Genomic DNA, 143,589 nt, shown 5'->3' on the forward strand with positions numbered 1-143,589 from the left:
GACTGGTGTGTAACTTGATGCTGATAGCTTACATTCTCAGCCTATTTATGCGTTGGTTTGTAGATTATTACAATTGTTGTGCATCTTTCCAATTATTACTTTCTTTTCTAGTAAACCCAACGTCCAATGGTATTTGTGGTCAGTGCGCCAAAACTGTTTGGCTAGGGTAGACGCAGACAGTTGATACCTCCTGCGGAATCGGCGCGGAAGCAAGGGATATCAACTCTCTTCCAGCCCGCCCCAAACTCATCTCATGTTTTTTTTAGAAGCGATGACGATGTCCCACGGTGTCAGGATGGCCGAGCGGTCCAAGGCGCTGCGTTCAGGTCGCAGTCCGGTTCTCCGGGCGTGGGTTCGAATCCCACTTCTGACAAGTTTTTGATATGGAGTACCCTCATCTCCATTTCTTTCACCTGGCACCGCATATCGCTTACTTCTTGTTGTTGTTTATTGGGGCTTTCAGGTGTGCGGATTGCAGTGGTCATTTGGTGCCTATAACAAGTTTTGTTTTATCTAACTCATGAACCGCGCATATGGTTCAAAAGCTGATGTGTTTGGGGAACAAAAAGACTTGTTGAGATTCCAGAAATCGCGAATCGTCACTTAGAATGTCACAGATTTTACTCATCAGGGGTGAGTCATACCGTCCAAAGTAACGATCGCGTTCTTATTCGGGCACAGTAAAGCACATGGCAAGCGGTGAGGACAGCACCACATCGATAAAAGATAGGTCCATCAGCTCTCTCCAACATACATCCATGGGTTGCGTACGTATGCCCGATGCGTAGTCTGCAGAGGATCACCTCTTCTCGCCTCACTTTGCGGGAACAAGATAACCATTAACCCAGCTTGGGTTTTATTGTTCTAAGTTTGCTACCATCCATTCCATCCCAACAACGCTGCCACTTGTGTAGCAAAATTTTAGCAAGCGTCAGCCAACTCGTTACCCGCAATTTTAACGTGACTGGGGATTCAACACAACATGACTTTCTTCCGGCCTGACCCAGTTGAGGCAGACGTACTAAAATTCCCTGTACAAGGGGACGTGATGAATAAAAAGCCTCAGACTAAGACCGCTGCCCACAGAGCCAGTCAAAATGTAGAGGTTCAAAATGTAAATGTAAAACGATATGTAAAGGCTCGTCAACGACTTCAATGAAGCATAGCGCCTTCGTGATTGCTATCTGCCCCGGTGTGAACACCGGCGCGTGTGGAGGCAATGAAAACCACCGGGTGACGACACCGCTCACAAACGCACAGCCCACATCACCAGAAATTTTAGAACGGCCTGTGTGAGTAGGTGTGTTATCCTCATATAACGTCATACGCTCAAGTGCACTGGATCTCATTATACCTGGCAAAATGACATTCTTTTAAAATTCAGTCAGATATGTTTTTGTTGAGGGCGGGATCAAATTCCAGGGAAGAGTGGGCAGATTACATGCTTGCTTCACCCTTCGAAAGGGAATTTCGTTTTCCCGTAGTTATGTTTGTATCCGGAGGCTAAAGGTCACAGCACGCTCCCGCGGTGCACTGCGAACAAAACGCACAGCAGGCGGCAAAAAACTGCGTTATATGTGGGATGCGACGGAAACTGTCGCAGCTAAGTGCATAACGCGTACCGAGCATTTTCCTCCTCCCTGACAAGGGCGGCTCGTGCGATTCCACCATGAGGCTTACGATAGGTGATGTGTAGAACGCCCTTGTGATGACACGTAGAGCAGTGTGATGGACAGTGTCAAGGATGGGTTTAGTAGATTCACACACGCTGTCAGATATAAGACATGCGAAGTCCAGCTTAGAGCTTACGATTGCGCGACGCAATAGCAGAGGCGTGCTCCGATCTCCTCTATACGATGTGTGCGAAACACGTTTAAGTATATTCGGAAACTTAAAACAGCGTTTACGTAGCGTCTTAAGATGTACCTTAAGATGTACCTTATATGTTAGTCGGTGGTCGAGGTATATCCCAAGGTATTAAGCCACAGGTTCAGGCACAGGTGCTTGTACAGATGGATGGACAGGTCACCGCATTTCCGACTACGACAAAAATGTGTTACATACCAGCTTTTTTCTCTTACGGATATCAAATGGAGGCAAAAAGGATATGAATGAACCGCGCCACTAATGTCTACCACAGCTTCATACAAACTATTCTGACAGACAGCAACGAGTTCAGGGCACAGGGTGGAACCAGATCACACTGCTCCGCAGATCCTTGTATTTCGAAGTGATGAAAAAAGTTCGTCACTTCTTTCGCCGTTCCAGCGCCGAAACGGATGCGACAGGTTCGGTGAAGTGATCCGCGGAACAAGCTGAGTTCTCCATCAGTGCTGACGCGACACGGCTATGAGAGCCACTCAGTTCGTATATACCATCGCGACCAAAGTTCAAAATCGAGACGCGAGCGCGCCAATGGCACACACACACCACACCAAAGCAAAAACTTCTCTCCAGGCATCATAAACTGCTATGATCTCCGTGATGTCAGTGAAGGAGAGATGACCCAGGAGCTGAGAGTGATTGGAGTTACCGCATCGCGCCGGTTTACGGTAAGGAGAGAAAGCGACCAGATGCCCATCAACAGCATCATTCTGACGTTCGACCGGCCAGACCTACCTTCAGACATCCGTGTCGGCTATGCTGTGGTCAAGGTTCGAGTGAATGTTCCCAGCCCTATGCGCTGCTTTCTTTGTCAGCGTTTCGGCCACACGAAGCCGCGCTTCCGAAACAGACCAGCCTGTCACAAGTGCGCGTGGTTTGAGCATGACGTGACCAGTGTGACGTTGTGTGACCATGGTGTGTGAACTGTGGCGTTGGTCAGGTACCTCACACGACCGGAGCTGTCCGAAATTCATGAAAGAGAAGAAAATCATCTCGCTGAAAACCGCTGAAAGCATCCCATTTCGCCAAGCACGATGTCTGTATGAGGCTAGTCACCCCAGGTGATCATATGTAGATAAAGCCAAAGGCTCAGCACAACGGCCCACTACCATCACCAGACGTCAGGTCTTCAGCTCATCTCGATGCTGAGGTCTCCCGGACTCTCAGTGGTGCCAGGAGAGCTGGCGGCTGGCGCCGAGTCGAGGCCCTTGGCTCCTTCCCTGATACGGAGCTGCTCGGCAGCGTCCATGCCGCTGTTCACGACACCTGCGCCGCTGTCGCCTTCTGGAGAGGAGGCATGGAGGGTGGTCCGACGCGGCCGTGATCCGCGGCCTCCCCGTCACCCGCGCCGGACAATCCGCTGCACTCGTCGGCTTCCGTTCCGGGGACAGCGCTGCTTTCGTCGCCTCGGACGCCAGTGCAAAGTGCGTGTGGACGAGTGTTAGAGACGATGGGGCTCCACGAGTCGGACAGCCGCGCCCGCGACACCAAGCATGCACGCTTGGCCGAGCTGGAGCGTGCTAAGGCCGTAAGCCGTCTGTCCGGGGCAGACAAAGAGCCCGTCCCCCGAAACAACACTCCATGGCTAACAAGACAGGTGGAATCCCCCACTGGTCCCGCGAACCCCTCGTCCGGTAGTCCGGTCCGGTAGAAGCCCACCGATGGGCCTTTTCCCTCCTCCATCCCGGACTGGGTACGCTGGCGTGAAGCGTGCCCCAGCTGGTCTCCCTTCTCCATCTGACGGAACGAGTCTGAGGACTCGTCCTAGGATGGGGCACCGCACTCCGGAGTTGAACTGTAGCTCTCGGTCTGAGGTGTCTAGTCTTACAACTAGCGCAGACGAATTCTCTTATGCCGGGACTGCCTTTAGCTTTTCATGTCTCACCACCTTCTTAATGCGTCCTTTTGCGGCATTCTTTTACAGTAGAATTACAGAGTGATGAAGACAAATGCCCTAGATCTCCAGGCTATGTTCAGCAAGGTCTCTCTTGCAGCCGTATCCCTGCAAGAGGTAAAGTTAGCGTCCAGGCATTGCTGCTTTTTGCAGGATACGCGGTGTTTCGCAACGACGCGTTGACGCGGAACATTGCTCATGGTGGCGTACTCCTTGCAGCTCACCATAGCGTACCAGCGAGGAGGTTAAGCTTGCGATCCACGCTTCAGGCTATGGTCGTTCGACCACATCGCAATCACCGTCACATCACTGTCTGCTCGCTTTACCTTCCATCAGGTATGGTTTTTCCGTTGGTACACATGAAATATTTGCTACATGAATTCCCTCCACCAGTCCCTCGTCTAGGTGACTTTAATGCACACCACACTGCAGCGTTGGCCCGCCGCAGCGCAGGCGGCAACACAAACCCGCAATTTTTACGGCATCGAATGCGATGTGAACAATCCGCAGCGAACTTTTCGAGGAATGAATTACACTCATACGATGGCCCATCCACTCTGGTCGAGTTGGCATCAGCGATCGCTAAGCTCCGCGTCAGAAGGTCCGGATTCTGTGCAGCCTTTCAAAACCCAGTAAAAGGGGGTTAGATCCTATACATTACAGACCCATTTCTCTCACGTCATCACTTTCTAAGCTGAATTTATTAATTCTTGACACTGCAATTCATATGGTATTTACGGCAAATCGACAGATAACTGCAGTTTTCTTTGACATAGAGGACGCCGTTGACACCACATTGCGTCAGGACATCTTGTCAAGCAATATAGGCATGACATACGTGGTAAAATGAGCGCATTTTCCCTAAAACGTGTTAGTTGATCTTTATCATATATGAAAAAAGTGTGCGAATTCAAGCTATTAACACCAGTTTGCATACCAGGTTTTTCTCCCCAGGAAAACAAATGGAACCAAAAAGTATATGAATTAACGACGCCACTAATGTCTACCTCAGCCCGATGAAAACTGCTCCGAAAAAGCACCCTTCATTTTGGATGATGCTGGAGAAAGTTCGGGTAGCGCTTTGAATAGCTTGGAGGAGGTTGAAGGAGCTACGGGTACGATCAGATCAGTTTGGAGGACATTTAAGGAGTTGATGCGAGGTTAGAGTAACAACGGACCTCGTGGCGTCACTGCCATGCATTCATGGCCATGATAACATGGGCTCTACCTTCATCCGTTTGTTGATAAAGAAAAGCTTGAACATAAGTATCGCTGCAGCTTGCTCTCACTTAGTATGTAACTCATGATTTGGCGAGATAATTTCACATGTAAAAGGAAATTTGGATTCTTTTATACGAGGAGACTGATGAAGGCCATACACGTAGCCGCTTTTTACTGCATACGTTGTCTGGGAGAAATACGGTGAGCTCAAAAACCAGCGGCATTTAAGTGGGCGCGCAGTTACATAAATTTCGCACAAGTGCGCATATCCCGCAATCTGTGGCCCGTAAGAACTTCGCACTGACTTTTGCACTATCTGCCTTAGCCCAAGCGTATTCCTCCACATAACGCGCCACAGATGCCAGTGCCTCTTTCGGTAGTCTTGGGCTAATCAGCAGGGTTAAATACACAAAATCACATCCGAGGCAGGTCCCGCCGAGATTTGAACTCGGATCGCAGGATTCAGAGTCCTGAGTGCTAACCGTTACACCACGAGGCCGGTGTATACCTGTCTGATTGCATGCAGCGAATCGTCCCATTATTCACCATGCTGATAATCCAGCATGCAACGTCCTTTGGCCGCCAGTACGCATTATCCTGTCGATTGCGTTAGATATATTATAATTAGTCGGCTTGGTCACGTCATGTGCGTGCGACATCACCAGACAAGTGGCTGGATGTACATAGATCATACAGCCCAGATCCAGATTGTTTGTACCTGGTAAGCTGTACCGCAATGCAAGATAATGCATTGCAAGAGAGGATGGGCAGAGGCGGCCTCTCTTCCAATTTCCAACTTAAATAACAGCGCATCTGCTACGCTGCATAGCAAGATCTGTGTTCACTAATCTAAAACAGCATGCTCGTCCACTTTCCACTTCTCGCGGGTTCTCGCGCTCTTCTGGTTGTCATCTTCGTTACGGAATATGAACCTATTCACGGCGACATTAAAAGGAGAGAGCTGAGTTCTCACTCAATCGGAGCAGCATGGGAAAATTCTAAACAAGGAGGGAACGCATCCTTTGTTTTTAAATTTATAAATGTACCCCTTGCACCACTGGCACTGGGCCCGGGGTAATGCATGCCTAGGTCATGTGAAATATACGTACATGATTGCATGATCACTCGCACTTATTTTGTGGAATAATTCCAAAAGCATAGATAGCAAGACTAAAACTTGTCAACTAATGCGTATTTGTCTGGTGGATGCTTGACAACGATGCTGACATCTGCGGCCACATTCGTACTGCCTTATCATCATCATCACGTAGGCCATGACGTAAGCCAGAGAAAGAATTAACCAATATCTACCCGAATTTTAAATTGAAGGATGTCACGTCTATATCTAGCACCGAACCTTGGTAGCAGCTGGAGGCAGATTTTTAGGCGACTTTGCACCGTCATGGGAGGATATTTGTCATTTGCTGTCTCGCTAGAAGCGTCTTGAAATGAAATCACTAATGTTGACCATTCTAACTGACTTGTAACACATCATGCGAGGTAGCCACCACCGATGGCCAGGCCAATTTTTCAACCGCGTCATCATCGCGTGCCGGAATGGCAGAGGGGTCCAAAGAGCCGTATTCAGGTCGCAGTGCGGTTGTCCGTGCGTGGGTTCGAATCCCACTTTTGACAGAGCTTTTCGATATCAGGTGCTCTCGTCGTTTCTTCTCCCAAAGGACATCGATTGCCACTGACTCCAGCATGTTGACAATTCTGAACGACTTGTAACAAATCATGCGAGCAAATCGCAATGCCCTCAGGCGCCTACGCATCATAGCTATGCGTTAATAGCCATGATATGATGACGTGAGCTCCACCCTCATTTGTTTATTGAGGAACCAAGGGCATGGCCACGACCATCGCTACAGCTAACTCCCACTCAGCATATGACTCAGTTATATATTAATCTCATGACTCAACGGCTCAGTTATAATCGTATTTCCGTCTTGGGCTCATGGACGTGGTTGAATGCACAAAACCACATCCGAGACAGGTCCCGCCGAGATTTGAACTCGGATCGCAGGATTCAGAGTCCTGAGTGCTAACCGTTACACCACGGGGCCGGCAGATCGCGTCGAGACAGCATTCAGTGAGTTATCCCATCATCTACGTCGCTGATAATCCAGCGCACAACGCCATTCGACCGAAAAGGCATATTCTCACAACGAAGGAATTTATATCTAACACGCATAGTCGGCTTCAACATGTTGTATCTGTGCGACATCAGCACACAAGTCACTGACAAGTCGCGGGATACAAACAGATCCTTTAACCCGGATCCAGATTGATACTACCTGAGAATCTGTACCGCAACGCAATTGCACGAGATGGAGAATGGGCAGAGGCGGCCACTCCTCTGAGTTGACAACACAAATGACAGTACACGTGTTACGTTGCATGACAAAAAAATATGTCTACCAATCTGAACAATTGTGCATGTTCACTCCCCACTGATGGGAGATTACTGCACTCATTTAGGTGTTATATTGGTTACGGTATATAAAATCTCCTCACGTTAGTATCAATAGGATAAAATTAGTTCAGTACAAGAACGTACCTATTGTTGGTAGAGTTGTCAGTGGCAACCATTACGCCACAAGGCCGGGGATGATGGCGTGCCAACCGGCAGCGAATTATCCGACAAGTCCACCGTGCTGATAATCAAGCATGCCACGCCCTTCAGCTGCCAAGACCTATTCATTGGCATGCAGTTAGGCATGATGTGAATGGTTGGCTGGATCATGTCATGTCACAGGATAAGTATCTCGAGGCAAACGGGTCCTATAATCGGGATCCAGAGTCATAGTGCATACCACCTGGACACCTGCTCGGTGTCCAAATATACGGAAACGGGGGGGGGGGGGGGGGGGAGGTAAGGTCTGTGGCCCTAAACTCCAAAGTTCCAACACAATTAACGTGGCGAAAAATGTTTCGTAACTTGTTTAGTGCATTTGCAGGGAACATTATGGCTATAGATACGACAGCAGTAATAGCCTTATTTCTCGTAGAAAAGTCAGGAGGATGGAGGGAAAGTTCCATTGATAATTCGTCAACATGCCTGTATCGAAGCGAATGTCAGTGAATATTGGCATGATGTATAGACATGGTACAAATATGTTCAAAGCGTTGAAAGATGTATATTTCCCGTTCCTACTGCTCGCCAATTTCCACGGATGCCGTATCATTGGAGAAATGGACACCTAGGTCATGTGGAATATACGTACATTATTGCAGGATCACTTGACATGTTTCGTGGAATGGCTCCAAAAGCATAGCTAGCACGACTGGAACATGCAGATTAATGCTTCTTTATCCGGTGGATATTTAACAACGATGCTCAGATCTGAGGCCACATTCGTACAATTTTTTCGTCGTCATCACGCAGAGCATCACGTAAAGCCAGAGCAAGGGCCAACCAATGCCCGTGCGCATTTCAAATAAGTGGATGTCATGGCTATATCTAGCACCAGATCTTGGCGACAGCCGGGTCCTGTTGTGGGGACAAGCTTCGAATTTGGGACCGTTTGCACACAAACACACCGGGCACAAATTGTGCTATTAGCCGCATTCCACCGCCTTGAGAGGCCGTTTGTCATTTGTGTCCTCGCTATAAACGTTGTTAAATGATATCACAACTATTGTCGATTGTAAACGAATTGGAACAAGTCACTGAAAGAAGCCAACACCGACGCCCAGTCCAATTTTTCGCCTGACGTGCTTACATGTGTCAGGATGGCCGAGCGGTCCAAGGCGCTGCGTTCAGGTCGCAGTCCGGTTCTCCGGGCGTGGGTTCGAATCCCACTTCTGACAGCGGTTTTCGATGTCGGCCGTTTCACTTCTCATATTCTCTTTATGGTACCGCTCGTCACTTGTTTCAGTATACGCAGCCAAACACACATGTTTACGTGCCGTTTCACTGGGTTGCTCTGGACATGCTAGCAGCTCGTGACTGACCGGAGACTTGCGTGCAATAGAAGATCGGTTGTTATGAACCTACCGACAGACGGAGAGGGGGGGAGGGGGGGGGGGGGGTGCTCGCAACATGTTGATTACAAGTCACAAGGGTTCTATGGGCTCCCACTTCCCACAATTTACAGAGTTGCAGGACTCGAGGCTTTAGCGACCTTCTAACTTCACCAGTGCAAGACGTGTAGTAGGCAAGCGCGCAGCTCTTGTAATCTCAGAAACGCACATGACCCACGCACTGACATCAGCACTTGGCACCTCCCCGCGATCGCATCCCTTCAGGTCACGTGTCACGGAACTGTTTATTCCTATAGTCTTTCTCATCTCATCGATACCGTTGAATGTACGGAAGCATGGATATGACGGGTCCCGCCGAGATTTGAACTCGGCTCGTAGAATTCGAAGTTCTGAGTATTAACCTTTTCCACTAGGGGGATCTGATGTGTATGTGTGACAGAAGGTAGCGAAGTATACTTTTATATACTTTTGTTCCTTTTTCGTCAAATAATGCTTTAAGAGTAAGAACGTCCTTCCCAGCGCCCTTCAATCCAAAGCCAGTGACTAAGTGCGAATGAACTTTTCCATGTAGTAATGTGCGGAGCAGGGGGGTGGGGATCGAGCAGGCCCCACTGACCCATTTCTCACCAAAATTGGAAAATTTTGGGCAAAAATGGCGCGTTCAGTAAGACTATAGCAAATCTAGGCATTTTTTGTCGGGAAAATTGGTTATTGGAGCATTTCATTAGGCGAACCCTACTTGTGATCGTACGCTAAGTCAGTAAACGCATCGCTATAAATGTCATCATTACATACCTATAATATCAATACCGCTTCAATTTCAGATAGGAAACCGTTTCAAAGTATTGAATCTATTTTAAAACCTACATGAACAGGATTTCTATTTTAACTTTGATTTCATGATTTCCGCTAACATGGTCGAAGCTTTTAGCTCAGCCCCCCCCCCCCCCCCGTTCCCTCCAGTCAAGAAGGCGACACCCATGGCCAAGGCACAGTTGTCCCCTGGGTCTATCCCTGCATGAGTGATACAAAGGTGACCGCTTGGCTGGAGAACCCTTCTAAAAAAAACACACACACACACACAAAGTAGGCACTGACTTTAACACTGTCCGCATTAGCCCAATAGTATTCCCATCACATAACGTACTACAGATGGCAGTGCTGCTTCCGCTTGTCGCGGGCTCATCGACAAGGTTCAGTGCACAAAATCACGCACGAGACAGGTCCCGCCGAGGTTTGAACTCAGATCTCAGGATTCAGAGTCCTGAGTGCTAACGGTTACACCGCGGGGCCGCCTTGTTTTGGTGTGATAACATGCCGCGAATAAGCCCATCATCTACCGTGCCGATGATCAAGTATGCAACGTTCCTCAGCTGTGGAGATCTGTTCAGCCGCAAGCAATTCGGCATAATATGGATTGTCGGCTGGGTCATGTCATATTACCAGGCATGTGACAGGAAAGACAGGGAACCTATAATCATGATCTCTGCTCATAGTTTATACAACTTGGTAACAATCTCAGTGTTCGAACACACGGAAATGGGGGAGGGTGTCGGGGAATCGGTGGCCCTCGCCTCCAACTTCTCATCACAATTGACGTTAGACCGGAGGGATTTGCATGGCAAGAAATGTTCTCGAAGCGTTGGAAGATGTGGTTATCCCGTACCTACCGCTCCTGAATCCTCACGGATGTGATATCACTGGACAAATGAATACCTGGGCCGTGAGAAATATGCACCTGAATGCATGATTATTTGCGCTCTTTTCGTGGACTCGTTTCAAAAGCATAGATAGCACGACTGAAATATGTGAAGCATCAAGTATGCTTGGCCGGCGATGCTTGACAATCATGCTGAGATCTGCGGTCATATTTGTCCTGCATTATCACCATTATGGCGTAGAACAGCATGCAAAGGCAGGACAGGAACCTACCAATGCCCAGCCAAATTTGAATGCTTGAATGATGTCAACGCTTTATGGCATGGATGGCACTGGATCTTGGCAGAGCGGGGACCTGTTTGTGGGTCAGTTTGCAAACTTGGACCACTTGCACAAAGACCAAGCACAAATTGTGTCATTAGTCTGTTTTACCATCTTGGAAGGATGTTTGTCACTTGCTGTCCGCGCTATAAGCGTCCTTGAATGATATCACATATATTGTCGATTTTGCAATCCGCACTCATCCGCGTGAGAGTCATAGCCATAGAATTGCAACAAATCATGGGAAGAAGCCACCACCGACGACCCGTCCAATTTTTCGCCCGAGTATGACTACGCGTGTCAGGATGGCCGAGCGGTCCAAGGCGCTGCGTTTAGGTCGCAGTCCGGTTCTCCGGGCGTGGGTTCGAATCCTACTTCTGACAGGGCTTTTTCGACATCGAGTGCCCTATTTTCACGTCTCTCACATAGTGCCGCACATCACACACTTCAGCCTATCTAGCAAAACATCTAGATGTTTGTGCACCATCCATCAGTTTTCCCCGGGCGTGACTACAGTAGCTGAGCCTGGCAGGCTAAGATCCGGTGCGTCTCCAGTTCTCCTGGCGCCATTGCCATGCATATGATGATATGATGATGACGATGAAAATGACGATGATAACCTCCGTCAGCATATGACTCCATGTGGCTATGACTCTCACGCGGATGAGTGCTGATCAGGCACAATTTGAGGGGCACGCAAGACTTACGCCCTAGCTTGAATCACTTCCCGCCTTAGCGCAATTACATCCCGCACATTACGTGCCACGGAAATGTCGATTCCGGTAATTTCCGGTAATTTAATCGATCCGGTTGAATGTACAAAACTGAGCGTGATAGGTCCCGCCGAGATTTGAACTCGGATCGCAGGATTCAGAGTCCTGAGTGCTAACCGTTACACCACGGGGCCGAGGTGTAATGGTGTGACAGCATGCAGTGAATTATCCATCATCCACCATAACGTTAATCGAAAGGCTTTGTATGCCTGAAAAATCAGCAGGGGAGATTTGTGATCTAATTGTCTACCTGCCATCCGCTGCTAACCGTCGGCCCCGTGGTGTAACGGTTGGCACTCAGGACTCTGAATCCTGCGATCCGAGTTCAAATCTCGGCAGGACCTGTCACATGTGCGGTTTCATATCCATGTTCATAGCATGTAATACTTGGTAACCTGCTCGGTGTTTAAATATACGGAAACGGGGGCGTGGGCTTGGTGAATCGGTGACCCTCGCCCTCAACTTCTCATCACAATTAACATTAGACCGGAGGAATTTGCACGGTAAAAATGCTTTCGAAGTGTCGAAAAATGTGCTTATCCCGTGCCTACTGCTCCTGTGGTTATGACTGTCATGCGGATGAGTGTGAATCATCCGCAATTTGAGAACCACACCAGATTTACGCCCTAGCTTGAATCACTTCCCGTCTTAGCGCAATTATGTCCCGCACATTACGTGCCACGGAAATGTCGATTCCGGTAGTTTAGGGTTAATCGATCCGGTTTAATGTAAAAACTGGGCGTGACAGGTCCCGCCGAGCTTGCAGCTCATCAGGGGACGTCCAGCATCGGGACTGTCTCGTTGACGACAGTGTACTTACAAAGAGCAACAACTTTGGCTGGTCGTATGAGCATCGCCACGTTATACGCGAACACTGATACTTCTTTAGCCATGCTGTCTTCAATCATCTGACAGATACTGACGCGGGCAGGGAGGTGGAACACACACCGCCCATATGAAGCTTAGCAGCAGCAGGAACTTGTTCGGCGCCGCTCGGCCGGAACACGTGCCCTTTGCCTAGAGTTGTGAAACAACGCCAGATGATCCTGAATAGCAGTCAAATCAAGAGGACGCTCTTGAAATCGAAAAGCAGCAACGCAGACCAAAAACTTTCTCGCACTTCTCACGCTTTTACGTTTCGCAGAATGCGCCCCTCGCGAGCCTCCAACCACGCCAGTGCCCGGCAAGATGTTCAGCACAATTGCGCATCTCTCGCAATCTGAGGACCGCACACGCCTTGCGCGACGACGGCAACACCACCCTAGTTGCGCACTTGCGTCCATCTAAGTTTCGTACCACGGAAATGCCGATTCCTGTAGTTTTGATCTTGATCTTAATCTCGTCGCCACGGCTGAGTGTATAAAGATGCGGATCCGACAGGTCCCGCCGAGATTTGAACTCGGATCGCAGGATTCAGAGTCCTGAGTGCTAACCGTTACACCACGGGGCCAGCGTGAGGCCGTGTGGTAGCACGCAGTGAATTATCCACCATCCACCGTATTGTTGATCGAAAGGCCTTGCATGCCTGGAAAATCGGCGGGAGGAGATTTGTGGTCTAATTGTCTTCCTGCCATCCGTTGCCAGCCGTCGGCCCCGTGGTGTAACGGTTAGCACTCAGGACTCTGAATCCTGCGATCCGAGTTCAAATCTCGGCGGGACCTGACATATGCGCGGTTTTGTGCATTTAACAGCGTCGATTAACCCTAGAGTACCGTAATAATCCTTTCCGTGACACATATTGTAAGGGATACAATTGCACGGACCTCAAATCCACTACACGGTACAATTACACGGTGCTCAAATCAGCGTGGTGGTCCTCTGGTTTTCATATTGCGAGAGATGATTGTTTTAATTTATTTGACCCTATATATTTATTTGCGCTTGCCTTACTGTACGTCTTACCAGGCACTGGTGATGCTAGAGGGCCGCGTTCTCTACGTTGTTGAAGATGTATTTCGAGAAATAGCATCTTTCGCTAAAAGAAAATCAATTTACGTCTTGACGCTCGGCTTAGTGCCTTCGAAAAAAGGAAGCAGGTAATATTATCAGCCCCACAACAAAAAATTGAGCTTCGCCCATGTTTTGCCTAAAATTACAGTTATCCTTTCCACTGTTTCTTATTATGAAACCAGCAGTTGTGCCCTTAAGATCGGCGCCGACTCCCGAGTTGCAAATCGTTTGACATGCTCGTCCTATTCTCCCTGCCTCGCTCGAAAATAGAAAGCTACATGGTTACCACATTCTTTTGTGGCTACTTGCAACAAATCAATGTTAGACTCTTCCAAAAGTTTATTTGGAACTGCTTGCATGGAGGTTGTTAGGCTCAAGGCACGTACTGAGCATTGCTTGTTGGGCATACCTCGAACCCAACGAACAAGTTATGCCGTTAAGTTCAACGAATAATTTTGCCTCCGCCTTTTCGCCAGATAGGAGTGCAGAGAGGTTTATGTGTCGCACAATGCTGTGACACAGTTGGCCTGGGTTGACCCTTGTTAGCTATCTGCCAGCTAAGCTTTTCACGTCAGTCGAATAACTATGCGTATGCTACGGAATTCGCATTCGGTGCTGTTGGATTATGAGTGCAGCGATTTTCTTCCAAACCACGCATGCGCGAAAAGGGTGGCAACTCGGCTAGCCCAAAGCCTTGCTCGTATGTAGAATAGATATCTTCTTGTGCATGCCAAAGTATCTTTCCAAATCATGAGCCGTTTGTTAGTGAAAGCAGACTATAGCAGTTATCTTAGTGTAGCTTTGCAGTTCATAAACAAACAAGTAAAGCTGAAGCTCGTATTATCACCATCTTCAACATACTGCAATGGCGCTCACAGGCCTGGAGACATGTTAGGCCTCACCCTTCTCGGCCAACGAATGCAGGCATATCCGGAGAAACCCACTGAACGGCGTGTTACCATCTGTGTGTCTGGCTACGTATGCTGAAATCAATGACAAGCGGTGAGGAGTGACCGCCTCTGCCCATCTTCCTTCTCATGCATTTGGACGCGGTACAGATTACCAGCTAATATTAATCTGAATCCAGTTTGTAGCATCCGTTTGTATTCAGTCACTTCTTTGGTGATGTCGCACAGATACAACATGACGAAGCCGACTTTTTGTGTTAAATATAAATCCCTTCGGCGTGAAAATATGTTACTTCGGTCGAATGGTGTTGTGTGCTGGATTATTAGTACGGCAGATGATGGGATAACTCGCGGCATGCTGCCACATTTCCAAACACTGGCCCCGTGGTGTAATGGTTAGCACTCAGGACTCTGAATCCTGCGATCCGAGTTCAAATCTCGGCGGGACCTGTCTCGGACGTGGTTTTGTGCGTTCAAGAACGTCGATGACCCCAAGGCGGGAACACAGTTCCACAAATGTGACATTTGCTGATTGAGAACGAGCTGTAGCGATGGTCATGATCACGCATTTGGTTTATCAGTAAACAAGTGAAGGTGGAGCTCACGTTATCATATTATGGCCATTAAGGCATAGCGATGACGCGAAGAAGCCTGAGGGCATGTTGGGGGGTAAAACCGCTCGGGCCAACCATTGAAGTCACACGCGCGGAAACCCAAGGAGTGGCACGTTATCATCTGGAATAGATATAATTATAATATATCATCAGGTATCACCGTCAATGCACAGCAATGACGCCAGGGGCCTTGCAAACATGTTGGGGGCTGGCCCACCCAAACCGACCACTGTAGTCACGGCCGGGGAAATCTGAGGAACGGCACGCAATCATCTGTATGTCGCATATGTGGTAGAAGAGATACCATCTGTCCCATCTGTACGTGGGAGAAGAGGTAACAAGACCAACCGATATCGAAAAGCCGTGTCAGAAGTGGGATTCGAACCCACGCCCGGAGAACCGGACTGCGACCTGAACGCAGCGCCTTGGACCGCTCGGCCATCCTGACGCGTGGGGCTTCCGCGGGCGAAAAATTGGACCGAGCATGGCTGCTGACTCCTTTGGATGATTTGCTACAATTCAGCTTCAATCGACAACGTTAGTGATATCATAAATGTACGTTTCTGGCGAGGATAGCAAATGACAAACAGCCTTCCATGATGGTGAAAAAAGATGGTGGCATTCTGCTGGGTACCAAGCCACGTTGGCATATCGGGTAATGAGGTAGGTGATACCGCAGCAAGGCGTGCCACACACGCATCTGGCATCTTTACGATGACAGTCCCCGCTAACGACCTATATGCAGTGGTATCTGGCTTTATGTCGAAGCAGTGGCAAGCGAATTGGGATGTGCATGCTGCCAATAAACTGAGGGAGATAAAGCCCCGGCTGGGACCATGGGCGTCCAGCTGTCGTAGGGTGAGGCGGGAGGAAGTGACGCTATTTCGCCTGAGAAAAGGCCACACATATGCAACTCACCGATACCTCGTATCCAGGGAAGACCAACCGCGGTGTCCTCGCTGCGGGGATCCTTACACCATACGACATGTCTTGGTAGATTGTGCCCACCTCGCCTTGGAACGTATGCGCCATTTTGGATCTGGGTCCTTGCGTCCATCGCTCTGTGGTATGTAGGGAGACGATTCCAGCTCAGTGCATGACGGTCACATTTTTATTTATCTTGAAGACGTACAATTTCATGCCATATATCGAACGAAACCTTATCTCTCCGCTTTTCAGGCAACTGTTAGATAACAAGTAGGTTATGGGTGCCATATGACCAACGTAGTCGGTGCGCACCAAAGCCCAAATCATCATCATCATGATGGTGAAAAAACGATTAATAGCATGATTTTTGCCCCTCACATGTGCAATAGCTTCTAAATTTGAACCTCACCCACAATCGGACCCTAGCTGATGCCGAGATCCGCTGCTAGATATAGCCGTGCCATCCTTCGGTTTCATATTTAGTTGGGCATTGATTGGTTTTGTTCCGGTTTTACGTGATGTTCTATGTGATGATGATAACACACTACGAATGTGACCGTACATCTCAGCATCGTCATCAAGCATCCACCGGCCACATATTTATGTGATAGCTATGCTTTTGTAATCATTCCACGAAACGGATGCAAGTAATCATCCATTCATGTACGAAAATTTCACAAGGCCCAGGTATTCATTTGTCCAGTGATATGCCGTTAGTGGGAATTTACGAGCGGATATGCACATCTTTCATCATTTTGAAAAGAACCCTTATTATGCGAGCGTTCGCCTTATTACTCGTCGAAAAACCAGGGGAAAGCACAGCAACATGGCAAAGATACAACGACAAATTATAATGTTGGAAGAAAATCTAACCAGCGCAACCTATAGGAAAAAGTATTAAAGAATTTCGTGATGTAAAAAAGGAAAATTACCATTCGCTGTCTGCTGTCACGCCACTAAGCGACGGTCCCGTGGTGTAACGGTTAGCACTCAGGACTTTGAATCCTGCAATCCGAGTTCAAATCTCGGCGGGACCTGTCATATCCGTGCTTTTGCGCATTCGGCCGCAGCGATGACCGCAGCACTGTGGGAATCAACACTTTAGTGGCACGCCACCTGAAGGCATTTGTTAAGTTGTAGGAGCCTTATAGTTCTTAAACTGCCAAAATTGCTGTGGCCTTTGGTCCCAGGGACCCCGCCTCCCTCAGTGGGAGTAACTTTGGAGCGCATGACCCAAAGACCACTTCATCCTTCAAATAATGGATTTTGCCCTTGTTTTTCTTATTTTCCACACATTTTAGATTGTGCACGAAATGGGATCCTTTTCTAATAGCACTAGCGTGGGAAAGTTTTATGCGTCCTAAATAGCACGACACACGGAGGAGAACGGGAACATGCCAGAACTGCGTACGGGACATGCGCACTTTTCATATCCCTTAATACTTTTGTCTGATATTCTTGCCATGAAACGCAGCAGGCATGCCGTCATTTGACTTGTCAGTTAGGCGGAGAGGCCGCCTCCACCTGTCGCACTTCTCTTGCATTTGGACACGGTGTAGATTACCAGATAGTATCAATCTTGATCCAGGTTGTGGGATCCAGTTATATGCAAACATTTTCCTGATGATGCCGGCCGCACAGTCACAATGTGATCAAGACATCTATTCGAGTTATGCCTAACAGCCTGTGACAGAGCAGGCATTGGCGACCAAAAGGCGCTGCATGCCTCCATAATCGCAATGAAAGCTTTATGGTCTACGTTGCTTCCTAATTTGCAGAAGCCATTTTGTGCATTTAATCTCGTCGATGAGCCAAAGGGTACCGGAGACAACACTCCCGGGGTGCGTGATGTGCACGTGGCACGCCATGTGCCGAATACAACTGCGCTAAGGCAGGCACTGCTGAATTCAGCGCGCGAGCTTTGTATGGTTCTCGGATTGCGAGAGATGCGCGTTTATCTGCAGGGGAGTCATAACCACCGGATAATCACATCCGCATAGGAGTCATATGCTGAGCGATGGAACATTTTAGAGATTGCCACGCTCAAGATTTTGCTTCGCAAAGAAACAAGTGAAGGTGGAGCTTATGTTATCATCGTCACCCATGCATAGCGATAACGCCAAGAGGCCCAGGGACGCGCTGGGGGCTAGCCCACACGGGCCAACCATTGTAGCCACGCCCGCAAACCCCGAGGAATGGCGCACAATCATCTGTATGCCATACTAGACACGCTTAAGGATGTGATATGCGGTACCGTGTAGGAGTACAAATGGAGCATTTAACATAAAAAACCTGTCAAAAGTGTGACTTGAGCCCACTTCCGGAGTGCCGTGCTCCGACCTGAACGCGCCGCGGACCGCTCGGCCACCTTGACACCTCACCAATATTTCTTCTTCGACTCTAGCTTTGGATTAAAGAACGGTTTAAGAACGTCTTTCCCGATCACACGGTTGGCAGATAGGCTCCGGTTCCAACAAGGACGAAATGCATCCTTTGCCGTCAGATTCCTAAATGCTAACCGTTACACCACGTGGTCAGTGGTATGGATACCTGGGTCATGTGAAATATACGGGATGAGTTGAGAACTACTCTCAAGCGCTTCGTACAGTGGTTCTAAAAGCATAGCCAGCACTATCAAAACCTGCCACATAGCAGTGTTTGGCCGGTGTATGCTTGACAACGATGTTAAGATATGCCGTCACATTCGTACTGTCTTATCATCATCATCACGTAGAACGTCACGTAAAACCAGGGCAAACACCAACCAATTCCCACCCAAACTTGAAATTGAATGATGTCCGAGGTTTGAATTTATGACCGGCTGCACACGTAGTGCTCAAAAATCATGCTCTCAGTCGTTTTTTCAACGTAATGAAAAACTGTTTGTCATTTGCCGTCCTCGCCAGAAATGTCCGTTAATGATATCACTACCATTGTCGATTGGAACTGAATTGTAGCAAATCATCCAACGAAACCACCACCAATGCGCGGTTCAATTTTCCAGCCGCGTTGGCGGAGTGTATCAGGATGGCCGAGCGGTCCAAGCCGCTGCGTTCAGGTCGCGGTCCGGTTCTCCGGGTGTGAGTTCGAATCCCACTTCTGACAGGAGTTTTTGATGTCGAGTGGATGCGTTTTCTTTGCTACCACACAACACCACATGTCCCTAACTTCAAGATCTCTAATAAGGCGAACAGATGATTGCGCGCTATTTCTCTTGCTTCCCAGGGCGTGACTACAATGGTTGGCCCGGGCGGGATGACCTCCAACATGTCCCCAGGCGTCTTAGCGTCACTGCTAAGCATTGATGACAATGATAACATGGGCTTCACTTGTCTATTGATTAAGAAAAAGCTAAATTATGATACTCGCTACAGCCCGCTCTCGCTCAGCATTTGACTCATTAGTGCAAGTGCATTCCAGTTTAGGGCTCATCAACATGGTTGTATGCCCAAAACCGACCGCGAGACAGGTCCCGCCGAGATTTGAACTCGGATCGCAGGATTCAGAGTCCTGAGTGCTAACCGTTACACCACGGGGCCAACGTGTAGCGGTATGATAGCATGCAGCGAATTATCCCATCATACACCGCGTTGATAATCCAACGTACAACATCTTTCGGCCGTAAAGACACATTTTCCCGCCGAAGGCATTTAGGTATGACATGAATAATTGTCTTGATCATGCGGTGTTTGTGCGACATCATCAGACAAGTGACTGGATACAAATGTATCCTTCAACCTGGATCCAGATTGATGCTACCTGGTAATCTGTGCCACATCCAAATGCATCAGAAGGGCGGAGACGGATACTTCTCCAATTTGAGACCTCCAGTGACATGATAACTGCTACGCTGCATGCCAGGAAATGTGGTAGCCAATCTGAAAAAGTGTGTGAGTCCACTTCCCACTTCTCGCAGGTTTCGCGCTCTTGTGGGTGTCATATTAGTTAGAGAATATAAAACCTTCATGGAAGCACTAGTATAAAAGTAGCTGATTTCGTTCCCAAACTGAACTGCATAGAACATAGGGTAAACAAGGACGAAAGCACCCTTTATAGTCAAGACTCCTCGGTGCTACTGGGCTAGTGAGTGCTGATGTATTAACACACATTGGATCATCCCACAAGATTACCGTACTGATAATCCAGGCATGTAACGCCCTTCAGCCGCCAATGCTTGTTCAGTCTCAGGCTGTCGGGCATAATGTGAAAAGTCGGCTGGATCATGCCATGCCAGCGGATAATTAACTGGAAAGAAAGGGATCCTATGATCAGGATCCAGATTCAAAGTTCAAACTACCTGGCAACCTGCTTGGTTTTCAAATACACGGAAACGGGGATGCGGGGCGTGGGAGAGGATGTAGATCTGTGACCCTTTCCTCCAGCCTCTTAATGCAATTAACATGGGACCGGGGTTATGAATGGCATAGTAAGAAGTGTTTTCCAAACGCTGAAGGATGAACATATCCCGTTTCTACTGCTTGCAAATTCCCACGGGTGTGTATCACTAGACAGATCGATGCTTAGGTCATGTGAAATATGCACACATGAATAGATGATTATTCGCAACCGTTTTGTGAAATGAGTACACAACACTAGATAGCACGATAAAAACCTGCCAATTAAAACTATTGGCCGGTGCAATGGCTGTCGGTACAATTATCGGTCGGTGATTGACGATGATGCTGAGACTTGCGGCCACATTCGTACTGTCTTATCATCAGCATCACGTAGACCATCACATAAAGCAGGGCAAGAATCAGCCAGAGCCCAACCGAATTTGAAGTAGAAAGATGCTACGACTGCACCTAGCACCGGAACTTGGCAGCAGCTAGGGTCCGGTTGTGGGGTGGGGTTCAAATTTAGGAGCTATTGCACATATAAGGAGCAAAAATTGTGCTATTAGTCGTTTTCTACCGCCATGGAAGGTTGTTTGTCACTCACTGTCCTCGTCAGAAACGTTCATTAATGACATCACTAACGTTGTCGATTGGAACCGAATAGTAGGAAATCATTTAAAGGAGCCACCACCGACGCGCATGCCAATTTTTGGGCCTCGTTATTCTTATGCGTCAGGATGGCCGAGCGGTCCAAGGCGCTGCGTTCAGGTCGCAGTCCGGTTCTCCGGGCGTGGGTTCGAATCCCACTTCTGACATAGCTTTTCGATGTTGCCTACTCTCACGATCTCCCCCACATGGCATAGAATATCAGCGGCTTCAACATGTCTAGTGCGACACACAGGTGACTGCGTGCTATTCCACTGGTCTACCGGGCGTGACTACAATTATTGTGCCGGGTGGGCTGCCCCCAAACCTGGGTCCAAAACTCTTGGGGTCGTCTTGCGTTGATGGCCGTGACAAAATGGATTCCACCCTCAGCTATTCATTGATGATCTAAAAGCTCGACCATGACTATTACTACAGTTTACTGTCAATCAACAAATGACTCACCAGCGCATTTGTATTCCTGTTTTGGGGTCGCCGACGTTGTTGAAGGCACAAAACCACGTCCTAGACAGGTCCACCGAGATTTGAACTCGGACCGCGGGATTCAGAGTTCTGAGTGCTAACCATTACACCACGGGGCCAGCGTCGAAGAGTGACAGCATGCAACTAATTACCCCATCATCCACGGTGCTTATAAGCCGGCGTACTTTTTTCGGCTGCCAAGACCCTTTTCTCTGCTGACATCCTTTAGGTATACCACGAATAAGCGGTTTGATTAAGTTGTGTCAGTGCGACATCACTTAACAAGTAACTGGATAGAAATGGATTTTGCAACCTGAATCCCGATTGAGCTTGCCTCGTTATTTATACCGTATTCAAATGCATAAGAAGGGGATGGACAGATGCAGTCACTTCTCCAGTTTCACAACTCAAACAACATACACAACTCAAATAACACTCAAATAACAAAGTGACCGCCTCTGAACATCCCCCTTTCTCGTGTATTTCGACGCGGTACAGATAACCAGGTAGCATCAATCTGGAACTAGGTTGTAGGATCCAGTTGTGTCCAGTCGGTTGTCTGGTGATGCCGCACAGACACAACATGGTGAAGTCAATTATTCGTGTTATACTTAAAGAATCTCGGCGAAAGAATGAGTCTTGGTGGCCGAAATATGCTGCATATTGGATTATCAGCACGGCATATGATGAGATATTTCGCTGCATGCTACCACACCACCATATGTCGGCCCCGTGGTGTAACGGTTAGCACTCAGGACTCTGAATCCTGCGATCCGAGTTCAAATCTCGGCGGGACCTGTCTCGGGTGTGGTTTTGTGCATTCAACAACGTCGATGAGCCCAAGACGGGAATACAAACGCACTGATGAGTCATATGCTGATTGAGACCAAAATGTAGCAATGGTCATGGTCAAGCTTTTGGTTCATCAATAAATAATTGAGGGTGGTGTCCATGTTATCATGCCCAAGACTGGCAGGTAATTGCACCAGTGAGTCATATGCTGAGTAAGAGCGAGCTGTAGCGATGGTCATGGTTAAGCTCTTGGTTCATCAGTAAGCAGGTGAGGACGGAGTCCATGTTATGACTATTAATGAAGAGCAATGACGCCAAGAGGCCTGCAGGCATGCTGGGAGTCAGCCCGCCCGGTACGACCATTGTGTCTACATGCTACTACTTCGGTTTCCGAAGGGGTGGCGCGTTATCATATTTATTAAATATCACCGTGAGATATTATTAGATATCACCAACAGTGGATGGCGATGGCACCAAGAGCCCTGGAGACATGTTGGGGAGCACCCCGCCCAAACCAACCATTGTAGTCACGCCCGGGGATCCTTGTTTGACCTCATTTAACCCGAAGGTCATCACCTATGAACCTCAAGCTTTGACCAAACTGTGTTCACAAAGAGACCAACACGCCCTGAAAATTTAGTGTCTCTATCTCTCTTAGTTTCTGAGATTTCAAGAGGGGGGTCAAAGTGACCCCCAACCGAGCAAAGGGTATCCAACCGGCCACCCGAACGCGTGTCAACACAAAACACTGTTAGAAACTGTAGACCCGATAAAAGAATCCCGCGTTGTTGCAGGGCCCCAACCAATGCAAACTGCACGCCCGGCTTCAGAAATGGGCCTCCAGAGATCAGACCGACGCGTAGGCGACAGTTTGGCGTTGGTGATGTTTAACCGGAATAGGGGAACACATCGTCTCAGGGGTACTCAACCGATGCAGCAGGCCCTCTAACGGATATTTGAGATTACAGCCCCAGGGGCGGGGTCTGTAATATGATCTTAAGGTAGCCGTTTGGGCCTTTGAGTATTCCAATCGGGCGCTTGATCTTTGGTCCCGACGGGCTTTTCGGGCCCTGCTCAGTGTCCCTCAAAAACGGCCCCTGGTGTCTCGGGCCACTTGCTGACACAGAACCCTCTGTTAGGCAATGCGGGTCCCTGACCGACATCCTCATTGTTTCAGGGACCCCAACCAAAGAAAATCGCGGGCCAGGTCTTGCTCGTGCTTGGAAAGGGAGGCCGTAGGGCTCAGACCGACACGAAGATGACTGTTCAGTGTTGGTGATCTTGACCGAGATGGAGGCCCTCATTGTCTCAGGGGTCCTCAATTGTCTCCATGCAAGAGGCTCTTCGACATTTGAAGTCACAGCCCTGTGGGCAGGGCTGTCCTTATTGTGGCCTACGCCCAGTCCTTCGGGGCCTTCGGTCCCTTCAGTCCACCAATCGAGACCTTGATCTTCGGTCTCGAAGGGCCCTTCGGCCACTCTACGGGTCGCCTCAAACGAAGCCCGTGACGGACCCGGGGCCACTTACCAATACCTTACCCTGTTGGGACAGCGGAAAAAATGTGTTCAACAATGTCAAATGGGAGTGCATGCTCACTTCCTACTTCTTGCAGGTTCCGTGCTCCTGTTTGTCATCTTCTTTAGGGTGTACAAATCTTCTTCACACTAGCGTTATTGCGGGAGGACGTAATTTGGTACCCAATCTGAAGTGCAGTGAGGTTATTTCATCATATTTGATACTTGTTTCAATGCCTTCAAATGCTAAACATTGCAGTCAATGAAAGAGTCACTCTTGCCCCACTGTTGCTATCTTGGCAAGCCATCGTTCGGTTGATCCCCTGGATCTGCCCCTGCATCAGCGATGAAAGGGCCTCTTGAACTGGAAGGACTCCACTATGGCGCAATTTCGTTCCTTTTGGACGAAATTCTGCCATCCCACTGTTTGTCGTGTTGTTTTCCCTTGTGTACACGTCCTGGAACGGTATCCCTTATACGGAAGGTTGGAACCCAATGGTGGCAGATTACTCTAAAGCTCCATCGGAAGCAAGAATGATTTTTCACCCACGTGATGTGTCAGGATGGCCGAGCGGTCCAAGGCGCAGTTCAGGTCGCAGTCCGACTCTCCGGGTCTGGGTTCGGATCCCACTTCTGGCAGTGTTTTCAAGATATAATGTCCCCTTCATGTCTCCAACATTGTACCGCATATCACGTGCTTCTGCCTACCTAGCAAAACATTTAGGTGATTGCGCGCCATTCACGGGGTTTTCCGGGGCGTGACTACAATAGTGGGACACGGTAGACCGATCCCCAACATGTCTCCAGGCCTCTTGGCGTCATCGCCGTGCATTGATTGTCATGATAACATGGGCCCCAATTTCACCCTCACTATTGATGAAAGGGATATGTGACCATCGCTGCAGTTTCCTTTCACTCAACATATGGCTGATGATTTGGCAAGATAATTTCGCACGAAGAGGTTGTTTACATACGAGAAAGCTGTTTCAGGCCAAATGGGATGCCGGTTTTTGCCGAAGCGTGGTGTGAGAAAGAGATGGTGAACTGATAACAGAAGCACTCCTGCAACAGGTCCCGCCGAGATTTGAACTCGGATCGCAGGATTCAGAGTCCTGAGTGCTAACCGTTACACCACGGGGCCGGCATACATGTGCGTGACACCATGCGGCGAATTATCCCATCATCTTCCGTGCTGATAATACAGATAATCCGGGGAGGGTGTAGCTAGCTGTATCGCGTCCAAGCAGCATCAGGACGATTTACTCCAAATCTGTGCAGCGGATGACAGTCTCAAGTCAGTCACATTTCGCACAACGGCGGCCCCGGTATTCCTAAAGTTTTACCTATCCGGTGAAACTTTTGGCGTCTACTTGTCAAGAATTTCGGGGTGGCGTGATCTTTCTTCCAATGTGTCGAGCGGTATGTGTTGAATCAGCTATGCATCGGGCATGTTATATTAGTAATACAACGTACCCTCAGTAACGCCATTGGTGGATTTACTTGTATTGGTATCATGAACTGATTTACTCTTATTTTACGCTTCAATCGACAGCATTACTGATATAATTTAAATGCGTCATTAGCGTTGTACACATAATGACAAACAGCCTTCCGATACTGTGTTTAACCACTAATGACGCAGTTGATGCTCAGTGCTAGTATAATCATCCCAAAAATTGGGACTTGGCCCTAAAACAGACCTTATTTCCTTCCAGAATTTATTGCTAGATCTGGTCGCGACGTCATTCAATGGAAAATTCGGGTCAACTGGCTTTACGGGATGTGGTAAGTGATGATCATAACAGTCATAAAGAATGTGGCCGCATACTTTGACATCATCTTCGGCCGCCGACGGCCAAATGAAACCATGTGCACGTGTTAGACGTGCTCGCTACCTCTTATAAACGATGCTGTGGTGGCAATGCAAGTAATTATTCATGCATGTATCCATATTTCGCCTTGCCTAAAAACCAATTTGTCGTAACTTTGAGCCGCTTTGACTTGCCAGCCTCGCGAGCATGGAGCTTGCAAGGAGTGGGAGACGGGTAAATACAGTTCTTAAGCTTTTTGGATGTGGTTAATTTTTAAATGATTGCCAAAGTCCCTTTTTTAATATTTTCCAAAAGCAATTCTTATCATGCAACATCAGCAACTACCTTATCACAACATCTCCTATCCATATATCAGCAAATATCACGTTGAATTACATGACAACCTACCCTGCAAAAAAACCTACCCCAATCTTCTACACAACGGCAACAGATGGTCAAGCGGTTAGTTTAAAGGGAGTGTTCTACTTTCACACCGCCGCCCATGACGGTGGTATAAACGAGCACAATATAAACGTGCCATGCATGATGGCTGGTATAACGCGCGGGGCCCCGTGGTGTAACGGTTAGCACTCAGGGCTTTGAATCCTGCGATGCGAATTCAAATCTCGGCGGGGCCTGTCGGATCTATGTCTTTATGCCCTGAGCCGTGGCGACAAGATCGAGATCAAGATTAAGATAAGACTACCGAAATAGACCTTTCCGTGGCTCGAAACTTGGATGGACACGTGTGCGCAACCTGAGTAGTGTTCAATGCAGTGCGCCAATCATGCGCGGCCCTCAAATTGCGAGCGACTGGCGCCTGTCGTGCTGCACATCTTGCCAGTCACTGACGTAGTTGAAGGGCCGCGAGGGGCGCGCTCTGCGACAACATAAAATTGTGAGAAGCGCGAGAAACTTTTTGGTCTGCGTTGCTGCTTTTTGATTCTAACATTGTCCTCTTCTTGGATTTGAGCTATTATTCAGGATCATATTGTTTCAGAATTCTGGACGAAGGACCCATTTTCGGCCCAGCGGCACCGAACCAGTTCCCGCCGCTGCTGAGCGTGATATCGGCGGTGTATGTTCCACCTACCTGCCCGTGTCAGTATGTCAGATCATTGAATACAGCATGGATAAAGAAGTGTCAGTGTTCGCGTATAACGTGGTGATAATCATACGACCAGCCAAAGTTGTTGCTCCGCTCTATGGAAGTACACCGTCGTCAACGAAACAGTTCCGATGCTGGGCGTCCCCTGACGAGTTGCAAGCTAAAATAGGAAGTGGGAAGTTCTACAAATCGTGCAAAGTGAGATGACCATCAACTCTCCATTAGCCAATGGGGTTGCAAAGGATCCCGAGGCCAGCGAACAGGTCTCTATCCGTATCAAATACAGTGGGGCCAACACGGAGCCGCGCGACGCCCGCCCTGGAGGGTGCCAAAGGAGGCGGAACTTAATCGCAGCCACGTGAACGCAGCGATGAGCTGTAGCTATGCCACGATATAGGTCTGGTTCTGCCAACGGATGAACGATGGGACCCCAGGGAACGACGAAGATTGCCATGACATCCAACCATATCTTTGTTTTTAAGACGAAGCATGCGACATTTTTAACAGCATCTCAGGACTGAGCTAGAGGTACGTTGACGCCAGAAACCGAGCTTAAATTGGATTAAAGGAAATCGCAGTTGGACCAGCCTCGAAAATCCGTTTATTTGAACCGCAGAAACGCAGGAATTACACACCCCGCTTCTTGAATTTTAGGCGTACACAATCGTGCAAGAATGAATGTTTGTACGCAGATGAAACGAGATCTACCACCAACACAATTTATTTTAGGGTTTTAACAAAGAATTTTAACTTGCAATTACCAGAACGCAATCGCTGATGAATTACGGCTATGTTCCTGGAAGGTGTCTTTCGCTGCCATAAGAACTCAAAGAGATCTTAAAAGTATTTCTAGCGCTTTTCAGCATGCTACAAAATCGGAAACACGTTGGTCGAGGTTACCAGATAATCAGTGTTTGGAAAGAGTGCTAACTTTGTCTTGGGATCCATCTTCTCAGCGATGGTGAAATATTACAAAACAAAGACAAACCAAGGATTATGAACGTGCCTGACAGCATACGATGCACGGCATACTATAAGCATCAGTGCAACATCAGTGCGAAGTAGCATAATAAAGGACAGAGGGGAAAATATAGCTTGATATTGAAAACGTCTGTCAGAAGTGAGGTTCGAACCCACGCCCGGAAAACCGGACCAAACCCAAAGCAGCGCAGAGAACCTAAACGCAGCGCCTTGGACCGCTCGGCCATCCCGACACTTGCAATCACTCCGGGTGAAAAATTGGCTTTGGCGTCGGCTATAGCTTTGGCTTGATTTTTCGCCAAATTTCATAAGCCGGGGTCACCATCGCAGGTAATAAACCAGTTTCCTTCTGAATGTCGAACTTGTCGATCCCTGAGTCTGATTCATAGGACATTAGTGGAATGTGCCACTTCGGGGAATATAATAAAACCCTTTTAAAACCTAAGCACCATTTACGTGTACGGATTGTGCTGGGTGGTGCCAGTGCAGCACCACTGATGCATAACGAGGAGCTTATTTCACTATTGCCTTTTTACTAGAACCTAAGATTATCGACATCAGCTAAGGAATCGTATTTCGTTCGATATGTCGTGTCTCCTCTTGGTCTGAGTTGTGTCCCTCACTCAGATGAGTCATTATTAAAGATTTGCTTGACTTCCGCGCCCGTTCGTACAGGCAAGCAGCCTCTTTTTTGCATGTAAGGACTCTTGTCAATTCATAAGCCTGCATTGTAAGTCACGCTAAGCGTTAGCACTGTTTCACCCGCGATCCTTGTTGGATCTTGCTCACTTGTAATCATAAGCACAGCTTGAGATCGCGTTGTTAGTCATACCGTTGTCCCAGTTGGAGTCGTCCAGTGGTGTCACCAATATGGACGTTTATTACCCAATCGCAACAAATCAATCCAAAGCCATAGCTGACACCCAGGCCAATTTTTCAGCCGCGACGGTCAGTGGTGTCAGGATGGCCGAGCGGTCCAAGGCGCTGCGTTCAGGTCGCAGTCCGGTTCTCCGGGCGTGGGTTCGAATCCCACTTCTGACAGGGTTTTCGTAACCTAAGTTCTGTCCTTTCAACGCCCTTTCCAACACCGCTTACTGCTTATCCACCACATCGAACGAGACACATCGATGTTTATGTAATGTTCATCGGGCCTCTCCGGGTATGGTAACAATCCTCGTGGAGGGCAGACAGAGACCCTTTATGACAGAAGATCTACTGGCACGACTGCTATGCATCGGTGGTGGTGGCTATCCGGATTTCATATTCCCTTCTTTGTTGATAAACGAAAACGTGGACTATGATCACCGCTACCAGCTAAAGGGAGCATACCACATTTGTATAAATTTTCATTTTTGGATTATGCGCTTCCGCTTTGATCGGAAATGCTAGTCTTCTCAAAATCGTTCTGAATAGCTCCGAATTTCAATGGGAAGTAGACGCTCCGGCGGTACGACTGTCACTGGAACATCTGCCTACCACTATGGAAGTGATATTTCTTCATGTGGCTTGTTTTTCAAACGTGAGTGTTCTGCAATGTTTGTCGTACACTTATTCGTCAAAATGCATGCGTAATAAAGGGTGCAAAAATTTGAAACACCTGTTCGTGAAAAGATGCATGAATATGAGGCTGATATCACGCAAATTAAACGAAACATCATGCTATGGCTTTGATTTATGTCCCATGACATAAAGCATAGCGGCTCTTTCGGCAGCACACTTAATTTGGGAAACAAAGCAACACGTGGTCCACAGTGACGCACTGGTTCAAGTTTCCACCAAAGGTCTTCACCACCCGCTGTGCCCGTCACAAACGTACATTTGTATTGACGCCATTCATACTAGTAAAGATGCCCCTTTTAAGCCCGCAGGCCCGCAATAAGCGGGCCAAAACAGCACAAAAGTGATCCCTCCAGTCAGCTTAACATCACAAGTGTCCTTTGCAATTTCTGCTGTTTTATCGAAACGATAGCAGTCGCGACAACAGGAGCTGTCGCAAACTGGGTTTGGGGCTGCCAAGAAAGAAAGAAGCGTTGTGCGGAAGCAAGTATTGACAGCGTAGCTTGGACTATAAATACTTGAAATAAGCTCCGCGCTATGCGTTGATGGCGCCGCCGCGGCACTACCAAGCCTTATTCTTACACTAAATGGTTCTTAGGTTGTAACAGAGCTTTTCTTATCCCCAAAGGTGGCACTCCCCCGTTTGTCACATAAAACAGATTCAGGATTTGACAACAGCCTTCACATGCAGCAGAGGACTGATTAATTACTTACGAGTGTGGTCCTGGGTTTATAAAGTTTGGCGACAAATGAAGTCGAGGCCATAGCCAAAGCCGAAGCCAATTTTTTCCCCCGGAGTAGCTGCGAGTGTCAGGATGGCCGAGCAGCGCAAGGCGATGCGTTAGGGTAGCAGTCGGGTTCTCCGGGTGTGGGTTCGAAGACCACTTCTGACGAATGTTTTCAACATCAAGGCGTGCTGTTTCCTTTGTCATATCTTATGCTCCTTAGCATTGATGTTGCACTTATATACATTGCATGCTATTCATCGTATGCTGTCAGACGCGTTCATAATGCTTGGTTATGACAGGGTGAAGCCCTACATACCTCGAGGCCCCTTCGCGTCGTCCCTTCGCGTTTATGGTAATGACAGTCTGTTGTCCATCCACATTCAGTTGTCCGTGACAAGCCAACAAGCTTGATCGTGAACAGCGCTGTGGCTTGCCGTCACTAAATTCGGCTCATGATTTGACAGTATGCTCTCGCGTGCAACAGGAGACCAGTTGCGCTTTTCCCACGAGCGGGATCGCGGTCGAATGAGACCATCTAGTCCAGCAAATACATGATCCATTTTGGTTTTAAAGTAGTTGACCAAACATACCAGACGCTTCACACATTAGCGGTAATCCCCGCTCCCGAATCACAGCACATCGTTTACGTCAAGGTTTTAGTCAACTTCCGTGGCAAACGCGACAAAAAAATTACCAACTGATAGCGTTAAGGCCCCCTTGTTTTCCATCTGCTCATACACAGCAGCACCAGGGACTCGTATCATGGCGTTCTCTGGTCAGCTCTAGAAGTTTGTCTTCGTTTTGCACTAGTATACCATCGCTGACAAGACGGATTTCATTGCAGGATTTCATTCTTCCCAAACACTGGCTATCTAGTAGTCTCGGCCAAAGGACGTGCTTCCGATTTTGTGGCATGCTGAAACGCACTACAAATAGTTCCAAGACCTGCCTTGAGTTGTTATGCCAGCGAAAAGCACCTCGTAATAACCAAGACGTAATATATCAACGATTGTGTAATGGTAGTAGCGAATTCAAATACCTCGCTAGAGCCCTAGAAACAAATTGTGCTGACAGTTCTTTTCGTTGTCGTTTCATTCGCGCACAAGCATTCGTTCCTGCACAGTTGTTTCTAAATGAAATTTAAGAAGCAGGATATGTAATTGCTGGGTTTTTAGGATTCGAATAAACTTATTTTCACTGTTGGTTAAATTACAATTCTTTTTAATCTAACTGAAGTTCTTGTTCTGGCGTCTACGTACTTCTAGCCTAGTCCTGACATGGCGTTAAAAATTTCGCATGTTTTGTCTGGGAAAAAGATGTGGCTGGGATGCTACACTTCATTGCACCCAGTAGGCATTCGGCGATTACATGGGAATCGTCGTCTTTCCCTGGGATTCCATCCTTCATTCGTCAGTAGAAAGAGAGCTGTATCGTGGCATGGCTACAGCTCATCGCTGTGTTCACGTGGCTGCGATAGTGTTCCACCACCTTCGGCACCTTCCAGCCGGCACCGGGTGTCTCGCGAAGTCCGAGGAGGGCTTCGCGTGGCTCCGTGTTGGCCCCAATATATGTGACACGGATAGAGACCTGCTCGCTGGCGTCGGTGCATTTGCAACAACAATAGTCAGCGAGAATATCGGGCCTGCTGGCACTATTGAACCAGGAGCCGCTGCAATATTTCCACTTTGATGTTCAGAAGCTAGTTCAGGCAGTCAGGACACAGAATCTTCGTCTCACATTTCAGCTAATGACTTATTTCGATGTTCGGAGCCGCCCGTTCATGCAGCAACACGACAACGTTCCCAGCATGGTTTTCACAGTCGCAGGAGGACAACCGCATCGCCTGAAACTCCAGGAAACAGGCGACCTACAGGTAGATTCTCAACACTGGCTGTTCTCGTCTTCAGCCTTCGTTGGAGACCACGCCCATTGGCTCCGACAGGGCTAGCAGAAGTTTTTTTTCCGCAAGTCTACGCGCATCTCACTTTGCACTGTTTGGAAGACATCCCACTTCCTTTTCTATCTTGCAGTTCGTCAGAGGACGTCCATGATTTTGAACTGCTTCGTTGACGACAGTGTACTTCCAAAGGGCAGAGCAACAGCTTTGGCTGGTCACATGATTATCACCACGTTATACGCGAACACTGACACTTCTTTATCCATGCTATCTTCAATCATCTTCCAGGTACTGACTCGGGCAGGAAGGTGGAACATACACCGCCAATATCAGGCTCAGCAACGGCAGGAACTGGTTCGGTGCCGCTCGGCCGGAAAACGCGTAATTTGTCCGGAATTCTGAAACAACGCCAGATGATCCTGAACAACAGTTGCAATCAAGAGAAGAGCGATCGTAACTTGAAAAGCAGCAAAGCAGAAAGCAGTTTTTCCCATCAGACTGTGAAAAAGTACCATTTCTTTTACCGCGGGTACCGTAAGAACACCCTAACCCGGTTAGGATAACTATCATTTTGTGACATAACACACAACTTGCAACCCTCCAGACATGCCAATGACTGACCAGATGCTCAGCACGACAAGCGCACATCTCTCGTAATCTGAAGAGTACACATAACTTGAGCGCTGATACGAACACCACCCGAGTTGCGTATTTGTGTCCACCCAGGTTTCGATCCACGGAAATGGAAAGCAGGTCCCGCCGAGATTTGAACTCGGATCGCAGGATTCAGAGTCCTGAGTGCTAACCGTTACACCACGGGGCTGGTGCGGCTTACAAATGACATCGTGCGAGACATGTTCATGTCGTGCTCGTTCACACCACCGTCATGGACAGCGGTGTGAAAGTAGGCGGCGAATTACGCCACAGGTCTACTGTGCTAATATTCCAGCCAAGCAACGTCCTTCGACCGCTAAGACGCGTTCCTCTATCGCAGGTCGCTAGGCACAGCAGGTGATGGTGATAGGAGTTAAGGGGCGCGCCGACGTCCGAGGTCATTTTTGGGCGATTACTGGTAGGCACAGCACGAATAACTGGCTTGATAATGCTGTGGCTATGCGATGTTACCACACAAATGCCTATAAGGAAATGGATCTTGTAATCTGGATCCAGATTTCTGGTACCTGGAAACCAAACACACCGTGCCCAAATGTACATGAACGTTGGGGGTAAAGGTCACCCCAGCGGTTGTCTCTCCAACTCCTCAACATAATCAAAATAAAAACTGCGACACTCCATCTTAAGAAATGTCATCATGCCGAGCACAGGAAAGAAACACCACGCCTCTGGCAGGAGGACAGCGGCGAGGTTAGTGTCGCTGCTGCTGGGGCATATGCAGAATAGGAAGTGAGTGGTTGCGACATGCTTCACAGCCATTGAGTATTGTCTTTCCCGTATACGTTTCTGCCGAAAAGTGAATGCCAAATTGTCACGATCAGCAACGCATAGCGAGACCGCCGAGACGTCAAGACATGTTGGGTCTCAATTCGACTCCAGGGTCGCAATCATGCCCGGAGAAACCCGCTGAGTGTTACGCAAATGTCTTACATCGATGCAAGTCTTTGCATGTGCTGAAATCCACGATGAGCGTCACGAGACGGGCAAAAAAAAAGCGAAAGTATTGTTATCTAAAATGCTATGTCAAAAATGTGATTGCAACCCACGCCTGAAGAACCGAAATGCGACCTGAACGCAGCGCCTTGACTCGCTCGGTCATCAGAGAGTGAAAATTCGTCGGGTCGTCAGCTACGGGTTAAGGGAATGCTTCACATTCATATTGAATCAAGCAAGACATCTGATGAAACAACCTCACTTCTAACCCTTGGTATACTTTTTAAGTCGAAAAGACTGCTCTAGACAGCGCAATGCTCTGTGTAGTAAATGATCACGGTTTGATTATGTCATTGCGCCTTGAACAGCATTCATTGGGAGCCAATGGACGGCCGCAATATCTGGAAATCGCGCTCATGAACGCCAGATATGGAAGCATCGACAATTCGGTTTCTTTGACCTTGATCGCATGGCTCATGGAGTGGCAGAATTTGAATGACGTTATTATGACGTCATGAATGTCAAGTTGAATTTGAAATACTCTCCCCGATACGCCTTTTCTCACTTTTTTGTTAAACACATTTTGTTATAGTGCGTAACAGGGTGTCGGTATTGGCAATTATTGGCAGGTGGTGGAAAGCAGTAACGCAGACCAAAATGTTCCCGCGCAGGCCGTGAAATAGCACCTTTTTACTGCATGAAATGTAAAAATCCCCAGCCCGGTTGGGTCAACTAGCATCATGTGGCGGAACGCGCACTTTGGGCACATCTCATACAATATGAGGACTTCGTTATGTGCGCTGACGTACACCACCCGAGTTGCGCACTTATGTCCATCCAGGTTTAAAGCCTCGGAAATGTCGATCCCGGTAGTCGCGTCTTAATTTTGGTCTTGACTTATCGCCGCGTTTCTGTTTATAAAGATGCGGATCCGACAGGTCCCGCCGAGATTTGAACTCGGATCGCAGGATTCAGAGTCCTGAGTGCTAACCGTTACACCACGGGGCCGACTGGCTTCGTAAAGGCCGTCGTACATGGCATGTTCATGGGTGCTCGTTTAAACCACCATCATGGGCGACGGTGTGAAAGTAGGCGGCGAATTACACCACGAATCTACCGTGCTCATAACCCAGTCACGCAACACCCTTCGATCACTGGCACGTCCCACTTTCGCAGGCCGCTGTGCACAGCAGGTGATGGTAATCGAAGTTCTAGGACGCGCCGAAATCGGAGGTCATTTTTGGCCATTACTAGTAGGCACAGCACGAATAACTGGCTTGATCATTTTATTTATGCGACGTCACTGCACGAATGCCTGCGAGAAAGTGGACCATGTAACCTGGGTCCAGATTCCTGGTACCTGGAAACCTGCACGGTGCTCAAATGCACGAGAACGGTGGAGGTAGGGGTCAGGCCGGTGGTCGTCCCTCCACCTGCTCGACATAACACGCATCAGAAGTGCGACACTCCATGGTAGGAAGTGTCATCATGTCGAGTGTAGGAAAGGAACACCGCGCCTCTGGTCAGGTGACGCGAGGTTACGAGCTACTGCTGCTGGTACATATGGACCGATAGTACACACGACAGGCTAGACAACGCACAATGTTCCTAAAAGTTCAGTTGGGAAGAAGAGTAAAAAAATACAGGGAAAATCAACGACAGTAAACAAAAATAGGCGAAGCACACTAAAATATATTTGCCTGGAATACAAAATGAGGGGTTACCACGAGTGGTCTTGGAGTCTTGATGGAGTCTTGGCTTTCTGTATACTTTCCTGTCAACAAGATCAAGTCAAAATTGTCACCATTAGCAACGCATGACAACCCTAACGAGACCTCAAGATTTGTTGGGTTTCAATCTGCCCCCAAGATCGCGATGATACCTGGAGAAATATGGTGAGTGTTTTGCAAACATCTTATACAAACTTGCTTGCATCGATGCACCTGTTGGCATGTCCTTGAATCAACGACAAGCGGCATGAGACGGACAAAAAATCAAAACTTTATAATTCTTAATGTATTGATATCGAAAACTGTCTGTCAGAAGTGGGATTCGAACCCACGCCCGGAGAACCGGACTGCGACCTGAACGCAGCGCCTTGGACCGCTCGGCCATCCTGACCCTTCTATCCGCGCCAGGAAAAAAAAATTCCTCGGAGCGTCGGCTATGGGCTTACATTCATTGGTTACGATTAGATTACAATCGGCAATATTATATGGCATCATTTAAGTACGTCACTAGCGAGGGCAACACTATGACAAAGAACCGTCCAGGATGGTGTGAAAGGGTGGCGGCCACCTTCTCTATTGTCAAAATGATTGTGTTATGACTGCTAGAAATGTTCAAACTTCTTAAGAAAAAAATGAAAATCTGACGCCGTCATCCAGCGAATTCAATGAAACGCTACATTAAGGCCTTGATTTATCCCTTACCGCGCTTACCAATGTGGATCTTTTCGAAGCGCGCTCTTGCTTTGGGAAACGGAGTGTCAAACGGTCTAAAGACACGCACCGGCCCAAACTTCAACCAGCGCGTTTCTTAGTAACTGGTCCCTGCTGGCCGCTGTGCTAATCAGAGACGTTCAGTTGTACTGACGAATTCTATGAGGACCGGCAGCTTCTCTCCTAACGCACATCCCTTCCAATTCTGAACGTCTCCCGTTTCTCACTGTGCCTGTGGTCACAGATCTGAACGAATTAATATTTCATCTTTTTTTGGCTATCTTCGTGACTCCTCAGACGCAATCTCCTCCAGAATGTCACGCGAATGTTAGGTCCTGTTTCAGTCAATTTTCGAGCACCGAGACCATACACCGATAAATGTATGACATGAACATGAACAACGAGAACGGTTGGGTGCTTGCGGCATGCCTCCTGGACTACATCATTAAAACGTTAAAACTGCGGCATAAGGCGGAGGCGGAGACGGTGACGATGGGACCAATGGCGCCGTGGCGGTGGCTCGTTATTAGAATGTCATGTGCGGCGGCTGTGTTCTGTTTTGCTCCTTCTTTCGGGGGAGGTTGGCAGATTTAAGTCAAAGATGATCAAATATGATCCCCCACACGGAAGTAAACACGATAGAAGATAAAACCGAAATCAAAATTAATCAGGGCGATATTTAAGACCGTCGCCATCGCCATCTCGCATTTGAGCCATGTGCAATGATCCAGACTGACATTTGATGTTATTTTGCATGCTGAGGTGCAGTCCGCGTTATCGTCACGTGGCCATTCTATGGACGCCAATGATCATAGCACACACTGTCAGGTTCTGGTAGATGGGTAAGTCACATGCGCTTCCAAACAGCAGGCCACTGTTGGCAACAAGAATTACCGTCAATGCCAAAGGTGAAGTCAAAAAGTAACAGAAAGCAATCATTTTAAGGATAAAATTGTGACTCGCTGATCGTTTATTTCCCTGATAGCATACAAAGCATATTTTCCTAAGTGCATTCACGTCAGGCCCATAGCGAGGCCAAACGCCCAGGGGGTACACCAGAGTCCAAGCCAATGGCGGATGTCGTTAAAGCCCGACTCATATTTTACCGGGCTGGGACGAGTATAGTTTACAACGCCTCAACATTTGTCGCAGACCTCAGGACAAAAAGGGCTGCATTCAGGTTTCTCGTCACAGCCATGCCTACGCTCAGTGCTTGCACGCAACGTTGCCGGGGTGCGCCCCAGATCCCACGGGTGCACTGGCACCCAGTGCACCCGCCTGACTACCAACCTGATTCTCGTTTGTTTTTCTTCATTCTTGTCTGGATTATGACGACTTAACTAAGTTTACGCCACCATGGTTGCAAAACCTGGTAGAAGTTTCATGCTTTTTTCGCCAGATGTTACGAATTTTGAACGCGCAGTTGAGCTTCACTCAAGTACAAAATAGTGTGTTGGAACGATGCCAGATACATTTGCTTACAAGGGGGTAGAACTCTGAAGCAAAGCAGAACGATTGCAAGTAATGTTTCAAAGCGAACAGAACGGCAAGCCAAAAATGGACATTTGGTACCACAGACAAAGTAATGCTTTGCTTCACTCTACTAACGAGCCTTATTGTTTAAGAATATTGTTTAAGGTGACAACCGTGCATCTCCGGCACCTTCAGAACCACATACGATTGGGCGTTAAATAGCCCAAATTCGCACGTTTAAATCGCTCCGGGTAGTACCTCACGTAGACGTCAAATCCTATAGAATTTGATTTATTGATGTGCCTCAATACACAAAAGCACACTTGCCACAGGTCCCGCCGAGATTTGAACTCGGATCGCAGGATTCAGAGTCCTGAGTGCTAACCGTTACACCACGGGGCCGTCGGTCAGACCTGTAAAGCAAGAAAAAAAATGCTGCTCCCAGCTCAGATCTTTGGCCGGCACAGCATGTTCTCCAGTTAAAGGCCGGTATGCGTAGCACAAATAATTGGCTTGACCATATGGCTGTGCGATATCACCAGACAAGTTCCTGTAGGTAAGTAAATCCTGTATCTGAATCCAGACTCCTCGCATCGGGCAACCTGCACAATGTCCAAATACACGGAAACGGTGAGAGTGTGGGAGATTGTGGATTGACGGCCGTGTTTTCGACTTCACATCAAAATTAACGTTAGACCTGCACGTGGCCCGTCAACAGGAATGCTTAGCATGTTCCGCAACGTCAGCTCCACCGTCGCTGGGACAATGGCCATTTCCCAGCCCAAGGACAGCGATGATCTCGTAGGCCAAGGGGACAAAGAGCACTCATTGTCCAAAGAGACAGCAGGTTCTCCTCCGACGGTGATCACAGTACGGCATAGATGTCGCGGTTCTGAGCGTTACACCGGGGGCCAGCTGTATGAACATCTGCTGTGGGGACCCGGCATTCATTTCCTCGCCGTCAAGCAAAATGGACACTGGGTGATTAAGTGCTGTTCCAAAGGTAGAAGCTTTTAAGACAGCAGTAGCGACTGCTAGCTACCCATCCGACAATGGCGAACCACCTGGTAGTAGGTCGTCCAAGCTCTCCACTTCTGTAAAAAAGCTACCTGGTGTCTTTGCATCCGAAGCGGCGTAGTCGAAAGTTTCGGCCCATGACTGGAAGAGCAGTTTTTCGAAGACCGCATGACACTTCTGCTGAGCACTAGAAACGATAGTAGAAGTACAGAGCTGGATAGTGTAGTCGACCAGGAACAATCAGTTAGCCCGCTGCTGTAAAATTCGCAATATGTGATATATGGGCGCAATCAGAATTTTCGACTGTGGGGGAGGGGGGGGGGGCTGCCATGAGTTGCGACGGGGCATATCTTTTTCGAGCGAGTCCCAACTGATTGGCGGTACCTACCACTGCCAAGAGGCTTTAAACTATCATAGGGCTTAGCAACTGCTGTGTTTGTCAGCTGTCGATTGATAGGACTGTTTCCTGTTCTATGTAGTTAAATATTTTTAAAGGTCTTACCCATTTACGAGAATCTTAGAAATCGACTTCTGGCAACGAAAGGAATTTCGCTTGATGTGTTGGATGGTCTAAGTTGGTCCCGGTCTAAGTTGTGCTCTTCACTCAGATGAGTTATTATTCGGGACTTGGTTGAACTTCGCGCTCATTTGTATATGTAAGCAGTCTATATTTGTTTGCATGTAAACAATCGTATCGGCTGTGATGCTGGTCGCGCAGCTGTTACGAGCAGGTAGGTTAACACCAGCGGCACCAGATGGCTGGCAAAATCACGATGCATCTTTTCCGCGGTAGAAGTAGATTGCTTCGTTGGCCGACGGCACACACGCAGGTCAACGGCACGCCACGCCACGTCATGAATCCACGACGCCACGTCCCACAGATCACTCTCTCGCACAACAGCCACTGGCAGGCGCGCAGGACGAGGCACAGAGCGGAGCTCCCAGTACCGCCGCCGACCGGGGCGCGGGGCGCGATAGGTCTAAGTCTGCCCTTCCAAAGGATCATTATACCAGGAGGGGCCTGATGAACGTCACGTTAACATCACTGTGTCTGTTTCAATGTCGTGGACAAGGCACAAACGGCATTGTGAGGCTCATTGGAAGGACGTGACCAAGGCTACAAAATCCCTGTCAGAAGTGGGATTCGAACCCACGCCCGGAGAACCGGACTGCGACCTGAACGCAGCGCCTTGGACCGCTCGGCCATCCTGACACCAATGGGTGCAGCGGCTGAAGAATTGGCCTGGGTGTCGGCTATGGCTTTGGGTTGGCTCCTTACGACTGTCCTGTGGTGTAACGGTTAAGGATTGATTCCTAAACGTCTATATTGTTGACACCACTGCACGGCTCTAATTGGGACAGCAGCATGACTAACAATGCGATTTCCAAGGGCCTTGAAGGGCGTGAGTCGATGTCGGTCGATGGGAGTCGATGTCGATGGTATTGAAAAACTTTTGGCATCATCTCAACGACATTGATGGCGACAACAATCCGGGCTTCGCCTTTGCTTGCTTACTCATAACACGAAAATAATGGGATTATGCGGTCAGAGTTCCTATGTCCAGAAATCAAACTTCAATTTACCATGAGGTGCTGGTTAAACACGTTGTAGAACAAACAAAGGTTATTCTGTCAGTAGTTGACGTTTCAAGCTGTGCTTATCGTCACAAGTGAGCAATATTCAACAGGGATCACGAATGAACCACCGCCAGCGTTAGCGTAGCCTAAAATGCAGGCCTACGATTTGACAAGAACGTTTACATGCAAAAAGGGTAGAATGCCTGCCTACACAAATAGGCGCGAAGGGCAAGCAAGTCTTGAGTAATAACTCATCTAAGTGAAGAGCACGGATGAGACCGGGGGAAGACCCAACATTTCAAACGAAATTCATTTCGTTATCAGATGTCGACTATCTAAGATTCTCGTAAATAGGTAAGACCTTTAAAAATATTCAAGTACATAGAAAAAGAAAAAGGTAGCTTGATCCGATCGACAGCTGACAAACACAGCGGCGTCTAGATCCTATGATTGCTTTAAGCCTGTTCGCAGCGGTCGGTACCGTCAATGAGCTCGGGCTCGCTCGAAAAGATAACCCTCCGTCACAACCCATGGTAGCACCGGCCCATCGCAAATTCTGATTGCACCCATACATCACACATTGCGAATTTTACGGCAGCGAGCTAACTGATAGTTGCTGGTCGACTACACTCTCCAGCTCCGTACTGCTGCTATCGTCTCTGGTGCCCAGTAAAAATGTCTTGCAGTCTTCGAACAAAGTTATCTTCCAGTCATGCACCGAAACGTTCGACTACGCCGCTTCGGATGTAAAGGCACCAGGTAGATTTTTACAGAAGTGGAGAGCTTGGATGACCTACTACCAGGTGGTTCGCCATTGTCGGATGGGTGGCTAGCAGTCGCTACTGCTGTCTTGAAAGCTTCTAGCTTTGAAACAGCACTGAATCACCCAGTGTCCATTTTGGTTGACGGCAAGGAAATGAATGCCGGCTCCCCACAGTAGATGTTCATACAGCTGGCCCCCGGTGTAACGCACAGAACCGCGAAATCCATGCCGTACTGTCATTGTCGTCGCAGGAGAAGCGGTTGTCTCCTTGAACCAGGAGCTGATCGCTGTCTCCTTGGCCTCGGAGTTGATCGTTGACCGTGGGCTGGGAGACGATTTTTGCCTCAGCAGCGGTGGAGCTGACGTTGCCGAACATGCGAAGTATTCCTGTTGACGCGTGACGTCGCAGGTCTAATGTTAATTTTGATGCGAAGTCGGAAACACGGCCGTCAATCCGCAACCTTCCGCACTCCCACCGTTTCCGTGTATCTGGATGCTGCGATGGTTGCCAGATGCGCGGAACCTGGAATCAGATGCAGGATCCACTTATCCACAGAAACTTGTCTGGTGATATCGCATAGCCATATGGTCAAACCGATTATTTCTGCTACGCATACCAACCTTTTACTGGAGAACATGCCTTGTCGACCAAAGACCTGAGCTAAGACCAGCATTTTTTCTTACTCGTTTCGCGGTTGACCGGCGGCCCCGTGGTGTAACGGTTAGCACTCAGGACTCTGAATCCTGCGATCCGAGTTCAAATCTCGGCGGGACCTGTCGTACGCATGATTTTGTGCGTTAAACTACGTCGATGAATCCAACTCTACTTGAACTGACGCCTTCATGACGAGCTAACCGAGGCGATTCAAACGTGCGAATCTGGGCAGCGCTCGTTAACACTCAATCGTATGTGGTTCCGGAGTTACCGGAGCCGCGCACTTGTTACCCCGAACAGCATGTTAGGCACTGACATTGGAGGTTCAAAGCACACAAAGCACCATCAGGAGGTTCAAAGGGTTGTGTTGAGTCGCCCATAGGACTTGTTAGTAGAGGGAAGAAAAACGCTTCTTTTTGTCTGTGGTGCCAAGCGTCTATTTCTGGCTCGTCTTCCTGTTCGTTCTGAAACATTACTTAGAATCCCCATACTTTGTTTCAGAATTCTGCCTCTTTCTAGCTGAGTTTTGCCTCAGCTGGCATGACAGTAGCTGGCATCGTTTCAACACACCATTTTGTACAGCCGTACGACTGGAACTCAACTGCGCGTTCAAAATTCGTAACATCTGACGGTAAAAGTGCAAAACTTCCACCAGGTTTTAAAACCATGGTGCCGTAAAATAAGTGAAATCGTCATAATCCAAACAAGCAAGAAAAAAAGAAAATCAGGCTGGTAGTCAGATGGGTGCAATGGACGCACGTGCGCTCCCTGACAACTGGGGTGCACCCCCGGCGTCGTCCCGTGAAACCACTGAACTTAGGCATGGGTGTGACAAGAAAACCAAATGTAGCCCTTTCTTGTGCTGAGATCTGCGACAAATTAAGACGCGTTGTAAACTAAAACTGCCCCAGAACGATGAAAAATGGATCGGGCTCAAACTACGTCTGCCTTTTGCTAGGACGCCGTTGCACCCGCTGGGCCTGACGTGGATACAACCCAGGAAAATATTTTTGCATGCTGTCAGGGAAATAAGTAATCATAAGTCACAATTTTGTTTTTAAAGGTTTGTCGGCTGTTAATTTTTGACTTAACATTTCGTTATTGAAGTTAAATTTTATTGCCAACGGTGGCCTGCCGTTTGCAAGCGCGTGTGACTTATCCATCTACCAGAACCGGGCGGCGTGTGCTATGATCATTGGCGTCCATACGATGGCCACGTGACAATAACGCGGATGGCACCTTAGCGTGCAATGTGGCATCAGATGTCAGTCTGGATCATCGGACACGGCGCAAATGCGAGATGGCGATGACTCGACCTGATAGATGGGCGGATCGCATCTAGCTGCCCTCCAAAGGTTTTTGGGATGCCTCTCCGGCATGTTGTGCAATCGCGTTCAAATTATCAGTTGTCTATGGGGCATGCACAATGCGCGTGGTTTGACCAAGCAATTCGTCTCTAGCCTTTGTGATTTCGGAAAAGCGGCGGTTAGTTAGGAACACTGCACGGTAATCTACGGCCGGCGCGGCCGGCGGGCGGCAACTTACGATGCCACGGAACGCGCGCGGGGCCTAAGTTGTTGCATAACGTAGCCATATAAGATAATTGTATGCTTGAAATGCATAACATTGTACACCAATGCACTCAGAATTAAACAGGGAGCACGCCTGTATCGATTTAGTATCGATTCAAAGCACCGTCTTGCATGCATGAAGCTATAAACTAAAAAAGTGCGATGATTTCGGAATTTTTTCAAGGTCACCCAGGCATACGTGACGCTAAAATAATGTCATTGAAATTCTGCCAGTTCATTAGCCATCCTTTGATCAAGGCCAGTCAAAACATAATTGTTGACTCGTTTACATCCGTCGTTCGTGCGCACGAATTCCAGATAAAACAACGACCGTCAATTGGCTCTCAATCAGTGCTTTGCAAGGCACGATGACATTATCAATTAATGACGTATTGAGGAGCATATTTACTAAGAAAAAAAGTTGTGCTGTCTAAAGCAGCCTTTTACAAAGCTTTACTTTCAAGACATTCTTAATCATACCAATAATTATCAGTGAACTTGTTTCATTATAGCGGATTACGGCTTCAATGTTTAGATCGGGAACATTCCCGTTACGGCACGTTTAGCACTCAACATAACTGTAATTCGGTACCTATTTAATGTTTCGTAAATTTTGGCCTACTGTTTCAGACAACAGATGCATTCAAAATGTTAAGTTTATCATGAAGCTTCATACGTTCTAATGTATTCAGCTACGATCAGTACCTACGAAAATTGATTTCAACATGTTCGATGGTTCTAAATTTGCGCAGATGATTTCGCTTTGTCTTCCCCCGTGGAATTTTCAGACATGTAACCGCATACCACACTGAGGAATGAGGCGGGTGGCTGCGCGAATGTTAGCAAGCACAATTTTTTCATACATATTTTTTACACCACTGTCGTAGTGTTAAATCTAAAGAAACAAGCTTGAAAAACCTGTCATTGCTTCCATCCGCCTACATATAGTTTCCAGTATTACTCGCAGTAAAATAAGAGAGCTGACTTCTCTTTCAACAGGTTGCATGATTTCCGGTATTACCTTCTATCGTGCGTAGTTCGGTGTGAAGGATCATTTTTGTTTATACTTTGTTGTAGCCATTGTTGTGTCAAATATTGAGGATCCGTTGCTCGATGGACCAATTGGAGCAAGGAAACACAAATCAAAGGAGTCCCTTGTTAAAAAGGACCGCCTCCGGCTAAGCTTCATTAGGTTGAGAAGACAAGTAACAACGCTTCCGCTGCTGCCTCGGTAATAACTGAGCGCATTGGCAAAGACAAATGTATATGTTCAGAACAATCAGAATGGTGGACGCCTTTCGGTAATTAGAATCTTAATGCATAAGTACGAGGGGAGGAGGAACCTTGTGATCTTCCTGATTGAGGTATTACCGCAGTGACAGCTGAAATTCTGAAAACTTTGTAGGGGCGTGGGGTCGATTGACAGCGTGTCCCTTTGCTTCCATGCGGCGCTAAGCGGCAAGTGCCAAGTTTTAGCAGAGTTGAGGGAAGAGCTGCTTCTGTCCCCCTCCTCTGTCTTTCATTTCCGACGAAACTATCCAGCCTTGGGTTTCGTTTTGATATGAAGCCCGACCGGCCTGTGACGAGGATTTGACGCTAGGTTTTGTTTTCAGTTTATGTTGTTAAAAATACGACAAACGGTATGTTAACATAAATATAAACAGAGAGTTGGTGCAAAAGTCATCTTTGACGTAACTCTGCTAGCCTCTTAAACCTGCTAAAAGAAGAAGCGAAACAGCAAAGCCGCCGGGCATGACCTAATAAGGAGCCCCGCCACGACACCATTGGTCCCATCGTCACCGTCTCCGCTTCCGTCTTATGCCGCAGTTTTCACGTTTTAATGATGTAGTCCGGGAGGCATGCCGCGAGCACCTAACCGTTCTCGTTGTTCATGTTTATTTTCGTGCATTTATCAATGCATGGTGTCGGTGCTCGAAAAATGACTGAAACGGGAATCTAAATTTTGTGTGACATGGAAGAGATCGCGTGTGAGGTGTCTAAAAGCCGGACAAGAGAGAATAAAATGTCAATTATTTCAAACCTTTGACCACATGCACAGTTAGGAACGAGGAATTTCACATTTGGAGAATAGATATGCATTAAATGGGGAGCTGCCGGCCCTCATTATCAAATACGCCAGTGCAATTGAACGTTTGTGATTCGCACAGCGAGCGGCCAGGACCAGCTACCGAGGAGCGCGTTGGTTGACGTTTAAGCCATTGCGCCACTGCATGTAGACCGTGCGATACTCCGTTTCCCAACGCAAAAGCGCGCTTCGAAAAGATCCACTTTGGTAAACGCCATGAGGGAGAAATAAAAGCCTTAATATAGCGTTTCGTGGAATTTGCTGGGTAAGGGCCTCAAATTTTCAGCTGCTTTTTCTCCAAAAAGCAAAGTTATAAGCATTTTTAGCACTTCTAACGCAATCAGTTTGACAAATTAGCGTGCTGCAAACATTGCAGAACAAACCTGTTAGAAAAACAATACACATTAAATGTATTAGGTTTAAAGTGGTGAAGAGGGAGTCCCGTGGGATCTTTCTCGCAAAAGCGCCAACTTGGGAGAAAAAGTTCTGAAACATTCAGGAAGATCTCGAGAACTCTGGTACCGCCGATAGCATGGGACGCGTCGGATTTAACAAGTGAAAGGTAAAAAAGGTGGCAGGCTCCCTTTCATATCGTCTTAGAGGGTTCTTCCTCGCGTTGTTGTCCTCGCTAGTGACGTACTTTCAGGATGTAACATTGCTGATTGTAACTAAATGGTAGCACATCAATGCAAAGCCATAGCCGACCCACTGATAATTTTTTTCTTCGCGCAGTTCGCAGGGGTCAGGATGGCCGAGCGGTCCAAGGCGCTGCGTTCAGGTCGCAGTCCGGTTCTCCGGGCGTGGGTTCGAATCCCACTTCTGACATGGCGTTTTCGATGTAGCCATTTTTGTTTTCTTTTTGCTCGTCTCATGCCTTTCATTGTTTATGTATGTTCATAGGTTCCAGCACATGCGAACAATGCGCATCGCTGTTAGATGTTTGCGAGACACTCAACAAATTTCGCCTTGCATAATTACGACCCTAGGGTCGGACGGAGATTTAACTTGTCTTGAGGTCCTGGTAGTGTTGCTATGCTTGGCTGATGGTGACAATTTTGGCTTCACCTTGTAAACGGGAACGTATACAGGGAAGCCAAGACTCCGTGGTTGTGACACATGTGACAACCACTCATTTTCTATTCTAGGTAAAGGTTTTTTCTAGTGTGCCTCGCCCATTTTTGTTTACTGTGTTAGGTTCAGCTCCGCATTCTTTTACTCTTCTTCCCAACTGAGCCTTTGAGGACATTGTGCGTTGTCTAGCCTATCGCGTATGCCATCCGTCCATATACACCAGCAGCAGCGGCTCGTAACGTCGCGTGCTCTGACCAGAGGCGCGGTGTCCCTATCCCACTCTCGGCATGATGATTGCTTACCACGGCGAGTCGCAGTTCCGGTGTTTGCTATGTTGAGCAGTTGGAGGGACAGCTGCCGGCCTAACCCGTATCCCCAACATTCCCGTGCATTTGGGCACCGTGCAGCTTTCCAGAATTGGATCCAGATTACAGGATCCATTTCCTTGCAGGCATTCGTGTGGTAACGTCGCATAGCCACAACATGATGAAGCCAGTCACTCGTGCTTTGCCTACCGGTAATGGCGCAAAATGACCTCCGACGTCGGCGCGCCCACCATCCCCGATCATCACCTGCTGCGCCTAGCGGCCTGCAATAGAGGAACGCGTCTTAACGGTCGAACGGTGTTGCATGGCTGGATTATGAGCACGGTAGACTCGCTGCGTGATTTGGTGCCCACTTTCACACCGTCGCCCATGACGGTGGTGTGAACGAGCGCGATAGCCGTGCATCGCTGATGCATTGGCTGATTGCATCAGGCAAATACATGGCTAGTGCAACAAGCGGCGGCCCCGTGGTGTAACGGTTAGCACTCAGGACTCTGAATCCTGCGATCCGAGTTCAAATCTCGGCGGGACCTGTCGGATCCACATCTTTATGCACACAGCCGCGGCAATAAGATCAAGATCAAGATCGAGACAAGACAACATGAATCGCCTTTTCCTTGGCTTGAAACTTGTTTGGACGCAAGTACGCAATTCGGGTGGTGTGCACGTCAGCGTGCAAGTTATGTGCAGTCCTCATATTGCAAGATATGGGCGCTTGTGCTGAACAACTTGCCAGACACTGGTGTAGCTGGAGGGCTGCAAATTGCGCGTTCTGCGGCAATGTAAAATCGTGACAAGCGTGGGAAAAACTTTGGCCTGCGTTGGTGCTTTTTATTTTAAGACCATCCTTTTCTTGGATTTGAGCTGTTATCCAGGATCATCTGGCGTTGATTTAGAATTCTGGGCAAAGGACTCGCTTTCCTCAGAGCGGCACCGCACGAGTTCTTGCCGCTGCTAAGCCTCATATCGACGGTGCATGTTCCAACTACCCGCCCGTGTCAGTATACGTCAGATGACTGAAGACAGCATTTATAAAGACGTGTCAGTGTTTGCGTATAACGTGGCGAAAACCATGCGACCAGCCAAAGTTGTAGCTCTGCTCTTTGGAAGTACACTGTGGTCATGGAAACAGCTTTTATGCTGGATGTCCATTGGCGAGATGCAACCTAGAAAAGTGCGTGAGAAGTCCTCCAAACCGTGCAAAGTGAGATGCCCATCGACCCTCGGAAAAACACTCCTGATGGCCCAATCGGAACCCATGAACGTGGTTTCCAGCGAAGGTAGAAGACAAGATCAGACAAAAAGTTGAGAATCTATCTGTAGGTCATCTGTTTCCTAGAATTTCGGGCGATGCGGTTGTTCTGCTGTGACCGTTAAAACCATGCTGATAGCATTGTCGCGTTGCTGGACGAACGAGCGGCTTCGAACTTGGAGATAACTTTTTAGCTTAAAAGTGACACGAAGATCCTGTGTCCTGCCTGCCTGGGCCAACTTCTGAACATCATAGGTCAAATATTACACCGACCTCCGGTCCAGTGCTGCCAGCAGGCCTAATATTCTCACTAACCGTCGGGGTTGCAGCGGATACCGACGTCAGCAAGCAGGTTTCTCTCCGCATCACATATATTGGGGCCAACACGGAGCCACGCAAAGCCCGCCTCGGACCGCGTGAAGCACCCGGTGCCGGCTCGAGGATGCCGAAGGAGGTGGAACACAATCGCAGCCAAGTGAACGCAGTGATGAGCTGTAGCCATGCCACGATACAGGTCTGTTTCTACTGACGAATATGGGATGGGACCCCAGGGAAAGACGACGATTCCCACATGCCCTCTGAGTGTCTAGTAGGTGCAGTGACGGGTAACACCCCGACCACATCTTCGTTTTGGTTTAAAATAAAGCATGTCACATTTAGCAGCATCTCAGGACTGAGCTTAAAGTACGTGGACGTCAGAAACTAAGCTTGATTTAGATTGCAGGGAATTGTAACTGGACCAAACATATAGGTCAGTTCGTTCAAATCGTACAAACACAGCTTCTTAAATTCCAGGTATGAACAACTGAGCGAGAAGGAACGCCTGTACGCGCATGAAACAGCACTCAGAATAGCCATCAAAACAATTCATTCTGTCTGTTAACCAAGTATTTGAAAGTACTACTAATCGCTGATGTACAGCACTTATGACTCTAGAAGGTGCTTTTTGTTGGCATGGCAACTCAAAGCAGGTCTTGAAAAAATTTTGTTGTGTGTTTCAGCATGCCACGGAATAGGAAGTATATCCTTTAGTCGAGGCTAGCAGATAGAGTTTTATAAGAATGCTAGCTTTGCAATGAAGTTCGTTCTCTAAGCCATGTTGTGATAATATAAAACAAATACGAGTTTTCAGAGCTACCCAGGGGACGCCATGTTGCAAGCCACTGCTGCTGCTGTAGATGGGCAGCTGACATACATGGGAGGGCTAACGCTATTATTTATAAATTTTTCATGCCGCCTTTGTTACAAAGGTTGAGCAAAAATATTTACGTGAACGACATACTGGGGTTTGGGAGAGGGGATAAACACCAATGTGAGAAACTTCTCGTATGCCTGATCATCTTCTTTAAAGGCAAAATGAGTTATATATTTTTTGGACTAGGGGGCCTCATTGGATCTGCGTTTCAGCTCGTAGGAAACACACAGCCCGTCTCCTATTGCAAAAGCATACTGTCAAATCATGAGCCGAATTTGGTGACGGCAAGCTACAGCGCCGCTCATGATCAACCTTGTTTGTTTGTGTTTTTCTTCTCACGAACAACTGAACGTTGATGGACGACAGATCGCCAATACCATAAATGCGGAGCGACGGCTCGCGGAAGACGTGAATGGGCCCAGCCTTTCGTAACCAAGGATTATAAACGCGCCCGGCAGCATACGATGAATAGCATGCAGTGAACGTCAGTGTAGGATCAGTGTTAGAGGGCATAACGTAGAACACAGAACAGTTTGATATTGAAAACGCCTGTCAGAAGTGGGGTTCGAACCCACGCCCGGAGAACCGGACTGCGACCTAAACGCAGCGCCTTAGACCGCTCGGCCATCCTGACTGCCATATCCGTCCCGGGCAAAAACTTGGGTTCGGCGCCGGCTATGGCTTTGACTTGATTTGTCGCCAAGTGTCATAACCTTGGATCACACTCGTAGGAAATTAACCAGTCTCGTTTTGCATGTGAAGCCTCTTGTTAAACTCTGAGTCTGATTTGTGTGACATTAATGGGGTGTGCCACCTTCGGGGGATATAGCAAAACTTTGTTGAAACCTGAGCACCATAAACCTCTACAGATTGGGATCGGTAATGCCACTGCAGCACCACTCATGCATAACGAGAGCATTATTTTAATTATTTTGAATCCACCTCAGGATTCGTCACCGCTGTCAGGATTCGTCACCGCATTTAACTTCTTTATTTCTTGGTAGCCCCAGAGTGTAGACCTAGTCTACGACAACTGCAGTTGTCGTGACTGCCATTGTTATGACAGGACGATACAGCCTGGAAAGTGCTGTTAAACTGACTGGAGGTGCTACTTTTGATCTCATTTTACCCGCTTATTGCGGGCCTGTGGCCTTAAAAGCGGCATGTCATTCAAAATTTGGTAGCTTTTTTACACAGGCATTTTGACGAATCAGTGGATGTGAAACATTCCAGAACACGCACGTTAAAAAACGAGCCATATGAAAAATATCGCTTCCATGGTGGTAGGCAGATGTTCCATTGACAGTCGTACTGCCGGAGCACCTACTTCAAATCGAAATTCTGAGTTATTGAGAAGGATTTTGAGAAAACTAGCATTCCGACCAAAACGGACGCGTATAATTTAAAAACCGAAATTAAAAAATGTGGTGTGCTCTCTTCGAACGATAACGATGCTCATAGTCCACTTTTTCGTTCATCAGCAAGGAAGTGAAGATGAAACCCGGATAGCTACCACAATCGATGCTTAGCAGCGGAGCAAATAGATCTCCAATCATGACGGGTCTCAGTTGCCACGGCCAAGGATTGTCATCACACCCGGAGGGCCGCAATGAACATCACTTAAACACTGATGTGGCGCCCTCCATGTGATGGACAAGCGGTAAGCTGCATTGGAAAGAGCATTGAAAGGACGGAACTTGGGCTAGAAAACGCTTGTCAGAAGTGGGATTCGAACCCACGCCCGGAGAACCGGACTGCGACCTGAACGCAGCGCCTTGGACCGCTCGGCCATCCTGACACCACTGACCGGCGCGGGTGGAAAATAGGCCTGCTTGTCGGCTATGGCTTTGGATTTATTTGCTCTGGTTGGGTAATAAAGGTAATAAACGTCCATATTGGTGACACCACTGGACGGCTCCAACCGGAACAAAGGCATGACTAACATCGCGATCTCCAAGGGCCTTGATGACTGTTCATCAAGAATCAATTTTCACTCGTTTTGACTCAATGTTTATTCCCTTTCAGCAAAAGACGTGACGTTCACCACGGCGCATTAGTGCCGTGTCCGATGAACCCGACTGGCCTTTGCTGCCATACCAGACACTGAGGCGTGGTTCACGTTATCGTCACGTGACCGGCCTGCGTACGCCACCGATCATCGTCACGTGACCGGCCTGCGTACGCCACCGATCATCGTCACGTGACCGGCCTGCGTACGCCACCGATCATCGTCACGTGACCGGCCTGCGTACGCCACCGATCATCGTGTGCACTTTCATGTTCTAGCACGTAGATAAGCCATTCATCTTTCCAGAAACTGACGAAAGACACCCGTTGCTCCTCTTTGTGACGTTGATCCGCGCTTCCAAACGCTAGTTCAGAGCTCACATCGAGATTCTTCTGCCGAAGTGGGCCAGAACTTCTTTAACATGCACGCATATATGCTGGGCGTTGTTAATGTCGCTAATCTCATCCAATCCTTACTTATTTCATCAATCCTCCAATCCTCCAGCCCTTTAAATAATCATCCAATCCTCACTATTTCACATTATATTATACATTATATGTTATTATATATTATATTATATCATATCTTATATTTATTTTACGTTGTTTTTATTGGGGCTCTTGTTTAGTTCCCAATACATTTAACTAAATTGCGTCAGCCCGGTTTGATTTTGCCCTGAAGTGTTCAGTTTTCAGCGCCAGACCTGGCAAATGTTACAAATGTAGTTCATTTGATCATACGTGAAGCTACACAACGTAGTGTGCTGCACAAACGATGTGGATTAGTCCTGCCAGATGACGTATAGTTTATTTAGAAAGCACTATTACTCGGGCTCAAAGCAAGGAGGTTATGAATAAAAGTTCACGCAAGGGCGGACCCCGAACACTGTCTATGGAGAGGGCGGGCGACACCGGCTTGGGGAGCATAGGTCCGGAAAGGTGTTCTAATTTGAAACAAATTTTCAGAGCTGCTTTCTTTTATCTGCATTTACTTAAGAGAAGTCTCGCCAAAAAGTTCGCTTGGACAACATTTCAAGCGTGGGTTTAGTTTTCTTCCCAGCTGGGGAAAAGGGACGGGGGGGGGGGGGCTCCAGTCCTGCCAACTCTAGTCCCCCTCCCAACCTTAGGAAGAAGATATGCAAATCCAGAGGAGACGAGTCTGTTGGCGTATATAAAAGATAGTTTTTCCGATGTGCAGTCCTCCAACTCATGTCTGTAAAGCTACATTCCTGACTCAGGGTCTACAACCGCGTCATTTTTACTCGACTTTGGCCATCTTGGGGTGGGGGCATCACCTGGTTGTCCCTTTCCGCCCCATACACTCCTGAGTTGAGTACCAGAACTCCTCAGAAGACGATCTCAACATTGAGTCTGACTGCTGCAGACTAAAAACCCCTCTTATTGTGCTCTCGCGACTATACAGAGGTGTAGAATATCACCTGTGCGCTCATCTTGGCGTGCCAAGGCTTTGCATGTTGTGCAGCAGGACAAGCGCGCATCTCTTACAATGCGCAGTTGGCACAGCTCTGACGTCTGCACCGCCCCAGTTTGTACATTTAGATTATTTCCGCTTACATACCACGAAACCGTTGATTCCGGTGACGTTGGATTCATCATTGCAGTTGAATGCAAAACGGCACAAATGCGAGAGGTCCCGCCGGGATTTGAGCTCGAATCGCAGGATTCAAAGTCCTGAGTGCTAACCGTTACACCACGGGACCTGCATATAGCGTTGTAACAGCATGCAGCAAATGATCCCACCATTTTTCATGGTGATAATTCAGGCATGCAATAGCTCTTGCTCAGGTTCTTCGTCCGCCAAGACGTGTTCTCCTGGCGTGGGCAGCTGAGCATAGCACGAATAATCGGCTTGATCGTGTTGTAGCCATTGATTTATCTATTAAGTCATTGCGGGTCGAAATGGAGCCGTCGCTTAATCAATACAGTACATAGAAAGGAACGTAACAACGGACGTATAAAAAACGTACTTGATGGTTAGAAACGGCCTCCACCAACGCTGTCCTTGGTCGCGCAAACAGCGCTTGACGACACTGTGCTGACTGCGTGATGGCGTCACAAAAATGACACTTAGGCGATCGGTGGAGAGATCTCACATCGGAAACGGTGCAAAGGAAAACAAAGAATGGAAAGCAAGAAAAGGATTTACAATCCGTCAATCTATAAGTCTCCAGGACTAGGTGTGTCTCAGCGCCCGCGGCAGCCGCCGACCGATCTCAACTCCTCGATGGCGAGGCAGCCGACTGATCTCAACTCTTCGAGGGCTAGACAGCCGGCTGATCTCAACTCCTCGATTGCGAGGCAACCAACTGATCTCAACTCTTTGATGGTGAGGCAGCCGACCGATCTCAACTCCTCGATGGAGAGGTAGCCGATTAATATCAACTCCTCGATGGCGAGGCAGCCGGCTAACTCAATTATTTGATGGTAGGGCATCTGACCGATCTCAACTCCTCGATTGCGAGGCAGCCGACTAATCTCAACTTCTCAATGGCGAGGCAGCCGACTGATCTCAACTCCTCGATGGCGAGACAGCCGACTGATCTCAACGCCTTGATGGCGAGACAGCCGATCGATCTTGACTCCTCGATGCCGAGGCCGTTGAAACCAGGCGAATATATTGACGATTCGGCGCCTCGATGGCGACGGAAACCGAAACCGACTGCCTGCACCCCATGTATAGAGGAAACCCCGTCTCCCGCGCCTCAATGGCGAGACACGGGATTCGGGCCAAGCCCCGATGACTCGATGGCAAGACACTGCAGCCGCCCCGGTAGTCAGACGCGGGATCCGGGCTAAGCCCCGATGACTCGATGGCGAGACACCACGGTCGCCTCCTCCATGCACGCTCCCCCCCCCCCCCCCTCCGGGAATGACAGCTGATGCATCGCGGGGTCTCAGTGTACTGGATGAGGATTCAACCAGTGCACTCACAACTTGGATTCCCTGTTGTAAGTACCACTGCACTCCTGTAGGTCGCTGCCTCTCACTGCCGTCAAGCACCGCCGTTCACTTCAGCCTAAACACCCCAGGTTGTGGCAAGCCACAGTTGTATTGGCGACCTTCCCGAACACACTGAACTGACCGAACCACAGTGTCCGATTGAGGCAGGACACCTGATATACCGGCCTGAGGTGACCCCGCGTGCACCCTACCCGGTGACCAATCACAAGCCCGCGTACCTCGCCCTGGCTCGGGTCAGACATCGCCCCGGGCAAAGCACGCAGTTCGATCGGCCACAGCAGCTTGACCGGCCACGCATTCCGGCGACCACGCGGCGGGACACCGGTTTAGACAGTCGTCGGACGCGACAATGGCATTAAAGGGGGTGCTCCACGTTTGTATGGGGTTCTGAACTAAAACCCACCTTAAAGATCAGTCGGTGCAGTTCACAGATCTGCCCTTCTTAAGACCTGAACCCCTCTAGCTTCCGAAGCTACACGCCCCGAAGATGTGATACTAGTTTGGGGAGATTATTTCAAGGTCACTTCGTGCATCCATGGCATCACAATGACGTCATTCAAATCCTAACATTCCATTGGGTATGCGGCGATCAAGGCCAAGAAAAACATGATTGACGAGCGGTTGATGTCTGATGCTTGGTGAGCACGATTTCCCAGATACAAGTGCAGGCAACTGGCTGTCAATCCGCGTTGTGCAAGGACACGATGACGTAATCAAACGATGACGCACTGAAGAGCATATTACTAAACAGAGGTTGTGTTATTTAGAGCAATCTTTCCCGCTTGAAAGCATACCAATATTTATAAGTGCGCCTATTCCATCATATCTTATGCTGCTGCCATACCTTCAGATGTGAAACATTCCCTTTTATGTGAGCGCCAAGCTGAGTTATGGGAGCTGAGATCAACGCCACGGAGGCGAGCAATGAGTGTGTTTGTCAACTGTGCATTGGAAAGGAAAGGTCTATTACCTATGATCTATTTACTAGAACCCAAGAGTTCGGGAACAGTGACGTGTGTCGGGTGGTCACGCGACAATAACGTGGGTCGCGCCTCAACATCTAACCTGGCAGCAAAGGCCGGTCCGAATCACCAGATACTGCCCGAATGCAGGATGACGAGAGTGACGGCTGTGGCTACCACTGAAAACTTACGTTCTCCGACCCGGTATGGTCTGAGCTTGGCTAATACACCCACAAAATCTTGTTATAAAGGATGTAAGTGCCTGAAAACCGGAAATAACTCACAAATTGCAAATCGTTTGAGATATTCGGGACATTCTCATTGTGTAATCCAGGCTCTTTGGTTTGCTAATTCCAGGATAAGCCATTGTTCAACACTCAATGAGCACACAGTCTCGCTCTTCAGCAATCTATCTCCTTTTGCACGAGAAATAATATTGCCACATCATGAGCCATATGCTTGGTGAGAGCAAGTCATAACTGTATCGTGATGTTACTGGCGTGCGCCTGAGTCTGCCCCTGCTCGCGCCGCCAGTGCTGCTGTACTTCGGTACGCCGCTGCCCCGACCGACGGTATACTGCCTACGGCGCCGCCCACCGGGGTCGGCGCCGGCTGCTCGCCTCGCGGATTAAGACAGTCACCGTCCCGGAGCGCTCGTGTCAGGTCTGGATGACCGTGGTCTGACTGAAGGGAGCGCGAGCAAATAGAACACACAATACTTGAATAACAGCTATGACATGGTCTAGATTTTTTACTTCATCAACAAACAGGTGAAGGTGAAGTTCATATTACGATCCCCGTCAAATCATAGCAATGACAATGAGAACCCTTGAGACATTTTGGGTCTCGACCTGCGCAGCCCGAGGATTGTAGGATCATGTTCGGAGGAATCAGATGCACAAAGCTTAAATATCAGTGTCGGTGGATAGATGCGCTGGAATAAAGGAAAAGTAGTATGATTTGGAAAACCGTTTGATGCCATCTGTAACTGTGACAGCGAAAGTGTCGAGATCAAAAGTGCCTGTCAGAAGTGGGATTCGAACCCACGCCCGGAGAACCGGACTGCGACCTGAACGCAGCGCCTTGGACCGCTCGGCCATCCTGACCTTAAATCAGGTCGTGGGCGAAAAAATAGCCACGGAATCCAATAAAACCTTTAGCTGATTGGCCAGGATTGGGTTCAAATCGCCCACACCATTTATGTTATCTATGAGCATGTCCAGCGTGACAAGAGCATCATCAACAAAACTGCCCCAAGACTGTCAAAAACGCCAAATGGCACTATTTTTGTTCGATAGTCGGGTAATCGGTGACAAACTTGGAACTTCACCCCAAAACGGACCTTGGCACCTCCCAAGATCCAGTGCGTGGTTCGGCCCTATATGCTATGATATCATGTGAATGCTATCATTCACAACCGGTTCAGATGGACATTGGACGTCTCCACCCTAGTTTCACATTATGCAATAGGACATTATTGTAGCGGTCACTAATCCCAGCACGGTTGTGAGCGGCCATCCACTACATACGTACCATTGGTTCGGTTTGGTCATGCTAGAGCTACCTTATGCAAACGATTCCACGGAATCAATGTCAGGAAGCAGTCATCGGACACATATATTTCACGTGATCTGGGAACGTATCTGTACCAGAAATATAAGGTCCAAAAGAGAGCGGGGACATATCAGAAGTGAAGAGAAGGAAAGAGCAGTTTTGATTACTATTGTTTAAACAAACTTATTTTCATGGAACGTCACAGGTCTTACGTCACATGCTTCGTGTGATGAAAGGGGTGGCACCTACGTCCATGCCCCATGCCAGTGCGTTTGACACGGTTAACGTCACAGGTCTTACGTCACATGCTTCATGTGATGAAAGGGGTGGCACCTCCGTCCATGCCCCATGCCAGTGCCTTTGACACGGTTCAGTTTGCCAGGTAGGCTGGCTACCATCAATCTGGATGAGGTGTGCAGTTTTGAAAAATAAGTTATGGAGGCTAAGCAGGGAAAACTACCGAACCTGCACCAAAAATGCACAAAAATGTTTCTCACCGGACTTGTGTGATTCTTCTCCCAAAATAAGGGGAGGGGGCAAGTGAATGGGAAACTATGCCCCTGATATGGGATAGGATTCGATTTACACGATCCGTTTGCATCCTGACCTTTGTCTGGTAAAGTCGCATAGCTACGGCCTGATTAAGCCAGCTAGTCGTGGTATGTCTAGCCGCTTATACCGGAAGAACATGCGTTGGCAGCGGGGGCGTTACGTGCCTGGATGATCAGCACGTAATGGTAGGCGTGCTGGGTGGTACATTACCTGCCGACAGACCTGGTGTCACCGGCCCCGTGGTGTAACGGTTAGCACTCAGGACTCTGAATCCTGCGATCCGAGTTCAAATCTCGGCGGGACCTGTCGTGTCCGTGGTTTTGTGCACTCAACCGAGTGGATGAGTCCAAACTACTGGAATCGACACGTGACACGCAACTGGCCGCAGCACGCAAGCCGGGAGGATCCGCTGCGCCAGTTCGAGCGGCGACGAATTCAGCACTTCAGTCGTGTGCGTTTCCAAAATCGCGAGGGCTGCGCAATTACCGTGCTTTGCAATGCGTCAAGACGACATGCTCAGGATGGCATTGGCACACTCGACTATCGCGACGTTCCTGTGTCGTCAACAGAAGCTTTCAGTCGTGACCTATTCTAAATGTTGCAATTCTGCGCAAGTTCAAGGCATATCTTTTGAATTTTACAGTGAGTTGGGCTTCAAGCGGAAATCATTGTGAAGAGCTCACGTAAAGAGGCGTACTTCTCGACAGCTAGGATGGAAAATGACTATTAATGCAGGACTTGAAGTGTAAATCATGATCGTGGTATATGTTGGGTAAGCCCATGATGACGTAGATCATAGCTCAACGTCTGACGCACCGGGGGCGGATCCAGGGGGGGGGGGCATGGGGTCTGCCCACTTGGGCACCTGTGTGGTCCTGGCGCACCGAAGAAGCACCACAATCACATAGAGAAGGAATACCAAAATCCTCATCTCGAAACCATACAACCTTTATTTCGAAAAGACCCCAAGTTCCAAGTGCACCGTGTACCATGCAAGTGCATCGGGTGACATAATGTAGCTTGACCCTTTTGCTGAGGCAGCGCCGTTCATTGAAATATGTTCTGGTTGTTTTGGTAGTAGCATGAATTAGTGTTCTGCATTTGACGCATGATACTTTGGTCATGGGGTGAAGTCAGGGAAGCTTTTACTGTCAACCCGCCCACTGAGGAAAACAGACACACGATAGGGCAAGCGAGTATCATCAAGCTAAACACTAAAATTTTGTTTCACAGTGCCTGTTGCACATAATATCTTTTGATGACGGCCCACACAATCATGCGCTAAACACGAGCCCGCACAGTGCTACTGACTCACAACACGCAATTCACCGCAGTCGGCAAACACGCGCTGTGTCACCAAACACCGCAGGAAACCGTTGCCCCATAATTATGCGGCGCACAACACCTGGAGTGCCTTTTTCCCGAGCCGGTTTAAGTGTTTGCTCCATTGTGCAGGAGTGGGGCCGGTGCGACCATTAGGAGGTATTTGCCGGCCACGAGTGCGACAGATGCAGCTGTTTCGGTCATTTCGCACCATTTTAAGCACTCGTGTGGAGCCAGCCATTTTCCGTCGCGCCGCGCGGCTTTGGCGGCCCAGACGAGTGGTTTGTTATCGACGCCGCCTATTCAGATGCGGGCGCCCGTAAAAGGGGCGCTAACGAGCTGGTTAAACTGGAGCACGCCCGCGGCGGCCCCCGCGGCGTTCCAGCATGGCCGCCGCCGGCCTTGCCGACGACGCCGGCCCAGGGCCTGCGCCGGGACTCGGCCCGGCCTCCGCCGGACTGGGAGCGCAGGCAGGCCGCTCCGCCGGGACTCGGCGCGGCCTCCGCAGGGCTCGGGCCGGCCTCCGCCGGCTGGAAGCGCAGGCAGGCCGCTCCGCCAGGACTCGGCCCGGCCTCCGCAGGGCTCGGTCCGGCCTCCGCCGGCTGGGGGCGCAGGCAGGCCGCCCCGCCGGGACCCGGCGCGGCCTCCGCAGGGCTCGATCCAGCCTCCGCCGGCCAAGAATCCAGGCAGGCCGCTCCGCTGCGGCCGATCGGACGGGTGTCCGAGAAGGCTCATTTTGAACGGAAAATGACGCATAACGGGCTTCTTTTTGTCTCGGTAAGTTTCCTGATTTGCTTTCTGGTTAGAAAAGAACGAATCAAAACATTTTTCGCAATGCTCATAGGCGGATATTACATTGTCTGCATATTTTTTTTAAAGGCATGTTCTTATGGGCAGGGATGTAGCAACCAGAGGCGGGAGGGAGCGACGGTCCTATCTTGCTGTAGACAAATATTATTTGGCCTGGTAATATTAACTGGAAAGAAACGACCACAAGTGACTATCGTCTCCTCAATTTGAGAGGGCTTGCATTGTTCCTGGTTATAGATGACATTATAATGCAAGACTTAGAAAAATGGTCATATCACTGACCTAATAAAGCCTCAAGCATGTCATTTATGAAGGTTTAAAATAATCTGAAAAGTAAAAAGGAAAAAAGTCAGCCTTCAAAAGTAAGTAGCCAGGAAAGTGAAGCAGATAAAAACAAGGCTCTTTGGGAACTTCAGAGGCACCTTGCGTATTCCAGCCAATTTCTTCCATCTCGACGATCGGCAAATGAAACTTAGCGAATAGGTAAATTAGCAAGACGCCGTTGAGGAAATCAGTCAGAAACGTTTCGAATCATTCGTCAGCTTTAAGCGAGAATTACATGTCTGGATTTGTGAACATAGCCGTAACCTCATCGTGATAAAAAGGAAACTGAAGCAAAGCGATATGCGTTTGTGGGCTATGTTTTAATGAAAAGATCTTTATCAAATTTGAGAATATTTGAGGGCATGCGTGCGTCAGCTTCTACGCTTTCGTGCGTCAACTTTCACATTTGTGTACGTCAGCTTCTGCGCTTGCCATATTTTATGCTCCGCCTATGGACACCCCGAATCGCCTCACAGTTTTGTTCGAATTTCATGAAAGAAATTGGAAAGCACAATTAATTAAAATGTGATGATAGAGCCGTGCCCTTGGCCGTTAAAAACAAAGAATGAAAACCTGTGCGTTTATAGTGGCCAGGATCACGTCTCTCCCAATCATCGTGCTTTCTTTAGTCGTATTCGCCAAACTCGCATTTTTTTAATAAAATGTCCCCACCTTTGATAAAGATCCATGGTTTAAATTGTGGCACAAAGTCATCGGTCTGTGTCATTTTTTTATTTGAATGATGGTGGGGCTTCTTTTGCATATCTTGATAGCAATGAACTTCGTCGGACAAGAACTAACGCACCTGAAAGGACAAAACTGAGCGCGTTTGTATTCCATATCATCCCACGCCGCAGGTTAATCGATAACGAGGCACAGTGTTCTCGGTGTCGGACTTGCGAAAAGTCGATGCAATTCAGAGGAAAAGAGGCAACACATCAATATTGTATCTATTTTTATGGCGGTAATTCAGATGTCATTTAAGCATAAGGGCCTGCATCATGTTCGGTAGGTATGTTATGCATATTCTTGTGGGGGTAAAGCATGCGTTACCCAAACATAACGTCCTGCATCATCCTTGGTACAATAACAGGCCGTCAGTAAAGTCCATATTCTTTCGAGCCGTAAGAACTACTTCATTGCGATAACGATTGTGCGTTGAAACCTGAACGGATGGAGATTGCCACAAAAAGTTATTGCAAAGGGCACCCGAATACCTGTCCTTCGAAGAATGTTGTAATTACCACATTTCTAGGAACGCCAGTGCGTCAGCCTCCACAGTTATCATGCTCCCGAATCATCCCCTTTCCAATCATGCCTTGCCATGGACATCTCGAATCATCTCGCAGTTTTGCTCGAGAAAAGCACCTGTTTAACACGCTCTAATGTTCTTTGCCCAAATAGTACGTCATTTGCATAGAGAGGAAAGCTTCACGTGGTTCTGAGTCTCCTTTTTGCTGAAATTCGTCGGACCTGGCAGATCACGATGAGTAGTGGCACGTCCTTTCATGGTGTGCAGACGACGAACGAGGCGCGAGATCTATAACTTGCAGATTCGTTAAACCAGGTCTGCGATAAGCGCAGTCAGAAGGAATGCCACACTTTGCATAAAATGACTGCCGTTGTCAGCTGAGGGTGTGTCTGCGTATTGGAAGAGCTTGCAAGCAGCTGATGCGGTATGTGGTGCATTCATTGAATGCGTTTCATAGCGTCATGACGTCCTGGGTCGACCGAAACTATTGTCCAATTTAATATCTGTCTTGGTATCTATGCTTTGTATTTTTTTCAGTGAACATAGATCTGCCCGCCAAAAAAATACAGACGTGTCTCCTACATAATGTGTAGATCAGACGTGTCACAAGATCGTTTGCCATGCCTGTGGCAGACCGGATGTTCGATTTTTTGCAGGACCGTGTTTGCGCTGTTGCCTTAAAAAGTTAATAACATCTAACTACAATGTGGCCGTCCAAACGCTGTCCCCACGGCTGGAGAATGAGGAGGAAAACACTACGCATATGTACAATCCCAGCTAAAAAATCCAGCCCTGCAGTCCTTTTTTCCTAGAACGAGCAGAAGGTAACGCTCCTGATTAGTAGCTTCTTACACCCAGCAAAATATGAACCGGGAAAAATTGCTATCTTTTCGCTTCGCCATGCGAAAGGTATCATCATTCATAATTGCCAGACACATGCCGCGTAAAAGCCTATGAAAAACAAAAGTTTCACAGAATGATGATAGCCTAAAGAGCAAGCTTCTGACAAAGGAAGAGATGCCGGGTAAATGTGAATCAAGTCCTGGGATGTTTTGTGCATTTGACTAAAATAATTATTTACAAGTGGGTCCAGGGTCTAATCCTTTAGTTCACCATTTAAGCTGGAAATAGTTCGCAGGCATTCCGCTTTTTTGTGATTCAGTTTTACAACTTGAATTTTGGCCCTATTTTGCATCCTGTTGCAGGCACTATGCAGCTTTTGAACATTTATCTGCAATTTTACCGTGTTGGGCGGGAACTCTTGACGGTATCACATTGAATCCTTATTTGTAGGCAACGTATCTCACGAAATACGGTTGATTGGTGGGAGAACGACAACTAAAACTTTCCAGTATGCTACAAATATTAGACCGAAACGGGACAAACGCGTCATCTCTTAGGCTTCACCAATGCCAGTGTTTTGAACTACCGGCGAGAGCATGCATGGCATGGGCGAGACGTAATAAGTGATTTCCTTTGCCTATTTAATTGCTTAAAAAGTTGTTTTTCTGCACTTCTGTTTCCCAGCCCGACACGCACTGTATCAGACAATTGGTCAACAGACTCGTATGATAATACAGTGCGTTGGATGTGTGAGAATTCGCAGAATTGATTCATCTGTTAACCACCTGAAATATGCAACTTAAGTACTATATCCGTCCTACGTGGATTAACCTAGGGTTTCTGTCCTACACCAACAACTCCTAATCTGACTCAGACTATCCTCCAACAAGATGGCACGAGCTTTTGCAGGATGAAATGGCACCCTAGGCATCGAATGTCATTCCTTACATGTATTCTATACATAGGTAGTAAACATAAATTAATAGAATATTAAGGTCTGACATAGCCTAAGCACAGTGTAATCTTCCGATGATTCCGCTGAGCTATTACACGGCGCGATACGTTTTGCGATTGTGAGCAATTCACAACTTCTTCCAAAACAAACAAGCAAGTCAGCAGACAACACGGACTCTCCGTTGGCCTCGTTCGTGTGACCGCGTTCGTTCGCTCACTCCACTCGCTCGCTCAATACAACTGAACGAAATCTTTTCACAAATTAGCCAAGTTTCTCAAGTACACCACAAGAACTAAAGTAAAGCATTCTATTGTGAAGTGCTTAAGCACGTGTTCTGCACGTCATAGACTATCTCATGGAAAAGGGGCCTAGGAATTGAACAATATTTATGTACCTGATATAAATATAGAGTTTTAAAAACCGTCTTGCTCATGCCTTCACTGGAAAAATTGTGTTCGTAAGATGCTAGCATGTGTGAGGAGTCCAATATTGACATGTTTTGTCGCATGACAAATGACATGACATTATTGACATGTGAAATAGATTGATTGATCGACCTACGCCACAACAATACCCATGGCCGATGGTAGGCACCATAAGCTGGACTAGCACTGGGCGAACAATGTGTGCGCATGGCGAAGATAATGATGCGGACCGATGAAGCTGCGTGTGCCATGCTTCGTTTTTCCCGCAGATAGATTGTTTTGCCTCTTATGATACTTTATAGCCGCCCTGTGAGAACCTGTGACAAAAATGAGAGCACTGTGGTCACGGAGCGGAAGAAAAAGCGCCCTGAAACAGGAGACGGAGGAAGAGGGCGGAATTCTTCGTGCAGTTGAGGAGGGGTGGGGACGGGGACGCCTATTTTGCCAGACTTTCATCATGCTGCCTATCTACCAATGCTATGCCACCAATCTAGATTTGCTTAAAATTGGGAATTTTTTTCTTAGCTCACCGCCTACATTTTCCCAACGTGCACTTCCCTCTTTATTCTCATGACCCTAGTTTTTTGTTTTGCCACAACCCTCCGAATTGCCGTGCTTGTGAGGCACAACTGTTAAAGAGTTTGAGACCGCCGAAAGTCATGTTTTCCTTACTTGCAGCTTATGTTTGATCACACTCCGCAAGTATAGGACGCACTCAAAAGTAGAAACGAAAACTCATACATTTGATGAGGTTGCGCAGTTGCTTCCGACTTTGGTCTATGCACGGCTACAACCACAAACATAATACGTTCGGTCCCGAACGGAACAACTTACCTCAGCCCATCACCTTGAGCTTGTGGACCTGAAGAAATTCCATGGATGATGGTTTTAGTGGCATGCTGATAAAACGAGTGCCTTCGCAGTATCCATAAATTTCTTGCAGAACAGCCTCCGTCAGGCCACAGGAGCTCGCCAAGACGGCTCTAATCTAGACGGATGTGGTCGTGGGTCCACATGCGTCTGCATTCTCCTCCGCTGGGCCTGCCAACTGTCCGTGTCTGGGCCCCGCCAGGCCCGGCCATTTACAGCGACGAAACGGACGCCCTCCTATTGACCAACACTGCAGCTGAATGGAACTAGAGTTTTCGGAGAATAGCCAGGTTTTCTTGTTGACATTATTTGCGGTGAACTTGACTATGCACCTGTGTAGCTGACATGTCCAAATCTCTCTCAGCTAGGGTGGCATCCAGTGCTGTTGGGTGCTGTTTAAAAAATGGGGTCGGTGGTCACTACCGGTGCCATTACTGAGCCGCCAACGGGTCGGACGACTGCGAGATTGCCTAGCACGCATCCGCTCTCGTTGCTGAAATCTTATATCAACTTTTCAAAAGTTCCAAACGGGTGGATCCATCTCCCAGCAGCAAGGTACGGTCCCGTTCCCCGCAGGAGCGGCGTCCAATTCGTGCTCCTGCAGAAGCGGCGTTCAGCTCGGTGCTCACGCAGAAGTCGGACCTGCTTCCGTGCTCCTGCAGAAGCGGCGTCTAGTTCGGTGCTCCCGCAAAAGCCGGCTCTGCGTGCTCCCGCAGTAGCGGCGCCCAGTTCGGTGCTCCCGGAGAAGCCGGCCTGGTTCCGTGCTGCTGCTGCTGCGGGGTTCGGTCCTATATTCCCTTGCGTAGCGGGGTCCGATCTTTTGCTTCCCGCAGTGGTGGGGTCCGGTCCTTTGCTTCCTGCACTACTGGGGTCCGGTCCTTTGCTTCCTGCAGTAGCGTGATCCTTTACTGTGTTTTCTGCCGTGGCCAGATCTGGTTCTGCGTTTTGACTCCACAGTAGCAGAGTCGAGCCCTGCGTTCCTGTGCCGCCGCCACCGCTTCCCTGTTACTTGCAGTAGCGACAGGGGTGTGTTCCCCATTCAGTTAGATGGGCTGGATCGGCCCCAGGCCCTTCCCCCAACACCGAGAAGAAAGTGGGTAAAATCTGGGGAGATTTTACCGCCCACCGCGCTATCGCACACGGTATGCATGCGACTGTGCATTACCCACAGTAACAGGGCCAGGTCCCTGCGTTACCTGCATTAGCGGCGTTCGTCCCTGCGTTACCTGCAGTAGCGGCGTTCGTCCCTGCGTTACCTGCAGTAGCGGCGTTCGTCCCTGCCTTACCTGCAGTAGCGGCGTTCGTCCCTGCGTTACCTGCAGTAACGACTCCCCGTCCTCTGCCGACGCTGCGCTCTGCGTCGTCTCCGGCGCGGTACGCGGCCCTCTCACTGCACCGGCAGGTCCCAGTCCTTTCCGCCGGCACTGGGCCCGAGCCGTGCCAGGGCACCGCTCACCGCCTGCAGCCGCTCCCCTGAGCAGGAGCGGGGCGGACAGGGGGCCGGGGGGCAGACGGGCCGCCGACAGCTCGACAATCGGCCGGGTCCCGACAGCCGCCGGGCCTGACAGCTGACGACGCCCTGCATTCTGCCGAGGCGGATCTGGTTACGGCCGACTTCCGCGGCGGCAGTGGGGTCCGGGGGGAGGGGCACGCAGGTGGCGTCTCAGCCGGCGGCCCCGGATCTCGGAATTTACGGAAGAAGAATATCGCGACCAGAAGTTTTGCAGCCTTGGCAGTTGGTTCATACCTTACCTGACAAACGGTGAATCGAAGCGGATCGCCTTTCAAGCTCTCCGATCCGCCCGTGGGTCTCACAAAGGTCACGATCCGAGCAGGCCCGTAGCCAGAGTTTCCGCCAGATGAAATGCCAAGTTTCTCCGAACTGCTGTGGATTTAGACCAGCCTCCTGCAAATACCCAGTACCTAGTGCAAACATCTTGGCTCATGGTAGTGGGGACCCCCCACTTGGCTTCGCCCCCGGATCCGGAACACCAGCGAGGAAGTGGAGAGGCAGGTCCGAGTAGTGCAGAGGCAGGTCCGAGTAGTGTAGGGGCAGGCGATTGCAGGTCACTGACGTTCTGAGTGGTTGTTAGGTAGGCTGCTGAGGCAGGTAGCCTGCATCGCACTTGTGAATGAGGCCATTTTTTATCGTTTCACGGCGCAACCGCCACAAACGCGAGTCCGTGAACTGCCTCCCGCTGTAGGCATAGACACGGTGTAAACCAGAGAGGGGCGAAATGGGAAAATACCGTCCTCACAGACAAAACAGGTGGACAAACTGTGCTTTTCTACTTTCCAAGGTAGTATGTAAATGCCCACAAGTTTGTCAAAAGTAAATTTTTGCTGCTTCTGCGGCATTTTTTTTCTCAAACCACTGGTGTTTTTTGACGATGGTCTGGCGCACACTGGTCCATGTGTGTTGCAAAATGATGAAACTTTGCTGCGAGCAGAACAAGACTGGAAGTAGCACTTTGAGTACGCTAGCTGTTGCTGCGAGCGACGAGTTTTCGCGCAATTTTAATTTTATTGATGTTTTCAGCAATACCGTTCTGGCGCATTGCACAATGCTGTCTTATTGTTCGTTCTCTAGCCGCAGTCCTTCGGAGATAGAGCAAAACCTTCACTAGGAGATGCTCATACTGATGTCTGTCAATTGGAGGTCACCGTGTTTTTGGAAATAATTTATTGATACATTGTTCTGCTCCACTGCTCAGGAAGAGCTCGTGGAGGCCACCCACATCTCTCGAAGAAAATGTCTATTTGGCTCCAAACGCGCCTCGAAAACTCGAAAAGCACCTCCATCGCTCTCCTCCAAAACTCATCCCAATGATCTCTTAGTTTAACAAAATGTCTGGGGCGAGACGTCAGTAGAGCCGGAGCAATTAATCAGACCTTTGTCCCCGTCAATCGCGTTACTGGTTACTCCATCCTGGCTACTCCCCTGGGGTGCCCCGCCGGCGTCCGCCGCAGCCGCAGTTCGCCTGCCCGCCGCCTCCGTCCAGAGCGGCCAGCGCTGTCGTGCGCCCGGCCCGGCCGGCGGCCGCTGATTGGCTGCTGTTTCCGCCAGCCCCGCCGCCGGTATGTCACAACAAAGCGACGGCCGGCCGACGGCAGCCACTTTGAGTCCGACTTTAATGGCAGCAGCGGGCTGGCGAGCCGGGCCGTAATGACTAGTTGGTGCCCGGTCCAACTCGATAACGGCCACTTAGCGGGGCGCTCGGGCGGCCGAGCGGGCCCAAAACACCGCCGGCGCGGCCGGGGAGGCTCAGGGGCGGGGCCGTCCGTGGAGGATGATCGAGTAATGCGCTGAACAGTCGGCAGCGGGCCGAGGAGACGATCTCCGGAGTGGACAAGCGGTGCGTTTGTCCGTCGTATCCACCTTGGCAAAACAGGGCGGGATCGGTGGAACTTCAGCGGCCTAGATGAATACACCCGATAAAAACGGCGAATTTCGGCCCGAAAGCCGAGTGGACGTCTCCAGCCAAAGCTCGACATCATTCTAAACAGCGGCTTGCGTGGACGTCATTATAAACCGCGGCTTGTAGTGACTGACGCACGCTCGTCGGCACGCAGCGTTGCTGCCCGGCCCGTCCCATTGTCACCGCCGCCAGGGGGCCGGCCGCCAGCCCGTGCCGTGGGAGACACGCCGCGGAGTGGGCGCAGGTCCGGCCTTTGTCCGGCGCCGCTCTTCAGGAGCTGCTGCCGTTCAGTGGCCGAGTACCTCCTCAGACGAGGGTGACCCGCTGTGTCAGCGTACAAATGCCACCCACGGTCGGTACCAGTGTGATAAGCACATGTCTGTTTTGGCAGAGGCGCTGAGTGGCGCCCTGGACAATCGTGTTTTCGCCCCTTTTGGCAGCGAAGCTGTCACGATGTGGGCCTGTCTGTTCGTGGTGCTCTGCCCTGAATCATGTTTTCATCAGGAAAAGTATCCTCTTTTCTGAGGCGTCGCTAACGCATTTCCCGTCGCAGCGGGCGCAAGAACCACGTGTCCGTTTCGAGCGCGGCCTCTGTTTGACAAACTGCTAGAATACGGCGCTGTGCGGACCCCAGCGGTGTTACTCGAGAGGGTCGCCACGGGGACCGCCTGAATGGACCACCTCCACAGATGCCCGCCAGGGCCGGCTTTAGGCGCGCTGGTGAGACGTGTGCACGTGCACAGCGCACAAAGGATCTTCTCCGCGCGGGAACGCCCTCCAAACGTCGCCCAATATGGCTCCGCAAGGGCCGCTGTGTGGGGCCTTTTCACACGGCAAATAACGCTTTTGAAAGGGCATTACCATAAGCATTGTGTACTGATAAGCGGGGCCGTTCTTCGATGGGCCGTAAATGGTTCGATAAAGCCGCTCCGTCCATCAGCCGAAAGCCCGGCTGTCAGTGAATTCGACAGCTGATTGGTCGTGACGACGGTCGGTTTTGATTGGCCCTCGTTTGGCGCTGCCGGGACGCCGACTGGTAGAGCTCTACCGAACCCCTCGCGGCCGGCGACAGACAGCTGTCTAACGTGTGGGATACGAGCGAAAGCAGCGCGAATTGTACTTGAAATTAAAAACACCAACACTGGATCCAGGATTAAGTTGGCGCATGGAGCACACTAGCAGGACATTTTTTAACCGACGTGGAATGCAGAGGAGATGAGAGGGGGCGACGGTAGGTAGGAAAGGCGCCTGCGCTCAATTTTAAGCGCAGGCGCCTTTCCACAGTTGTTAGCGTTACCTAACCCTCCGGCTTTGAATGGTAAGAGATGCGTCAAACAAGTAGTCAAAAACTATTCCTCACTCCTTTTAATTTCTTGCCAAGTTTCCGCGGCCGGCCACCGCAATCATGAACGCCATGGTGAGCGTTCGCTCTACAAGTCGTAGCATTTGTCAAATACCAAAACAACCTTTGAATGCGCACCGCAACCTTGGCAAATCATGGGGAAGTAACCAGCCCTTATAAGCGAGAATGCAGGCAAGACATGTCTTAATATGAACTAACCAGAATTGTTTCAGCTGCCGTGGCCCGTCCCGGCAGGCTCGACTAGCCACGATTTTCACTGGATTATATCTGGACCTAGAGGCGTACCCACATAGTGGCCTCCGATGTATGTACCCCTCCCCGTACTTGCCAAATCTGTTACATGTATTCATATGTGGATGAATGTATGCACGAAGTTCAAAGGAGCTGAACAGCGCGGGTCAGAACCAGGCACTGGGAAAACATGTGGGTTTGTGTGGCAACGCACGCTCAAGCGCAGAGCACAGGTTAGCCGTATTTTAGGTGCTTTAAGGACTGCTGGCAGATCTAGGAAGCCAGAGCACGTGAGGACGCGAAACAAGCTGCATGGTGTAGACGAATGCACCGTCTAGCAAACATCTAACGCCAAAAGAACACTGTCCAAAGCATAGCAGCTTTTGTATCCTATGAAGAAGTGGCAAACGCCACCGTTTTTAGACCCAGTCACAAATATCACACGCTGGTGGCTACACTCAGAAAGACTGGGCCAAGAAGATCAAACAGGCGTATAGGCGATTTGCCACCACCATTACACACCCCAAAAGTCTGGGGTCTTTGGGAATACTTTGGCCACAATAACTGAACACGTTCAATATTGCGATTCATCGATTTCGTCGACGTAGCCCTGCTGTTGCCTGCGGAGTCGTGATGGTCCAATCTCTCAGTTTAATACACAGCGTGTTATAGTCAAGATGACACGTATTAGAGTCCAGAAAGCGTGTTAGAGCCAATGCACCGGCTTAGGCTAATGCACAGCTGGCACGCGGCCATCACCACCGCTTTGGGACCGGCCTGATACAAAACACTGGTGCATCCAGTTCGCTGTAAACAATATTCATCCAGTTTTTTCCGTTTTCTGCAATATGTATTAATCGCAAGCAAATGATTAAGTAATAACCAATTCCTCGATGCAGTCAGCGAAACTGCCTGGCTGGCCGAATCCGAAACCAGTATGTTATTATCCAGTTAATTAACGCGCAAACACTACATCTGCGAGCCTCTGCCTGCCAAGCTCCTCGAAAGGTGGGCGTTGCAATGTGTCGATCAGACCCACTTGCATCGCCTTCCAATCGTATTGCCCCGTTTTCTTATATACATGATATTTTTTGTGTACATGATATTGATTGATAATAAACTTCTGTTATCATTTCGGTATTCTAGCGCCGCAGGAGACGTGCTTTCATTAGTTTTGAAAACAACAAAACAAAACAACATCGCATCGCATATGTCACCATTTTGCCGGAATAAAACATTCATTTCGATGGCGATATAAGGTGTCATATTAAGTGTCATGGCCGTCTGACTTTTCAGAATGACTTTCAGCACTGTAATATTCAGGTTGGGCTTCGTAACGTTTTAATGATCTGGCATTACTCCAATCATCATAAGATACCTTGCAAAGTTCTTCAACTGTGCGGTCCAGATGCAATTCGTTGTTGTATCTTATCTTCCTATTTCGCCATTCGGCGTTTTGCCATTGCACTGTTGTGTGTGCCGTGCCCATCCTTTTGGGTCACCCAAAATCTTATACGGAATTTGCTCAAACAAATATACTGGCACCAATCCATAGGCATGCGATGCGAACATTTGTGTCCTCCGCCATTCCTGTCTCGATATATTCACGATGCGGGCACCAGTGTTAAGGTCATCTACTGTAAAATATTATCTGTTTAGCAGCTATTATGGCGTCATTTTAGTTCTATCTGAACTAAGCCTCATCAGCGAACACCCGCGCGCAGTTTTACTGACAAAGTCCGAAAGGCAAACCTAGCTGAAAGGCCCAGGAAGTATCCGACCGTATGTGTTGATTTTCGTCAGTTACAGCGAGATGCGGCATGACAAGAAGCTTGATCATATAGGCTTCAGCGGATGGCATCGTGTCAACGATAATGACCCCGGATTAAGTTGTGCTTAGATTGGGTCTGCCGGAACAGTAGCATGTGTATTACGTTGTTGCTGTAGGATATCTTCACAATTCTTATACTGTTGCATGCATGCCAATCGTTTGCTTAAGCGTTGTAGTTTGTTTGAAAGTTTGTGGCTTAGCCATGACCATGGGTGATTCCGCCATGGTGGTAACAGTCCCTTATCGGCAAATGTTAAAACGAAATGTTCTCATACAAACCGGAATGGAAAGAGCTCTGGCAAACAGGCATGCCAATTCATGCCAGTTCATAAACATGGGGACTATCACGTTATGTTGTCCCCCAAACAGCACCCGGCAAAATTTAGCACCAGGCTTACGACGGTGCGTACAAAGAAACGGCTCAAAGTGTTTCTGAGCCCCTTCCCCCGTCCCAAACCTGAATAAACTCACTAATTCCTGTTCATATCATACACGAACCAGGAGGAAACGCTAGAGCTTTCTACGAACGCAGAATAAAATATCACATGAACAGCGTCGCAATACTGCGATGGATTCACATTATTTAAACTGCGCGAAGCTGGCAATGAGGATAAATTACTTCTGGAACAAGAGGAAAATTCTGGTCGAGGACCGCTTTTCAAATAAAAAGGTCTGGAACTCATTGAACTATTGTCACTTTTGCGCTTTGTTTTCGTAATACCTGAGAAATAGCACACCACAAAAATGCAAAAAATATCTACGCCGACATTTAACCGCTTCGATGTCAAAGATGGTTGGGATGCTTGCATTCAGTTCACTCACCCGTGGCGAGGTGGGCCCGAGTGATCTGTGGCCGACAGCAGCAGCCGCGCTAGAGGTTACATGACGTCAGAAGGTAGTACGGACCGTGCCGAGTCTTGCAGCACTTCAAGCTTTCGTTACAAAATTCTGCCGTTAGCCCGGAATTTCACGATGAGATGGTGGGGAGTCGGGGCCCACGCAACGAACACTGTTAAGGGCGAGCACTTATCCTAGAAATCCATCCAATCAAAGAGTTTGGCCTCAATATGTAACTAAAATACTCGGCTAAAAAACAACGTGCCACATACAACACTACCGTGCACTGGCCTCCAACGTGTCCCACGTTGAGTCCAAAACTTTGCAGAATTGTTGCAGCACGAGTAGAAACTTCTGGCGCAGAGAAAATGCCAAGTGAGTTTAGAAATTATGCCGCGACTTTCGGCGCATTCAATTCAGAAACGGGTTCTCGCCAGACCCAATATCTTCCGCAACTGCTCTTGTTTCCGTATCGAAGCGCAGCACCCACATTTGCAAGCTTTATACGGTGCCTAAAAATCACGACGGCATAACTTCAGCTGGTAGATGGTGTTGCCAATGGTATAACTAACGACATGCCCTCATCTCATCGGCGCGCACGCTGAAGTGACTGACTGCAACATCGACCAGCGCCCGCAATGGCATTTCTCCCTCGTTCTTCGCCTGGCTCTGCTCCCGTGGAATATTCATCGCTGCGTCTGCCAGCCCCAGAGGCACTAACTGCGCCTCAGTCACATTAGCATTTGATTTAAAAGGAAGAAATCTCCGGCAACTCTTCGTCGAAAGGCCGATGATTTCCAGTTCATTTGTTAAATAGTTTTACATAAAACTCGAGCGCGGCTGGTTGCGTTCGGGTAATCCGATTTCGGTGGCGATTGAAGCGGCGGCGGGTCGGCCATTAGGCCTTCGGGGCGGCCATCAATAAGCGATTCGCCGTCGAATCGGCCACCCGTTTCCGCGTAATTTGAATAATTCGATTGACGATCGCCCAATGGGCTCATCAGCGCCGGAGGCCGGGTGGTTTCTGTGCGGCAAACCAGTGCCCGTGCGGCGGCCAACATCCGATCAAATGCGCTCTAGACGCTCCGATTTCAGGCCGCCCGCGAGAACCGCGTTGGACTTGGCTATTTGCGAAAAGTATTACCAATCGTCAGTTTGTGACAGCCTTTTAAGGCGCTTTGCCAGCAGCGCGAGCGTTTAGCTGCGTCATTCTGGAACTTATCTGCTTACCAAGTTTTAAAAGATCCTGATAGAAGTTTCCGCTCGGGTGCGCCCTCCTTTTCAGCGTTATCTTTTTAGCAAGTCTTAAGTCATCAAATGGAAGTTATCGGCGTGGCTCGGACGTAAATCAAATTTCAATGCTAACCACTCTGAAAGCTGGCCCGGCTGGATGTGACCCACAATAGGCGTAAGAGGTAGGACCGAATGGTCTGCAAAGTAGAGAACATCGTAGAAAAGACTTCCAGTGCTTCGCCGCCCTATGCGAACGTATCTGCCTCCTCCGCTGCGCCATATGCAGCTGCGCTTGCTGAGCTGTGCGGCTATTCGAGCTGCTGTTACGAACGTTGCTGAATTACGTAACTCCACGCCGTTATATGAATAATCCGTTGCGGTTAGCGGCTGGCGAATATTGATGCAGTCAGCAGTGCGGGAGTTAGTCCAGGATTATGGAACTAAGTGACAGTTGGATTCAAGGACAGGGGGAGTAATTTTGCAAAATGAGTGTGAAGCCTTGTGGTGAAACAGGTTAGGAGCTGAGCAGTAAAAAATGACGCATACTACCCAAAACACGCCACCAAACAGGTCCTCCCTGGACTTGGTCCACATGCTCGCAAAGCTGAGGGGAATGGAGCTCAAGTTGGGGAGGGGAAGGGATTGGGGCCCAGGTTGGGGTGCTGAAGGTTCCCTCAACTGAAAACGAAACTACGCCTCTGCTTGGAGGTGTAGTTTCTTTTCAACGCGGTTTTCAATGCCACCTATACATATATATATATATATATATATATATATATATATATATATATATATATACATATATATATATGTATGTATATATATACATATATATACATATATATATATATATATATATATATATAGGTGGCAAGACATCTTCATCATTATAACTTGGTGTCAGTGCATCACATCATTATAACAGCGGTGACAGTGCACCTTGAAATGCACCAGATATAGTTTGGCATGATGAACTCACAGCAAGCATTTGCACGTGACAAGAATTTAAAGCGAGCTGACGAATCTCAGCGTAGGTCACGCTGTTCATGTCTCCCGCTTTGCAGCTTGGCAGCCATTTTCTTCCGACAACCATTGGGGTCCGGCCACACATCAGGACAGCCTTTCGGCGCATGCGCGAGACTTCATAAACCTTAGCAAGCAACAGGTGTGGCACATCGCATGTCTCTAACGAACTTCTTTGAGTGAAATGCCGCATGGTGGTTGCAGTCAAGTTTCACTATTGCCACAAATTTGTGGACTGCCTTTTGCGGGATGATGGAGATTGACCAAAATACAACTCTTCTACGCCAAATACGAGATGGTTACAACGAGTTTGACGCAGAGGCGTATTTTAGCGAAACAACTGGATGGAGGATGGGACTGAGCAGTGAGATAGGACGAAACTTAGCCCAAAAATAAGTCAACGACCCAGTCTCTTCCTGGATTAGACCCAGTTATTCTCAGAGTTAGAGGCTGGAGCCAAGCTATTACACCCATTGCGTGACGGACATGTAGATCTTCTACGGTGCAGTTTCGCCAGTCTCGTGAAGAAAGCTGGTGGTGGGGGGTGGTGGTGGGGGGGGGGGGGGGGGGGAAGGACGATAGATAACCTAGAAATGTGCCAAATCCGGTTGAGGACAAAGTTCCGAACACTGCTTTGTCAGCATGCATTTAGTGAACATCTATAAAAACGCCTCTACGTACGTGAATTGTTGCTTTAGCACTCGGGGGGACAGAGCTGGACATGGATATTAGGACAATCCTCGGGAAACACAGCGGTCCTGAATGATAGATTCAAGGCGATAGCTCGCGTTTCAGCGTAATCGGGTGCTGGGATGCGATGTAGCCAATGGTCCAGCGCTTACATTGCCAATAATAGAGCGGAAAGCGTTTTTACAATATAAACACTATGTGTCGTTGAAATGGATTACAGCAGCTGTCCAATTCATTACAGAGCAGCATTAACACCGTAAAAAGCACGAAATACTGATAATGTGGACGAAAGTTGGGTAGTTCTCGCGTAGCATAGATACTTGCATAGATCCAGCATAGGCCCTATTTGTGCACGGCCCTCTGGCCACGGCTAGTGTCGGTCAGCTGGCTTTCGCCCAGTAGCCCGGGCCGAACCGCATCGTCCTGACCCCTCGCGTACCTTTCGCTAGTCTACATCCATTGGTGAGAACGCACTGGGCAGAAGTGCGCCCAGTGAGGAGCGCCACCAGAATCCAACTGACATGGCAACTGAACAGCAGCTTTTCAAAAAGCCTTTAGCATAGCAAAAACAACACCGCATTGTTTTTGTATTGACAAGATATCACAATACCATGTTGGTCTCCATTCATAGTTTCTGTACAATGATGGTGTGCAGGGATTGGCACCAGTCGGAAATCACTGTCATGAAGCCGCGAGTGCTAAGCGTGTGGCCAGCATACGAGCTCGTAGTGCCAAATTCCCAGCCACACCGAATAGCTGCCCTGCAACAGCTACCAAACTTTCAAAGGCAAACACCCGCAATATCCTGCCAATAGTCAACGGCAATAGCCCCCGCCAGTGCGATGCCTGGACACTTTGACAAGTCTGGGCACTTTGAACACGCCTGTTCTACCGGTCCCCAGCTGGTTGCGCATCCTGCGCCGTACCCTCCTGGACGCAGCCCTTCTCGCGGCCGGCCAAAAACAAACGAGACGGGGCCGGTGCCGTACGGGCCACAGGGCCAACGTCAGCTGATGCACCAGCTGGGACCAGAATTCATGCCTCGCCGATACACTACTGTACTGTAATGAAGACGACAAGGCGAATGCCAGCACCCGCACGGTACATGAGCATCTTCACCTCCTCCGCCGATCATGCTGGAAACCGAACGCTGCTGGAAATGATCAGAATCTGAGACAACTTCCCATGCCGTTAGTGTCCATCATATTTGATCTTGAATCCTTGGCTAGTTAAGTGCAAACCCACGCACCACACCGCTGGACAACACTTCATCGCGAGGCAACTGCGGCTAATACGCAGGCAATTATATCAATATATTGATTACATGAAACTATTCCCCTACAAATCACACTCCATTTCACGACAGTGTATGGCCAGACGCGAGTAGATTGCAACAACGTTACCATACGTGTTACCCAGTGTCCAGCACTTCGGAAGCGATGGACAAAGGTGCCAGGAAGCAGGGGCGGGGCGCGTGGCGTGGCGGCCAGCACTCGAACACGACGGCTGGCGTATGGTGGCGGCCAGCTCTGCCAACCGGCCATAGCCGCCATGGCCACCACTGGCCACGCATGGTATGATGGCTGACAGCCACCATATCATGGGTGGTATGGTATGATGGCTGACGGCCACCACACCATGGGTGGTATGGTATGATGGTTGACGGCCACCATACCATGGGTGGTACGGTATGATGGCTGACGGCCACCATACCATGGGTGGTATGGTATGATCGCTGACGGCCACCATACCGTGGGTGGTATGGTATGATGGCTGACGGCCACCATACCGTGGGTGGTATGGTTTGATGGCTGACGGCCACCATACCGTGGGTGGTATGGTATGATGGCTGACGGCCACCATACCATGGGTGGCATGGTATGATGGCTGACAGCCACTATACCATGACGCACATCCAGCTGGAGCGTTCAGCTGTTCTCCAGCGGCAAACCCCCGTTCTTGACCTCAGCGCACCGGTCCAGCGGGCTCCCAACACTAGCAGCGCTGTACCATGGGCAATGCCGCTGGTCGGCCCCCTGGCTTTCAGCGCGGACTCTATCAAAAAACGGCGCCACACTCCGCTCACCCAAGAAATAATGGACATGGCTAGCTGCCGAGCCGGGCACTCCCCGCTCTCTCTTTCTCCCTCTCTCCCTCGTCTCTCTCTCTCTCTCTCTCTCTCTCTCTCTCTCTCTCTCTCTCTCTCTCTCTCTCTCTCTCTCTCTCTCTCTCTCTCTCTCTCTCTCTCTCTCTCTCTCTCTCTCTCTCCGCACCATCCGAATCGACAACAATGGGAGCACCCCACATCCCCACAACTGCCAAAACGCCAACAATGAGAAAAGTTCATTTATTGACATAATATGCACAGAAGGATCAGCTAGCTGCAAAGTTCAAGATAGGAGCATGCACCCCCTCGCTGCCACTCCCTAACCCGGACCCTGGCGGCTCACAGTCGCACCACCTCTCCGCCACAGTCCCGGCGGCCGGCCCCGGCCCGCCGGCGGGCGCCAGCGCTGCCGCGGACACGGCCCGGCCCGGCGCGCTCCGACGGGGCTCGAGCCGGGGCTCAGGAGTGGGCCGCGCCCGACGAGCGGCGCAGCCGGGGGCTGTCGCGGCCACGGGCGGCGCCGCAACGCTGCAGAGACTAGGGTTCGAGGTTCGGTCTACGGCGACCGCGCTGTCGAGGATGGAGCCGCGTCGTCGCTATTGCTACCGCCGATGTAAAAATAAATACAAAACTCCGCAGTTACAAAAAGTGACGGCTTTACAATAAAACGCGTCCCCACTGAGCGGGGCCTGGCGGGTAACTGACACCAAGTGCTACATAATTGTCTCAACTGCCGCGGATCGCGACCGACAGCAGGGCCGCCCACCACCGCCCGGACTCGCGTGGCTCGCTAACAATTTGCACCAGCCGGCGCGCCGCACGGGAATAAACTTGAACAAGGTCGGCCCGAGGCTCCGTCAACACATCATCGGGGGGAAGACGCCAGGGGGAGGGCGCGGCTCAAAGCCGCCCTCATCGCGCGGCGCCCGCTTACTGGCCGGCGGGCGGCGGGCGTCGCGAAGCCGTCCGAGGGTGAAAGACCAGGGCACGGTAGGTGCGATAGGAAAGACGCGCCAGGCGCAGCACGAGCGCCCCGCCGGGAAACGGCCGCCGGCCGATTACAAAACGGACAGTCGGATTACAAAACAGAGTATTCACAATCACGGAGGGAGGAGCGCCCGCGGACGGTGCGCTCAGAGCGCGCGCGGGCGATACTGGCACGGGAAACGAATCTCCGACCGAAGTCGCACGGAGAAAATCTACCAAACAATGCTAACAAAAACATCCAGCGGCGAGCTGGTCTACTATTTGGTACAAACTCAAGAGATCATGCAGAAAAAAAAAACATGCGGCTACGATATACAGCATGCAAAATCAAACAAAGAACACAAGCAGAAAATACTTTGTGCAAAACTCGATTCTTTGCAATAAGTAAAGGCTTAAAGCGACAATACTGTAAGAGAAGCTTGACCTGAATGACTAGCTACGACAGGAAATGTTTCTCCTCTTTGGCAAAACCGGAGTCTGGCCGTCTGCGGGCGTTTCGAACGCCTCCCTACATATGTACAATGTGTTTAGAACACCACAATCGGGTCTAACATGACGGAGCTTGACGCCCGCTCGCAGGCAGGGTCAAACGCTCACTCGCCCAGAGGCGCCGACAGCGGCCGGTCGGCGCGGAAGGCCGCGTAGCACCGACCGCTGGTGGATATGCTCCTATTCTTCGCAGCTCCCCTGGCGGTCGCCGAGGTATCGGGCGCCGGCGGCCACCAGGTTCAGAACGGTCGCACCGCTAGATGGCAGCACTGAAGAGCCGCCAGACAGCGCACTATGCCAGGCGCGGCTCGGGTGCTTGCATAGGGCCCTTGGCGTAGGCGCTCTTGACGCCGGTTTTGCGCATCCACGACACCAGCCGCGGCAGAGTAATGTTGTATTTGCGGGACGCCTGGAGTGGGAGAGGCGCATCATCACTGAGCCGGCCATTACGTCATAACAGTGGCAGCGATCGCTTCGAACAGAGGGGCGCCATGGCTGAGTGGCTGGCGCCATCGGCTCCCACGTGCGGCGGCCGGGTTCGAAACCCCTGTTATACCGCGGCCACTTAGCACCCCTAACCACAGTGGCCGTTGACGCCCTCCGAAACGGCGCGCCAAGACGCGCATCGTATTCCTTTCGGCAAGGGAGTAAAACAGTGATGTAATGATGTAATGAGTGGGAGTAAAACAGTGATAACTGTCACTGCCGTGCCCTCTCACATTCGATGAAGCGAGGCCAGAGCACATTAGCAAACATGCCTAAACCTCCACACGCAGGGCCTATCTGAAGCCCAGTTATTTAAGCCTTCCACTGAATTTGGTCACTCCAACAGTGCTCTACACACACCGGATTTCACAGGACCACAATCTGTCCCGGCAGGTTTCCGACAGGGCGCCGGCGGCGACGGCAGCCCCGGCTGACCGCCAGCAGGGGCCGACAGGCCGGCGCCGGCGGCGCACCGTCCGGCCGGTGGGCAGCACTCACCTTTGACGCGGTGATGGTGCCGGAGCGGATCTCCTCCAGGGCGTCCCGCATCTCGGCGCTCATCACACCGCGGGGCTTCCGCTTCCCTGGCGGCCGAGGGACGGACGCACAGTGAGCAGAGGAGGAGCAGCAGCACCCAGGTAGGAGCGTGCGGGCGAGGGCGGAGGAGCAGTAGCACTCAGGATGGGAGGGAGCGCGCGGGGACGGGGGAGCAGTAACACTCAGGGTGGGAGGAAGTGGGCAGGGGGAGGAGCAGCAGCGCCCAGGGTGGGAAGGAGAGGACTGGGGGAGAAGCAGTAGCACTCAGGGTGGGAGGAGGCGGGCAGGGGGAGGAGCAGCATCGCCCAGGGTGAGAGCGATAGGGCAAGGGGAGGAGCAGCATCGCCCAGGGTGAGAGCGATAGGGCAAGGGGAGGAGCAGCAATGCCCAGGGTGGGAGGGAGAACAGGATGGGCAGCAGCGCCCAGGGTGGGAGGGAGAGTGCAGGGGGAGAGGCAGCAGCGCCCGGGGTGGGAGGGAGAGGGCAGAGGGAGGAGCACAAGCGCCCAGGGTGGGAGGGAGAGGGTAGGCATGGACGAGCACCAGCACACAGGGTGGGAGAGATCAGGCAGGAGCAGAATGGAAGACGCACCAGGTGGCGATTCTGTATTCAAGTCAAGCGATTCATTATCAATATTATTTTTAACTGCTGACGCACGTAAAAGACATGCTGCCAAAACACAACAGGGCGTCTACACAAAAATGCTTTCAAAACACGACCATGTTGAGCTTCACTAAGTTAAAAAAGGCCATCATCCATAATGCAATAGCTCATTCGCGCAGCCTTCTCGACAACTAAACAAGTTATACCCATCATATCGCATGCGTTTGTAGTGTTCAACACCAAAAACTCTGTAAGGTCAAAAACAAATAGAGACCTGATACCCCATGAATGAATGTAGCTGTGCCCCGTTGCCCGTGGGCGGAGACAGCGCGGCGGGGGGGGCGGGGCGGGGGCAGGGCAGGGGCAGGGGTAGGTAGGGTAGGGTAGGGGTAGGGGTAGGGGCAGGGGCAGGGGCAGGGGAGGGGCAGGGGTGGGACGGGGCGGGGCACGACAGACCTTCGCGGCGGGTCCCACGTACCTGCCATGCCGACGCGTCCGCGCGCCTTGACACCCTGGCGCCGCATGTTGACGTACAGCGTCGGAATGGGGATGTCGTACTGGATGGACGCCTCCGCCACGGTAATCAGGCCGGCCGAAATCTGCTGCAGCGCCGCCAGCACGTGCGGCGAGTCGGGCGTGTTGCGCTTCGACGTGCCTGCCGCACGGGGAGCCGAGGTCACTCATGTTACCAGCGCCGGGGTCACTGACAGCACCAAGACCGGGGCCACTCACGTCACGGCACCGGGGTCACTGACAGCACCAAGGCCGGGGCCACTAATGTCACCAGCGCCGGGGTCATGACAGCACCAAGACTGGGGCCACTCATGTCACAGCACCGGGGTCACTGACAGCACCAAGGCCGGGGCCACTCACGTCACGGCACCGGGGTCACTGACAGCACCAAGGCCGGGGCCACTAATGTCACCAGCGCCGGGGTCACTCATGTCACCAGCGCCGGGGTCACTCACATCACCAGCGCCGGGGTCACTCATGTCACCAGCGCCGGGGTCACTCACATCACCAGCGCCGGGGTCACTCACATCACCAGCGCCGGGGTCACTCATGTCACCAGCGCCAGGGTCACTCATGTTACCAGCGCCGGGGTCACTCACATCACCAGCGCCGGGGTCACTCACATCACCAGCGCCGGGGTCACTCAAATCACCAGCGCCGGGGTCACTCATGTCACCAGCGCCGGGGTCATCAGTCACCAGCGCCGGGGGTCAACAATCACCAGCGCCGGGGTCATCATGTTACCAGCGCCGGGGTCACTCATGTCACCAGCACCGGGGTCACTGACAGCACCAAGACCGGGGTCACCCATGTCACCAGCGCTGGGTCACTCATGTCACCAGCGCCGGGGTCACTCATGTCACCAGCGCCGGGGTCACTCATGTCACCAGCACCGGGTTCACTCATGTTACCAGCACCGGGGTCACTCATGTCACCAGCGCCGGAGTCACTAACAGCACCAGGACCGGGGTCACTCACGTCGCCAGCACCGGGGGTCATCATGTCACCAGCGCCGGGGTCACTCATGTCACCAGCGGGGGTTGATCATGTTGCCAGCGCCGGGGTCACTCATGTCACAGCACCGGGGTCACCGACAGCCAAGACCGGGGTCACTCACGTCACCAGCGCCGGGGGTCACTGACAGCACTAAGACCGGGGTCACTCATGTCACAAGCACCGGGGTCACTGACAGCATCAGGACCGGGGCCACTCATGCCACCAGTGCATACAGGCCGGCACAAGGAACGCTCATCAGCGTTCGTGTTTGCGCTGACATGGACAATGGCTGTCTTGCAACGCTTGTAAGCCGAGCAAAAGTGTCAGTCACGGTGATAACGGTGTACTGTGGTAGACGGACCCGGCACAGCCGTGGTGATCCGGCTTGGAGCCGCCAAGACACCGCGGAGCTCCACACGACGCTCCGCCGACCAGAAGCGATGCGCCAGTACATAATCCCTCAACGGTAACAGCCCGTGTGAGCTGCGAGACGCTAAATCGGGGCCCCCGGCATCCGTGCGCTTCGCGAAACCCTTCCGGTGGCGGCGCAATGCGCCAAGTTAGATACCGCACCAGCAGCGCCGTGCCAGTATTTTGTGAGCCGTAGCCGGCATGACGCGGCCGGTTTTCACCCTCGCCGCGCGGCAGCTATTCTGGCTGGAATCATTGGCAGGGGAGGAGGGGCGGGCACCCCTTCGCAAGCGTCCCCAAACTGAGCGAAGTCACGAAGCAGACACCCGGTGGAGAGCCCGGGCTCCAACGACGTCCGGTTTAACCCAGAGGCGAAACGGTGGCCATAGAGGCCACGTAAACATTGGAGCTTAAAACACAAAGTGGTACATTACATCTCTCGGGAATAAACAGCCCCATTTTCTAGCTGAGAGGGATGACAACTGCGTCGTGAATAAGACTGGGTGCGAAGAACTTGGCTTGGAACCACCTGAGGTCGGAGAGTGCCATCATTCGTCACTTATGTCGCTTGACTTTGAAAAGGTCATTGCTCCATCCAAAATGGCCCGCATGCTCGGTGATTCTCATTCGATTTTAATTAAGTACTCGCCACATCACTCCACGCCAACGATCCCTAAAACCATGTCATAAAAACGGTCTTGCACGCCTTCACAGACAGCATTGTATCCCGGGAAATGCAATGACCTGGGAATATTTTTCCCATGAGCAACAAAATATATGGCCAGCTTTGCTAACTTTCACGGCACGCCATTTATCAACTTTCCAACGCATCGACAATGCTATCTAGGGGAGGGAGAAGACATCCACCGGTCTTGACTGGCGGAGACTGATGATTAAAGACGCCGTTGCGCCGTTAAAGACGCTGTCACCACGAGGCCCAAAACCAGTACAATCCAGACAGCTCACACCCTAGCCAGCGACACTTGGCTAGTTTGAGAACCCAGGCCGGTACCATTTGTTGTCTCGTTAAGACGCCGCCAACGTGGCCCTGCCACTTTGAGGGCCCCCGCCGAGCGGCTCGAGCAGTTTGAGAGCCCCAGCGGGCGTGACTCAGCCGATCGGCCGGGGCTAAGCAAACAGATTCGGTCAAACCACGCGAGGGCGGCACACAAAAACAGCCAGCGCTGCACCTGTCGGACAAAGCGGGCCCGGCGGCGGGCGGGCGGGTAGACGGACGGACAGACAGGCCACACCGCCGGCCGACTGTGAGTCCGCGGCACGGCGAGAAGGCGCCGCGGCCGGCCGGCATCCAACTCCGCTGTTTACGGTCCAAACAACACTCATCGTGAGTTCCGCGATTCGACCTTTATACATACGTTGCATAGCGCGGCGGGTGACGCACGTGATGGCGCGGCTCCAGAACGAGGCAAAACACAAGCCCTCGATACCGACTCTACGCACCGCAGCGGCCTTATGCGTCGTTGCACACTGTCCACTGCTTCTCGCACCCCAGAGACAAGCTCTCCTGCAGCTGTACGGACACTCACCGAAGCCGGGCGGGTCGGCGATGCCAGGCAGGAAGAAGTGGCCGTTCTGGTAGGGCAGCAGAGGCGGCGGCGGCCGGCCAGCGCCCGACAGGACCTCGGGCGCGTCGCGCGGCGGCGCCAGCGCGCCATGTGGCGACGCCAGCGAGGGGTGTGGCGACGCCAGCGAGGCGTGTGGCGATGCCAGTGACACGTGTGGCGGCGCCATCGAGACGTGTGGCGGCGCCAGCGAGGCGTGTGGCGGCGCCAGCGAGGCGTGTGGCGACGCCATCGAGACGTGTGGCGACGCCATCGAGACATGAGGCGGCGCCAGGGAGGCACGCGGCGACGCGTCATGACGCTCCGGTGATGCCTCCCGGCCGAACTCGGCCAGCAACGCCGCCTGCCGGACAGCGTTGCGTCAGAGATGACCGCATCAGCGAGGCTCGCAGCAGTCGTCGAGACGACCATCAGATCTACCAAACCACGCCTGCCTTTTTGGTTTCAGCTTCTTGTGGTGGTTTGGGCTCAATAAAGGGGGACTCCAGACAAAGAAAAGAAGGACAAGTGTGGGGAAACATTGGAAGCACAATAATATCACATAAAGCTACCAAACTCCACTCAAACCTGCCAACATATACATGTAGGCCTTGACACATGCTGGGCTTGACGCGGGAGTCAGACTGACAACATGTAGCGGGTTGCATGTCGTTTTGTCTTGCGCGTCTTTAAACACTCGTAAAGCAATGTTCTAATCCACGTGACTAACGAAGCTATAAATGCTGTGCCGACGCATCAGCGTATTAAGGGTTCAGTAACTATCCCTATCACGGGAATGTCTCCAACGTAATCCATCGCTTCAAAGTAAAAATGCAAGACCTAAAACCCTGACAAAAGCTCGGGAGCCCAAAACATTCTGGTGATCTCGCAAAAGCACCGCAACCAGCGCGTCAAAATTACGTTCTAATGGCGTCAAGTTCACCTGTGCTTCACATCTTTGTCATATGAGCGTCACATAATGCAGTACGACCACCAACTGATGGTGATTTAAAAAGCAGGCAAAACACCTGGGCATTGGGATGGTCCCGAAGAAACCGAAGAATGATAAGTCATTTACGCCTTATAGCTAACCTCATCCACAACCTAGTGTTTACTCCTACGAGTGAATCAGGCAAACCCCTCCGGCTGTTACTCCATGATCTCCATCCACTTCTATCACGTCCCACAGCCACGACGAATCCGAACGACTGGACTCGAACAGAGCGTGCGACAACAGACCGAAGAGAAACCGTCACACTTCCTGAGCACAGTCGACACTTTCACCACACGTTCCGGCACCAGCGCCCCACGCCCAGTACCTCTCCCTAGCCGGAGCGACATATGAACCCCTCTCCCCGGCCGCGGGAGCCCGGGCCCTTCCCCGGGTCCGGGTGACGCCGACGGGTGACGCCGGCGCGGTCGGCTCATCGGCTCGCCTGTCGGCGGCCGGCAGCGGCGTGACTGGCCGGCCGGCCATGACGCGGCACATCGTGACCGAGAGCGGGCCGAGCGCGAGCGCGCGCGCTGCCCGCTCTTAGACGGCTTCCTGCCGGCTGACGACGCCAGCCAGACGGCCCGGCCGCCGACGCTCGGCCGCGCTGGCGCAGATGACGGGCGCCGACGCCGAGCACGGCGGCAGCCGGCGGACGACGTAGTGTCACCCGGCTCGGGCGACAGGGGACGCCCCGGGCGGGAGACGGCACCCTGCAGAGCCGCGGGCTCACGCGCGCAGCTCGCCGCTGTCAGAACCCTCGCCGGTCCGAGGTCACTGACCCCGAGACCGCTGCAGACTCGCCCCGATCGCCGCCCACCAGCGACCGGGCGCCGTTCGTCCGTCCCGACACTCACCGTGCCGGAGCCTGGCAGGGTCGGCATCGTCGGCAGCGTCGGCAGCGCCGGCAGCGTCGGCAGAGCCTGCTGCAGCGGCTGCAGCGGCTGCAGCGGCGGCGGCGGCGTGGCGATGACGGTGGGGCGCGGCTCGGACCGCGGCTCGCGCTCGGCCGGACGCGGCGAGCTGCGGCCGGCCTCCTCCTCCTCCGGCGGCTCGTCTTCCTTGTCCTCGCCGTCCTCGGAGTCCTCGTCGCCGTCCGACTTCACCAGACCTTTGATCTGGAGCCGTTCAGCCGCCTGGGGGCAAATACGCGCACATGTAATCGCTCTGTAATAGTGTTGACCAATCAATGACACCATCACTGGCAATGTTGAGCGGAGGGAAGTGATAAATCTGCAATTGCCGTGGCGCACAGCATTATTCGACAATTGCTTGTTTTTTTATACAATACGATTCACTGTCATAATACTCTCAAATTTGGCTTCAAGGCGGAATAATGGTAAGCTGGTGTATCTTAAAAAGTGGGTAAGCAGTTCAAGGGCCTCCTTGTCTCCCAGGAGTGTATGCAATATTTTAAAACGAGAGGGAGTGTCAAAATTGCCACAAAAACCCATTTTACCGCGCCACCGATGCACGATTTTCTTTGCACGGCGCGTAAAAAGGTAAGCTTTCAGCCCACCTATTTGCACGTGTCGACATCGATTATTAAAGTGGTGACATCAATTCACATGCATAATGATTTCACTGGTGATTTTCACATGCATAATGAATTCACATGATGACAATTCACTGGTATCTCCTCCGAATAGCACATCGCAGACTCAACATCGAGCGTGGCAACTATCCTGCAATTTTAGTTCACAAACGTACATGCATATTGTTTCATAAAATCGCGACAGAACTATCCACCAACTGGAATCATTGCTTTAACATGCAGCATACTTTCTAACTTTACGACGCTTTTTCCGCATAAATGCTCCTTGAAACCATCCATGAAATCAGAATTATCGCTGTAAAATTCATTCTGAGCCACTTCGGCACAGCTGCTCCAATCTGAGTGCATACCAGAAAAGCAGTTTGTGAAGAAGAATAAAGAACACTATGCTGAACTCGAAATATCTGGGGCGGCGCGCGCCATTCAACCTCAGTCCAACTTCGCAGCACTCCAACTATGGCCCATCCCGCCTTGATGCGCTCAGCGCAAGCTATTTTACGCTTTACGACCCCGCTGGGACATTACGTTTCCAGTTCCGACACGCCGCAGAACAAATTAAATTGTAGGACTCAAGCCCTCTGCACATGACGAGCTCCGCTATATTGGGAACCATGACATCACCGGCACATGGTGCGCGAGCGGCGACTGTGCGCCAGGGTGTGCGACGATGTACGGTGCCGGCTGTACAGCGACGGTGATGCACCGAGCGGATATTGTGCCGACTCATTACAGCAGTCGTCGAGACATCGCCTTGCCCTCGGGCAGAGTACCGGGACCAGGTGGAGAGGACACAGTGGACACAGCGGACGCAGAAGACACGCACAAAACACGGCAGGTGGCGGCAGCTACGCTGACGGCGCCGACGGCCAGCCGGCCCGTTCGCTCAATCAAGTCACGTGCTCTGTCCGCCCTCAATCAGTCTGGTCACGTCTCGCGGCACAATGCTGGAGCTGGCGAGTTACAACAAAACTTGTGGAACACGGAACAGCCTGCATCACAACCGCGCATCAGGACTCAATTCGCATCGTTTCCGACACATCTTGGGACAGTCCGGCGGCGTCTGCCAGTCTGCAATCGGCGGCGGCGGGTGGCGTGGACTCCACGTCCCAGCCGCACCAATCAGCCGCGTCCGAACCGGCGACCGGCTGCTGGGACTCCATCGCCTGACCACCGCCTCCACATCACACTGTAGGGCGCGCGCCAAACATCCGCACCGCGTATAAAGACACGGTCCTTCCGAGGCCGTCCTGCACAATGGACCACCGCGCACCGCCCGCCCGCAGGGACTGCACGGACGTCCCATCGGAATGCGCCAATCGGAGCGCCCCCCCCCCCCCCCCCCCCCCCCCCCCTCCTCCGACGCGCCATTATCCGGCGGCGGCGGCGGGGCGGCGGGTGAGGCGGGGGTGGCACCCCCGCTGACTGTCCCCGCCAGCCTGTCCGTCTCCCACGTCAGCCAGCGGCCCGCCACACACCCAGTCTCGCAGCCGTGCCTCGCCGCTCACAGTCACACTGTTGCGGCCTACAGGCGCAGATGCGCACATGAACACCATCTCGGAAGGAATACGGGGGTGGAGTTTGACAAGCTTTCGCCACGGGTCATAACCGCCCGCCAAAAGAAAGGGAAGGGACTCGCAAATTCGGAGAAGGTTGAGGCTAGGTCACGTGTGACTTCGATGACTACCCTGACAACTCTGACCCCACACGGTCATCTGGGGTTAATGAGGGGAACACCACTCCGCGTCCGAAATTCTGGCCTCAACATTACGTCGCGAATCCCCCAAAATCAACAGTGAGTTTGGTCGGTAGTATCACAGTCACTTGACATGCACATTGCACGATGCTTATGTTAATGACACATATACTTCAGTACTTTTGACATCCACCTTCCCAAGTATTTCTAACTGACTCGTGCAAATCAATGATAGGCAATAGTGTCCTGGCGCAGCCTCGTCCGGAATTAGCTGCTACCCGCGCTGCCATCCAAGGCGAAAAAGACTAAGCACCATCAGGTAAATCGTTCAAGAAAAACATTCTTCAGCTTAAGTGAACTACATATTGATACATGTCTTGCAACAAACCTTCAGCATTTTTTGGATGCCGATTTTTAAAACTTGTGAAATCTCATCAAAATATGCAGTTTTCCGTGACACATCAAATTATATACATAGCTCGAATTCTGAAGACACTGAAGCCTTTTTGCCTTTAGACTGCAGCATGGATTATGAAGGCCAAGCACGCACAGTACCAGGGTAAAACACACAGCGTGCGACACCTTTTGACATTCCAGATGATCATGTACAGATCTCCAAGATATCTCCATTAATTGCATCATCCATTTTTTTAAAGTGCTCTGCAACAACACTCACTTCACGACCAGGACGGATACACCTTTGCATAGCCTGGACATCAAACCCAGCATGAAGCAGCAGCCAGCACCTGGGTCCTGGCCTCGTCCAGATCAGCCGCCCTCACCTTCAGCAGGGCCTCCAGCTGCGCTTGGTCAATGGTGGCCTCGCCGCAGTACATGAACTCGATCAGGGTGCGCATCTCCAGCTCGGTGATCTCGCTCAGCATGACGATCGGCGTCTCCTTGGCCGGGATGTTCTGCGGCACGGGCGCGGTGTCACGCAGGTCGGCACGTCATGCACATGCTGGCCCCCTGCCACACAAGCCACAGTGCCCTGCACATACCAGCCATGTGCCAGGCAGGGTGGTATCACATGAAGATGCAGGCCACACACAGCCGAAATAGGTTTGCTAGTTCCCTTACAAGTGGATCCGACTGTCAAGCTTCACTTCTGCAAGATGGTGAAAATATAAAGGCTTGAGTAAGTGCTGGTGATTTTGAAGCAGTGGCTACCATATTCTGAGCTTTCCTCCTTTCTCCAATTAATTAATGTATCAATTAATTGAGCCTATCCAGTCCTGTCCATTGACCTGCTGGATTCAGTATAAGCATCGCTACTCACATAGAGCAAAGCAATTTTGGTCTAGAATAGTGCCGACATCCTTGCTACAATATTGAGAAAGCCTCAAACACCCCGAACAAAGTGTGCCAGACATGTGGATTTATGTGTCAGGAACTGCTCACACACAGCTTGGCTTTGATGTTGGCAGCTGGCCAAGAGTCAGGAAAGGCGGCAGGCACAAAATTACATTATATACCATGTTCAAAGTGCCCTGCAAATGTTGTCTATGGAACTGAAGCAGTTATCTTGGGTAAGTGCAGACCAGGTCTTTGCAACATGTCATAATCAGTGCACCCAAACCCAGAGTCATTTCTATAAAATATTCAGTCTCACTCCATTATGGCAACTTAAGGAAAACTCAAGTCACTTCAAATATAAGGAAAGACTCAGTGCATACAATAAGTGCACAAATCATGCCAAAATGCAATTCAATGTTACACTGTTCCTGGATATCATAGTGGTGCAAATATTGTGTGCGGCCAATGCATGCTACCTAGGTCATCTAATAAACAATGCACACATAAATAATATATTACATGTCCTGACAGAACTTCCATCCTGTGTTTGACAACAAAGCCATGCCATAAGGGACACCTCTTATGCATGCTACTTTTGTTAGTCACTTTCTGGGACAAGTGCTCCAAGCCTCCTGACCAAATAAAAAGAATGGTCAGCATTGGTGTTACTTTGCCAGTTTGTAATATTATCCAAACATACTCCAAGTACCTGAATTAAGAGATGGTGCAGGCACATACTATATTCCAATTCAGTAACAGATTTGAATGTCACCATGCATCATAGCAATAAGTATTCAATGCAGTTGATAGATTCAATTGTTGGATACAGCACAGAACATAATGGCATCCACATGCACATCCCATATTTTGTTTCTTTGAGCCACATTCCACTAGAAATCAAGCAGCAAATAATGATACTTAGATATTCCTGAATAAAGACTAAATAAGCATACCAAAAATATGGCCCAATATTTCCACTAGCAGCATGCAGTCATTACAAAATTCAGGAAAAAATGCAAGAAAATGTGTATGCTGAAACATCAAGCCAAGTTTCAGTGTATAATCATGAGTAGAGACTAGACCATGCAGCACATCTAACAAAACATTTGAAAAAATACATGCATGTGATAATGAAGTAACACGTCATTGCTTAAAAAAATAGGCTCTAAGTCCCTGCCAAATTTTGGTTCATAGTGTTGGCTAGTTAAGATACCAACACAATCAGTGATCATGTGCCCTAACACCTGGAAACAATCATAGCATACACTGTGTGCACAGAAATCTCCTGGCCAACATGTTTGACTTGATGTTCATGACTAGTCAAATATAAAAGATAGCCAACTCAGAAAGTAGGAACACATACTATGTATTTATAACATACATAAGCATGTAAACATATGAGCATTTTGCATACTACATTAGATAATTAAGCCTGGAGGTATCCAAAAGGCACAGTCAGGTAAAACATTACACTACTCACCTGTATAAAAAACAGCAACTCAGGTCTGATCAAAATCATCTACATTCTGATCAATACACATTCCAAAGCCACAATACACTTTGATGGACATCACAAAATAATGATGTGATGTTTTACCTGCAGAGTCTTCTCAAAGTAGGAGCTGCATGATGCAAGCACTATTCGATGTAGTTGAAATACTTGACCGTCACAAGCAACCATTACATCGCTGAACAAGTGACTACTTAATAGCTTCGTTAAGTAATTGTCCCAATTTCGCTGGTATTTGTTCCATTTCAGTGAGAACTGCTGAGTGGACCCCATAGTTCCGCTCTTCCGTAGATGCTCTGCAAGACAACGCAAAGACGACGTTTGAGAAGGCACGTGAAAAGACACGGACTTTCACGCACACCAAACACAAGCGTTACAGCTCAAGCGATTCACCTCCAAGAACATACAAGTCAAGACAAACTGTGGTCAATGACCCTAAATGAAATACCTTTCCCTATCAGGAACACACTACATTGGTCCCGGGGCGTTCACTCCAATCGCGTAAAAATAGCCCAAACAAAAGAGGGCATTGGACATGCAGGAGTACCAGAAAAATCGTATTGAAAAAGACGGCAGCACAAACCAAATTATTATCTTCTTCAGCAGCGTAAGGCATCTGCAGCTAAATTGTTAGATTGAAGCCTACAGTGAAATGAACATAAGCATCCACATTTCTGTGAAATGTACCGCCTATAAATATGCAATAACTTCTACTATGTTTGACACATCATTAACTCAATGAATGACCATTAATTTAATAGGCAAAAGCCTATTCTAAACACAATGTCAATAGCCCCCGTGAACACAATAGACATGAATGAACACTGGGAATCGAATGAAACCTATATGTTTACGCTTTCAAACCACCTTGACTTCAGACTCAAATAAGTGCAAACATACTGTGTGGGCCAAAACGATAGCACTGTACTTCGGATGGCGATCCTTCGGCGGTGACTATCAACGAATCACTGGATCTTTCAAACACGCCATATTTTGCGAGCGTGAATTGAATTATCCTGACATTTTACTTGCCCCGAATTTACTGATTTTTCAAATTTCAGGACATAACTGATGTCTACTGCGGAAGCTAAAAGAAGCACTCGAATACACACGACATGATTTCACGGATATTTGTGGCACAAAAAATTACTTAAATACATACTTCACGATATCATGGAGCAGCTGTGATTTCAATGGAATGTCTATCAGACCAGTTTACGGGTCAAAAGAGACCAGGTAGTCACGTTTTTGTTCATGTCAGGTTAAATATCCCGAAACAACTTGGTTCCTGTAAATTTTCGCACATGTCCATAGCACTTCCAGATTGTCCACACAAATGAAGCTTTAGGAAGTCCATCAAAACCTGATGGACATGAAAGTAAGTCCAATCGAGCTGTTGATGTACGTCCTGAAGGCGGCACGTCGACGATAAAAAACGTTCTCTCACAGGGCGTACGCACTCCCCACGTAGGTGAGAGGGCACAGTGTGCAGCTGTCTTGATAAACCGTGTTGACTGTCACGCAGGTTTTATCGAATACAGACATGTAGGGAATGCATACAACTCGTTTGATGGGCCATGCCGGGCCTGCACATCAGTGCAATCGGAAAGCTGCATGAAAAATGGTAAGGAAATCAATAATTCATTCGGGCGCAACAATTCAAAATTAGTGATGAATTTGACTTACTCATGCTATGTGGCATAGTAGGCCTTTGAAGGTAGACGACACCGGATGATTCGTTGTTAGTCACCCGATAAGGGATTGCCATCCGCAATATACTGACGTTATTGTAACCTTCTTGGTATTTTTACGCTTATATGAGTCTGATGTCAATGTGCTCTGCATAAAATCAAATATGAATCGACTTGGAGAAGGGTCAGAACTCAGTAAAGGAAAAAACTTGGGCAACGAATGCATCCTCGATCACTGCTAAGCCATTCTTTTCTATGATGCCGTTCAAGAAGCCCTATTTGCCATGGCTGGTTTTCTTTTCATTGTGGGGACTTCACCGGTGAGAAAGACGTCTTGGGGCGTATTCTGAGGGCAACTTTGAGCCATTTTCCCACCAATTCTCTCAATGTTAGCCTTTTTCAGATATAAGAGCAACATTAGTATCTGCCACGCACCTCTCGCCTTCCTAGCCACCGCAGTCGTCCATTCAACCACCGTAACATGCCTACTTCAGGTTGCCTAGAAGCTTCATGAACCTGGATCAAACATTCAGTTATTTAGTGCCACTGGAACGGGCATGCATTGCCTACTATGGCTAAGTTACCAGGCTAAGTGAGATAAAGACAAAAAAGACGCCGGATGGTGCGTTCGCGTACGCGCGTTTCAGAGTGGGGGAGGGGGCAGGCTCCACTTGTCCTGTGGAGAGCAGCTCCGGCGGCCGTAGGGGGGGGGGGGAGGGGGGTGGGGGAACGAAAGACTTTGTTCACTTTCACATGACACATTTTGGAGAAAGGAAAATGCCCCGGTGGCTATACTTTATATACACGTGCAACTGTTTTCGACTGTTTGAAAAATATTACCTACTCAACTCATCCATGGCGTTCGGCAAACAAGACTTCTCAGTTTCCTGAACTTACTTAGGCGTCTTAGCAATTTTCCAGTGAAGAGACACAATCATGCTACTGGCTAGGCATTTTGGTCCATTGGAAAGACCCCTGAATCCGCAGTTTACGTGTCAAAATAAGACCAATGCAAAGACTGGTCAGAATTTTTAAGTCGAGCCCATGGCCCCTACCGCCCCAATATTTTGTAAGTGCCATGATTCTGCCGATAACTTTTCAGGAGATGAGATTTCAAGCAAAATATTTCAAGCATTTGTCGCAGTATTATGGGCAGCAACAAATTGTAAACCTTCAAATATTGCCTGCCAAAAACAATGTGAAAAACATGAAAACGGGACTTCTCCTGCAACAAACAACTCACAGATATGAAGGTCCTTGTTTCGGATATGCCTTGTCTGAGCCACGCTGCCGTCCTGCGTCGGCGGCCACAGCCCAGACCCGGCCGCTCGTCAGCGACGGCCACCACCCACAACGCGACTGCGGAATAATTGTATGACTGCTTTGGTGCATGCTTATGGATCAGCACCACTACCTGTTGGTGTGTAGATTTCGAGAGCTGCCCGCCTCAGCTGTGAATTGGTCCACCGTGCGTTCACTTGCCCCCTTCAAAGTAAGCGACTTGAGCCGTTGTTGTAAGAAGCACAAAGGTAGGTACACACGTTTTTAAACATGTTGCGTACCTATATGTGTCGTCGGTCTTTTGCGTCGCCCGTATTTTAGGACAAGAGTTGACATTTCAGTTTTCATGCATTGCCAGCTTTTCATGCAACCTCCGTAAAACTATCACTAGCACGCTATTTGACTGAAAATTGTAATCGTTATTTGAAAGGCCTAATGAACTGCGGGCTGGACATTTTCTGTAATCACCATCATTACTTCTGTATTTCCCTGACGAGTATATGCCATTTTTAGGCATTTTATGAGACGGCTGAAATGCATGCTGATTAAACCACACTTTATGAGACGGGTGAAATGCATGCTGATTAAACCACAGAATACTTTGGATTGTGATTGTAAGCTTGATGTACAATTAAACGATCAAGACTGCTCATTAAGCCCAAGTCTGACATGCCAGGACTCATTGCACCAGCTCATTAGACTTCGGCCGCGTGCTTTTCAGTCGTTGGCAAGTTGCGGTTCAGTGGTCATTTGTCGGGGTATTACTCAAATAGTTTTATTTGTGCCGGTTCCCGCCGTCGTGTCCGGGTAGTTCAGGCTGCCGACCCCCCCCCCCCCCCCCCCCACCCCCCACGTGGCAGGCGCCTGGAGCTGAGTCCCAGGGGAGACTGACTGATCCAGCACATGCCAGTTGGTGGGGGGGGGGGGGGGGCGAAAGGGTCTCCACGATTATACGGCATGACGGCGCCAGTGTATTTGATGGCGCATGAAAGGCTCCTCCGAACGGTTTTAGGCAGTTTTTCCGCCAAAATTGACTTCATGTAGTCTGAAACAGTTATGCGTACACACTGCTTGGACTACGCCACACAAGAAAACCTAAGGAGTTTTTGAAGACATCTCATACGGTGCCACGTACCGTGGTAGCGCAGTACCACGCACCGCGACATGGCTGACATGGCTCAACACAGGCAGCACCCAAAGACAATACTGAAAGGTGACAAGCTTCTTCTTTCAAAACTTTACAAATGTGTGACTTACAAGTTTCACAGTTTGCCCGAGCCTAACTGTTGACACAGGGCGTCGAATCGTGTCATCAAAACAAACGCATTGGACGTGCAATGCATTCGCACTTTTGCACAATGCACTTGTGATTAATGTTGCTGCACAGCTTGCCCCTGCTCGACAAGCGCACCTGGTCATCCCCTGTTCCTGAAACCAAAACCGTTCAGAAATGTCTCCCGCAAACTCAAGGGATGAACATCGTTGTCAGCATCAGTGGTTGTTAGTTCCCCTGAAAGCTTGCTTTAAATAAATCGTGCATTTGAAACGGCTGAATGCCACGTGGCTGACGCGCGAAGAGTAAATATATTTCATTTTATCATATAATGCGCAAGCACAATGAACAACACTGCTGGTTGCCCAAAAACAAATATATAAACAGCTTCACAGCGTAAGATCTACCCGGTTTAGTCGAGGTTTGCTTGAAACGGCCGATATTCTCCCGGCGTTTCATAAAATGCCGAAATGACGCGTCGGTCAGGCGAAAAGTCATCATGGTGCCGACGGCAAACGCCCACGGATCACGGCATTTCCATTACTGCCTTAGCGAAGTAGCGGTAGTTTGCGAAGGTTGCAGGATGCGATGACATGATATGGAAACTTAGCTTTTGCTTGACAGGCTGGAATGCGTTAAACACTAATAAGGTATCCATATCAAAATACACAAACCATTGCTGAGGAGACCGTGAGCAGACAGGCAAAACAGTATGAAAAGACAAAACCAAGCCTTTAGTACAAGAGTACTTTTAGAGTTTGCCCCGAAATATCTCCCTTCGCCGTACACGGTACGATAAGATGCTGCTAGTTGTTGTCCAGGCGCGGTTTGATGGCTCGTGAGCTCGATAAAGGGGGCCGAAAACTGCAATGTGGGAGGGGAGCTGAGGTCAACATCGTTGCCTGCTGCCCCTCACTTAAAAATTGGGGGATGGTCCCCTTGCCTCACCCTCCACACCTACTCTTTCGCCCATGAGGCAGCTGAAAACATCTCATCTCACACTGTTTTTGCCTAATATTAAATGTATTGCCCTTAAGCGAAATTCATTGCCTCCCAAAATTCAAGTCTCTCTCCGCTCCTGGTCGTAATGGAGATATCACCCTCTGGTGCATCTAAAAAAAAAAAACGGATTAAAACAAGAATTGACGCGAGCCGATCCGGGGTTCTTCGCATGCATGTATTTGTTCATGAACAAGCATTCCATACAAACCTGGTGACTTAGAGTGCTCGCCATGCACCGCAGATCTGCTACTCAGTGACAGCAGTGTCGAACAACATGTCACACCTTACGATGTCAGCAGATAAACCACGCATTACGAGCATGAATTGTCTTTCGCTTAATTGTGCCGCAGTGATCACGTAGGGAACGACCTCAAGGGCTGGATCGTGTGTCACAGGGTCACAGCTCGTGGCAAAACATCCCACTCTCGTTTACATGCACCTATGTATTGGGACGCCCTTTTCCTGCGCTCAATGCGGCACGGAAACAGCTGCAAACTGCAGGTCGTGAGCACTCATGAAGTTGTCATTACGTCAATGTTTAAATGTTTTGGTCCGATTACCAGGAACGTTTTGAAAAGCGCGGACACATAAATGTTCACGCCTTTAAATCGCATTTATGACGTGCTTTAGTGGGCATGCAGCTAATGCGAGCAATTCGGTTGTCCATGGCAGTCGCTTGAGGCACCCGCTCCTCGCGAATTTTCACGTCGTGGCAACTTACAACAAATAAAAAACAAGGCAGTTCTTTAAGTAACAAACAATGCTCACGTGCGTAGCAAATCTTTCTCCACCTGCGCACCGTGAGGTCTCTAGCACTAATCGCACTAGCATAGACTTTTAAACTTGGATCGTTAGTCCAGGCCACGTTAAGGTCGTGCAAACCGCTCCATCGAATGTTGGCATTGACCTGTTTGCGCGGTTTGTCATCTACAAACGGGAGTTTCAAACGCATCGGTTTGTCTGCCTTACATTTGTACATTTTCTCCGCGAACTTAATGTAGCGTTAAATCGAGAACGTGCAGCACGAGCAGCAGACCTCACCCGGAGCTTTAAGTGTCCATTTCCGCGGACAAGGATGAACAGTTTGATTAGAATACGCTCATAGGACTGTGGATCAGGCAATGCACGCACTATTCTGTGCATTTGTGATCAAGGAGCTGCTTTCTTAGAAGCCATGGGATGTGCCAAATTGCAACGCGATTTCATGGGAGAGTCCAGGGCTTTAAAGTAGAGCTCTGTGGTATCACATTTCTGTGCTACTATTTTCACTCATGGCTATAAGCAAACTTAAAACCTTGATTATTGATCATCCTTCTCGATAGCATCGCTTTATTAGCACCTTCCAGTATTACGAAGGTCGATAACTACCAGCATGATAGATTTACATTCGCAACGCCGAAACAACGGAAACTCAAAGCCTTGCTTGCTTATGTAAAGGACAAAAAAGAGCCTAGATTTAACTCCCGAACATACACGAACGACTTCCTCCCAAATATGTTGTCGCCTTCTTAACCAAGTTAAGCAGGGGGCTAGAGCCCCTTGAATTTAATGGGCAACTACCCACCTAAGTAGATGCCCAGGCAAAATGACGATATTGAGTCACCCAGCGACATAACGTACTGATCTTGAGCTGATCTGAACAAAATTATCAATAGTACCCAGGGTTTCAGGATGCCGTTTTATTTTTGGGGCACGCAAAGAACATGACGAGCTTTGTCTTGTCGTTGTCTTCGTCTAAGTTAGTTGCATCTAGCCGTATTTCGGTACGATGGCTAGCGACCCCACACTGACGGCTAGCCGGCAAGCCCATTTAGAGGTCACTTGATGGCTGATGAGTGACGCAGGGCCTCAAAGTTAAACTGAACTGTTTGGGGTATTAGCTGTTGGGGATCATAGCAACTACGATGCGCCCTAAGAAAATGAATGTTTTTATGCCCCACTTTTTATTGGCTACCCAATTCTTAGGTATTCCCCTCTTTTATTCAGTCATTATCCGATGAGATAAACCCAACGCATACGTATCTTAAAACCACATAATAGCTTACACATGGCGACAAAAGCTAAGAGATAGAGCTTACGTAATCATTTTAGCACCTGTGCAAATTTGCAATCGGGACCGAATGGCTAAAGGGAGTGTTTCACGTTTGAAGACATTAAAGCAAGCATAAGATATGATGAAACGAGATCACTTATTATTATTGGTACGCTTTCTGAGTGAAAAAAACTGCTCCAGACAGCCCAGTTTTCTGTTTAGCAAATATGCTCGTCAGTGTGTCATGGTTTGATTACGTCATCGTGCCTTGCACAACATTAGTTTAAAGCCAGTTGACGGCTGCTATGTCTGGAAATCGCGCTAACGAACGTCAGATATGAACACCTCGACAGTATGTTCTTGGCCTTGATCACCGCATGAGTTATGGAATCGCAGGATATGAATGACGTTATTATGACGTCATGAATGCCAAGGTAGTTTTGAAATAGTCTCCCCCACATACCTTTCCCCATTTTCGCAGGCATGTAGCCCAGAAACTGGAGGAGTTTATGTCTTAGAAGAAGGGCTGGATTGTGAACAGCACCGAAATGTCTTCAAGATGTCTATTAGAGGTTCCAATCCGTGTAAATACTCTTTGCACAGGTCCCCGATCTGCTCACTCCTCTGGCATGCAAAATGCATACTGTCTTGGCAGAACTGCACAGCAGCATTAGTGCTTTTCGCAACATACCTTATCCTGTTCAGTTTCAGTTGGGAGGCCGCGCCCCTCCTCCCGGTCTGAAAGTCGGGCGGAGGGGGAAGCTGCCCCTCAGTCCCCCTTGTCCTACGCCTATACCCATCGCGCATGGACAGCACGTTATCTGTACTCTGTCTTGGTGGTATGTCCACAGCCGGTATGGCAATATGCTTGAAAATTCAGGCCGTGAACGGACATGTAAATAACATGCGTTGTTGAACAGCGTGCACAGTGTCTTCTTTGGACAACTATCGTGTGAGACCAAGGGCGCTGTCAGAATTTGCAGCAGGAGAGCCATCATAATTTGCACGGTGGGAGGAGGGAGGCGTTTTTCTCGTCCTTCTCTCCATCTCTCAACCTCCACCGGTCTGACCGCCAATGACCATGTCCCAGCCAACTGAGTCACAAAGTCATGTCCGTGCATGCCCCGCACGTCTTTGTTCTAGCCGCCTTTGAATTGCTTTGTCTGTACGTGTTACATAACAACCCCCATCGGGACGGTGTGCGTCACTTGAAGTACTTTGTGTCTATGTGCCACATTCTCCAATATCATTATCTCCGGTGCCCCACCTCGTGTGTTTTTCCTTCCTTCTGAGTCAACTCCATGTGTATCCGTAAGTATGCTCCTTGCCATACATGCGCACACCTCTCGTCTGTGTGGACTCATCCACATCCGTTTACATTCACACCTTTCTGCGTCTCCTGATTGCTGTTTGGCCTGATTTGCTGTGTCGTAGCCAGCCGTTTTTCTGCCATACTCCCAATTTCTTTTCCGCAAATGTTTGCCACTGGACTACGTACTTGCCTGTCGTTTGTCGTTTGTCTGACGTGCTTGTCCTTTGTCTCCTGCAAATATGCGCCCACTCGAGTGTGACCTCTTTGCCTGCCGTTTGCTCGCTGTCTTTGCCATTTGTCCCTTGCAAATCGTTGTCCACCCCATTGTGTCCTGCGAATGCATGCGGTTTGTGGTTCGTTTGTGTTGTGTCCGTTTGCGTCCTGCCTGTCTACCATATCGGAAGGAAGCCAGGGTCCGTCGCTGCTGTCCTGTCCAATCGCATTCACGCTACCGTTTTTGTTCAGCATTTTTCGTGAAAGTGAATGAGTGCTGACAGGATTGAGGCAATATCATGCGAAATAATCATATTTCACATATAGGTTGCAAATAACCATCACACTTTGTTTGGTTTAGGTGTGACGGGCTGTGCACATCCTACAATTTTCTTTTTCTTGATGATCTCGAAGTCTGAAATAGAGCTGTCCTTCTCCGGCGCCTTTCCCTAAGAAACAACTGATCTTGGGCTGAATGTGTTAAGACTCACAGTTGGACTCGGGTACAAACTAGGGCTCTGGAACAACTCCTTTTTTCAGCGAGGCAACAACGCATTTCGTGTTGTTCATACACAACCACGGGTTTTTCAGAGTTTATTAAGAAATAACTTATCCATAACAAAGGGTCTTATTGTACACAATATCTCACAGCGCGCAGCCAGTATCACACTCCCCTTGCAATGACGTCACGTGTTGAACCATTTAACAGCTAGACCTCGCCTCAGCTACACCTCGACTAGTGCGCACCAACATCAAAACCGCGTCTCGAATCGCCTCCGACCAACAGCGTCGCCTTCGTCACGCGCCGGCCTCAGTGGTAGCCCTTGTTCTCGATGTTGTGCTTGACGCCCCACTTGAAGTTGCCGTCGTAGTCGGTCTTGACGAACGTCTTGACGTAGACGGGGCCGCCCTTATGGTGGTAGGAGGGGGCCGGCGCGTAGGCGGGCTGTCCGTACGAGTCGTCGCGGGCCTGGGCCTGGAGGCGGACGGGCGGGCCCTCCCTCTTCAGCCGGGCCTCCTCCGGCGCACCTGTCCAGAAGGGGAGCACCCGTTAGATGGCGCCAGGGAGCGGTCCGTCACGAGGGGGGGGGGGGCAGAGATGGACGCCGCCCGCGTGGCCGGCGAGCCGGCGATAGGCGTGCGAGGAGCAGGGACGTGGCGATGCACAGCTCGTGACATGTGGCGGGCGCGGGCAGCCAGCCATGCTATCCTACCGAACCAGTTGCATGTTCAGAGAAACGCTGGATCGGCGAGAGGCGATGCATTGGTAGCGAGGTGGTGCATACCAGCCACTGGCACAGTCAGGCTGAGCTCTGCAAGCGACGAGCTCCCCGTTCGGACCGCGTAGAGCCGTACATAACCGCCGTCTCATGCCCGCTTATGGCAGTCATCAAGAACATGCCCAATTATGCTGGCAAGCGACTAGACCTTCGCATGCGCGTGAGCCCGAGGCCGGCATGCGGGTTCCGGCCGTCACGCGGCTGGGTCGTTCGGAGTACCGCGAGCCCGGGGTGTGTCACGGCGTGTCGTGCGGTGTCATGCCGTGCGGTGTCATACGCGCGGTGTCAGTCCGGTGTCAGCGGCTGTGGCGTGCTGCGGCGCGGTGCCGGATGCCCCACACAAAGTGTCCGTCCTTGTCCGTCTTCAAGAAGGTATAGACGGGACCCGGGCGGGCGCCGGTGTCGTGGCCAGGCTGCGGGGCGCGGCGAGCCCGGCGCGGCGGCGCTGTCGTCATGGCGACGGGTCAGCCGCCAGAGGTCACGACCTCGTGACCCCCGGCCGGCGGCACGCTTCTGATCGCCGCAGGATCACGCTCGTGTCGCGACTTACGACTCGAGGGAATGTGGTGAAAACAAACGTGATTGGGGGACAGTTTTGCTCAACTTGGCCAATGATTTTCGCAAAACGGGCCAGCACAGGAGGCGATGGGACTGCTCATGATTGCGACTACAAACGGGCACGTGCCGTGGGAGACGGGCTTGCTCAGGAGGATCCATGCGCCAGCTCAGCTTAGCTCAGCTCAGCTCAGCTCAGCACTGCAGCTCAGGCGGCTGCTTCGCGGCAGAATGGCGCGACAATTCAGAGCAGTCGACCAATGTGGTCATTAGTTCTTCCAATTTCAAAAATTTTATGAACATGTAGTTTAGTTAAGGCCTTGCAATTGTGTACTATTTTTAGTTTCAGTTAAGAGTTCTCGTGTACCGAACCCAAATGACGAATGCAAGAAGTATTACCCCAGAATAAAGAGCGGGACTTCATTTGAGGTTATGCACTGGCACGGTATAGTGAGCAACACCACGAAAAACAGATGCATCACTGAACATGTTTGCACATCATGCTGCGGTTTTCAAGGGAATTGTTACGTTTCTTCTGAGAGAAAACATTAGGAGTGGGCAATCGCGCGCCTTTCATTGACATTTTCACCAATAAATTATCTGAAACTGTGCCGGCAGCTATCCAGCATGCTGTGCGTTCAGTGGAACCGACACGTAGTCCAATGAACCCGCCCAGGGGCTTGATACCTGGCGAAATCCACTGGCGAATCGAGTTCTTCAATTCGCCGCTCGTGCGCTGGTTATTGTCGCGCAGGTCAGGGATCACGGGGTGAAGGACCGCTGCCTGGGAGCAGCCAGCTTTCTCCCCCTGCACCCGGGATGGAATCGCCCACCGCATCGCCGCCCGCCAGCGCCGCCGTCTCGGTTTTAGAGAGCCACCTCTGTGACCCGGTCAGGTGGTGAGAATGGGAAGGGGTCGTGCCAGGTCAGCGTCAGGTCGGGGTCTGATCCACTCACCGGCGGCCACGTCGTCCGGAACCACCGACTGGGGCACGGGCAGGGCCTCCGTGATCACCACCACGGCCAGCAGGCCCAGCGCAATCTGCAGACGAGAGGCAACACATCTGGGTTATCCGCTGCGCGAGAGAAGAGCGACTGACGGGGCGATGGTAACCATTAGGGCTGGGCTGCGTATAGCATTATTAATCACGTGACCAGACAGGGGCGACATAAGGCCCCGGGTAATAACAACATACTGGTGAACTTTTGCCGTTTGGCAATGTGATGACCCCGGACGCGAATAAAAGTTCTGTTAAAGATGATGTTGCGGTGCGAAGCGGTAACAAAACAGGTTCCTGTGCACTTCACATACTCCTATGCGCACTGTGGGCTAATCAATTTTTAACAAGTTGCGGTAAGAGCAACTATTCTGCAGTCAGCAAGGGCTGGTATTTGGTCAACAAGCCTCCAAATGTGACATCAGCAGTGGGTCTGGCTTGGCTCCAGAAACGAACAAGGACAGAGCTCAGAGAACAGCATGCGGGGGCGAAGAGAGTCCCACTGTCGATGCGTACGCGTCCGACGCGTGCTCTCAGTAGCACGACGGACAAAGCGCGCCACGCTCGACGCAGCGGCAAGCTGCCACCGCGACTTCAGCCCCGGAAGCCATCCACCACGTCAAGAACCTGGAGCTGCAGTTGCGAAGACTCAGCATCGGCGGCTTTTAATCGGCCGCTCCCAACACGGCCGCCACTGAGGGCAGTCAGCACGTCTGTGGCGGCCACCACCACCACTTTCCCTGCGACACCGCCTCCACTCGTCACTCACCAGTCTGAGGGAGGCCATGGCTGTCTCGATGCCGGTCCCAACACAGAATGGAGCCTTCGCTTTCCCGGCGGTGCCTTTATACGGCGCGCCCCTGGCGCTGCTTTTCCCGAGCTTTCGAGCGGCGAGGCGGCGGCCGGCCTACCGGAGGGGTTTCTCTGGTGGCGGCGCCGCCGGGTCAGCCGGGCGGGACCCGACAGGCTGTCCTGCACGCCGCTCGCCGGTGTGTGGGGACGTGGTCAAGTGCAGAGTGTGGGCTGGTGGGGCCCGGCGTGTATGTGATGGCCAGGTGTCAGGTACGCGGCTCTGCTTCACGGCTTGCAGCGTGGCAGTCTTTTGGGATTTTTCAAAATCATTTTGGGGATTTATCTTCGTAAACGTTGTGCCTAATGCTCATGCTTGGAAATATTTTGTTCCTGAACTAAATATTCCTCCAGTAACTACCCCACGAGTTCCATTCATGTGCGGAGTCGATCGACAAGAACACAACGACATTGTGATTTGTTGCGCCCGACCGGCTCTACGCGGCGAACACGCCACTAGCTGCAAACAACTTTACCGTGCAAAATATACTGCACGGAAAAAATGTCAAACATTGCTGTACTCTGTCGCGGACATTAGGACACTCAACATGCAGGGCTGTAATCAAGTGCACTTATCGGTAATTTGACTCGTCACTGCCTTGCAGCGTGATTTGAAGGCTTCATAAGCGGGGCTAGCGGCCGAGCTACGATTTGCCTAAGAGGATGTTGGACTTCCGGCAAGGACGCCTCCCGGCTCCAGGCGACCCTCATTTTCAACAAGCTGGAACTGAGTTTTCTTTCCTTGCTGCAGCGGTGCTGTGCGTCCGAGCCGAGTCGGAGTGTTTCGGTGTTTTATGTTTTCTTTGATTATGAACATTAGAGGTGCCTGTGATGAGGACACGCCGGCCACTCCTTTGCATCTATGTGAGTCGTAGATTCCAAGAGGAAAACGAAATGAATAGCCGTATGACACCGAAAACAGCTGTGATGAAAAGTAGCGGGTTTGGCACCGGGGGAGACTACCCCCGGACAAAGGAGGGAAGGGGGCTCTATTCCCACTATTCTCCCACTGGGTGCGTCACTGGTGCATCTCTTTCCCTGAACAGCAAAACACAGTCCAAAATCATGTAATTTATCCTTTAACAGGGTGGACATTCAGACAGAGTTGAAGTATGAAACAAACCCTCTGCAAGTTCACCTCACCACGTCCACACTTGTGCAGGGATTCACGCCCTGACACCGTAGACCAGGTCACCGGACGCCAGTCACGCGCCATTAACCCGTCGCTCTCCCCGGTCCCCGCTCCCCCCCCCCCCCCCCGCCCGCGCCCGACGCCATCGTTTCACGCGTGAGGTGACTATCAGGCGATCGGCGCCTCGTGAAATCGGCTCCTGCTCTCCTGGCACGTGGCACCCTGTCGGCGACGCCGCTGTAGAGCCGCTCGTCACCGGACCCGGCGGTCTGTGACGCGGCGAGGCGGACACGGTCTGGTGATGTCGCGAGAAGACGGCGAGAGAGGCCGGCGAGAGGGCACTGTCTGTGACGCGCGAGAACACGGCGAGGAGGGCTCGGCCTGCGACGCGGCGAGGCGGGTAGGTCTGGCGATGTCGCGAGAAGACGGCGAGGAGGACACGGTCTGGTGATGTCATGAGGAGACAGCAAGGAAGGCCCGGTCTGTGACGCAGCGAGGCGGGCGTGGTCTGGTGATGTCGCGAGAAGACTGTGAGGAGGGCTCAGCCTGTCACGCGGCGAGGCGGGGAGGTCTGGCGATGTCGCGAGAAGACGGCGAGGAGAACACGGTCTGGTGATGTCGCGAGAAGACGGCGAGGAGAACACGGTCTGGTGATGTCGCGAGAAGACGGCGAGGAGGACACGGTCTGTGACGCGGCGAGGTGGACACGGTCTGGCGATGTCGCGAGAAGACGGCGAGGAGAACACGGTCTGGTGATGTCGCGAGAAGACGGCGAGGAGAACACGGTCTGGTGATGTCGCGAGAAGACGGCGAGGAGGACACGGTCTGGTGATGTCATGAGGAGACAGCAAGGAGGGCCCGGTCTGTGACGCGGCGAGACGGGTAGGTCTGGTGATGCCGCGAGGAGACGGCGAGGAGGACACGGTCTGTGACGCGGCGAGGTGGACACGGTCTGGTGATGTCGAGAGAAGACGGCGAGGAGGACACGATCTGTGACGCGGCGAGGTGGACACGGTCTGGTGATGTCGAGAGAAGACGGCGAGGAGGACACGATCTGTGACGCGGCGAGGTGGACACGGTCTGGTGATGTCGAGAGAAGACGGCGAGGAGGACACGATCTGTGACGCGGCGAGGTGGACACGGTCTGGTGATGTCGAGAGAAGACGGCGAGGAGGACACGGTCTGTGACGCGGCGAGGTGGACACGGTCTGGTGATGTCGCGAGAAGACGGCGTGACGGCGAAGTCGTCCTCCGGAGGCGCACTGCTGGTCTGGTTTCGGAGGACACTTGGGGGGGGGGGGGGGGGGGGCCTAGGGTGTTAGGAGTAGGGGTGCCCGATGTGGTGATGTCTGACAGGCGGCGAGAGAAGTGATAATCTTAGTCAGGTGGGAGATTGTGTGATTTCCCGGAGCAATTTCTGGTGTCTTGCGTCTACCTGGAAGGTGCCGTTAAACAAATCAACGTAGATGCTATTGCCTGCCGTAGATTACCTCTAATTCAGCTTATATGCAAGCCTGCCGTCAGTTGAGGGTACCGGTCGTGCCCATGTAACTATCTGCTGGTCATTGCAATGCAATGACATGAGAAGTAACGCAGAATATTCCCAGGCTCAAACAGCTCATCAACGAGAGGTGCGCCGTTAAATGGGAAAGATTCCTCCATTCCCAGGCCTGCACGTTGCCGATGGGTGGTGCGAAAACTTAGCGGTCACTTGTGACTATAAACGCTGCCTTGAAGCAGCGGGCTTTCTCGCGTTTCATGTCAATGACTGTTTGACAACGTCGTTTAACCATTACCTCCTGGTATATCGAAGGTCGGTTGTTTTCGACAGGAGTTCGCAGGAAAACCAGGATGCCGGAAACCAAGACCTGAGGCCATTGTGTATTAACATTACGAGCGATCATTTCTTCTGATAGTAAAAAGTTCATCATGCTGACATTTAAAGCTACAATGTACGTTATAAGCAAGCATGCTCTTATAACTACCCATATTGTCATGTACTAGCGCAGCCCAGCACACTGGTGCGCATATCTATATGCGGAAAGTGAAATGCATAAATGAACGAAAGCATCAGGAAAATTGTGTCTTCACTGTTCGCATTTCTTTCCATGTTCTCTTCTTGTTCCCTTGACTTCCCATCCCTGCTTACAATTTCTTTCCCCTCTTTCTCTAATTCGCCGTAATGCTGTATCTTTCCTTCTCAGCAGGCTATGACTGAACGCATTATTCATTTCCACGAACTTGTACACATTGAACGCTGGTCACGGATAATAAAAGCAGCTTAAGGGCTTAGCTTTCAGTAATCTGCTGCTCGATGACTGATACCTTATTTCCTCTGTGCAATTAAATGACTTTCAGGCTGCCTTCAATTTTTCTATGAGACCATCGAGTGGTTATCAATGTGCCCGCAACAGGTACTGCAAGCGTGCAGGTTAGAGCTGCCTCATCTCTGCTTCACGCAACTCGCCCTCAACGCCATGCATATGGGCATTGTCTTTGAGTGCATGAAAAACTTGCGCACGTTAGAGCAAATACATGGTCCTGCATCCTCATGCTATTGAAACTGGTGGTAGAAGATCGAGGGGAAGGGGGAGGGGTAGCGGAGCAAGTAGCGTACCCATATTCCGTAAATCAACGGTAACAAACGTGCGGTCAGACCCGCACAGTGCCGCAACTGGACAAAAACAAACACCGCCCCACACAGCATCACTATTCAAGGCCTTCCCATTTTGCGCATCATATTGTCATACCATATCATGCCCATATCGTATGCCCATATCATGCCCATATCGTCACACGTTGATACCGAAACGTCCACCATTTGAACGTCCACGCAAGCCCGCGATGCAAGTGGTGGGTACGAGCGTGTTCTGGTTCGGACCACGGCTCGCTGTTCTCTGTTCTCTGGCTCGCTGTTCCCTGTGCCTCTTATTGGTTCACGCTCTCAGTTATTCATGAGCTCTCCAACTGTCTGCTCGATGTATGCCTTCACGCCGCCGTCGGTCCCGGCCAGGGGCGGGACCGACACCGTGTAAAAACAACCATTGCTTGGTAAACAGCAGTTAAATCTCGGGAGAAATTGTTTCGGCCGGGAGGCAGTCCAGAAACAAAGGGTGCCGGTTGATAACCTGCGGTCACGGGTCGCGTGACGCAGGGCGTGACCCCTGTTTCTCTCCTTTGGTTTATGCGTGTGGCCTTACAGCTTTCTTTGTCGTAGATGCACCCCTAAGATTGCGTCGCTGGCTATTTCTCTTTCCTTCGAGATTGCCTCTCTCGCGCAACCGCACGATTCTCCTGCCCTGCCACATTTCCCAACGGCGTCATCAGCAGCGCACGCCTCTCAACAGCCCGCTCTCAGTCAGGCCGCTCCTGTGCGAGCCTGCCGTGGCCGCCCACTGACACCCCACGCGGTCAGCCTGGTTGCGTGACGGCCCGCCGCGGCCTCCGCGCACACTCATCCGGCCGCCGACGGACTATTGTGGCGCCCGACCGGCCATATGGCGGCCTGACGCGTCCGCTCGGGGCGAGTTCCTTTGTGCGGCGGGCGCCGCGCTCCGAGTAACTGCTCATTGTTGTAGCTGCTGCGTGCGAGGAAGGGTACTCATCGTGCCGCAACGGTGCTCAGGGGCGCGCCCAGGCACGTGCTCGAGGAGGGCGTCATGAACTAGATGTTGATAATCGTGATCAATGATGTCGACACCTTTGTTGCTCGGAGTTGATCTCGAAGTCATCCTACCACAGAATTGTTTCTAGTTACGCCTCTGTCATCACAGCTGCGTCCGCGTCGCAAAGGCTTGTCTTCTGACTTGACTACGCTCTCACTTACCATACATTGTTGGTGCAACTTTTTCCGCCGCTCCGTTGTTACCCCGCAGCTGGCTTTTGGTCGTCACTTCTTTTTCCGGGGAGGAAGTGCACCGCCGATTGTTTCAGCTAAACGGCTTTGGTCAATGTAGCTAAACCCGCGGCCGCTCGCGCATGATGGGATAGCAGTATCATGACGTGGTGTTCGAAATCATGGCATCATGACGCGGCGTTCGAAACGCATCTCACCATCACTAGGCGCATCGGCTGGACAAGGGTGGAGGAGATGGTGCGCCGTCACGACTTTGCGCAGAAGCAATAGCCATAATGTATGTATATATACATATATATATATATATATATATATATATATATATATATATATATATATATATATCCATGTGTGTACATACCGCAGTCAGTACCTCCCAGCCATATCGCACACGTCTGTTCGTCGCGCCCCTGTATCGTCGCTCGACACCCGTGCCGCGGTGGCCGGGATGCCGCAGCTCCCAATGTCTCGACCATGTCAAAACTCAACGGGAGGTGGCGTACAGAGTCGCATCATCCTGAAACACGCCTGGTCAACGGAGTCGGCTGCCGGGGACAGCAACGTGGATGTCACTGCACTGCACTTGGACGGTTTTATTGTGATGCATGTATTCATAGCCAGCGTATTAAGTAGCACCTGTATTCTATTTTTGCTGTTACATTGAATGAAACTTCGTCTCATATTTTACGGCATTACGTAAGCACATTGACTGAATTCGTAATAACCCTCGCATGGAAGGATTTTAATAGATGATTACGACTATGGCAATGGCTATGACTAAGTGTTCCCGCCACGCCGAGCAGCTGCAGCGGCTGCTCGGCAGCGGCTGCTCAGCATGGCGGTTGCTGGCTCGGCAGCGGCTGCGCGTGCATGGCTGCTCAACCAGTGCAGCAGCTTGGCGCGGGCCGGTCACGAACGCCCACACCAGGAGGGTCTTGCGCATGGGGAGACACAAGTCAGGCGTCCTGCGTTTCCGTCGTCCCCGGACAAGGCCGTGCTTCATACGCCTCCGAAGTTACGCGACACCGACTCTTTTGCGAATTTTGAGGTTTTTTGATATCCAGCCGGCCCTCCGGACGGACGGCTCGTCAGCCGGCAGCGTCCGCTTCCTGGCGGAGCGCGGCCGCTGACGGGCCGGCAGCGGCGCCGCTCCGGCCGCGCCGCGCCGCGTCCGACGCCGCCGACTTTCTCCGGGCCACCATACATCATCCGGGCTGGGGCCGACTCCCGGCGCCAGCCCGGCGGCGCACCGGACCGTGACGGGCCGCGTGACGGCGTTCCGTGACGGCGCTCCGTGACGGCCAGCGTGGGAGTCCGGCGTGATGGTTGCTCTGACCGCCCGGCATCGCGCACGTCATGATTGCCTGCAGCTAGGTGCCGCTACAGTCGGTCGTGACGATTGTGACGACTGACGTGACAACTGGCGTGACAACGGGCGTAACAGTCAGCACCAGGATCAGGCGTGACAGTCTGCGTGACGGTCGATGTGACAGTCTGGGGTCTGTACGTCGGCAGCCACATTGCTTCGTACTTATTAGCGTACCCCCCAACGCGCGTCAGTCTTGCACTTATTAGAATAACTAGGTGAACACATGAGCCATCAGTGTCCTTACAGAATAGGGCTGGAGCGAGGCACGGGGTAAGCCTGAAATTGGGATAAAAAGTAATGGATGGCGCACCGGTCTCCGGGGGCGCGAGTCGAGCGCCCGGGAGAAGGCGGCCTTTCTATGTGGCGCCGGTCGATTCATTAAAAGTGAAAAGCCGCCGGTTGCGTGGCCGTTAGTTGTGGTAATTGCGACAGGAGACGAACGGCCGCCGGACTGTGCTCCCCGCCGGGGTCAGGCACAGACGAGCGGGGTCAGCTTTAGGGAGGTCCTCCACAGACGGAGCGTGGAGACGTGCTTCCCGGCAGGGTCAGGCACAGACGAGCGGGGTCAGCTTTAGGGAGGTCCTCCACAGACGGAGCGTGGAACCGTGGTTCTCGCAACTTTAGGGAGGTCCTCCACAGATGGGGTGAGCAGCCGTGCTTTCCGCCAGGGTCAGGCACGGACGAGCAGGGTCAGCTTTAGGGAATTCCTCCGCAAATGGAATGTGGTGTCAACCTGAAGGAAAGGCGGAAGAGAGACAGAACAAGGAGGGGAAAGGAGAAAGAGGGGACAAAGGAAAAGAGGGACGGGAGGAGAAACGTGGAGAGAGGGTGTCTTTAATGAAAGAGAATGGACGAAGTCCATTTATTATTATGTGGGGACACCTGACAACAGTTCACACGCTGTGACGCCGTAAGCGCCGGCCATGGTTTAAAAGTTTTCTCTACAACATGCATTTAGTGGTGCGCCATTGTAATCCGATGGATGCCATATGAAGGAAACCGCCACGACAGGGTGTAAATGGCATCTCAATAGATGTGAATGAGGCTTTAATGCTCTGCACTACAAAAGCTACTACGATACTCCTCCGATTCATTCCGAACGGGCGTGCGGCTTCAAAGTCTGCTTGCCGTCCGCATGACTGGTTATTTGCCGTCGGACTCTGAAGCTCTCGCGGACTTTCTGAAGCACTTCCCAAGAGCTGAGATGTGGGATAGTCAATCAAAACATATAAACTCCGCCAGCCGCTAGAGCGCAGCAGACACTGCAGCTCATAGAAACGGCGGTTGCCCCGTTGGATTCTTCCATGTCTCCTCAGCTCGCTGCGGAATACTTCCGACTGGCGTGGGAGTCATAAGTGACTGTCAAGGTAGTGTTATATCAGGCTTGACAAGCTGTCAGACATAGACTGCACCAATGACGTTGGTAACCCCTTGGCATGCATCAGCACAATCTCGCTGCATACGCAAAATTATTGTCTCCGTTGAGCCGTCTCTGATTTATCAGCCACTTTGGTTGGTCGATGTGGCGCTCTGCGATCGTTCTTCATTGACATACAACTCTTTGGTTAAATCCGATCATTTTGGTCACATAAATTTTGGCATCTGTTCCCCACGCGGACTTTCTTGCGGCCCTCCTGCCGGCTCTTCGGTCGTGGTGCACCGGGCTGGCGTACTCAACCGCCGTGGACGCCGGTGTTCATGCACTGAGTGTGATCTGATGGCCAAATGGGCGGTCTGGACAGGAACACTACGCTTGCAATGGTTGCCGTAACACTTCCCGCGTTCAACGAGGGGTGTGGGTCGGACGATCCACTTAGATCGATGGATTGGCCGCTATCTTCTGTCTTCCGTCACAGACTTGTGCATGGAACTGCTTCAAAGAAATCGGTCCCGGCACACGCGTAGCGACTAGCCTCACTTGGTCAACGCGGGGGCCGGTCTTAATAGGACTAGCCGCAGTCCAAACCTCACCCGAGCCAGCATAACACTAAACCGCACCTGAAATTCCGTAGTGGTCTTTCCGGCCGGAGCCTGTGGGTAGTAGCCGACGTCGTTAAAACCAGTGCGGTGGTGGTCCAATCATCCGAATGTTGCCGAGCAGATCGGCTCGATATAGCCAACACATTGGCCGGCCCGCAGAAAGGCTATCTTGTGGTTTGTTATCAATGCCATTAAGAAAAGGAAAGATAATTTCATGGGGCCTTATAAAGAGTGCCGGTGTGACTCTTCTAAATGCCCTCCAAACACGACTGGACTCTTTGGAATCTGTTGTATTTTTCATGACTTCATAGCAATACTTAACGGCGCCATAGGACCCCAATATGAGAGGTCTTGGAGTGTCATGGGACAACCCAACAGGTGTCTTTTGGAAGGTAAACGGTAGCTCTCCAAGAAACTTACGGGTCAAAGGGATGACACGATCCCCTTTGCTGAGTAAAAAATGACGAAGTGCGCCTTACGTATGCCAATTGCAGGATTATTCGAGCATAAGGTAAGTTTGATGTCCTCGAAAACGCATTGAGGAGTCAGTGTTCAGTGGGTGGCGCACTGTTTTGTGTACTTTTTATTGTGATCCAAGTAAGTCAAGGTAAATTTTGAATTACGTCGGCTGCCAAAACGGGAGAATTTGAAATTTTGTTTAACTGTGGATCACGACACTCATAACCAATATGTTTCATGCTTGCTTGCCTCTGATAAACTGATTACACGACATTAAGTACAGCATCCTTTGTTTACTCATTCGAACTGACGTAAGACTTTTTTGGAATGTCAGCAGCCAAGAATTGCACTCTTGACCATTATTATCCACGGCGTCGCGAAACATAAATTCCACATTTTCCTTATAAGTTTGCATCCGACGGATTGGTTGATTAGTGTGCTATGCATTGCAATCCGAGTACATAAGTTGTTTTGGCTTGCCAGCAGCCGAAGATGGGGAGTTTTCAATTTTGTTGATCAGTGTGTCATCACGTTGACGATCTACATGTTCCGTGTTTGTTTGGCTCCGGTAAATGAACTACGGTGAGGCAAATTTTCTGTACTCGTGGCAAGAGTTTTTGAGAGTTTCAGAATTTTCTCTTAAGCGTGTCAGTATTTTAGCGCCCACCTGCAAAGTGCGTTTGCATCGTCCAACGACTGGCTTTTAAAACAAGTCCTGCAAACTATCGTAGACAGTGTGCTTAAAACATGGAGACTGGAACGAGAACAAAAGCCGGTATAACACAGTTTTGTTGAGCGGATTCGAGCGATTGGCAGGCATGTGGTAGGCTGCAGGTTAATATTCTGGAAATTTTCAACTACGTATATGTCACAGGGCCATTTGCAGTAATGCTTGTTGAATCAGAGGCTATGATAGCTGTTCTCAACGACCTTGTTTTATCTCCTTTGCGTTATCACTTCTGTAGCGCGTTTCCAGTGCAAGCACGTTCCACAGTCATATAAACCTTCCTTGAGCTTTTCTGCAACTTTTCCAGTTTTAAACAACGTCAAGAATCCACAGAATCTGTTTTCGGCGTCGCAGGCCACACGAACTCAACTGAGCTCATATTAGCTAAATGAGTCAGCCTAGCTCAGATTAGTATGGCCTGTCATGTATTACCGTTTCGCAAATTACAATTGCAGGTCATTCCGATAAAATCGCTGTCAACAAATCTGTCTAGCGCGCACAAGTCAAAGCTCCCGCAGGTACAGCATATCACAGGCACTGCATATCGCAAACACCCTTCAGCATTTCTTCACGAATTCTAGGCCAGAGACTCGGTGCTCTGACGGATTCCCCTCTACAAGTGCTGGTCTGATGCTGCTTCTCTCCTGCGTGTGCCTTGGAATTTACTACGTCCTCAGCAGGGCGCAGCAGGGGCAGCACTGCGTCTTCGGAACAAATAATACCGCTCATCTGGCATCAGCTCTGGCGTTTTCCTGGCGTAGTGACAGGTAGCAAGGTGCGACCAAAAGATTACGTCCCACTCCTCTGCCTGTAACTGATGAAGAGAATGGCCTTCGTCGTCACGCGATCCTAGCGGTGAGTTCCGGCATCTATGGCACCTTGCTTCAACGGAAAAACGATTATGAAAAACCATGCGGGCTGATGATAAGGCACATGATTGTCTTGAAGATATGCTTTTATAGGACAAATACAGTTTTCGGTACATTGTAAGGTTATGAGACGCAAAGAAACCCCGACTTTTAAGAATGTTGCCTCCTTTGATGATAAGGCAGCACTCGTGGTCCATACAACAGCTCGAAGGTTGGTGGTACACATCACATGAGGCACCAGATTATTTGTTTTTTCCTTTTTGGACTTCCAGCCATCTTTCTGTCAGTTGTGGGTCGATTTTTCTTCTCCGCTTGCTGACACCTTCCCTCTTTTGCATATTGCTAACGTATACCTGGGAGATCCCAAACGTTTGGGACAGTTTTCTGTCGATACACCGATTTTGTTCTTTGCTCACTGGAGGAGACGCTTACGTACACTGCTGTTCACATCCTTTGCTCTCCTGTCATCCGTCATGCTAGCAATTTTAAGGGTGGAATCGATAAATGCATGGATCAGACCATACAGTATTTAGTAGCCTTTCATGTGATGATAGCAATTTGCAGGTGTGGCCACTGTCTGTGAAGGTGCCGTGCTTTCGAAACTGTGTCAACTGGTGGTGCTCACCCCCTATTTGCTGTACGCTATATATTCAACGTTAAATTTTGAAGTCTATGAGTACCGCGACCTCCCCAACTCTCAGAACCTCATCTCTTAGAGTTCCATAAAATTGATCGTCCAGCCCGGCTGACGTATCTAAAAGCGTATTTGTTCGCTTGCTCTTTTAATGATCTTTGATCAGCTTCTTCATAATGTGGGCCAAATAGAGGGAAACAAACACATACATGGGGCCAAGGTCCCCAAAGAGATAAAAGATCCACTCACGCTTATGAGTCTTGTTCGCCTACAGCAGCGACACCTTGCAGCTAGCGCTGGTGCCAGTCAGCACTCAAACTCTAGTTACTTTTCAGCCGCTAGATGTCTCTTACACCAACAGTGACCTCGTCCGCCGTCAAAATGCGCACCCATGTGTTTTCGGTGTTCCGTAACAGGTGCGTAGCCTTGTATTGAGCTAGAGAAGCTTCAACACCTCAATGTTGCTGTAACCCCCCATCACTTTGAGGGCGAAGTGTGCCAAATACGTGAACAGATTGGACTTTAAAGGAATATTTCACGTTTGAAGGTACTGAAGCAAGCACCAGGTGTAATGGAACGAGCTCTCCCATAACTATTGGTACACTTTGCAAGTGGAAAAGACTGCTCTAGACAGCACAATACTCTGTTAATTAAATATGCTTCTTAATGCGTCATGGTTTGATCGCGCCGTTGTTATTTGCGCATTATTGCTTGAGAGCCAAATGATCTGGCCGTTGGGTTGGTTGGGCCGTTGAACGTATGGATAATTATACGTTTTGGCCTTGATCGCCGCGTGGGTCATGGAATGGCAGGATTTGAATGATGTTATGACACCATGAATGCTGAGATGACTTTAAAAAAAACTCTCCCCGATATGCCTTTCCAGATTTTCGCGGCTATGTAAGACAAAAACTAGAGTAGCATGGATTTTAAGAAGGGCGTAATTGTGAACAGCATTGAAAGGTCTTCAAGGCGGCTATTTCAGCTCAAAACCTCATGTAAATGTGGAAAACTCCCTTGAACATAAAATTGGATAAGGTGACAGAGCGAACATCCCGCGTAACCGCAGTTTCCGCCGCGTGGAAAACTTACAAGCTTGCACTGAACACGTTACGCATGATGACAGTATATGGGAATAATGCACACGCTGATCCCTCGATACCCGCCTCTTCCGTTCTCTTGTGACCGCTCGATACCCGCCTCTTCCGCTCTCTTGTGACCGCTCGATACCCGCCTCTTCCGCTCTCTTGTGACCGCTCGATACCCGCCTCTTCCGCTCTCTTGTGACCGCTCGATACCCGCCTCTTCCGCTCTCTTGTGACCGCTCGATACCCGCCTCTTCCGCTCTCTTGTGACCGCTCGATACCCGCCTCTTCCGCTCTCTTGTGACCGCACTCTTCTGGGGTCTACAACGTACGTACTTAGAGGCCTTGCCAGGCCTGTGGACTGCCAGGAATGTGGTCCACAGACTGCCTCAATGGAGGAACGCATTTGTCAACGAATCCTCTGTGAACTGCTAGCGACTGACATCTAGGACAATGAGATCAGCTGGTGACACGCTCCTTACCGCTTTCTCGTCGTTTATTTCGTCGGAACAGTGGCATGTGATATAAACCGCCATTTGAGGAATATTTTTACAGCTATTGTTCCAAGTAGTTTACTTGTGCAAAAATACAAGTTGTGTTACAACACGGCGCTCTGCACTTAACGAAAAACGCACCTTGCCAATCGTCTTACGTCAATATACCTTTCAATTTGTTCAGCACAATCTCTAAATCGTCGGGCTTCTTGTTCCTGAGATCTGCATGGTGCTATGGTGGGTTGTTACAAATATATCGGCTTTTAGAAAAGATGAAGGCCAGGCCAAGCCGACTCGGCTCACTCATTCTCATGCGTTCAGTTCAAGTAAGAATGGTTAATTCTGCGGTCTTGCTTCGAACTAGGTTGACGTGTCTGCATCAGTGCCAAGAACTCATGCATCTATGAGACCCACACTGAAAAACAACAGCATAAAACGTCTTGCGTCAGCGATTTTGCGATACACTCGTAACGGGGACAACGAGCATCAAACGACGCCTTCATTGGAACGCCTGCATCCAATTACAGCTTGACTGGTCTGATTAATGAAATTTGCTTCCGTTACGGGAATGTCATTAGAGGCATTCATTTCCAGCTCACTCATTTCAAACGTTCATTTGGTGTAACAGATTATCATTTGAATATTGTGCCTTTCTCTTCGAGCCGTCACAGGCTGCCATCGCCTTTCCGTGACTTCTAAAGCTGCTTATCAAGGTTGCCACTGCCGGTGTTTAAGCGATACCCCGTATTTCTGCTTTTAACTTGCGGAACTGGACATAACATCTCATTCCGAAGGCTCGAGTTGTGCGATTTACTTACGTTGCTCTCGATTCGAGAAGAGTCGCTTAAACTCGGCGGCATACTTTTCCATGGTGAACATAGCACAGCCGATTATCAGGATGCTGTACATGTAAGCTGTTACCCTACGACTATTACGATAGGCATTGCCCTAATAATTTCAGCGGTGTGATGGATGATTCAAGCGATTTCCAAGACGGCAAAGGAGCCTCCTTAGCACAACATTTGGTCTCCTGATCTAGAGCGATGGCTACAGCATTCATAAGGGTAGTCTCCTGATCTAGGGACCGGGCCTCTTGAGGCAGAAAAGGATGTCCTGATCCCGATTTATTACTCTTTAGCTCAGTCATATGGCTTCTTGATTTCTGTTTAGTTATTTACGGGTAACCACAAGCCATTAATTTTGGAAAGGGGGCCTCCCAAAAACTTGAGCGGTAAAAATATTCTGTTGCCCCCCCCCCCCTGCCTGCTGGCAGCGGCGACTACTCAGTCCTCCCTCTGCCCCCCGTCCCAGCTGCGCCACCCCTGCTTAGAGAGGCACGCACACCAAAATATATGCTTCTAAATGGTTAATATGTTTTATGGGCGGCTGCCACATATTCAAATACCTCACATATTACATACAATACCGGGTAATGACAGTCGTAACATGAATACCCCCAAGTATGATCTCAGAAAAAGCCGTTCAGGTATTCCGACATGATCATATCTGGGATTGTAGTGCGTCAAGAAAGTATGAAATAGTATTCGTTAACATGAAGTGCACATTTTGATTAACTGATTTCAGTTAGATTTTTTCACACCACTGATATGAATGGGAGCGAATGAATGCAACATTTCAAATTTACTTTAAACATTTGCAGTCCTTGACTTCGCCTGTTGCGTCATAAATAATCTGTGGGTCGAAAAGGTGAAATGTACTTGGGTCACAGGATCCAGGGGTATATTTTGTTGTTCAATTCAGCAAAATCTGTCGCTGAGTACTGAAGATGTTGGGGGGGGGGGGGGGGGAGGTCGTCAACGTCAAATGTTTCTCTCCCACCGAACGGAAGGAAGCAAATAATCCACCAAACTATCGCGAAGACTCCATCGCTTGAAAACTCAGCGCCATACCAAAGTTCATTCATGTCAGACTGAAGTTCGTCTCCAGCCAGCCGTCGCCACACCCGCAGCTGGTGACCGTGGCGACTGTTCGCTCCCGAACGAGTCGCGCCGCGGCCCCCAGCGGCGCGCCCTGCGCTCCCGGGCGTCAGGCAGACCACCGTGACCGCGCTGTCCCTCAAGGAGCTCCTGCAGACCCGCGCACCGCCGCGCAGCGGGGCTAGAAGGTGGCATCGATCGTCGGCCGGCTGGCCGGCGCTCCCCTCCCGGCGGCCCCTCCTCACCGGCAAATTACCGGCCAGGATTGCCCGGCACCGGTGAGCGGGCCAATCCTGCGCGCTGGCCCGCGCCACTACCGCCGCCGCTCGATAGACGAACCTGGCGCGGCCGGCGCGGGCACGGTCAAGGCTCGGTGCTCCGGCGGCCGCGGTGTCCGTGGCATTCCGGGCACAAAGGTGTGGATCGTCGGAGATGCTCGTGGCGTCCGAGTCGGTGTTTTCTTCGTGTTGTAGAGTCCTTCGCGGCATTTTTACGTTTGTTGTTTTCAGACGCTGGAGACCCAGTGTGCCAAGGTGCGCGAGCGGTCTTGTTGAGAGGACACCACGCCTTTGATGTGGGGATTCCGGCATTTCCAGGCTGTCCCATCATAATTTGAAATTGGATTTGTGAAATTGTTAAGAACATCAAGGCTGTCAATATAGAACGATTCGACTTTTTCGACAGCGGATTTGTTCGACTTTTAGCCTGCCTTTGAAAATTTTTGTTGTAGCTTCAGTCTGCCTTTGATGATCTTTCCTCTGGCCTTTTTGCCACTCACCCAACCCAGAAAAGGATATCTACGTTTTTGGAAATAGCGAATGCTTAAAGCAGTTTTTCACGCTGCACGTATGCGGCATGGCAGGAGATGCCGCCGAAGAATTTCGTTAACGGGAAAAACGTAATGCGTATGTATAACATGCATATATATATATATATATATATATATATATATAATTGTGTATAATGCGTATGTGTTGCGTCTGAAACGTGATACCTTTACTCCCAGGCCACGTGGCCCGTAACAATAGCAAAGCTCGCTTGTCAACTCTGCCAAGTTTTCACATCAGCATGAACGTATCTCCGATCGCAGACCATTTGACCTTTGAAAGCCTTTCAGGGTCGGTGATCTCGAGCGGACGCGGAATCAATGCTCCGTTAAATGGCCTCTCCGTCGGCAGACTGTGGCCCGTGGCAATATTGCAGCTCCCTCAGATAGGCGTGACGGCCTGCTCCCTCAGACAGGCCTGGCGGTCTGCTCCCTCAGACAGACCTGACACTCTGCTCCCTCAGATAGGCGTGACGGCCCGCTCCCTCAGACAGGCCTGACAGTCTGCTCCCCCGGACAGGCATGACGGTCTGCCCCCTCAAACGGGCGTGACGGTCTTCCCCCCCCCCCCCCCCCGACAGGCGTGAAGATTTGCCGGTGACACTGGAGCCTAGCTTAACAGAGCATTGCGACAGATCGTTTGCCGGACAAGTTTGAAAGCTGCCGGAATAGGTCACAGCCGCGACTGGAAGCCGCGACTTTAACGGCGATTATGTGAAAGTTTTGTTTCGTTTTCTCATTGACCGTAGGGAGCTTTGAGTATCGTGAGACCGCTTCTTCAACCCGAACAGTTTTTGCTCTCCCGCGGAACAGGTGATCAGTGCGAGGTGTCTTTCACATGATGGCTGAGCTAGAACCTGTTCTGCGTCATTGAATTCCATAAATCATGTCTCATTACATCAGCAAACGACTTCCTCTTGCCCTAGGGCGACGACAGGCTCTTAAATATCCGTTTCCCTCCCCAAACATTATCATCAATCACAGGGTAATTAGCATAATATCAGGGCCATTCCAAAGTAATTTATTTAGAACTGTGGGAATGTTGCCCGTAAGGATCACACACGTGGCAAAAAAGAAGGTTGGAAACGCATCCTCATGTTGTGGATAGGTTAACTATGCAGTCAAAGCAAATACAAACGTCCTAGTCTGTAGTCAAAAATGTTTTAAAAAATCCTTGGTAATCCAACCCCGGAAACAGTGTAGGTCTGTGCGTGGAGAGCGGATGGAGGGGGCAAGTCCTTTAACCTGGGCGAAAATGAACCTAATGCTTATGTCTTTGAAGGAAAGAATGCCCAACATTTCATTCGCGTCAAAAGCTTTACTGCGTAATTCATACGTAAGCAATTTGTACATCCGGCAATCAGATTTTATTGACGAATACGGTAATCATCAACACTTATCAAGCTCGATTAACGGTGTCGCAAAAGAGTGTCATCATCAATGTGCATGCGATGATTAGTTGCCACGAAATAGCTGAGCATGCATTGGAGCAGACAGTGTCAGCACCGCTGCCCATATGTCACTGACGGCCATGCCGGGACTGGGAGGGGGGGGGGGGGGGATAGGGAGGGGATGGACGTCGCCAGTGCGACCGAGAGAGCTACTAACAATGCTCATCAATTACATTTGATCAGAGCGCTGTGCTGAACGATGCGTGAACATGTAACAAGGTTGATGAAGGAGATTGCGTTTTTATTGAATCAGCGCCATACTAACGAGTTGATGGCTTCCCTCGGATCAGTGATGCCGGCGCGGGTGGGCTAACGGACGGGGGGCCGGGAGAAGGCACCCCAGGAAAGGGGCGTGGATGGCAGGGACGACCCAGGGAACAATGCTACTGTCAGAGGCCCTTCATACACGGAGGCTGAGCGGTGGAGGGGCTCGAAAGGCGGAGACTAACTGGAATTGACGCTTTAAACGCCGAGACTGACTAGCAGTGGCGCTCCAGACACGGAGACTGACTGGCAGTGGCGCTCCAGACACGGAGACTGACTGGCAGTGGCGCTCCAGATGCGAAGACTGACTGGCAGTGGCGCTCCAGATGCGGAGACTGACTGGCAGTGGCGCTCTAGAGACGGGGACTGACTGGCAGTGGCGCTATAGAGACGGGGGACTGTTAGGCAAAGCCGCTCTAAAGAGAAAAACCGGCCGGTGACGCTCCAGAAGAAGATACTACTGATCTCCGCCACTGATTGCGGCCGGAAATCCTGACATTCCAGCACACCTTTGAAATAATGCGTAACGACACTCACCCACTGCCTGGACTGCAGCAGGCCGCTACACCTGACCCAAGGCTTCGCTTCTCACAACGGCTGACCGGCGGCGATCCGCTGCTCCGCCGCTGAAGACGGGCTGCCGTGGCCGTCTCCTCCCCGGTGCGCTGCTTCCGTGCCTCGAGCGGTGCGCTCCCCCTGCCGCGGCGCGCTCCATCAATACGGCTCAGGGGCAGCGGCCGACGAGGAGACCCTCCCTGGCGGCCGGCAGCTGTGCTGATTAGGTTAGCGGGCGGGCGCGGCTCCGGGCATCAAACGGAACTGCCGAGTCGTCGCTCAGTCTCAGCAGCGCCGGACGTGTCAGACGGTGTCAGACAGTGTCAGACAGTGTCATACAGTGTCATACAGTGTTAGATGGCCACGGGGTGCGCCGGACAACGATGGAGAACGATTGCCACCGACTGACAAAACCAGACGGCGCCGGAAAACGGCGCACAGCGCTGTAACACGGTACCGAACAGCGCCGAACAGCGCCGGACAACGGCGGTCAACGCTGGCCACGTCAGGTGCCGGACAGCACGGGGACACGTGCCGGACAGCGACAGACATTGCTCCAGAGCGGCCGCAGGACAGCCCTGTCACCCGTCAGATGCGCGGTGTAATACGCAATGCAGTCACTGGTGGGTCGGGGCCTGAGATTCCTGCTGTGGGATGGGTTGCCGTGGTCATCATTTTCTTAGGAAGAAGGCATCAGGGAACTGGCTTCACAGTGTCATGGGCGGGCGCTGATGAAAGCATTTGCTGAAGACTACTGTCGTCAAAAGCCTGCCTTGGAGAAGAGCATGTCGATTTCGTACCGTGCACTGTGTCGTGCACCAGTGATTTGGCCATCGTTGGGATGTTGGCAGGGTCTGCAACATAACCCAACTGGCGATCAACAGAGCAAAATTAACTAACGCAAGCTGATGCAGCGCAATGTTGAACTTTCTGAACCCGACGTCCGTCGCCGACATGCGCAGGCAGCCCAGACTGCGCCTCAGACTCTCCGCTGGGAAATCACAGCTTGTGTGATGCAGTTAACCGGATCACGCTTGGCCAGAGTTTGCTGATCGTTGGCCTAAGCTCGGCGCCTGAACCGGAAGTTCTCAATATCACGGAGGTCAAACAGTGTACCAAGGCTGATAACAGAGTCTTTTGCAGAATCTTTGGGCGCTTGGTACTAGGCGGACCTCTGCTTGACTGTGGTTGGAATCGAAATCGGTTCTGGAATCTGTCACATTTGCCTTGCGCAAGGACAAGATTAAGTCCTTTGAATTTTGCTGTGAGCTGCAGTCGAAGGTACGTTAACCAAATCAACATGAGTCGACCCAAGCATGAATATATACATTAGGCGAGTGACAACTCATATGCGACCCAATATAACATAGCTGTATAACATCACTCTTCGTTATAAACTACGTCGTGTGAGAGCTTTTATAATAAAAAGAAAGGGCGGTCCATCTTCGTCGCTCTCGCTACTAAAGCCGACGGTATTGCAGTCAGTTCCGGAATTCAGCCATTTATCCTGAACTCAGAGTTGTGTTGGGATCAGGGTCAACTCAGAGTTGTCAAGTGCTGTTCAGAGTCGCAGTGGCAGTGCGTAATGGTGGTGGTAGTCATACGCTGCAGACCCAGAATGGAATCGATTCCACTTCGGTGGAGTCGAGCTGAAGTCCGGAATGCATCCGCCAATGTCAGCCTTTCACAGCAACACTTAATCTTGCATTTGCAATGGTCAAAAACCACTAGGCCGACTTTTCAAGCCTTTGGGTCTCTGTCGCCGATGGCCCAGCAAAATCAACTCGCTAACTGGTGATCGGAGCCCACCCGATCCACCGAGCCTAGCGGCCATGCATCCCGCAGCTGGCAGCTGAACCCGACCACCCTCCACACCGACGGCGGAACCGATCGCTCGCCACGTGGCCTCATTACCGCCGAACCGCTCTACAAGCCGGCGGCCGCTGCCTGCGTTTGAAGTTGTTTGCTGACGCCGGCCGTGGCGCCGTGAAATATCGCATTATCCGCGGCGGTGCGGCGGCGGCGCGCCCGCGACTCCCCTTCCCATTATGCGCGCCGTTTCTTGCGCGGCGCGGCGGCGGGATCAATTAATGGCGGCGTGGACGGCCGGCTGGTGGCGCTCAGTAGCGTCATTCTCCGCGCGCCGCCAGCTGCAGGCGTGTACCTTCAGATCCGGAGGGAATGCACGCTGCAGATGATCGCAGATGAAGGGAGTCGACGGGAGCGGGAGGCAGGAAGGGTTCGGTGAGGGTCGCAAAAAACCTAAATGGATCAAGTGTTGTCTTAGGATTTTAGTTCAGTTCGCTTTTTGTCGTCCGTTCAGCATTGGCTCTCTGCGCTGTCGCGTTCGTTTGACCACCGATGTTTTCTCAACCACTAAAGCCCGTCTTTTCCGCTCTTTGAGTTACCGTTCTTCCAATTTACCGTCCAGGCACGTGCTGGCACCCCCTGCGGCGGCACGCTTGAGCACACGCCGCCGCCGTTAGCGGAACTCCACCTACCTCCGCTCCCAGGGGATCTCGCCCCACTGAACGGCGAGCGCTCGCCGCCGCCGCCGGCGTGTTTCGGCTGGGGCCATCGGTGCCGCCGGCGAGCACGGCTGGGGCCATCGGTGCTGCCGGCGGGTCCTGCTGGAGCCGTTGGTGTCGCCGGCGTGTGCGGCTGGGGCCATCGGTGTCGCCGGCACGTACGGCTGGGGCCGTCGGTGCTGCCGGCATGTACGGCTGGGGCCGTCGGTGTCGCCAGCATGTACGGCTGGGGCCGCCGGCGCTGCCAGCGAGCACGGCTGGGGCCGCCAGTGCCGCCGGCGTGTGCGGCTGGGGCCATCGGTGTCGCCGGCATGTACGGCTGGGGCCGTCGGTGCTGCTGGCGTGTACGGCTGGGGCCGTCGGTGTCGCCGGCATGTACGGCTGGGGCCACCGGTGCCGCCGGCGAGCACGGCTGGGGCCGCCAGTGCCGCCGGCGTGTGCGGCTGGGGCCATCGCTGTCGCCGGCATGTATGGCTGGGGCCGTCGGTGCGGCTGGCATGTACGGCAGGGGCCGCCGGTGCCGCCGGCGTGTACGGCTGGGGCCGTCGGTGCCGCCGGCAGCTCTGCCGCCGGCAGCCGACCCTCCTGCGATGCTCTGTAATGTATTCCGCCGGGGAGGCCAGATGGCGGTGAGCCCCCTCCAGGCTGTCATCAAGTGCTGATTCAAGCGGTGCTGAGCTCGGCGGCATGGGGAAGGCCTCTGCAGTGATGCGTTTGGTCTTTTACCGGTGTTGTGCTTCTCCATTTTCGCAGGATGAATGGCGCAGGAGATGATGAGAGGCGCATTAAAAAATACATTTATGAAATACTGCGTAGCAGAATTAAGACTGGCTTGGAGTAAATTTAAGGATGTAGCTTTTTAAATGCATTCTTTAAAAGTTTTATTTAAGGTAAATTTCGTGATAGTTGGTATTTTGAGCCTTTACGGATTACAGTTTTTAATGATTTACCCTATTAATTAAAAAAGAATTGACTGATAGCTGATAATGTTTACAACACGTGCCATCACTTGAACGAAATAATCTCTACAATTAGGACTTTTGTAAAACTGACTACACACGTAAATGAACGCAAAATAATTCATTCGCGTGGAATACCGACCAAACAGTGCAATCGTTGCTTCGTAGAGACAAGCAGTACGTTAGGTTATCCCCAGCCGTGTTATTCAAAACAGGAACCAATGAATGTTTGGTTCCATCGCCCGCCTTCAATCACTCTCATCGCAACCTGACCGCGGCAGTTGACGCACCAGGTGAAACTCCGATAATTAACCGCATTCACACCGCGGCGCCGGTCGACAATCAACAGCCGACGTGCGGTGAGGGTCCGGGCTCGATGACCAGCGGCGCCGTCCAATTCCCGGTGTCATTGTTCATCGGTGCACCGCACCGCCGCGGCCAGTGCCACGGGCCTGCCGCCTCTCCCACGGCCGGGCGGGCGGCGTCGGCAGCGGCGGCAGCGGCGGCAGCTGTCAGTGCCGCACCGTGACGGCCGGCCAGCTGGCCCGAGCGGCAAGCCTTTCTCCGCGGCGCGCGTCCGACCGGGCCCACGGGGGCGCGCTCGACACGTGCGCCAACGGCCGGCGCACGTGATCGGCCGTGACGGCCGCGGCGCGTGGCGCCCCCTGCGGCCACGGGAGGGGCGGGCGCCACCCGGCGGGTGGACCCCGCCGAGTCGGACGGTGCACCGGCCCACGCCAACCCTGTGGAAAGGGGAGCTGGAAGAGAGTAAGGGGGGGGGGGCAGCGGAAGTTTCGGGCTTCGAGTGAGGTGCGTTCTGACAGGTTGTGATGTGGAGCGTGGGAGGATGGAGGCATTAGCTGAAGCACTAGGAGGGAAGTCGGATCCCTGGGGGTAAGGCGGTTCCGACCGAGTGTTGGTGACGTGCACGTACGCTGACCGGACCTTTGGTAAGGGAAATCAATGCTAACTGGACCTCCGGTGAGGTGGAGGCATGCTATTGAGTCGATGTCGGAACACCACCTGGACGGATCTGTGGGAAGTCGATCAACACCGCTGCTCCCCTCCCAGATGCAGCCAGTTTTCATACCGCAGGGGCGCGGCCTGTGCCAGAAACGGGCCGCCAGACTCTTCTGTTCAGCGCGAGGAGGCCATGATCTCGTCTCTACTGTGCCAGACACCGTTATCGCTCGACGAGAGCCAGCGGGCGGCGCTGAACGTGCCACAGGCGTCTGCGACGGTCTCTGCTGCCGTAATAACTTCCGCGCTAAGCGGTCCTCTGACGACGGCCATGACGCGAGATGACGAGCGCGTCCAGGCCTGTTGGCTGGATCTCGTCGTCATCACGCTTTATTAGCATTGATATTGCCTGCCGCATGCCGCCATTGATTTGACATTATGTCAAGCTGCTCACAAACTCTGAGACGCTTGTCGCGTTATTGGATTTAAAAGCTTGGTCCTTCGCCCGCTAGAAAGCGGCAAAACCTTGCCGACGAGAGTGGGGAACGCAGGCGCAGCGATTTGGAAAGAAGAAAACACTAGTTGGAAAACACTGAGTTCAATTGACGGCGGGCTTATTATTAGAGGGAGCGAGTTCAGTTCTTCTCGCTCTGTTCTGTTTGCAGTCGACGTCCCGCGCCTGGAAGTTTGTTTCCATCAGCGACACCTGTTCTATTGGCCCTTTGATGCCGACGCTGCAGCGCAACTTTTTCTATTTTAAGTTAAGCTGTGCTGATGCAGCAGAAACTTTAAGAACTTCATTCAGGTTTTTTGCATAACAAAGCTTGTGTCGTTTGACGCGTTACCTGGTGCCAAATGACGACGGTGCCAAATGGCGCCATACAGTGCCAAATCGCTTACAGCTTTGAAAAAGGAAGCACGCTTCACCACAGCGCATGGCGTGCGGTACCTTTTCCACAATCGCGTCCTCCTCTCGCCACCTTCACAGTGGCACCCTACAACCTACGCCTTCCAGCGGAGCAGTGTCCCTCCCCACACGCTCCGAACAGGACCCGAGCAACCCACCACTTCCCTGCGCCCTTCCGCGCCCTCGGACAGGGTGCCGGTCCGGTTGCCCTGGCGACTCGCGCCGGCAGCAGGGGCCAGCTCCGGGTCTGGATCTGGGAGGAGACAGGCCTCGACACCGGACGGCGGGGCAGGTGCAGAGCTGGCAGGCCTGGCGCACGGTGAGAGGGCGACGATCAATAGGTACACGGCCGGTGGACGGCGGGACGCCGAGGTGCTAGCTGCGGGAGAGGAAGGGTCAGCGTGGAGGGAGAGTCTGCGGGGGAGGGAGGGCCTGTTGGAGAGGGAAGGTCTGCGGGGGAGGGAGAGAGTCCGCGGGGGAGGGAGGGCCTGCGGGGAGGGAGAGTCTGCGGGGAGGGAGAGTCTGCGAGGGAGGGAGGGCCTGTGGGGAGGAAGAGTCTGCGGGGAGGGAGAGTCTGCGAAGGAGGGAGGGTCTACGGGGGGAGGGCCTGTTGGAGAGAGAGGGTCTGCGGGGGAGGGAGAGTGCGGGGGAGGGAGGGCCTGTTGGAGAGGGAAGGTCTGCGGAGAAGGGAGAGCCCGTCGTGATGACCTACGGGGAGGGAGGGTCTGCTGGAGGAGAGGGTCTGCTGGAGAGGGAGGGTCTGTAGAGGGGGTCTGTAGTCAGGGTCTGCGGGGAGGGAGGTCTGCGGAGGAGGGAGGTTCTGCTGGAGAGGGAGGTCTGCTTAAAAGAGAAGGTCTCCTGAAGAGAAAGGTTCTGTGGGGAATGAGCATCTGATATCAGAAGAAAGGTGCAATGACAGTGAAATTTGTTCTGGAATGTCTTCCTGTTCCGACAGAACAAGGACCTGCTAACGTACGAAGGCTCTACATGGAGGCTCTACAACACATGAAGGTTCTGCTCTCAGAAAAAGGGTGTGCGGTATCGAATACGTTCTCCGCACCAACCATGGATGTAGCCAGCCAGGTTCACAAGAAATCTTGAGATCATTTATGTTGCTTTCTATAAAACTTTAAATGTGGCTCAAAGAGGCGTTCCGAACTTCTATCGTTTGTTCCCATTAACTGTCGGAGCTGAGAGTAGGCATGTGTAACTGAGACCGGTCACAACTTTGTCTGTAGCCTGGCCACGACATGCTCCGGACGGGGGCCACAATAAAAAACTGGAAAGCTGAAGCGGTCCCTGATGGAGACCATCTGTCGGTCCTGCTGTCCAGGATCCGCCTGACGTATTATTCTAATCTCAATAGCAGCGGCGCTTAATTTCTTCCGCTGTCAGAAACCAGCGGCTCCGCGTGTCCAGCAGAGACCGTGACGTCGCTGAAGTTGACTCGCATAGTTTTGGTCCTCGGCCTGCGACGCCAACTTTGCCGCGACTTATGAGGCGGGCTCAGCGGTGGTTAGATGTTTTGAACCGAACTCGGTCGAGACATAATGTTCACTCAATCGAAGCAAGAGGTCGCAGCTCTTTGGAGTGGTTTGTCACTGCTGCCACCTGTGAGACCAACTGTAGACTTAGTAAAAAACTGTAGACTTTTAGTAAATCAAGAGCTACATCAGACGTCGATTGCTTTAACCATATCGAGTGAGACATCACCACATCCATCTCTTTTACGCCCTCACCCTACATAAACCCCAAATCAGGCCGTTAAACGCAGGTCACGTACATTCCGGGTCATTCTGGGCACACCAGCGCCGGCGGGGTCGACGTCCCCCAGCCCTACCCCAGAGGATCCGTCGTCACCTCGGCTGCTCACGTGGCAGGAGCGGGGTCGGGTCGCGCCACCCCCTCCCCCTCCCGTCAGAGGACAGAGGGCCGCCTCAGGCCCCGGGCCGTCGCCGGACAAAGCGGCCCTGTACGCGCCGGAGACGGACGGAATTGGAGCGGACCGCGCGCCGCGAACGGCGCGGGTGCGCCGGAATTGTCGTGCGCGTGAGCCGCGGAGCAGGGAGCCTGCTGGCGCGTGGAGGGCCCAGCTGAGAGTGGTGATCAGCCGGACGGCAGCAGCTGTGCTGCTCAGCAAATCCAGCGGGATGACGGGAGAGGACTGACTCACCGCGCTTACGTCGATGTACATCACGGGATTCGTGAGACAGCTGTCAGGCAGAAACAACATTCAGGAAATAAAGACCGGCCAAACAGCAGACTTCCAAAATGCACTCCGATCTCTTGTCGTTTTCAATGATTTTAACGATCTGCTGTGTAGTTTGCGTCTCTCAATGGGCTGCAGTAAAGGCAAACACTGGGCGAGGCGCCGTCGATTATCCCATCTTTGCTTTTGCTTTTTAATCCGCTTTGCATTTTCGGCTACATCGTCAATTTGGAGTTAGCCCAATCAAACCATTTCATTTCAGTCTGTTATTTGAAGCCTCCTTACCTCTCTGGTGGTGTTGGAACTTCACGCATGCATATGCTGATATACGTGAACAGCAGCACATTCAGCCTGATGTCGCGTGTGTGTGTGCCCATTGGGCTTGAAGACGCACTCAGCTGCTGCGGCCACATTACGGCATCGCCTGTCTCTCACCCTAGCAGGAAGGGCGGTCACCGCGTCTCAGGATTGGAACCCTGTGCCTCTGGTTTCCCAGACGCACAGCTGGACCACTGCTCCAATGAAGCTCTCTTACTCTGATATTCAGGCGCAATATGGCTCGGCTGTAGCGTTAGGCCTGAGTGTGTCTGAGCAGCTACAAAATTGTTCATGCTTTCGACCACGCCAGTTCTGTTCCCGCATGAGCGTCCGTGGCTGTAGAGTCTGGTCTAACGGCCGAGTCTCTGTTCTTCTCAGCAGGACCCCAGACCTAGTTACGGAGATAAACAATAAACAGATTTGCTTTCGGCCACTAACGAACCAGGACCGTGTAAACCTTGCGCCTACATGCAACGTTCTCAAAAGCATGCCGCGCTCTAATAGCCTGTAAATCACAGGTCCGTTGGCTCGGCGTTGTCAGTTGTGTCAGTTGTGTTGGGGTCTCAGGGGCGTCTTGTCGCATTGTACCACCATATATGCATCTCCATCATGTGCTCAGATAATCACAAGTTAACCAGGCCCACGAATGAGTCAAGATAACGATCCCAGTTCCGCAAACGAACCCTGCTCGGACAAATTGTCAGATGATTTGAGCTATGCGTCTCGTCGCACGAACACATAACCATGCGAGGTCCTCAGCTGTCTTCAGCCATGTCCTCTCGCCAGATAACCTCCGCAGCTGTGCCAAGTCCTCAGGTGATCCCAGCTTTGTCCTCTCCTCAGATGACCCGCCGCTATGCGCTCTCCTCGAATGACCTCAGTTGTGTTGCGTTCTCCGGTGACGCCGCAGCCGCGCCAGGTCCACAGATGGCCTCGATGTCGTCCTCTCCTCAGATGACCCCCAACAATGCCGGGCCCGCGGCTGACTCACGGGCGCGCCTCGGCTCGGCTCCGGAACGTCGCCGGGCCATTCCGGGGCGCGGGCCATTCTGGCCGGTCGCCGGGCGTGACCTCGCTCGCCGCGGGGCCTGCCGCGCCGCCCAGCCGTGACCGCCGCCTGGCCCGGGCCGCCGCCGCCGCCGGACCGCGTTCTGGGAACGGCCCCTGCAGCGCGCCGCCGGCGCCGCCGCCGTCACGGACGCCGCCGTGGGGGTGGACGGAAACGTGCAACCCTTTGTTCTGTATCAGGCTGTAATGCAAGCAGCTGTTACCCGAATAAACTGCTTACAGCAATTGCTCATATGCTTTGCCTAATGAGCGCCTTTCGATTTGCATTTATCCCGCGCGACAGCGCAGACCGTAAGTCAAAAGGAAGGTCGCCGTTTCAGATAAGGCGCAGCGCTACAAGATTAACACGGCGATATAAAACGAATTAATCTACGCACATGCAAGAATCCAGAGCTATAAATGACTAAAGAACGACGAAAATATATCGTCCTGTGTTCTAATGAAAAAGTAAAGAGTGCACATTAAATTGGCAATCGTTTACTACTTCAGATGACAGCTAACTGGGCACCGAAAACGTCAATTACTAAACCATCCGTAAATATGCCGGTCGGGAGCTCATTCAGCGAACCGTAAGTGCACATAGCAGAATTGACTTTTAGACATTTTGAATATGAGCGACACGCCCCTCGACATCTCTTTAACTAGCTGAACTACGTCGTTAGACAGCCTTGAAAGTTATGCATGACGAACTGTGAGCATGCCGAGCAGACGGGGTTCATCAATTCTGAGCAGCTAGTGCGAGTGCCCCCTCCGTCAAAGTCCTTCTGCCGCCTGTCTGGTGGCCGCGAATCGATCGCCAAGCCGCTGCGGCGGCCATTTCCTGGCGTCTTATCGCAGATTTACGGCCTCTTATCGCTGTTCAATTTCCAGATTAAACCGCCGTTTCGTGGCTTATAGAAATTTTCCGGAGGGCCGATGCTGACTGAAATACGAATGGCCATCTTAGTCGGATGGGCGGCCAGAAAACACAGCCGGAGTTGGCCAGGGCAGGTCTATAAATACGCAGTCAATGGACGGTCGTTCGGACTGTCACCGATGCTCAAGGGAGAGCCGGACGCTCCCCTGGCTTCTGACGCGTACGGCAGAGGTCACGTGCTCGGCTGCAGGCCGGGGTCCAACGGTGGCACGCGTTATGGGGGCACGCGGTTGCGCACCCCCGGATCGCTGCGGAGCGAGGCGCGCTGTTGCACTTGGCACACCCGGGGCGCCGACCGGCCCTGCCTCATCTGCCGCCGCTTCCAGCACCATCAGTCTCCCGACTCCCGCTGAGGATATGCAGACATGCCTGAGCCCCTATCAAAACTTCGGCCAGGCAGATCGTGGCAAACTTGGTGCATCAGGGCGACGAAACTTGCCTCAGGTGTGGCCTAAGCGGAGCCATTACGTTCCCTATGAGGGTCTTACGTGAAACAGACACAAGAGCGAACGTGGAAGCGCCGTCCACCTTGTAACTTTACACAATTTATCTTGGGGTTCGCTCTTCTGTCAAGATTACACCACAAATGAGAAAAACCACTGCGTATTCACGGCAGAAGCACTCCCTCGCACGCTAAAAAAAGCTACGCTGATTATCGAGCCGAGGCGTTAAGGAAATATATGTCAAAGACGATGCACAGCAAATCCATAAATATCGACATATAAAAGCACTTGCGGCACGCACAGATACGAACACAGCTCGCTAAAGTCCCATCAGAGTCACTACACGCACGCTCTAAAATTACCTACCACCATGTCGTGTAATTGCATACGGGCACCGAGTTAAACAGCACCCCAGCGTCGTATAGAAAGCGACGCCTGCCTGCTTCAGATCTCAAGCGCGGAAGCTAGGCCATTGTCTTGGCGAGTGCGACGAGGGCAGAGTTCTGAGTTGACCTGGAGCTGAAAGGCGAGCGTCTGTGGTGCTCGGATGTCACACGCCAGTAGAACAGTCAGCAACAGTGGTTAGTTTCGTACAGTGAGATGACATAAGTCCATTTGAATCACACTTCGTTGGCACATGGTCAGAAACGGTTTCGTTCTGTCCCAATTCCTTGATTACCATGTCATCGATAAATGCGAATAAACGAATCCAATATTGTAAGCGTCTCCCATTAACAGAGTTAATGTTTTTTGATTGGCGATTAACGTGACTAATTTGTGAACATTTGTCTTGCAACATATGAATACTCTGCATCCGGCCAACACTTCCTAACCCACCTCATGCGGAGACCCCGCAGGCCCACAGCAGCCTCGGAAAGTAAAGTGCAATGTTTTGAATAAGTCATATTCAAGGCATCTCGAATTTCTTGCTAAGCATGTAGCAAACTTTGAGGCATTCAAACACAGTGCATCAAATTTGCTACATGAGATATTATTGGTGCGAGTTCATCGTCACGCATCGTGTGGTGCAGACGTTGCATTTTCTCCGGAGGAAGATGCATGGGTTTTACGTGAACGCGGAAAAGTGTCCCGTTGCTTTCGCCGTCAGTAGATGACTCTGCGCATCTGATGCATGGCCTGACTCTCTTCGGGTGTCTGACCTCCGTTCTTGCAGCTCAGGAGGTGAAATGTCGGAGACTCAAGGGCCACAAATACTCCGGGAGCACACACATTTGAATTCGTGACAGGAAATCACACGACCTAAACGTCCCATAACTTCATTTATAATTATCTGGAAACAAGTTTTCTATCATATATGAAGTTGAAAATTACACCAAATCTACACGTTAACTTACCCACTACATTCACTGGTAAGTTCTTTCTCATGCAGCCCATCCGTTGCCCATGGAGCCCTGCCCCAACCCACTCGCCACTCATTGCTAGCTCATTGTACCCACCTGCTTACACACCAGGTTACATTTCCCAGCACTTGCTTCTACATTACGGATGAGCTTAAGAAGGATTTGCTTCCAAAACTACTCCCCGCATTGATACCTGCAAAAGTAGGGAAAACGAGCTAAGACGAAAATAAAAGTGTTACCGTCGTGTGGCACATCATTATGCATCTACTCGACACGTCATAAATATCCTAATCATTCCTTTACCTATATTCGTAATTTTCCCCGAATTTGTACCCAAGCAAACCCATCAACGATTCCACAAGTACACTCTTGGTTTATCCAGCCATTGAAGTCATGTATCACGTGCAAAAATGAGATACGAATAACTGCGAAGAAATGCAGCTTGGCGTATTGAGTGTTGGAAAAATGCAATACGAAGAAATGCGCACGCGGAAAAACGGTGTTGCGAAGAAAGTCGACACGAATGACAGTGGATACGAATATATGCGTAAACGAACACATGCGTGTACGAATATATGCGTATGCGAATATATGTGTGACAAAACAACACGATTCAAGAAAGGTGTGTCCCAAGAAATACGACGAGAAAAAATTAATACATCGTCTTTTATGAAGCGAGGTTTATTATAAGTTAGATTTGTCAATGAAACTCTTGCGCCTACGAATATTTACGCGCGAAGAAATGCTTTACGAATATATGTGTTACGATGATTTAAGTACAGTTAAGTTAGCACTTAAGCACGCAAAAAAATGCGTTACAAAGGAATGTGACACCAACTTTTGTCCTAGGGCCGGCCGCCGGCGATACCAGGTGTCTCCCCTGGGCCCGCCGGTCCGTCCGGCCTCGACGCGAGGCGGCGGCGCCAGACCAGGCCGAGATTGAAAGTGTCCGGGCCCTGATGGCTCATTTAACCGGAATAGACTTTGATCTCGTCTGCTCGGAGCACCGTCATTTATCTGGCGTGGAAGTCGTTTAAAAAGCCGGTCGGATCGGGCCGGAGGAGCTATGGAGGTGCGATAAATGGAGGAGACTCCGAGGCGACGGGACTGACAAAGGGGCCGCTCCCGGGCCGGCAGTCGGCGGTCGGCACACGCACCTGGATCCGTTCCAGCTCCTGCGATCAGGGACGTCCTAAAGAAGAGGGGTGATGGAGAGAGATCTGCATAGGGCATGCGGTCATTTTAAGCCGAAAATGTGCATACGTGCTTATGTGAAAGTTCTGGAAGTACTTCAAGCTACTTCTTGTGTGTTTTTCCCGAGCTCCCCGGGAATTCCTGCACAGGCCCCTGTCTTCGGCCCATTGGTGCCGCCTAGCAAACAAGCGAGGCATGACACGGCTGGGCTGCACGAGGTGAGCGATCCGTGTCCATTGTGTAATTAAGGCGGCTGTGAAGGCTGCCAGACGCACGCCAGCTGACAGAGCGAGTTATGACGGGCGAAACCATGCGAACGTCCCGCACACGCGACTCCCGGCGGGCGCATCGGGGACGTCACGCGTCACACACGCATACCTCCATCAACCGACGCGGCGTGCCGGCCCCTCGGTCAGAGATCGAGAGCTCCGCGAGTGGACACACCAAAAGGCGGGGCCTTTGGGAAGGGCGGTTGGCGCGGGGGCTGTTGGGCTTTGTTTCATTTTGTCCACCGCGGTACGGCTGATCATCAATTGTATCTGCAGCTGGAGGTCAGTCTCCCGTCCGCCGCACCCTAGCGCCACGTCCAGACCGGAGCCCGACGCGTCACGGACATGCACACAGACACAGCCTGAGCAGACGGACGGGCGTGACGACCGTGACCGTGAGTGAGGACCGGGTCACGTCAGCCAGGGGCCGTCACGCAGCGGCGTTACGCTTGCCCGCCCGCGGCGGCGGCCTATTGAACGAGTTGACGCCTGTTCTCCGTGTGTGTCTCGTTTCGGTGGGGACGGAGGGGGGGGGGGGGGGGCAGCGATCCGGAACCAGGCTGTCTCGCGGCTCAGGCGCCCCCCCCCCCCCCCCACCCCCGCCAACTACACCAAATCAACAAACATGGCGGACGTGCAGCTAATTGGCAACTCTACTCTTTCTCTGAGTCTCCTCTCCTCCTCTTTCTCCATCTCCTCTTTCCTTTCTCTTCCTTCCTCTCCCTCCCTCTCCATCTCTCTCCCTCTCTCTCCTCTCTCTCTCCCTCTTCCTTTCTTCCCTCTCTCTCTTCCTCTCTCTCTCTTCTCTCTCTCTCTCTCTCTCTCTCTCTCTCTCTCTCTCTCTCTCTCTCTCTCTCTCTCTCTCCTCTCTCTCTCTCCCTCTCTCTCTCTCTCTCTCTCTCTTCCTCTCACTCCCTCTCTCTCTCTCTCTCTCTTTCTTGCTCTCTCTTCTCCACCTCCATTCGCCCTTTTTCCTTATTCCCGCAGCTCTTTTACTCCATCATTTTTTTCTAGCTATCTTTCTCTCGCACTCTGCCACGCCGTATGTGTCCATATTTACCGCCACGGATCACTTTGACGCTCGCCATATCTCTCTGGGCATGTTTGCAGCCGTATATGCCCTGTGTGTCAGCCTGGTGCCGCTAGCGATAACAGTGCGTCCAGGCCGCTCCGCTTCATCGACTGCCACGAACGACCTCTCCTCCATCCAAAAACCTGCGCTAGTGGTCGCTGTTCGTACTCCGAAACCAACAGACTACCACACTCCTTCCCGCGAATACCGCAACGGGTAACCACGGCACCCCATGCTGCAGTGCCGAGTATCCCGCACCTATCCGTGTGTTGAGGCTGCTGTGCGGGATATCCGTGTGCGGCTGAGGTGGCGGCAGCCGGCGCCCCTCCCCGGCATCCCATGCTCTAGCGACTAGCATCCCTCTGACCCGAGCGTGTGCTGACCTCAGCCGGTGGCGGCAGCCGGTGCCCCTTCCCGCCAGACCGGTGACAGGGCGGCCCCCCGCTGCCGCGGCACCCTCTGGGGGTCGACACCGCCCCGACCGAGGAATGTCGTCCGTCCGTCCACCCGCCGCCAGATCCGTATCGCGCCGTTCGCCGACTGTTTCGGCCTGTTTTTCTGCGCGCTAAAACCCGCCAGATGGGCACCGGTAAGCGATACGGTGCGCCGACGCGCCGACCGGACCGCGCAGGGGCTTCGGGCGATCCCCAGGCAGGGTCCGACCCGGGACCACTGCGCGAGCCCACAGACCGGGCTGGAGATATCGCTTCACGGACATTTACGATCCAACCACCGTGACGCTGTCGCGCGCAGATGGTATGCCAGGCGTGCTAACGTATTCATTCGCCGATGAAGCCTGCAGAGCAGACATTTCGCGTGCTCTGAAAACAGTGTGCGATATGCGTTCCGTGCGGTATGTCAGAGGAAATGTGTGTATATTACGCTTTTATGGGGGATATTGGCAACGTTTAATGCACTTCAGAGAGTGCCGCCGTTATTTTTGCTCAGGATGTTTTTCTTTGCAGTACCACAGCGACACAAGCATTACATCGGGCAAAGCAGGCTGGTAAGCGGCATCCCTCGCTTCTGCACCGACACCTGCTGCCCACCCGGCATTGTGCCACACGAGCCATACATCAGATTAGCAAAGGCGGCGCCGGTGGAGCAGAAGCTGCGCCACCCTTTGTCACCCGCTCGCCGCTGGCCATCCGTTCTCGCCGCTTCTCCACGGCTGTCGGCGCACTCTCTGTGCGCTATTTTGCTCTCGAGTGAGTGCCCAGGTGCCGGCATGGTGAGAGCGGTGCTCCGCATTGTGCTCCACAGCGGCGCCGCCCGCTGCTCCCGCGCCGCGTCGCAGAGGCGGAGGGAGACGCCGTGAACAGAAGCCAGCCCATTGAAAGCGTGGATAGGGTTGAACAATGCGCGAGAGAAATGGCGACGGTCTGGCCAATGTCGGCATTTTCTCCGTTAACTGAGAGCAATTTCCCTGTTTGCATCATAAAACTATTTTGGCGCGCACATTTGGACAGAATGCCTGATCGTAAAGAAGGCCATTCAGGTGCTCATTACCGGCGCAAGCGACCTCCTGGGCTATCGGGTTACCCCTAGAAACGCGATTCTGAAAGAGAATCCGAACTAAACGTAATGAACTTTCGCAGCAACCAAGTTTCATGGGTGTAGAAAGACGTAACGGAGCACCTAATGTCGGCGATAACCGTCAAGCCCTGCGAATAGTCGGACCGTAATTTTTCCTTGTGAACGCACATATGGTAGTAATGGCGTCCGGCCGCGCCTGCCTGCGAGACACGTCAGCTGAAGGATCTTATGAAGCCGTACACCCGCTACCGTATTTAGCACCTGCTAATTAAGCGATCAAGAGAACCGCTAGTTGGCCAGGGACTTCGCCCGCTTGCCCGCTCACAGAAACCGCCCATTAGTGTGTCAGCGGCTAGCATGGAACCGACTTCCACAATGTCTGCTCCAAGCCTGGAGGTCAGCTCTGCGTGAGACTCAGTGTGTCCTGAGGGCCTGGAGAGGCACGAAACACGGAAATCGATGTCGTGCCGATCGGAGATGCAAAACGTGCCAAACATCTGTGGTGAGATAATTGATAAGCCGTATGAAAAAGCAGGATCCGATGTTACCTTTCATCCCACAGCCACTGCGCTTATTATGACACAGCTTTATCGTGCCATAGCTATTTAGTCCACGGTGAAACAGCGTGAAGGTCTAGGTGAAATAAAAACACAAAAATATCGTCATAGTGCATCTTGTACCCGGACATACCAGAATGCTTGGTGACTTCAAGCTTATTTTCATTACTAACATGCTTTTCTGATCAGTTTTGTCGCGTTGGCCTCAACAAATTACCGTGCACCGTGTCTTCAAAACATTTTCTTTAGCCCCAAATGTCAGTTCTAAAAGCCATGACATGCACGCTGGGATGCGCCTTGCACAACACAGCATAGAGGCAAGGAAAAATTGATGTACGGAAACTTTGCGGGGATCCTTTTATTGGGAGTGCCTTGTCACACCTTCTTCATCACTGTTAGCGCAAACTTTATAAACGCTAAGTGTTTTATGGAATGCAGAAAGGCCCCACTTTTCTGGCACGAACTAAATGCGGTTATTTCCTGCGAGGTTCCACTTATCCCCGCTTCCGACAGTCTGGTCATAAATAAAGAGAGATGAGCACTTCCAGTACGGGCTAGTGCAAGTTGATAACAAGGTTCTCAGGCCAGCCGTGGGCGGCAACAATTTGCTGGAGATAATGCACAAAATATGCTAAGATAACGCCATCATGCGCGCACTGCCAAGTCATTTAGCTGAAGCTTTGGAAAGTACCCGGATGCCCTGTGATTTTCAGTCGGTGAATTGTTTTGCCGTTGAAATTATATCGCTCGCTGTTCCAGGTCCACAAGGCGTTCTTATTCGTTGCGGGGCTTGAGTGTAATGTAAGAACAGGCAAGTAACCAAAGTTCGCAGGTGAAAGGGGAGCGAGTCAAGCATGAAATGTTCTTCGAAATCCTGCGAATCTTGAACAAATTCTTGCGAGGTTTCCCAGTAATAGCATAAGCGTCTTGACTAAGGAGGGCACAGGCGTAGCCTCCTTGCCCCGCCCCCCCCCCCTCCCTCCCTCGGCTACATCCTGTTTACGAAATTAACGAGGATGAAAGATAAGTGCGCGCACCTAGTGGAAAATGACCAACTTCGGGCCGGCGTCAATTAAACACTCGGCACTGCAGCGAATGTATGCAGGCATTCCGCCGAAAAAAGAGGTCAAGCTTTGGAAAGTGCGCACGGGTTCCATGTTTTCTAGTGGATTCGTTAACGCTGAACGGCGACGGGATGAAACTACCCTCAACTTTTACAGCACGTGATAAAATTTCGAGGTAACCGGCTACTCATTAACCTGAGAGCGTCCATCTCACGCTTGTAGAATATGCCGGTGAAGTGTGTCTTTTGCCGGTAAGACAAAGTAGACCTGTCCCCCCCCCCCCCCCCAATCTAGTGGGTTTCGTGCGGATGCGGTCGAGTCGACCACCGGCGACCCCGCCCGGTGGACGTTGCGTCGAGGCCGTCCACTGCGGCGCACACGGCCGTCACCAGGCGCCGTTCAAATAAAACTTTACGGCCCCCTTCGTTAGGCGTGAGGTGTCGGTCCCGTTTCCGTTTATTGCAGACTGAGGGACCGATCGTAAACGCCGCGAGGTCTTTGTGGACAGCGGGTCCGTGGCTGCTCTCAATTCGGGCCGGTGGTAAACCAATAAACGGTCCGCGCATAGGCCTACCTGGCCGTCTTTTGCGTGCGAGCAGACGGTAAGGATGTGGTGTCGCCACTACTTCCTCTTTTTGGTATATTTCATTCATTCTGGAAGACGCACGACGCAGTTCTGGAAGCGCCGCTTGTTTTAGATGGAGTGAGCTTAGTTCGATAACCAATCAGCGCTTAGTGTCGGTCTATCGCAATCACGTCAAAGACAACTAAAGGTCAGAGCCGTCGGACGAGGCCTCCGTCTCGGCCAATATGCATTCCAGCTCTGGACAGCTAGATGCTCACCCAGCTTGACTGAACGGCGCCAGCCGATAAACAATACTGCCGAGCAATAGCTGCAAAAGCCAGCGCGCCTGATTTCTGTTCAATCTGCTCCAAGTGTGATGGAACCTGCATCCAAGCCGTCACAGGGAGCGCAGCATGCCTCAGCCACCCGTGGCATGAGCAATGAAGCACGGGCCGTACTCCAGCGGGGCACGTTTGACTGCATACGGCCGCGGGCGGCGCCGACCCAGAGTGATACGCTTTCCGAAGCCGCCATAAACCACCCGCCCACTTCCGTCGCTGCGGGGCTGAACAGTTGCCTCCCACGTCCCGAGCCCGGCCAGCACCCCGTCACCGCCTCCGGCTGTTCCGGGGTCGCGGGTGCTGCGCGCCGTGCGCCGTGCGCTGTGCGCTGCGCAGCCCCGCCAGCTGTCGCCCGGTGCGTCCTGAAGCGCTGCGCGTGCGGACAGCCTCGTGACCACAGCGCTGCACTCGGCCCGGCGGCGCGAGGCGGCTCGCGCACCGAGACGTGCCCGCGCGGTCCGCGCCTCCCCACAACTGACGGTAATTGTGTGGCATTTGCAGGACGGCGCCGGCCGCGCGGCGTTTTTATCCGCCGGCGGCCGTGGGAGCCGCGAAAAACGGCTGGCCGCCGCAGCGATTTCGCATTCGTTCTACATTCGCTGCGGTCGCGGCTAATGGTGGACGCTGGGAGGCGGCGGCGCTCGTGGCGGCGCGCGTCTGGACGAGTCGGGCTCGGAAGAGGCCGGCTCGTCCCAAGCCAGCGGCGAGAAGGGATCGTTGTCGGGCTTGTGCCACCCGGGCTTGGCTCGGCCCAGCCGCACAAGCCATGACGGGTGTAATCACCCCTGAAGGGATGCGTTCTCTAGGTGAAGTAAGTCGGCAGAGGAAACAACAGGATAGCTCAGTCAGCACAGCGATAGACCAATCGGTGCAGTCAGGTGGGAGCAAAGCTATGCCCCGGACGAGGCAGTCCGCGACAGAGTCTCACCGCCAGCTGACCCGTACTGAGACACACTGAACTCCGGTGAACCGGCTCAGGTCGGGACCGGTATGACCGTTTGGACCCGTGCAGTTGGATCTTGTCACGAGTCTTACCAGCTACCGGACATTGTCCCGCAGTTTGAACTGGGTAACGCTAGCCGGAAGCGCCGTGTGAAGCAGTGAAAACCGGCATCATCCTTCCGGACAGTGCATATGACTATCCAGCTGACAGCACTTATCATCGGCAAGCGATCCGAGTGAGATGTACATGGAGCTGTGGACAGCCGGGGCTGACGGAGAGGACCATCAGGCGATCAAAACAAAATCATGTGACAAGTTAGTTGGTTAGTTACTGAGTTTTAAGGGCGCATCGCCTGCATTGGTTATTTGCGCCCATGTCCTAGCGTTAAGAACCTGTGTCAACAGACCTATAGCCGGAACTGTGTCAGCAGATTGCCGTCAATGTCTTAGTGACTCAGAGAACTCGTCAGCTGCGTACTGGAACCGTAGAACGTAGAAAAAATGGTATCAGGGCTATAAAGCCCACCTGCCAATTGTCTGAGTCGGTGAGTACAAAAGCTTGAAACCTAGGTCTTTCAGAAAGGCAAAAACTGCTCGAGCATCTGTCAACGCCGGATCACCCAACAGCCAGGCCAGGGGAGCGCGATTCAGATTAAGATACCGGTTTCGCCCAATCTTGTAGTTCGTAAGCTATGTGTTCGTAAACAATGTGGCAATTTAGTGGAATCAACGTACATGCAGTGCTAATGCATGTACTGTTTATATAGGATGCAGGCGGCTGCACCAGACATGTCTTTGCTTATGATTATGACAACGCTGCGGCTTTCCTCGCCTCTCCGAGACACACATACCGCAGACAATGGGCTGGGCGCTGCTCTGGTCGAGTTCCGTCCCAGGACATTATGCACATTGCATTTCCCTCACAAGTACAGCTCCAGTACCGAGCATGGCTTCTCTCCTTGTAGCAAAGTGCCGCGTGAGGGTCGTGGTCCACACAGACCAGGCACTTAAGGGTCATGAGTGCTGCAGTTTCCGACCATCTCATCTCCAACGTGGGCCCGGCAGCCCATTATGCTAAGGTGTGAAACGGCCGCGTGTACATCCCAGTGGACCGCCCGGCTCATCCGGCCGGGCTCCGTATGTCGTTGCTTGTATACCCCGAGTGGGCAATGAGGTTTCACCTTTCCCCATCTACCTGCGCGGTCTGGGAATCTATGCTGGATAACGTCGCGATATTCAAACCATATCCTTGCGGGTCTTTCCATCCGTCCTTATCGCGAAACAATAAAACCATCCTCAGGCCCTCTGTGGAATACCCTTTTGGCACCGTCTCCTTATCTGAGCGCTGCGTCCCACTCTTATCGCAAGCCTTTTATGGAGTCATACTATCCCCGACCTGCCTTTCCCATGGCGCCGCTTCATCATCACAGACCACGCAGACCATCCCCTGCTCGCCGGCACCGCCCTATCTCTGATGCTCGGTCCTCAGCCCCGCGGACCGCGGCGGCCTCCTGCCCACCTCCCCGCCTGGCCGACGGGTGGCGCCACCTCCGCGGCGGCGCCGGCCAGCCCGGCGGACCGGCCGCCTCTGCCGCAGTCAGTGCGCGAAGCGACGGGGTGGGGTGTCCACGCGCCGTCGGGTCGCGGCCCACACATATCACCGGCGCGGCCGAGCATGTGACCTGACCCGACCCGACCCGGGCAGCAGTGCTGGCGGCTATGGCGGGCCGGGTACGACGGCGCCCGGCCCTCGCGCTTCTCGTTGGACTTGTCCTCATCGACGCGGCGAACGGTGAGTAAGCTGCTACGAGGATGCTGTGGCTGCAGGTGTGAGGATGTGTTGCGAGTGGACGCAGTGCTGTGCTGTAATGTCGCACGACGGGCGACGGCGTGTCGACAGCAGTCTGCATGCAGGGACGTGGTGGCTGCACTGATCAGCTGCGGTGTAACCATTTCCGGCAGTTCCGATTGTGTTGGCTCAGCGAATAGCTACTTCCGGATTGCAGCCCACTGTCACGGCCTCATGACATTGCACTGTCACAGCCCGTGAAATTGTCTCCCATCAACTGGCATGTATACAAGGACATAAAGTAGGGTCGGAATGATTTCCATTAGAAATTAATCTTTTGCACGCTTGAATGCATCTCGTTCTCGTTAGTTCTCAAAATGAGTTTGGGAACAAACCACACAACCAGCACCAGCAGGCATGCAGTTTACAATTTCACTCTTGGTTGATTGCTACCTAATAACAGATGCTGGTTGCTCTTCGAAATGCGAATGAAATCGGTTTAACAATATCAACATGGCTATTGCAACTCTGGCGGCACTCGTACTTTGAAGGAATCAAACATTTTAAGTATCTGTGCTCTTGGACAGAGCTTAGCTGATGTGTAAAAGCTCAAAAAGAGTTCAAGGACCCTACACGCGAGATTCGGCATCTTAGTTGATCTGATATTTCCGCGCCTCAGCTTTAGACCATTCAAAGTTGAACATTATTATTGACATGCCGCACTTGCAGAGAATGTTTCACAGTTAAAGATATTGAAATAAGCATCAAATGTGATGAAATAAGCTCACTCATAACTATTGGTATGGTTTTAAGTGGAAAAGGCTGCTCAAGACACAACAGTTATCTGTTCAATAAGCGAGCTTCTCAATACACCATCGTTTAATGCCATCGCACCTTGCACAACATTGGCTGAGGGCCTATCGACGGCCGTTATACCTGAAAATCGTGCTCATAGACGCCAGATATGAACGCCACGACCACTATATTCTCTTGGCCTTGGTCGCCGAGTGGCCAATGGAATGGCGGGTTTTGAATAACGTCATTACGGCGTCATGGATGCCTGGGTGACCTTGAAATAGTCTCCCCGAAATAGTCACACATCCTTACGGGCGTATAGCTTAGAAACAAGAAGGGTTTAGGCCTCATGAAGTGCAGGGCTGGGAACTGCACCAAATGATCTTCAAGACGGCTGTCCCAGTTCAAAGCCCCATTCGAATGTGAAACATTTCCTTTAAAGGGAACGCCCCACCTTTAAACATTCCGAAAGCACGAAAGGAACCTGCTTCAAAGCTCAGGCGCATGCTGTTGTATTACACCTGCAAACCACTCGAGTCTAAATAGCATTCTTAAGCTCTTGTCTGATATGTGCGCAAGTAAGAAGCTTCATAAGTACGATCCCAAAAACGCTCCAATTAAGGAGCTTGCCAAGACCATCTGAAAAGGAGACCATTCACTGAATGGGTTCAGGTCTCAGGGCGCGGGTCATTGGAATATCTGCTGCATAGGCTCGACTGCACCCTCTGAGCGTAACGAACTTCCGATTCGTTCGTCTAACGCGAACGCCAACAATTTTTGTAACTGGCAATTCGCAATCCGTCGAATGACTTACCAATGAGCACACCTGTGCATAACGAAATGAAATTCAGGCCCATTTCAGGTATTCGCTGTTTTTGTTTTTTGTTTTGTTATTCTGCATGGTACGTTCGCATAGACCTTCGAACGAGTATGTCGATCAGAAAGCTCACGTCGCTCCAACGTCTAAAACTGTCAGCCAGCCTCCCCTAATCGATACCAAATCGCGCTGTCATCTCTCCCTGACACCCCCTTGCTCCCCCTCCCCGAGGTCCTGGGCGCGTCCAAGGCGTCAGTCGGCCCTGTGAGGGGTTGGCGGGGGCGGGGCGGGGTGCTGGTGTGTGTCACTCGCGGGCGCCATTTGATGTCGGGCTGAGTGACGGGCTGACCTCGCCGCGTCGACGGCCGCGGCCCGCCAAGCCGTGTCACGAACCCCACTTCAAAGCGCCCCGGGCCGCGGCGACAGGTCACGGCAGCGCCACCGGCGCCCTCGAGCTGTGACGGGCTGTCGGCCGACCTCGCTGACCCGGCGAGTTATGACCGCCGACGGACTGCATGTAGACGCCGACTGCGTGCCGCGCCGCGGAGGTGGGACGACGCTCAAATCACCTGAACTGAACTGAACAAGAAGTAAACTGAACTGAGC

The 143,589-nt window shown here is 51.2% G+C and overlaps 3 protein-coding genes and 14 non-coding genes across 17 annotated transcripts in view; 9 read left to right on the plus strand and 8 right to left on the minus strand.

Annotated features, from left to right (window-relative positions):
• The first annotated feature begins 289 nt into the window (after positions 1-289).
• TRNAL-CAG (transfer RNA leucine (anticodon CAG)) lies at positions 290-373 on the plus strand. The gene has a single exon. It is a non-coding gene; the product is annotated as a tRNA-Leu (tRNA).
• Positions 374-8,728: 8,355 nt separating this feature from the next.
• TRNAL-CAG (transfer RNA leucine (anticodon CAG)) lies at positions 8,729-8,812 on the plus strand. Its single transcript has one exon. It is a non-coding gene; the product is annotated as a tRNA-Leu (tRNA).
• A 2,453-nt stretch (positions 8,813-11,265) lies between these two features.
• TRNAL-UAG (transfer RNA leucine (anticodon UAG)) lies at positions 11,266-11,349 on the plus strand. Its single transcript has one exon. It is a non-coding gene; the product is annotated as a tRNA-Leu (tRNA).
• A 3,626-nt stretch (positions 11,350-14,975) lies between these two features.
• Positions 14,976-15,047, plus strand: TRNAQ-CUG (transfer RNA glutamine (anticodon CUG)). Its single transcript has one exon. It is a non-coding gene; the product is annotated as a tRNA-Gln (tRNA).
• A 528-nt stretch (positions 15,048-15,575) lies between these two features.
• TRNAL-CAG (transfer RNA leucine (anticodon CAG)) lies at positions 15,576-15,659 on the minus strand. The gene has a single exon. It is a non-coding gene; the product is annotated as a tRNA-Leu (tRNA).
• A 1,444-nt stretch (positions 15,660-17,103) lies between these two features.
• TRNAQ-UUG (transfer RNA glutamine (anticodon UUG)) lies at positions 17,104-17,175 on the plus strand. Its single transcript has one exon. It is a non-coding gene; the product is annotated as a tRNA-Gln (tRNA).
• Positions 17,176-21,206: 4,031 nt separating this feature from the next.
• TRNAL-CAG (transfer RNA leucine (anticodon CAG)) lies at positions 21,207-21,290 on the plus strand. Its single transcript has one exon. It is a non-coding gene; the product is annotated as a tRNA-Leu (tRNA).
• A 7,476-nt stretch (positions 21,291-28,766) lies between these two features.
• On the plus strand, positions 28,767-28,850 carry TRNAL-CAG (transfer RNA leucine (anticodon CAG)). Its single transcript has one exon. It is a non-coding gene; the product is annotated as a tRNA-Leu (tRNA).
• Positions 28,851-35,636: 6,786 nt separating this feature from the next.
• On the minus strand, positions 35,637-35,720 carry TRNAL-CAG (transfer RNA leucine (anticodon CAG)). Its single transcript has one exon. It is a non-coding gene; the product is annotated as a tRNA-Leu (tRNA).
• A 3,939-nt stretch (positions 35,721-39,659) lies between these two features.
• Positions 39,660-39,743, minus strand: TRNAL-CAG (transfer RNA leucine (anticodon CAG)). The gene has a single exon. It is a non-coding gene; the product is annotated as a tRNA-Leu (tRNA).
• Positions 39,744-45,924: 6,181 nt separating this feature from the next.
• On the plus strand, positions 45,925-46,008 carry TRNAL-CAG (transfer RNA leucine (anticodon CAG)). The gene has a single exon. It is a non-coding gene; the product is annotated as a tRNA-Leu (tRNA).
• A 3,569-nt stretch (positions 46,009-49,577) lies between these two features.
• Positions 49,578-49,661, minus strand: TRNAL-UAG (transfer RNA leucine (anticodon UAG)). The gene has a single exon. It is a non-coding gene; the product is annotated as a tRNA-Leu (tRNA).
• Positions 49,662-50,741: 1,080 nt separating this feature from the next.
• On the minus strand, positions 50,742-50,825 carry TRNAL-CAG (transfer RNA leucine (anticodon CAG)). Its single transcript has one exon. It is a non-coding gene; the product is annotated as a tRNA-Leu (tRNA).
• A 5,175-nt stretch (positions 50,826-56,000) lies between these two features.
• Positions 56,001-56,084, minus strand: TRNAL-CAG (transfer RNA leucine (anticodon CAG)). Its single transcript has one exon. It is a non-coding gene; the product is annotated as a tRNA-Leu (tRNA).
• A 22,304-nt stretch (positions 56,085-78,388) lies between these two features.
• Positions 78,389-94,396, minus strand: LOC119099524 (uncharacterized). The gene is made up of 9 exons (XM_037222683.1): positions 94,357-94,396; positions 88,845-88,870; positions 88,226-88,357; positions 85,230-85,331; positions 83,434-83,568; positions 83,190-83,283; positions 80,201-80,377; positions 79,081-79,166; positions 78,389-78,505 (listed from the first exon to the last, which is right to left on the minus strand). Exons 1-9 carry the CDS (start codon positions 94,394-94,396, stop codon positions 78,389-78,391), a joined length of 909 nt encoding a protein of 302 aa, XP_037078578.1.
• A 5,237-nt stretch (positions 94,397-99,633) lies between these two features.
• LOC119107523 (uncharacterized) lies at positions 99,634-102,730 on the minus strand. Its single transcript, XM_037230990.1, has 3 exons — positions 102,656-102,730; positions 101,846-101,930; positions 99,634-100,082 (listed from the first exon to the last, which is right to left on the minus strand). Exons 1-3 carry the CDS (start codon positions 102,671-102,673, stop codon positions 99,865-99,867), a joined length of 321 nt encoding a protein of 106 aa, XP_037086885.1. The 5' UTR covers positions 102,674-102,730; the 3' UTR covers positions 99,634-99,864.
• Positions 102,731-141,191: 38,461 nt separating this feature from the next.
• The window catches only part of LOC119105251 (roundabout homolog 2), a gene marked incomplete at its 3' end in the record, with an annotated part of 32,281 nt that continues 29,883 nt past the window's right edge, over positions 141,192-143,589 (plus strand). Inside the window, 1 exon segment of the mRNA XM_037228722.1 lies at positions 141,192-141,374. Coding sequence (XP_037084617.1) covers positions 141,302-141,374 — 73 coding nt within the window.

The sequence above is a fragment of the Pollicipes pollicipes genome, unplaced genomic scaffold (genome assembly GCF_011947565.3).
Source record: "Pollicipes pollicipes isolate AB1234 unplaced genomic scaffold, Ppol_2.1 Scaffold_2555;HRSCAF=2994_pilon_pilon_pilon, whole genome shotgun sequence".
Taxonomy (NCBI): domain Eukaryota; kingdom Metazoa; phylum Arthropoda; class Thecostraca; order Pollicipedomorpha; family Pollicipedidae; genus Pollicipes; species Pollicipes pollicipes.

Bases quoted from the DNA above. Each gene is read 5' to 3' on its own strand.
- LOC119099524 (XM_037222683.1), bottom strand. From the start codon at position 94,396: ATGTCAGCCATGTCGCGGTGCGTGGTACTGCGCTACCACG. The intron at 80,378-83,189 runs GTGAGTGTCCGT...CCCGTGCGGCAG, and splicing joins CGCCGACCCGCCCGGCTTCG to GCACGTCGAAGCGCAACACG. The intron at 79,167-80,200 runs GTACGTGGGACC...CTCGGCCGCCAG, and splicing joins CGGACGCGTCGGCATGGCAG to GGAAGCGGAAGCCCCGCGGT.
- LOC119107523 (XM_037230990.1), bottom strand. The intron at 100,083-101,845 runs GTGAGTGGATCA...CCTTCTGGACAG, and splicing joins TCCGGACGACGTGGCCGCCG to GTGCGCCGGAGGAGGCCCGG.